At 39.9% G+C, this 144,179-nt stretch overlaps 2 protein-coding genes across 3 annotated transcripts; one reads left to right on the forward strand and one right to left on the reverse strand.

The window, feature by feature from the left end:
* Positions 1–24,969: 24,969 nt before the first annotated feature.
* Positions 24,970–82,462, forward strand: ZCW7. 2 transcript variants are annotated; one of them, XM_089374969.1, is made up of 5 exons: positions 24,970–25,785; positions 79,111–79,255; positions 81,307–81,466; positions 81,581–81,804; positions 81,940–82,462. In XM_089374969.1, the coding sequence occupies exons 1-5, from the start codon at positions 25,290–25,292 to the stop codon at positions 81,950–81,952; spliced, it is 1,038 nt and encodes a 345-aa protein (XP_089231095.1). In that variant the 5' UTR covers positions 24,970–25,289; the 3' UTR covers positions 81,953–82,462. The 2 variants fall into 2 exon arrangements, with proteins under 2 accessions (XP_089231095.1, XP_089231096.1); XM_089374970.1 differs by having other exon boundaries at positions 24,975–25,785; positions 81,584–81,804.
* Positions 82,463–106,334: 23,872 nt separating this feature from the next.
* LOC149244721 (uncharacterized) lies at positions 106,335–108,497 on the reverse strand. The gene is made up of 2 exons (XM_089371624.1): positions 107,484–108,497; positions 106,335–106,409 (listed from the first exon to the last, which is right to left on the reverse strand). Exons 1-2 carry the CDS (start codon positions 108,495–108,497, stop codon positions 106,335–106,337), a joined length of 1,089 nt encoding a protein of 362 aa, XP_089227750.1.
* Between the last annotated feature and the right edge of the window lie 35,682 nt (positions 108,498–144,179).

Raw genomic sequence — 144,179 nt, forward strand, 5'->3', positions numbered from 1 at the left:
TGACCCCTCCAGCTCCAACATTCCTGGGATTTCCTTTGGAGGCTCCGTCAAAAAAGATGGTGGTGAGATTTTTGGATTTCCACCAATTTGTGAAACTTTCCTCAATTTCTCTTATTCTCCACTCCGGATTAACTGTTTGAGGGACGGGATGGAGCTTACGGGGAGAAGGCTCAAGTGGACAGAGCCATCTCCTTTCTTCGGGAAGGAGCAATGGATCTTCTTTATGAAACTGTTGTTGCGCTGCTTCCAAGAGCAATGCTTTAGCTTTGGCTGCAACTTGAAGAAGAGTGTTCCTGTTTCCATTGAATATTTGATCATTGTGTGCCAACCATATCTACCAACAAACGAATTTTGGAATTGTTGTCCAAATTTTTTTCCAGAAGGATTTGTTGGGGATGTTGTGGGGGTAGATATTATTCCAGGAGGCAAACAGTTCTGCTACTGTATTTTGGGGAAACGCTGGAATCTGTAGGTCCAAAAGGGCGTGCTCCCACGCTTCCTTGGAAAATTTGCACTCTAGGAATAAATGTTGGGCTGTTTCAGAGTAGCTTCTGCATAACTCGCCCCTGTGTGGTCCTACAATATTCCTTTTCTCTAGATTGTCGCCAATGAGAATTTTGTTGTGCACCAACGTCCAAAAGAAGAAGTCACTTTGGGAAGAGCTAGATTGTCCCAAACAGACTTCCGGAAGGCTGGGGCATGACTGCTGTTTCTTGGACTCTGGAGAGCTTTATATCCTGCTGCTGTGGTATATGTTCCAATCTTTCCCCACGCCCAGCTGTCTCTTATGTGCCGATGCTCGGGAGAGGATCCTTCCAGCAAATCAATAAGACGGTTTTTTTGTGGTATTAGCCAATCTGGGATACCATTGATATCCCAACCGGCCCATTCACCTCTGCTGTCCCAGCTCGAAATGTCATAAAGTCTGGTTTTACCTGCATGCAACAGCCACTCTCTGATATCCGCTATGGCTTCATTTTCTTCCAATGGGTCATTCCCCATTATTCTATCGTTCCAGATGTTGATTCGTTTGCCGTTTTCAGGCACTTTGTAAAGGTGCTGATTAAAAAATTTGCTACTTTTACAGCATAGCTTCCATATCTGCGTGCCAATGGCAGAGGAATCGAACTGCAAGCCTCTGTATGTGGAATTTCGGGAGTATTTTGACATCATCGTATTGTTGATCTGATGGTTTGGTTCGCTGGCCATTTTCCAAAGTAATTTCCCACCCATCGCAAGGTTTACGAGTGAGGGGTCTCGGATTTGAAGGCCTCCCTCTGCTGTCGGCCGTCTGACCATATCCCAACAGACTAAATGCATTTTATTTTCATTCCCTCTCCCCCCTTGCCATAAGAAATCCCGTAGCAATTTTGTAATCTGCTCCGTGACGTTCCTGGGGGCCAGCATGAAGGCGGCCTGATAAATTGGGAACGCAGATAGCTGAGTTTTGATTAGGATTGTTTTCCCTCCTTTGGTAAGCCAATAGCCTCCCATCGCTTCTATCTTGGATTTAATTTTACATATTATATCTGTCCAGAGCATTCTCCTATTGGCACCATTGATAATTGGAAGGTCGAGGTATTTAATTCACTCCCAATTGGCATGTCCTCTAAATCCCATGATTGCCGCAATGTTGTTGGTCTCTTGCTGACCTGTGTTCCAACTATAAATTTCGCTCTTTTTTTCATTGATGAGAGCACCTGTGACCCTGCAGTAGCCTTTCAAGATTGAATCGAAGCCTTTGGCGATTCTGAGTGACGCACCTCTGAGGAGAAGTAAGTCGTCGGCAAAGAGAGCATGGTTCTAGGGTACTGCATCAGAGGATGATTTGAGTCCAGGAAGAGTGCCAAGAGTTCTTTCAGCTGTGAGCCTTCTACTGAGGGAATCTGCCATTATAATGTACAGGAAAGGGGAGAGGGGGCATCCTTGCCTGATGCCTCTCCGGGCTTGGAAGAAATTAGAGGGGCGGCCATTGACCAGGGGGGAAATCTAGGGGTTATTTATGCAAGCATTAATAAGCTGAACAAAATGAGGCGAGAATCCAAAGGTGAGGAGTACCTTAATGAGAAAAGAGCGATTGACTCTATCAAACGTATTTGCCATGTCTAATTTAATCAACATACCTTTCTCATTTCGCTTCACGCTGGTGTGGATTGTCTCCTGGACTTGGATGACATTGTTGAGAATGTGTCTGCCCTCCACAAAGCTGCCTTGAGGACCAGAGATCACCCAGTTTTATATTAATACCCAATAATATTTTAATTTTCCTAAGTTTAGACTTAGGAACTCCATTAAAAATATTAATTAATTCAATATCTCTCTAACTGGATGGAATTTTCCAAAACCATTTCTGGGTCTTGGAGATCTCATGTGCTTTAGCCTCTCTACCAATTTTCATGGCTAGAGCACATCTGATGCTACCACAAATCAACACTCCCTCTTAGCGAGGAATGTGCTCTAGTAATGTTCCACCATTGAACATCACACTGATCCTTCCGCACCAATACATGTGTTAATGCTTGGATTGCTGCCCAACATCCACTGCATTATTGCTTCCTTCACTGCTTCCCACGGATCTTCCACTGCCACTGCTACATTTGTACTGCAGCTCCCTCTGCATCTGTGTTGTTGTTGGTCCTCCTCCCAACAATGCATCTACATTGCAACTCTCTCTCAAATGTTGCCCACGTTGCCCATAGCACTTCCATTGCTAACTTCTGCATTGCAACCCAATTACTGAGAAGTAAGTAACATATCTACCCAAATACTAACATCCTTGTCATTCCGGAAGCCTCCTGATGCTGAAGCTACCTTTGTTGCTATCTTGTGCTGCCTCTGCACTGCTGCAAGCACCTCTGTGCCTCTCGCACTGCTACAACCACCTTTGTTCCTCTCGCACTGTTGCAACCCCCATTGTGCTGCTACAGACCTCTACACTCTATCACTACCTCGTCGCTCCATCACATCTTGCTTCTACCGACATTCGTCATCCTGCTACTGTCATTCGGGGCTCCGTAGCCGGAGATGATCCAAGAGTTTGGGTACCTCAAGGATCTTGCCCCTCATCTTCTGTAGTCCTCCTTACTACAGCTCGATGTCACGCCACCTCTTCTCTAGAGGTGCACGAGCACTCATGGCACAATCGTCATCCATCTCGACTCTTTCTTTGCCTTAGCCGGAGCTGCCTTAGATTCAAAAGCCTCTCCCTTATTCTTCTTCCTGGGACACTGGGTTGCATAATGACCCAACTCCCCATAATGGAAGCACTTTACCTTGGAGATGCCCTTCTTATTCCTCTTCCCATGTTGTCTCGTAGATTCCAGAGCTGCATCCTCCTCCTACTCTTTCTTGATTCGACCCCCTTTGCTGCTACTCCCCACCTTGGTCAACCATTTGATCTCTTCTTGGTGAAGAGCTGCCCACATTTCTTCCCTTCCTAGAAGATTAAATATGCCCAAAATGCTTTGGACAAATGTTTCCCAATCCTCGGAGACTGTATTCAGGGCAGTCCTCACCATGAACTCTTGATCCGGTGTGGCCCCTATGGAAGTAAATTGGTCCCAAATCTCTTGCAAACTGCTGAGGTATAGATCTATCTGCTCCCCCTTCTGCATCTGATATGACCACAAGTGATTCTCTAATATCATCTTCCACTGCACGGAAGTGCCCTGATATAATGTCATCAAAGTATCCCGCATCTCCTTTGTTGTGTTCTTCTCGGCAATATATGGTACTACATGATCCTTGACCCATCAAGGATTATGCACTTTGTCTTTGCCATTGCATCCTCATACTTCTCGTTATCATCTGGGTTGACTAGGATAGCTAGAGTTCTCAAGGCAAAACCCTTGATGCAATGTCTATCCAGAACATATAGGATCTTGGCCTTTTAGATGGCAAAGTTGGAGGCTCCATCCAACCTATCCTCATCCTCAGTTTGTTCATTGCCATCTCGTCTCCTCCATGGACTCCCTCTGAGATTCGACTTCCCTCTAGGAAATATCTGTTTAAGTCCTAATTTCCTTGCTGGAAATCTTCCTGCCAACTGTCGATCCGCTCCTCTTTGCAACTGCAACTAGGATCTGGATTTCTTGGCTAGAAATCCATCAATGCAGCGATTCCCTTTACCTTGATTCTATCCCGTTAGGTACTTTTCTGCTTTGACAGCAACAACACCCCACCAGCTTCCTAATCCACAATCTACCCACAGCTCCCTATGCCCCAGCAACTGAAGAAACTGAGCCTTCCAGCTTTGCACAATCCCGACAAAGGCTAATCACTCCTCTGGCCCACTACGTCAAGCCTACCTGACTACGTAGGATGACATGGCTCTTCGTGAGCCTCTTCTGCCTCTCTTTGCCTTTGTGTTGGCCCTCTCTCTAGCTTGAAATGATGACACATGCCCTTTGTGTCACTCCTTCTTTGCTGCTTTTTGCTTAGGAGCAGCTCTGTCTCTCGGGACAACTGCTACTGCTGCAAATACTTCTGATTACGTTGGTGCCTTCAGTCCTCCTATGATTTGCAATCCTTTGATACCATGTTGAAATTTCTAAGTCTCATAATTCAGAAATTCCTACTTTAGTATCATGTTTATTTCACCTACTTGTTTACGACCGAGCAGAAAGAAGAGACCAGTACTCCTGTGCGAGAATTTGTGTAGAAGTAGACATGGAGGAAGGTCTCCCTGAAGCCATTAAACTCACGCTGGCTGACTGGACACACATACAAGTCCTAGACTACAAGCAACTCCCATTTAAATGCCGGCACTGCCATGGCTATGGGAATTTTTCCAAGCATTGCAAAAAGAAATCAGAGGATGGACCTGAGAAGGAGAAAGGAGATCAATGGACTTAGGTTCAGAAATCAGGGCCAACTAAGCAAAGCAACAGGAAAAAAGGGAAATTCATATCCACTGGGAGGGTTGGTCCTCCCGAAACCCAAGCAAAAGGAAGCTCAGTCCCTCCAATAGCAGACATATCAACAAACCCCTTTGATATACTCAGCACACCAGAAAAATTCCAAGACCCAGCAGATAAAGAGGATGAACAACAGGAAAATAACATGGAAGAAAACAAAAGGCAAGAGGAATCAGTCTAAATTGCATCCCCAAAAGGCACCTCTAGCTCCCCAACCTATGAAAATATGACAAGAAAGAATACCCCTGAGATATTGGGATCCTCGGAAGATGAAACTTTTGAGAGGCCCTTGAAAAGAGTGGGGAGGAAATCTCACAGAGAGGCTAGAGAAGAAGAAGCAGAGAGACAAAAAATGCAAGGCAGCCAGGCCACTATAGAGATGTCTATCGGTAGAAATACTAGAACCAGGCCTCCCAAGGGAGGTGCTGCCCCAACCCCTACCAATAAATAATGCGATTAGTCTCTTGGAATTGCAGAGGACTAGGGAACCCATCAAAAGCTGAAGCAGTCAAGAGCCTATTAAAATCAGAACTTCCCAAGATCCTCATGCTCCAAGAGACTAAAATAGAAGGCGAAGCCCTTCTAGAACTCAACAAAGAAAAATGGAAAACAAAAGCTGGAAAAGTGGTAAGTGCTAGAGGTACATGCGGTGGGTTAGCCACTCTTTGGGAGTCTGACAAATTCCTGCTTGAGAACTCCTTTCAGACGCAACACTGGATCTACACCGAACTTCGACACCTATCAAGTAAGATAAACATTGCACTCTTTAATCTCTATGTACCTATCCTCTATGCAGAAAAGGAACAATGTTGGCAAACTCTGACTGATTTTTTGGAAGCATACTCCCTCAATAATATAATTATTGCCGGAGACTTCAATCTAATCCTAGACCTAAAGGAAAAAAGAGGAGGAACCAACAGCAGGGATCGCTTCCTTCCCTTAATGGAAAACCTAATTCAACAATGGGATTTAATAGATTTCAAGCCAAAAAAAGGACTATACACATGGACTAATAACAGAATACGGGAGGAGCATATCTCAGCCAGGTTGGATAGATTCCTTCTTCAGAGTTCCTTCCTCTCCGAAAAGATGATCATCTCCACAAAAATTCTGCCAAAGTGGAACTCAGACCATAAACCCATCCTCCTTCTGCTGGAAGAAGAAGAAAACTTGGGACCAATCCCCTTTCGGTTCTGCCCTCTATGGGAAAACAGGGAAGGGTTTTTGGATACAGTGAATAAGGCATGGTCCATCCATGCGTTTGGATCACCCAGTTAGTTTGGGAGAAAAAAGATAAAAGCCACCAAAAGAACCCTGAAGCAATGGATAAAAAAGCCCACAGTCTCTCCCACTACCCAACGAAAACAGAGCACAAAGCAGCCGCTGGATCTCCAAATGGGCCTGGAGACTCAAGTCATAACCAGAGCATAAATTCATAGTGAGCAAGAACACCAAATCAGCACCCTTCGAACATTTAGAGAAGCGGAAGAATATTTGAGACTCAAGTCACACAATCTCTAGCTTGCATCTGGAGACAAAAATACAACCTTCTTTCATAAGAAAATTCGGACCCGCCTCTCCAGAAACCACATTTCCGAGATCACCTCGCCAAAAGGGACTGTTCTTAAAGGCACAACTCTGATAAAAGAGGTGGCAACGTCTCATTTTAAGCATTTGTTCAAAGAAGAAGGCGCGAAGATGATGAGGAAGCTCACGACTTCCTCAAGCACGCTCCAAGGATGGTTAACAAGGAGGATAATGAAACTCTCTTAAAGCCATTCACTGAATAAGAAATTAGCAATGTCATATGGAAGATGGAACCAGACAAAGCCCCAGGACCTGATGGATTCTCAATACACTTCTATAAACTCTGCTGGGACATCGTCAAGGCTGATTTGTACTGAATGATCAAAGGATTCCTACGATAAGCCAAAGTGGGAGGAAGCACAAACTCCACCTTCCTAGCCCTAATTCCCAAAGAAGCCAAACCGGAGACATTCGACAGATTCAGACCAATCTCACTTGCAATGCGTCCTACAAAATACTCACCAAGTTACTTGCTAATAGAATAAAGCCTATGTTGGACAAACTCATCTATCCCAATCAAGGAGGGTTTGTCAAAGGTAGGCATATCCTAGACAATGTGATAATGGTGCAGGAAATCATCCATTCCATCCATCAACGCAAAGAGAAAGGTATTCTCATCAAACTGGACATAGCGAATACCTTTGATAGAGTAAGACACTCTTTCCTCCTCCAAGTTCTTTATGCATTTGGTTTCAACTCTGAATTTGTAAAAATGATTAAAGCATGCATTGGAGAACCTTGGATAGCTCCTCAAGTAAATGGCAGGCTAGCAAACTACTTTAAAGCTTCAAGGGGAATCAGGCAAGGTTGCCCTTTGTCCCCCTTCTTGTATATTCTTATGGCAGACTCTCTAAGCTGAAACCTCACAGATGAGAAGCTCAACGGGATTCTTCTTGGCATGAGGGTGATACCCAGAACAAACCCAGTCAATCATGCCTTTTTCGCCGATGACTTTATCCTTATGGGAGGAGCCTCCATTAAAATAGAAAGAGCCTACAGTGGAGTAATCCAAAGCTTCTGCAGAGTCTCCGGAGCTATGGTCAACAAGAGAAAAAGTGCAGTGTACAGGTGGGCGGTAGACCAACAATCTATACTCAAGATTGCCCAAGCCCTGGGCTTCACCAGATATGCCTCTTGGGAAAAATTCAAGTATCTTGGCCTGCCTTTAACCTTGGGTTCCACTAAGGCCCCTCATTGGATGGAAATTATCAACAAAATTAAGGCTAAAATGACTGCTTGGGGCAGACAGTGGCTTACCTCAGTTGGGAAGCTCACTTTGGTCAACTCAGTTCTCTCATCCCTTCCTATCTACTAGGCTTCTTTCCTTTTGGCTCCAAAAATGATCACCGAACAGTTAGCAAAGTTGATTCAAAATTTTCTATGGCAAGGAGGAAAGGGGAACCAAAAAAAATCCATATAGTAAGCTAGGACATAGTGAAAAGGCCAATATCTGAAGGTGGACTTTAGGTAAGAGATCCTGTGTTGGCCAATCTGGCGATGGGAGGGAAGATCCTCTGGAAAATCTTCTCAAACCAAAGAAACCTTGTAAGTCAAGTTCTAATTAAAAAATATCTGCACAAACTCTCAATAAAGAATATGGAAGAAGGAGCTTCCCACAAAGGAACCACGCTGTGGAAGTTGTGCAGCCAAGGCTGAAAATTCTTCAAAGAACAGCTCTACATAATTCCAGGAAATGGGAAAAGAATTAGACTGTGGGAAGACATGATCATGGGACTCCATCCCCTAAATCTTTCTCTGGAAATAATAGATTTTCTTAATTGGATCATCTAAAAAGGTATCCACAGACTTGCTGACATATGCACATGGGATTTAGCAGGGAACTGGAGTAACTGGGCCCTCCATCGGCCCCCTGATTGGATGCTCCCTCAACTCCATCAATTATTAGCTAAACTCACTAGTTTAGCTTCTGTGCATCTCCATTCGAGGAACAAGTGGGGCTGCAGGAAGTGCAGAGCTTACTTAGCTGGCTAGGTTTTGTAGCCCTACAAGAACAACAACATCATATCCATACTACAAAGATTTGGTAGCATGTTTGGGACCCATTTGGTCTCCCAAAAATCAACTTCTTCTGCTGGATTCTCATGCACAAAAGAACCCTCACTAGGGACAACTTAGAAAAAAGAGGAATCATGGGTCCACATTGATTCCCTCTCTATTGTAAGGATCAAGAAACTATCGATCACCTATTCATAGATTGCCCCTTTTCTCAAGAGATCTCGTTGCAAGTAATTATGGGGCTCAATGCCCAAATCTTTCGCACCTTGGAAAGAATGCTATCCTCACTCTTTGAATAACAACTCAACATGGACTAAAATATGGAATGCAATTCCAAAATATATCTGTTAGGGAATTTGGTTGGCTAGTGTTATGCTCTTAACCTGCAAAAAGATACCCAAATACAGAATATGCGAAGAAAGATACCCAGAACATAGAACAGTGAGAGACAACAACAAATATTTTATTATTCAAAAAGTAATGTTCACTGGCCTCTTCGAGGGGGCAACCTCCAATAGAGCAGAGCTCAATACAAAAATAAGACACGATGCTCCTCGCAGGGAGTATCTATCCTTTATATATGACTCATACATGCAATACCATGGATCAATACCAGGGGTTTTATTAATACCATCTATCTAATACCATGGCCCATTTGTAACTAACTGTGGTCCCATCATTAATTGCGGGTTAACCACTTACAATTATTAATACGGGCTTTATTGACTCTTTACTATGACTTGATCCCACTACATAAATAAGGGGGTTAGGGTGGGACCCTAACATGCCCTCCCCCTTAAGAATAGCCTTGTCCTCAAGGCTGAAGCTGCGGAAACTGCTGAAGAATAGTCGCTAGTTCCCAAGTTGCATCTTCCGGAGAGGTGTCTTTCCACTTGACGGGAACTTCCCTAATCATGCGGCCACGTGGATGCCTTTCTCATGTGTCCAAGACCTGTTCAGGTTGGAGCCAGGTTGACCCTTCCTCATCCAATTCAGGTAGACTGGTTTGAATTCTGCAATTGTTCCCAATCACTTTCTTGAGGCATGAGACATGGAAAACTGGATGGATTTTTGCAGTTGGCGACAAAGCCAACTTGTAGGCTACTTCTCCAATGCGCTGAAGTACTTGATATGGTCCGTAGAATTTTGGAGATAGTTTCTAACAACCCTTGTCTTTGAGTGATGTTTGCTTATATGGTTGCAGCCTCAAAAAGACTTGATCCCCTTCTTGAAATTGGCGCTCTGAGCGATGCTGGTCTACCTGTTGCTTCATGCGGTTTTGAGCTTGATGAAGATTCTCTCTAAGATGGGTGAGCTTGGTTGCGCAGTTTTGTAGGAGTTGATCCACTGCTTGTACCTTTGAGCCCCCCTTGATATAAGAAGTAAGGGAAGGAGGGAGTTGACCATATACTGCTTCATAGGGAGTCATTTTGGTGGTGGCATGATAGTTGGTGTTATACCACCATTTAGCCAAAGGTAACCACTGTAGCCAAAGATGTTGCTTTTCTGAAGTGAAACACCTAAGGTAGGTTTCCAGACATTTGTTGACGGCTTTCGTTTTATCATTCATTTGTGGATGATAAGAAGTACTGAGTTTTAGTTGGGTGCCTTGTAGCCTGAAGAGTTCCTGCCAAAAATTACTGGTGAAGATCGGGTCGCGATCGGACACAATAGAAGTGGGCATGACATGCAATTTGAAGATCTGATCCATGAAAGATTGAGCGACCAAAGTCGATGTAAACGGATGGGGTAGGGCGCAGAAATGAGCATACTTCGAAAGTCTGTCCACAACCACCATGATGACTCACTTGTTTCCTGACTTTGGAAGACCTGTAATGAAATCCATAGAAACCTCCGTCCATATTGCTGCCGGGATGGGCAACGGTTGTAATGTGCCTGGTGCTTTGACGGTCTCCCCTTTGTGGCGTTGACAGACATTGCATTCTGCTACAAAAGTGAGGATGTCCTTTTTCATGCCTGTCCAAAAAAATGATCTTCTGGTGCGAGCATACGTCTTCTGAAAGCCTGAATGTCCTGCAATGGGGGATGAGTGCAATTATGCCAAAATGAGACTTTTGAGGGTGGATGTTGGTGATATTACGACTCTGTCCCTGTAGTGAAGAATCTCATCCTGCCACGAGTAGCCCTTGGTGGAATTTGGATCCGCCTGCAATTGAGAAATGAGTTGGGAAAGCCCGGGATGTGAAAACCATTCCTTGCGAGCCTCTTCAATCCATTATGGAATGGGAAGGGAAATTGCTAGCAGGGTACTTCCCTCCTCAAATTGGCGAGATAATGCATCTGCTACACTATTTTCTTGCCCTTTCTTGTAAATGATCTCATAATCATATCCCAACATTTTGGCGAACCATTTATTTTGTTGTGGGGAGGATAGGCGTCGCTCCAAAAAATATTTAAGACGGTGATGGTCTGTGCGGATTTGGAAACGTCGCCCCAATAAGTAAGGTCGCCAGGTCTCTACTGCATGTAAAATGGCCATCATTTCCTTCTCATAGGTAGATTGGCCCAGATTCTTCCCACTTAGTTGTTGGCTTGTGAAGGCCAAAGGTCGCCCTTCTTGCATTAAGACCGCCCCAATACCCGTACCCGAAGCATCACATTCAATGACAAAATATTTGGTGAAGTCAGGGTGCTAAGACTGGAGTGGAACACATGGCATTTTTGAGAGTTGTAAATGCCTGTTGTGCGTCCTCATTCCAAAAGAATGAATTTTTCTTCAGGAGTTGAGTGAGGGGCTTAACTATGCTACCATAATTGCGGACTGCGATAATAGCCTGTGAGACCCAAAAATCCTCTCAGGCTCTTCAAGGTCTTAGGTTGAGGCCAATCCTGCATTGCCTGGATCTTTTTGGGGTCCACATTGACACCTTCAGCCCCACAATGTGGCCCAAATACTCAACTTCTTCCATGCCAAACGAACACTTGGACATCTTGACAAATAATTTATGCTTGCGGAGCAGTTGCAAGAGTAGATCTACATGTTGAAGATGTGCGGCCCAAGTGCAACTATAGATGAGGATGTCATCGAAGAAGACAAGGACAAATTTCCTGAGATATGGTTTGAGAAGGTGGTTCATAAGGCTCTGAAAAGTAGATGGGGCATTACAAAGACCGAATGGCATGACCAGGAACTCATAATGGCCTTCATGAGTTCGGAAAGCAGTCTTTGGAATGTCGACTTCCTTCATGCGAATTTAGTGGTAGCCTGAGCGAAGATCCAGCTTAGTGAAGAATTGAGCCCCATTGATTTCATCCAGCAAATCATCAACCACCGGGATGGGAAATTTATCTTTGACTGTCAACTTATTGAGGGCCCTGAAGTCTGGACACATCCGCCACTCCCCATCTTTCTTGAGCACCATGACCACCGGTGATGAATAAGGACTAATGCTGGGATGAATGACACCGACTTCCAAAAGTTCCTTGATTATTTTTTGTATTTCATTCTTTTGGGTGAACGGATATCTGTATGGGTGCACATTTGGGGGTTGGGCCCCTGGAACCAAGGTGATGCTATGATCATGTTCCCCTCTCGAGGGTGGAAGCTCATGAGGCTTGTCAAAGACGGGCAGATGGTTATTTAAAATATGTTGCATCTCAGGATGAATCGGCAGAGACTTGGTTTCGACTGCCTGGATGGCATTAAATTGAGCTATAACTCCATGATGGCCCTTTTTTAGCAATTTTTCCATCCTATGCGAGCTGATGATAGAGGGAGCTCCCGCCTGGAGTCCACGGAGGGTATGTGTGGAGTTGTTCTGCTTAAAACTCATATATAATTCCTGCAAATCCATTGTGATTGGCCCAAGAGTGCGAAGCCATTCAGCATCGAGGACAATGTCGCACCCTCCCATGTGTATGGCAAACATGTGGGTCTTCAACTGATAATCCCCCATTTAAAGTTTGACATTTTCGCAGCGGCCTTCACATTTCATTGTTCTCCCATCCGCAATTTGGACTTGGAAGTTAGAAACTGCTCGTACAAAACAATGCGCTGCTTCCGCGACTTTTTGATGGATGAAATTATGTGTACTTCCACTATCAATCAAGACTACTACTGGGCGATGTTTAATAAAACCTCTGATTTTGAGAGTTTGAGGTGACGAAATCCCTTCCAAAGCATGCATCGAAATAACTGGTTCGTTAGGGACATTGTCCTTTTGGTTGTCCTCTTCTACCACCTCATGTTCCTCCTATTAGTGTCAGTCTTTCCAGCCTTCCTCTAGTGACCAAATATGCTCTTACAAAGTGGTCTCAGAGTGTCCAGGTCAAATTTTGTCATTTCAAAGAGTCTTCAAGCAAAATTTGGTCACTAGGCATTAGGTCTAGGGTTTGCTTTCACTCCTTTCAAAATTGTCCAAATGTCGGTCCATGTCATCATTCTTCTGAGTTTATCATCATTCATAGGGTTGTCATTATCATGTCAGTGTCGAATGAGTCATTTTACACCTTGTTCATGCTTCAGTTGCGCCTAGGTAAGGTCATTTCCCTCTCCTAGGGTTTTGAAGGAAATTTCTCTTGGATGGTCAAATCATCAGCAAAACTTGTATCTTGATGTTCACACACCTTCCCCTATCCTTAAAGTACCTTATCAAATGCTTCCCATCACTGAGATCCCCCAAATTCCTCATTTTTCCACAAACCCTTGTTTCTTGCTACAACCTGGCAATTTTCTAGGTTGGGTCTGTGTTTTGCCCTTTTGGACCCCTTCCCCTCACTCGATCTCCGCAATTCCACTTTCCCCTACTTCCTAACATCCCTCCCTACTTCCAAAAATTTCCCCAAGAATTTAGAAGCCTCTTATCCCCTTCATTTCGCTTCATTTTGACAAAATCCCTTGTTCCACACATCAGGATAAGTTTCACTCAAAAGCTGTTTCAGAGCAATCAAAGATGAATTTTGGAAAAATGAGAGAGGTTTTTGTCCACAACATGCCAAAGAAGAAAAACCTCCTTCACTTTTGCACAGGTCTTTTAGAGAAATGTCAAAAATACAATCGCCAGATCCAAGGAGGTTGGCCAAGGCACTAAAACGACGGAAAAGGCCCGATCCATTCTAAATTTTGGCCGAAGCCTCTTTGAAGGAGCATGGTACTTGATGACACACCCCCAGCTCAAATTTCAAAAAATTTGGAGAAGGTTTTGTCAATTTTGAAATTTTTGGTCAAAAAACAGGTTTTTGCTCTCAACGCGTAGCGCGCCGCGCGCTACCCTGAAGATGGGCAAGTCCATTTCTCAAAAACTCAACATTTTTGGATTTGTCATGACAAATTACACTTTCTCAGCAATGGACAAGACATTTCATCGGGTTTTGAGCCCTCAGAAGGTCAAAAAACATGCAAAAAATGACTTTCTGCCACTTTTTGGACACACAGGGAGCAGTCTTGGGAGATTGCAATTTTGGAGGGGCAAATGACCACCAAATTGAGAAATTCCACTTGGGTTGGAAATTATACATCTAGACCTTTCCAACAAGCCTACTTTTGCCTCATTTGGATGCCGGGAAGTGCCTCAAAAGTTGGCTGAAAGGCGCGCTACGCATTCAGGATTGGGGCGCTACGCATCAGCACATTTTCTCAATTTTTCATCTACAGCTCAGGAATTCGCCCAGCTTTGACCAGTTTTGACTTGTGATGGGATTTTTCACCTTCTTTGATGTAATTAATGTATTTTCATGTTGACATGACACTTATTTACCTATTCTAGAAGATTCATTCATAAAATAGCAAACATTTAATGAATGAATTGGTTTCCTAGCTTATAGAGGCAGGTTGTTTTGACTGCCTAGATTGTAGTGCTTTGTTTAGAATTGGTTGAAAAAACTCCTAGGATGATGAGCTCGACCCCTAGAGGCTAGGGAATGGGTTGGCATGGTCTATATTATGTATTTTCTAAATCATTTTCATGGTTGGAGGGGTTGGACTCTTGAGGGATAAGCTTCTATTGTATTACACTTTGTATCTCTGCAATTTTGGCAAAGGAAGGACCAGGGTTTTGCAGCGCTTTTTGGGATTCCTGTGGTTATTGTGTTGATGGTGTGCTTCTCTCATGTACTTGTAAGATTTGTTATGTGTATCAATTTCCTATTTCTCTTTTCTGCACATTAAGTAAATGAAGTGTTAAGGTAGAATTCATAATTTATATACTCTGCCTTTAAGTTTGCTTAATATCTATGTTTTCCTCTGTCTAAAGAGAACTCTCGATGGTTTCTTGCTCTCTTTAGCTCCTCACCAGTCATTCCTATCCATTCACTTAAATCAAAGGCATCAAGACAATCTCCTACCTTGCCCCAAAAAGACCTCTGCAAAAGCTGTGTCCCATCCCCGCACCCAAAATTGCTTTCCCCCTGTTTTCCACCAAAACCCTAAAAATTTGAAATCAAACCTTCTCAATCAGTTTACTAGCCTAAAATCAGTGTTCTTTATTGATCATCTTCGCCCTTTGAAGACCTTTTGCTGAGATAGACCCGGAGAGAGCCCTCTCCTGCCCTGTAGGGCTAGCTACGAGGCTAAGTGGTTTGATGTTGCCTTGGATTTTGTCTTTTTCAGCCTGAAGCCAAATTCAAGCACTAACATATTGGCGACCATACTGGGGAGAACAAACTTGTTTGTGGGTTGATGTGTTTGTTTCATAAGTCTTAGACGGAGCCTAAAGTTATGCCAGGTAGCCTTCGAAACGCTTTTGCTTTGCATAAGCGGAAGTAGATAAACGCTGCTTCAGTCCATCTCCGTGAGCTTGTGAATACAACACTTCATTTGCATTTTACCCCAGTACATGTATCAAGTTCAGATCTGATTGTTGATAGTGGACAACGATCAGACACTAACAAGGCTGAAATCATTCACCTGGCGACTCTTTTCACTGAAGAATCCAGCCACCTGTGCTTCATGGTGACTTCACTGCAGAGAGATCAGTAGCTTTGTGCTTTTCAAGATGGATTGGATTGCAAGAAGATACGCTCCCCTGAGCCGAGATCACATCCCCGGTTTTCCAAATAAAATTCCGAAGGTAGACTGGTCAAGGAATTTGCCTACATTTAATGATGATGGTAAGAAGGATGCTGCTTTACATCTAGATAGATTTCATATGCATATTCGCAAGTTGAAGGTGGATTTTCCTGAAGATTGCTTGATGAAGATATTCTTGGCCACTCTGGAAGGTGCAGCTCAATCCTGGTATGAAAATTTGCTGCAGGCCTGTATTTATTGTTTAAAGGATTTTCATGCCTTGTTTATTGAAAGATATCAAGCAACTTATCCATCATTAAATTTAGTTCATGACTGTTGCAAACATGCTTCAACTTTTATTGAAAGCCTTGAGAAATATTATGAAGATGATAATTTTATGGACGTTGAGATTATGGAGGCTCTGTATGAGAATCCATTTTAGCAGCATAAAGAAAACTTAGAGAATTCCCATCGAGATGATCAGGACATTTTGCAGCAGAATCAAGATCAGCAGGTTGAAGATAATATGGCTGAAAATGATGAAAGGGAGAATGACATTTCAGATCTGCCCACAGAAGACAGCAGCATGCAAGTAAGTCCAGTGTTGATTGTAGATTGTGACAATGTCCAGTCAGCTACTCCAGGTTCTGTTGAAATCATTTGGAATGCAGAAGACACAGTAATTCATACTGTTAGTCCATCATTAGAACACGACCTTCATGAAGAAGCAATCCAGTCAGTTCATGAACAGCAAGGTGAGATCTTTGTGCAAGTAAGTGATGAATCTCCTTTCAATAACTCAGTAATAAATGATAGTCTGAGTGCCCTGTCATATGGAGATAATTATTGTTTAAGCAGAAGAAAACAAAAGGCATTGTCTCCTTTGTCTGAAGAGGAGATAGATCAGCTCTTGAAAGGTCTTGTTACAGCCCAAGCTACAGCAAATTTGCAGTGCACACATAGTCAGGAAAGTGTTGGGAAAACTTCTTCCTCTGTTGAAAAAGATGACTGTCTTGTAGATCAGCAAATAGATAATGTTTTCCTTCACAAACATGATAATCCGGCTGTCATATCATTTGAAGATGACCTACCATATTGTCAAACTACAGAAGATCAGAGCATACAGGATTACCTTTCAGATTCTTCATATGTTTCATGTGCTGAAATGTTTTTTCAAGAAGAGATCTGCTCATCCATTTGTTCGGAGTTTTTTGAAGCTTATGAGCATACTTTTACTGAAGCACATGATGAAGGCAGATCAGAATTTGAAACAAAGGACACCTTGTTCTTTCAGCAGGAGGTGGCAGTGGCAAATCTTCATGTTTTTCATAATCCTCTAGCAAGTTTGTTGCAGCCAGCAGTGAAAATGTTTATTACAGTGTTTTGTTGCAGTCATGGTCAACTATGTTTTTGGATGCCCAGTGATAGGTTTGTACTGTTGACCAGAAGTTCTGATAGGAAGAATCAGTCAAGAAGCCATCTTCTTGATTGGTTGCATTGGAATTTTGATATAGTTTGATGGTATATTGTCTTGTAAGAAACACAGGTGGTTGTCATCATGATTTCAAATCTTGATGGACTGCTGCTTTTCAATAAGCTTTGTAAGTTCTTGTTTTAGTTAAGTCAGTCATGAGTCATTTATGAGTCAGTTTTCAGTCATGTAGGTTTCATAATTGAGTCGGTTTGAATCAAGTTTCAGTCAATAAATGAGTCAAAGTCTTGTATTGTTTGTCAAATAATGACTCCATCGCCCAATGGATGAAGGCACTGTCTAGCTCTTACAGAGATCTGCGGTTCTTGGCACCTCCAAGGAGCTACCATCCCCATTGGAGCCAATGTTAGTGTCAGTCTTTCCAGCCTTCCTCCAGTGATCAAATATGCTCTTACAAAGTGGTCTCAGAGTGTCCAGGTCAAATTTTGTCATTTCAAAGAGTCTTCAAGCAAAATTTGGTCACTAGGCATTAGGTCTAGGGTTTGCTTTCACTCCTTTCAAAATTGTCCAAATGTCGGTCCATGTCATCATTCTTCTGAGTTTATCATCATTCATAGGGTTGTCATTATCATGTCAGTGTCGAATGAGTCATTTTACACCTTGTTCATGCTTCAGTTGCGCCTAGGTAAGGTCATCTCCCTCTCCTAGGGTTTTGAAGGCAATTTCTCTTAGACGGTCAAATCATCGGCAAAACTTGTATCTTGATGTTCATACACCTTCCCCTATCCTTAAAGTACCTTATCAAATGCTTCCCATCACTGAGATCCCCCAAATTCCTCATTTTTCCACAAACCCTAGTTTCTTGCTACAACCTGGCAATTTTCTAGGTTGGGCCTGTGTTTTGCCCTTTTGGACCCCTTCCCCTCACTCAATCTCTGCGATTCCACTTTCCCCTACTTCCTAACATCCCTCCCTACTTCCAAAAATTTCCCCAAGAATTTAGAAGCCTCTTATCCCCTTCATTTCGACAAAATCCCTTGTTCCACACATCGGGATAAGTTTCACTCAAAAGCTGTTTCAGAGCAATCAAAGATGAATTTTGGAAAACTGAGAGAGGTCTTTGTCCACAACATGCCAAATAAGAAAAACCTCCTTCACTTTTTCACAGGTGTCATGGTTTTAGAGAAATGTCAAAAATACAATCGCCAGATCCAAGGAGGTTGGCCAAGGCACTAAAACGACGGAAAAGGCCCGATCCATTCTAAATTTTGGCCGAAGCCTCTTTGAAGGAGCATGGTACTTGATGACACACCCCCAGCTCAAATTTCAAAAAATTTGGAGAAGTTTTTGTCAATTTTGAAATTTTTGGTCAAAAAACAGGTTTTTGCTCTCAACGCGTAGCGCGCTGCGCGCTACCCTGAAGATGGGCAAGTCCATTTCTCAAAAACTCAGCATTTTTGGATTTTTCATGACAAATTACACTTTCTCAGCAATGGACAAGACATTTCATCAGGTTTTGAGCCCTCAGAAGGTCAAAAAACATGCAAAAAATGACTTTCTGCCACTTTTTGGACACACAGGGAGCAGTCTTGGGAGATTGCAAGTTTGGAGGGGAAAATGACCACCAAATTGAGAAATTCCACTTGGGTTGGAAAGTATACATCTAGACCTTTCCAACAAGCCTACTTTTGCCTCATTTGGATGTCGGGAAGTGCCTCAAAAGTTGTCTCAAAGGCGCGCTACGCGTTCAGGATTGGGGCGCTACGCATCAGCACATTTTCTCAATTTTTCATCTACAGCTCAGGAATTCGCCCAGCTTTGACCAGTTTTGACTTGTGATGGGATTTTTCACCTTCTTTGATGTAATTAATGTATTTTCATGTTGACATGACACTTATTTACCTATTCTAGAAGATTCATTCATAAAATAGCAAACATTTAATGAATGAATTGGTTTCCTAGCTTATAGAGGCAGGTTGTTTTGACTGCCTAGATTGTAGTGCTTTGTTTAGAATTGGTTGAAATAGCTCCTAGGATGATGAGCTCGACCCCTAGAGGCTAGGGAATGGGTTGGCATGGTCTATATTATGTATTTTCTAAATCATTTTCATGGTTCGAGAGGTTGGACTCTTGAGGGATAAGCTTCTATTGTATTACACTTTGTATCTCTGCAATTTTGGCAAAGGAAAGACCAGGGTTTTGCAGCGCTTTTTGGGATTCCTGTGGTTATTGTGTTGATGGTGTGCTTCTCTCATGTACTTGTAAGATTTGTTATGTGTATCAATTTCCTATTTCTCTTTTCTGCACATTAAGTAAATGAAGTGTTAAGGTAGAATTCATAATTTATATGCTCTGCCTTTAAGTTTGCTTAATATCTATGTTTTCCTCTGTCTAAAGAGAACTCTCGATGGTTTCTTGCTCTCTTTAGCTCCTCACCGGTCATTCCTATCCATTCACTTAAATCAAAGGCATCAAGACAATCTCCTACCTTGCCCCAAAAAGACCTCTGCAAAAGTTGTGTCCCATCCCCGCACGCAAAATTGCTTTCCCCCTGTTTTCCACCAAAACCCTAAAAAATTGAAATCAAACCTTCTCAATCAGTTTACTAGCCTAAAATCAGTGTTCTTTATTGGTCATCTCCGCCCTTTGAAGACCTTTTGCCGAGATAGACCCGGAGAGAGCCCTCTCCTGCCCCGTAGGGCTAGCTATGAGGCTAAGTGGTTTGATGTTGCCTTGGATTTTGTCTTTTTCAGCTTGAAGCCAAATTCAAGCGCTAACACCTCCAATGGTGGATCTTACTCCGATGAGCTGTAATCAGTGGCATCAATTTGAAAAAATTTGGGCTCCTTGCATTTATGACCTGGGGAGTATTTTTCATCACAGTAGTAACATAATCCTTGCTTTCTTCTTTCGGCCATTTCTGCAGGTGACACCTCTTGAACCTTAAGTGTTTGAGTCGTGCTGTGGGCCTGTGGGGGGCGACCCTTAGCGGTGAAATTTGGGCAACTGTATTGGGCTGCTAATGCACGTTCCACGTTACGAGCTACCTTGCAAGCCTCCTTCCATGTGGGAGGGTGGTGCAGGAGGATGTGGGCTTTTATGGCTTCTTTAAGACCGCTGATAAAACATTCCGTGTAGAACAGATCTGAGAGACCCCTAGTGCAGAAGGCTAATGCTTCAAAGGCTGTAACATATTCATCCACTGTGCCAGTCTGTCGGAGCTTAGTAAGACGACCCAAACAAGAAGATTCCTGGTCAAAGCGTTCTGTAAGAGCTTTTTTGAAGGTGGTCCAAGTCACAAAAGTTCCATTGCAACGTTGATTCCATTCCCACCATTGCCACCTTTCATTGTCCAAGTACAAGCTCGCCACCATAAGCTGAGTCTCATTATCTAAGATGTTATTCAGATTGAAATACTGCTCCATTTGTGCTATCCATGCTGCTGGGTGAGAACCATCAAATTTATGCATATCCAACTTGGGAGGTCGCGGACGGGATTGTTGGTGGGAGCCCCAGAGGTGAAGAGAGTGGCTAGACTCACCCTCACTGTGTCCATTGCCAATATACGCCTCCTCATGGGCTTCCTCCTTGCCCTTCGGGATTATGCTCAGGATTATGCTAGTTAGTCTGTCAAGCTGAATTTGGAGGGATTGCAAGGATTGTTCAAGTTTGTCCATCCTCTCATTGGCCATAGCTTGAGATCTAGTTTCCACCATGCACGGACCTGATGTTCTTGAAATTTGGGACCGCCAAAAAAAAAAAGTTCACTAAGAATTGAATGGTACCACCGTGCTCAGCTCGTCGTCCTGATTCTGATGGGCTAGATCACCAATAAGCGCCTAGGAATACTGCAGTAGCCGAATCCTCAAAAAGTCAATGTTGCCAAAAGTCCTGCGAAAATCATGCCCCAGTATAGGAACCCCACACAACTACTCAGATCAGGTGGATCCGAGAGATCTGAATGGCGGATCGGATAGCTCTGAGTGGTGGAACAGATTGCTGCTGCGGATCTGATGGATCTAATAGATTGGAATGGATGGTCTGCTAACTCGGAACTGCGGGACTGATGTCTACTGCTGCTGCACCCCTTTGCGCGAGCGGGTCGGGCAGAGATGATGCGTGATCCCAAGATAGAAAAGGGAACTATGGTCTCGAGGAGTATCAGGTGCTACAGATCGCAATATACATAAGGGTCTAACAATAGTAGCCGACCCAATGTTTCAGGGCTCTAACTAAGGAGGATCAACCATACCCTTAGTCGTACAACCCGACTACCCTATCGTACGGGTGAGTAATCTCTCCTAGTGCTGTTCTCGGTGTATTGTAGCAGCAAGACGGCCGACGATTTATCTATGGCTAAGTTGCAGAGGAGCTAAGGGGCTTCCGATATACCCAGAAGGTACTTGGAAGACAGTTCGTACGCGGTTTTGTCTAATGCGCTACTACTCGAAGGGGTACCCACAGGGGTTACAAGGGAGTCCAACAAGCGTGACCACCTCTTGTATTTCCTGCATGCATGCCTCCCCAAATCCGCAGGTTTATGCGCTGAACGACAGATCCCATGGTTTAAAGATGCCGGAACACGTCTCTAGCCAAATTTTTTTTTGCTAAGAAATGGAGATCCCACCGGCCCTGGAAAGTGCTTTGATACCACTTGTTATGCTCTTAACCTGCAAAAAGATACCCAAATACAGAATATGCGAAGAAAGATACCCAGAACATAGAACAGTGAGAGACAACAACAAATATTTTATTATTCAGAAAGCAATGTTCACTGGCCTCTTCGAGGGGGCAACCTCCAATAGAGCAGAGCTTGATACAAAAATAAGACACGATGCTCCTCGCAGGGAGTCTCTATCCTTTGTATATGACTCATACATGCAATACCATGGATCAATACCATGGGTTTTATTAATGCCATCTATCTAATACCATGGCCCATTTGTAACTAACTGTGGTCCCGTCATTAATTGCAGGTTAACCACTTACACTTATTAATACGGGCTTTATTGACTCTTTACTATGACTTGATCCCACTACATAAATAAGGGGGTTAGGGTGGGCCCTAACAGCTAGGAATGAAGCCATCTTCAACAACAGACTTCAATCCACCAACACAGTGGCTGCCAAGGCCAAAGCTTTACTGTTGGAAACTTTTGAAAATAGACCTCATAAGCCAGACAACTCCCTTCTCCCTAAAGAGCTCAGCTGGCTAGGTGATTCCCTGAGACGGGCCAACATCAAGAAGAATACCTTCTTGTCTAGACATAACCTAGAGTGGCGTCTCCGGATCTTTGAGGTGGACTCTAAAAAATGGTGGAAAAATCAGGGCAAAGTCACAGTTTTCTTCGATGGAGCCTCCAAAGGAAACCCGGGGATATCAGGGGCAGGAGGAACAATTTACTCCACAAATGGACAAAAACAACACAACTTCAGTGGGCCCTAGGTTAGGGCACCAACAACCAGGCCGAGATCCTCAGACTGCTCAAAGCGTGTCAGCTGGCTTAGAGTAACAGAGGGGAAAACCTTCAAATCTTCGGGGATTCTGAAATCCTGATTAAAATCCTTAACATGGGCAACCAACTCAATAGATCTGCTCTAAATAAGACCCTTGAAAGAATAAGAAAGACGACTTAAAACTTCACATCCTGCTCATTCTACCATGTCTTGTGAGCTCTAAACAAGGAAGTTGATATAATGGCTAACAAAGGATGTCTTCTAGCTTAAGGTATGTTGGTAAAGAATGATGAAGAACCTGAAAGGCACCCAATTCCTCAATAGACAAGGAGAGCTGATCAAGGATACAATTCCACAGAACAAAGGTTGGCACAGACAGACTTTCACTGTCGAGAAAGAGTGGGCCACTCCTCGACAGACTATAGGTTTCCACATGGGCCAACAATTTTTGGGTGTTTTAACAGGGTGTAGAATTGTATTCAACTAGAGGATGGTTTTGAAGGAAGTGATGCATAGGATTTGGGCAGGGGATGATCCAACGGTTATCGCGCGTTGTACATGGCGGGGTATTATCCTTGTTGTGGGGTCGGGTATGAAAGTGGGATCAGGTTAAGGATCAGACAATGAGGGATGCAACAAGCGTCAGATCTGGGCGGGGTTGATGTGACGGTCATCGAACATTGCAAAAGGAGGGTTGTTAACTACGCTGGGAATGGTAAGCGTTTTTCATCGCACTGCTCTTGGCTGCTGGGCAGTTTTCTACGAAACAGACGCGATGCCACTTAGTGGCTGACGCGTGGTAGGACAAAACCACCCATATTGTGCGCTCCTGAGGTGTTAAGGGCCAGATAGAGAGTGACGCGATATGCATCGGATTTGGACAGAGGAAGATTTGACGGTAATCGTGAGTTGAACATGGCCGGGTTTTAACCTTGAAGTGGGATCGGGTATGGATGAGAGCCTTGCTATATCGGAGGTGGGAATGTTATCTATTCATATAGTTAAATATACGCGGGTTTTGTATAATTTGGACTGTGGATTAAAGTTTATTCGGGAATTAGGTTAACCTAGGAAAGTACCAAAGCAACAAAAAAAAAGGAAATGTAATACATGACTCTAAGACGCCAAAAGCATAGCAAGGATCTCTCAGCCATGCCAAATGCGTAAAAGCAACAACTAATCTTTGATACAAAAGCCAGATTATGAGGACTCTATAGAACCAAAATTCTCTCAATGGATTGTAATCGAGGTTGTTTAGCATGCCCAACCTCTTCTTATAAATAAAATTCAACCGTTTCTGTTAAAAAAAAGGTAAATAAAATATAATAATGAGAAGAATCCAAGAAATTAGGAAGGGTTAGGCCTAAAAGTAAAATCCACACAATGAGAGGGAATAATAATATAAGATATATAAGATATAAAATAAAATCAATATTATTAATTCTATAAATTTAATTTGAAAATATTAATTAGAATCAAATTATTGGAATATTTTGAATTAAAATAAAGATTTAAGATCAATAAAAATATAGCATAAATAATAATATGAGAATAAAAGAGAAATATAGCATAAATAATAATATGAGAATAAAAGAGAAGGAAAAAAAAGAATGAAATTGTGATTAAATAAAAAGGGTTTGGAGGGAGAAATAAAGGTAATAAAGGAAAAGGAAAGGATTAAATGGATAAAAAAGATCCATTTAACAAATATAATGAGCCTCCTAGGTTAAAGCTCTTATACCTCCTTGCCTTACATCTTAAATGAACATCAATTTCAAAGCCTCTTATATCAAGATCAAATGGATAAAAGAAACCCATTTAAGAACTATAGTGAGGTTCCTAGGTTAAAGCTCTTATACCTCTTTATTAACCTTATATCTTTTAACTATTGATCTCCGTAAATATTTAAAAAACATATATATGGCTCTCATATTCAATCAAACAAGAAGAGAAATGTTGAGTGAGCCCAATCTAAATTTATCTTAACTATCTACCAAGCAAGTACAGAGAAAGATCAAATCTCCCAGTACTAGTAAATCTAGAACTAAAATAAATCTAAATTAATATATCTAAACTTAAATAAATACTTAAATTAATTAAAATATCTAAACTTAAAATAAATATTTTAATTAATTAAAATATTTAAATCTTTTAATATTATATAATGTGAAAACATCTCTTATATTAAACTATAATGCAACAATTAATTTTAATATTATATAATGTGAAAACATCTCTTATATTAGACTATAATGCAACAATTAATTTTAAGTAATTAGAAATGCCTCACCCTAAAAAAATAAATAGAATGTGATTTACAAAGAGAATTCTTAAAAAAATAATAATTTAAATTCTAATTTTATTAAATTAGATGACCTTATAACTTACCCCTCAACTCTCACAAAATTCCATAATTAATGTTTTTATTAATAATAAAATTATAATGAAAATTATTATCCAACTTCATAAAAATAATTAACAAAACAAAGAATTTTACCACTTACTAAATCATTCACATCAACCTCATAATTTAAACCTTAACCCACACTATTTTAAAAATTCACATGTCACAGTACAATCTCTCTACTGTGTATCTCTGACCCAACCCTAGTTGACCACACCCGGGAAAGATAGACGGTTCTGAAAACAGACCTCAGATTCTCAGTACGCCATGTGACAACTTTTCAACCAATGTGATGTTGACAAAGCCGAACATTCCCTATGCTGGAAACCTCGACATCACAGGGATGCATGTATCTATTTCTTTGCCCCAATTTTTATTAGATGCACCTAGCTGATCACGCTAAATTCATTGATGTCGCTAAATTGGGACAGCCCTCCATACAAGACACCAGTGACACCAGTATCTTTGCTAGATTGTTAAATTCTGGGATTCCAACGATTTCAAGTGGCCATGGCCATGGCGAAGCAACCTGAATTACTGCCAACGGAGTCGCTAGTTCTGGACTACAACCTCTCTCTTATTCCGAGGCTCAAAATCCTCCTCTCCTTCACACGGTCAGACATTTTCCTCAAGCCCATCGACGAATGGCAATTGAGACTTTCGCTCACAAATCTCCTCAGGGATTCCCTCGCAATCACAGTCTCTGACGGTGACATTACCGTCGAGAAGTTCAAGGACTTAAAGAAGAGGAAGAGAGTTGAACCCGTGGCCTCCGGGGTAGTCTATTTGTGGGATTTATCAAAAGTAGAGAGAGGAATGAGAGAGGAGACCAGGAGTTTGAATGAGAGGTTCGAAGAATGGAAGAATTACGTAGTCGGGAAACTGGATGGCGTGGAATTGAATGTCGAGGGTTTGAAGCTGCGGATCTCAGCGGAGGTTCCCGCGGAGGATGAATTTCAGAAGATGAAAATGAGTTGGGAGGAGTTTTATGCAGCGAGAAGTCGAGGTAGAGTACTCGAAAACCCTAAAGTGAATTTAAATTCTGTGTTTGAGGTTTTTATTTGAAATGTTAAAAGCTTGGACAGAAGTATGCAGATGATGTTTTTGTTTTTTCCGTAAAGGTAGTTTTATTTTATTTTATTTCATTGTTTTTTATTTGATTGTGGGCCGGGGGGCCTGGGGCACTGTGAACCTAGTATCATGGTAAAGCTCACTTTAACTTGGGCTGTCAAACTCTGCCAACTAATTTACTCGATAGGGTTCTATACCCGTCCGGATTAAACCGTATGATCACGGCTCTATGCCTATTGAGGTTTCAACCCGGGTCGTCGTTGTGTCAACACTCCATCTTCACCACTAAACCACAGTCCGACGAATTTATGCAAAAGATGTATTTAAAATACTAAATAGTGTTTATTTAAACTCAGAACTATGGAGAAGATGTTGTTGATACCCTGAAGAAATATCTTTTTCAAGTTAGAAGAATGCATAAGATACATCTGAAATCGTGAAATTATCTTTATGCAAACTCAGTAGTATGAGTAAGATGCATTTGAAATCCAAAAGATATATTTATTCCGTTTTGAACTTAAGTTGCCAGGGACCCCCTTGTTATGAGCCAAAACTATTTTGGACGCAAGAACTGCACTGGCATTGGAATAATAGAAGTTTTTGCATAATAACAACAGAGTTTCCAAATTACAACAATAGATTCAATAACAACAGCAGTACATTGAGCAATTAGCAGCATTCTGAAATTTTAATTAGCAGCGGGTCTGACACACCGATTAAATAATCCAGGTTGGTGAACATCTAGCACAGAGAATCCTCAAAAAATAATTCAGGTAGTTGAACATAACTAAATAATCTGTGTTGTAACTGAAAATCTGATTATACATCTGCCTGTCAATCGAGGCACTTATACCAACCCAGAATTCTGCTGCTCTAATTGAAATGTGAAAAATATGAAATCTGGACCTATATCTGAAAATCTGAAAACTAAGCAACCCAAACTCTGAAATTGACAAGGTAATAATTGCATCAAAACTTTAAACAGTTTTAAGATTACTAACAACAAAGAGATGAACAATCATAACAACAGTGAAATACCGGAATTTTTTTTGTTTTTTGTCTGTGACTTGTGGAGTAGCCTTTGGCTAAGAAATCATGATCCAGGAGCATCTAAGCTGTCAAAATCACCTGGGGTCACACCCGACCTTGGCCACACCAACTTCTTGTTGACTTTTCGACAATATGAACAGTAGAAACCAATCTTCTGATCTGATAATTACTCTCTAATGATGTTTAACAATTTATCTTTATGCGACTGATATCATTAAACAATTATACGCAGAAAATCTCAACAATAATGCAACAAAAACAGTAAGATCATAAAGAGATAGCCATGCACAAGAGAGACAACAAAATTTTCTATGGGAAACCCAAACTTGGGAGAAAAACCAGCAACTTTTCTTCAAGGAGAAATTCTTCTTCAGCAAGGTTTACGATAAATTGCCTAGAAATCTGTGCCAAAAACCAAGTCCAAACTTCAGCCACTTCATCATTTTTCTGATCCCATGAGTGTCTTCTATAGAAGAGAGATGATGATGACTGAGCAATCAAATGAAGTGTCACATCATATATATATATATATATATATATATATATACAAGTCGAATGGGTGCATTTACCCCTATGGACACACCTTTTCATGGTGGGGTTGACTTGTCCCTTTTGAGCCTACATGAAACCCAAAAATGAAATTTATTTTATGTTAATTTCCATAATTTGTGTAGGCCGACTTAGGAGGCCTTTGTGTAATGTCTTCTCCAAATGGATGGGCTAATGGAGGACAAAATAGCCTATCTGATCCCGTAGGCTATAGTCTTGATAAATAGGTAAAAACCCATTTTTTCTTATGTTGGGGCAACATTGGGCAAAATTTGGATCGGTTGGGGCTAAAAAACCCAAAATTGGGGGTTGCACCCACAACCCCTCACATTTTGGAGCCCATGTAAAATCTATAAATAGAGGAGAGTTGAGATCAAATCAATCATTGTGAACTGTGGATCAAATCATTTGTTTTATTGCGCTGTAGCTCTAAGGGTTTTAAGACCCCATCTCACCTACTAATTTTGGTGGTGAAAGATTCCACCCTAGTTAGTTCTATTTTCTGTTTTTTTCTACTTTGTTCTGGCAATAGGGAATTCTCTATCTACGAAGCAGCAAGTCAAATCAAGTCCCTTGAAGCTGGATGAAATTACCGAGGCTAATTCATGATTAGATTTGAAGCCCATGAAGTAGTAGCGAAGTGATCCTGAAGCTAAACGAATTTTTTTGAGGCTGATTTATGGTCAGATCATAGCTTTTGAGACAATGAGGGATTCCTAAAACTAATCAAACTTCTTGAGGTTTAAAATCCATGTGAAGACCCCCTGTGGCAGAGGAGAAACCCTTCGGAGGTGGGCCAAGATTCTATGCTAGAGCAATTTACTTCAATTTTCACAGTTAGCTCATTATCTTTTCCAGATTAACAATCACATCAGCATTAAAGTAAACTGCAGATAGAACATAAATATAAATCGCAGAAGACAAGCCAAGACAAGAGGACACAAGATGTGGCGCTAGCCAGGGACAAACCCCACAATGTGGGGAAACCCTTGATCAATTCTTCTTTTATGTTCTTCAAAGTTCAGCAGAGAAAGTGAGAGAGATAGTACATTTACAATAGAAGTCAATGCTTTGACTTTTGATATCTACAGAGATCAGTTGAAGACATATTGCTTCAACTGATTTTCTAAGGTGACTTCTTCACCTATCATAGCGCTGCATCTCGTCCATTTGCTGCACCTTACCGTGTAGCACCATCATGTTGCATCATGCATCATCATCACTATGCTGTCCATGATATCATACATCATGTTGCCCGTGATCTCATCTATCATGCTGCCCATGATCTCATCTATCTTGCTGGCCATTCATCATGCTGCCCATGATCTCATCTATCATGCTGCCCATGATCTCATACATCATGGTGCCCATGCATCATGCTGCCCAAGATATCATCTATCATGCTGCCCATTCATCATGATCTTATTCATCATCATGCTGCCCTTTAAGTCCATGATCATCATGCTGCCTGTGCATCATTCATTAAGCAACCAGACTTAGGCTCCTCTTTACAGTGGATACTTCTGTCCAGCAATATGGATTTATCATCTACAACAATATGCCTAACACAGTCCACGCTGTCATCTACAACAACATGCTTAACACAGTCCACGCTGTCATCTACAGCAATATGGATTCATCATGACAGCGGCTTGGTGACTGCAGTTAGGTTGCGTATTAGATCTCCTTCAGGATTGCAACTAAGTCTTCTTATGATGGCTGTTAGGACTGCCTTTGACCAGCGGATTAAGTCTCCTCCTGTAGCTACGTATTAGAGTCAAATTCCTGCATAATAGGATCATTTTCTAGCTGTGAATTAGGGCCCAATAGACTGCAGATTTAGGGCACCTCTGTTTAGCGTGTAAGGGCCTCTTTGGACAGTGTATAAGGGCTCTTTAGAACTGTGGATTTAGGCCTTCACATACTGTTGGTTCAGGCCTTTCCAACTGCGGCTTATATAACCTATATGACTGCGGCTAGATCTCTTTTAGGGTTTCCTTTGATAGCGTTCAATCCTCCCCTCACTGTGTTATGGAAGCCTCCTTGATTGCGTAGATTAGGGTTGCTGATTCACCTTCGGCTGGGGCACTTGGGCTCCAATCAGACGGCGGTTATGCCTTCTTTGATTGCAGCTAGGGTAAGCTTAGATCAACCTCTAGAACAACGTATTCTCCTCTAGATCTCTCTGTCCACAAAACCCAAACACGTGGAGAGAGATCACAAGAGATGTGTATATCAAATGTCTTTAAGTCCTCTTCTATTTATACTAAAAACGTAGAAGTTGAATAGACATGATGTTTGGGCTTCTAGCGCCTACATAAGTTGCTAGTCAGCTTGATAATAATTCCATAATCAAAATAAATTCAGATCTCCATAAATACTTATCGGAATTGGATGATCTTTGTATCAATCCTACACCTCTCAACGAGAGGGATCCAATAAAAATATCAGCTGCCATAAATAAGATGACCCACATGGAGTTTGGCCCTAGTTGCCAATTTTAACAGGGTTTTAAGACCCCATCTCTCCTACTAATTTCGGTGGTGAAAGATTCCACCCTAGTTAGTTCTATTTTCTATTGTTTTGTACTTTGTTCTGGCAATAGGGAATTCTCTATCTATGAAGCAGCAAGTCAAATCAAGTCACTTAAAGCTGGATGAAATTACTGAGGCTAATTCATGATTAGATTTGAAGCCCATGAAGTAGCGAAGTGATCTTGAAGCTAAACGAATTTTTTTGAAGCTGATTTATGTTCGAGACAATGAGGGATTCCTAAAACTAATCAAACTTCTTGAGGTTTAAAATCTATGTGAAGACCCCCTGTGGTAGAGGAGAAACCCTTTTGAGGTGGGCCAAGATTCTATTGGATAGTCCTGGGCTGAAATTATGGTATGAATTCATTTTGTGACTAACTGAAGGTGTTGGAGTGTGAACAAAATCATTCCAGGGTAGATCGAACCCTCATTAAGGAGAGATTGAGGTCTGGAATAGGTTGAAGTCCTTGAAACAAACACAAAAGACTTGGTGATGGGCTTTGTGAAGGAGTTCTGACGCAAACTAGAACCTGCTTAGCCTTTTAGTCACTGTGTATTCTTGCAACCCTATTCTGAAATTAAATTCACATGGCGGATGTTGGAAAATGTAAAGTGGCAGCTATTATTTCCAATTTTCCTTAACCTTAATATTTTCTTGTAAGCTTAGTTAGTCTTCTTCTGTTCTTTATTTAGATATTTCCATCAAGCAAATATCAAGAACAAATGCAATAGCAATAGAGGACACAAAAATTAGGCTCTCAGCTAGGGCAAAACCTCTCCAAGGGGAAAAACCCGGAAAAACTTTTCTCTTCTTATAGAATCTGCTTCAGATGAGACAAAGACCCAAAACCTAGACCAAGTCCTTCTCCAAATGCCAAGTCAACCCTTACAACAAGTCCTTCCTTCATCTAGCACTAACCATCTTCGAAATGCAACTTCGACCTCCCAGCTTCAATACTGCTTCCTTCGATCTGCAACTTTGGCCCTGTAGCAGTTGCAGATACCCTAATCCGACTTCCTCTTGAGACCTTCCTTGAGCAAGACAACTCCTCCCAAGGTCAATAAGGTCAAGATAGAGTATTCTTCCTTCTAGCAATAAAAGACTGCACTTCATCCTACTACAACTTGGATTTGCAATTTCGGCCTCCTTTATAGATGTAGAAACCCCAGGCTTTCGCACGCGTGAGAGAGAGATAGCCCAAAAAATAGTCTTCTTCTTCTTCTAGACCTTCGCTCTTCTTGTCTTCTTGCTTCCCAACTATCGATCGAACCTTTTTCCTTCAGATCGAAGTTCTTGGTGAGTGAGTGACAAATGAGGTCGAATTGTTCCTTTATATAGCCTTTCCAAGGGGTCGAATTCCCTCCTTTAGGCCAACTTGAAGTTGCCAGGGCCGACTTGTACTTTTGGAGTTTCCAAGATTCTATAGACTAAAAAATAATTCTTTTCCAATTACATTTTGCCTGGAAGGGTCTTATAAACATGATGTTGACTTCTTTGACTCATAACAATAAATTCTAAGACCTAACAAACCCTAGAAGCATGAAGAACATGCTTTTACCTAGAAGACCATTAATAAGAAACATGAAACACATGCTTTAATAATAATAATTTTTTCTTTTCTTCTTTTGTTTGTTACATAGGATACATATTGAAATGAGTATAACAACAATTATGAAGACCGAAACTAGTTACATTTTCAACAGTGGATAGCCCTATAGCAGGACAAGAAGCCATGCAACCTCTCTGATCAGAATTACACGCATCGGTTGAAAGGATATAGATTTAAGCTTTGTGGAATTCATATTAGATTCAAATTGTTAGAATTGTACTAGAACTAGTTGGCTATATTTGGATAGTTGGATTCAAACTACATTAATCCCATGGAATTGTTGCCTTGCACTGTGTGGTTTGACATATAATTGATGAGCAGGACTGTTTATTGAAGGTTATGTTTATGTTGGAAAAATTGTTTCATTTTCTGATAAAGAATTTTGTGGTAAAACCCTAGTTGCTTAAGAATAACCTAGGGCAAAAATTTCTCTATATCACTATAGTGGTATCAGAGCTGAGCATCCTGCTAGTGTGTGAGTACATGAGCCTTGTATGCTTCCAAAAGATACCAACAATGTCACAGTAAGGAGGAAGAGGAACACCCATTATTTAGCCATGGGAGATAGAGTAGGGCAAGGAGAACAGGATCTGGGCGCCTTACTACATGCAATACTCCAGGGGCAACAACGAATGACGGTATATTAATGCAAGGACAACAACAAGGACAACAATTGATTTAAGGGTAACAAGACATAGCCTAGGTATTAGCTCAAGGACAACAACAATTCACTCAACCAATGGCTTGACTCATAGAACATCAGAATGTCATTGGCAACAACAAAGCCGCCACTGAAGGAAGCAATAACCATAACCCTGGTCCTACTGTACACACCAATACTAGGGCAGCGAGCGGAAGAAGCTACAGACCATTACTTCCTCAATTCACAAATAATCAAGCAACAACAACCCAAGAAGCAGTTGAACCAGATAGACTCTTTGATGAGTACTTCGGGAGTATGCTGCACTAGAAGAGAGTACTCAAGCAACCATGAATTTCTAAGAATACAACAACATCCGATACAAAAATAGACCTAGGGGACAACCTAATTCCTATCTAACACTCAAGGTAAGTAAACTTTCTCTCCCTTCATTTGATGGAACATCTAAATGTTCAGCAAGAGCTTGGGTGCAAAAATTGGACACCTACTTTAGGCTCAATCCTATGTTGGAAACAATAACTATCCAATTTGCCACACTACATCTAGAAGAAGCGCATGATTGGTGGTACCATGGTCTGGTTACATTGAGGCTTGCAAACATCACTTCTTATGTAGACTTTACGCAGAGATTGATACATAGTTTTGATTGAAAGAACTTGAACATACACTTCAGAGAATTAGCACAACTCAAGCAGACATGATCACATGAAGAATACATCTCAGAATTCGAATGAATTGCTATCATGGTGAAAAACACACATGAAGAAATATTAGTCATGCTCTTCACGGAGGGACTATTAGAACCCTTGCAAGGTTGGGTTAAGGCATTCGATCTCTCAACTCTCCAAGACACTGTCAAGAAGACTCGTGATATGGGGAATGCGTTAACCAAATCAAAGGCCCCGCCTGAGCCTTTCATCCGTAAAAAAGATAAGGAGAGGAAGCCCTTCCAATGTGATTGGCCTAAAAGGGATAGGTTGGATGAGGAAATCTGTAGTGTTTCCAGCTAGGGTACTAGACTGGACTCTATATTTAATATCGACCGAGGTGCGTAAGCTTAGAGGCGTGGTCTAAAATATATAGACATAAAGAATCTCTGGCCAAGTGAGTAGGATGTAGGATACAATGCTTCTTTACGGAAGACCGGAATTTGCAACCTATCATTCACCCACCTAGATTACCCTACTGATATGCTTAATTACAATGCTGGTCATGAGATGTAACTATCAAATCAAATCATGAATCTAAGTACTGTATATGACTGTGGCAATGATTCTAACCTCCTTACAGAGGTATCACTCAGAAAACCCTTGCTTAGTACCCACACACAGCATGCAAGATATTTACACTATCAAACTATATAAAGAAAGCATAAATGAACTGTAAAGCAAAACAGAGTTTATGAGATAATGTCTCTATGAGTCACACAGGGATCGAATCCCTTACAACACTCCCTTCCAGATCCTAGTGCTGACCATTCAACATAATCATAACCCGTTCATAAGCGCACACCATGTCTATGTAATGAAATTCAAAGGCTGTAGGAATCGAAAGCTTATATAAATATTATGCAACCCGTATGCTATGCGAATCAACAGCTGTGTAAATCGAAAATGTGATGCAAACCATGTGATATAAATCAAAAGCTATGTGAATACTCTGATGCAAACCATATGCGATATAGAAATCGAATTGAATGTAAACACTGTGCAACATATAAGAACTGAAATGTACCAAAACAAATGGACAGTATACCAATCGAAGAACGCAGGGCCCGTCCGCGCCTAAGGGTATACTGGTTATCACCGTTCAGCAATCAAAACCAATGCAAAGGGTATACACGCTTCGTGACTGTAAATATGTCCTTGTATTAAAAGTAAAACTCTGTTCTGAGAAAATACGATTCAACAATTCCAAAAACTAAAACTCTGAACATAACCCTGACTGTATTTACACATGCGTACGCACAGCCATGTCATCGATACAATGAATGTACATAGTGCTGTTGCCGCGTTTATTACATAGCCTTTTCAAAATGTTTCCATACCAAGTGTTTCAAAAATCAAAAAGACTAAAATGAAAAATGGAACGATGCTGTTTCTGCTTTTGCCTGTCAGAGTACCCTGCTTTGACTTAAGTTGACCGCATGCATAGGAGGCTCGATTTGGCTGGGTGAGAGGTGTTTGTCCATGCTTGGACATTCTGCTTTTCGCCCATGCCTTTCGTTCTGGCTCATCTGCTGCGCCACATGTCAAACGGTAAGCTCATTACAGGATGTGGGTACTTCCTGTAATCATGTCATCAAAAATCTCTAATTCTGGAACATAAAACCCCTAAATTAATTTCTATGCAATTTAATAACTATAGAACAATTAATAATCAATATTCAAGGATTTTGAGGGATATATGATGAAAATGTATGGATAAATGATATGCTTTTGGGAAGGAAAAAGGGTCTTAGGATGATACCAACAAAATCCGAAGTGAACTAAGGAGGAAGAAGCTTTGTTTCACTTGTAAGGAGCCATGGGAGCCAGGACATCGATGTTTAGGCAAAGGAAAGATCCACTACATCGAAGTGGTCCTCGACGATGAGGTCGAAGAAGGAGAACCCACCCCAAATGTTGAGCCTAGCAGCCCAAAGGAAGAACAATCCCATGAGGAAGCTCAAGAAGAGGAAAAGCCATGCAAAGAGAAGAAATCCTGACTTCAAGTTAAGGTTGTGCCTCTATTAGGAACCCCCAGGTATTACACCTTCAGGATCAGGGGAGTCGTCAAGGGACAATGCATCACAACTTTGGTTGATGGGGGAGCTACACACAACTTTATTGATGCAACACTAGTAACAAAGAGAGGGCTTCCCACAAAAGAGTTCGAGGGCCTTGATGTGATAATAGTAGATGGGTACAACTTGGATTGCACATGGGTGATCCCAGGTTTGAGTGTAACAATTGGTAATTACACTTTCACTAGTGATTTTTATGTAATAGATCGTGTAGATATTAGTATGGTACTGGGAGTTCAATGGTTGTATTTGTTGGGAAAGCACACTACGGATTACCAAGCAATGGAAATGGAATTTAAAGCTCCTAATGGAAGTAAAGTAGTTTTGAGAGGCATGGCAAATGGCAACCCACAAGTCATTTATGCTAGAAGAATGGAGGCCATATTTAGGCATGGGGATGTAGCATATGCTACAGAATGCATGATTACTAGCCAAAAGATACTTAATAGTGGCAACCCACAGTACAAAGCATACATTCAACGAGTGCTGGACAAGCATGGCTAGGTATTTAGCTCTGAAACCAGATTCGTTGTTAGAGGGCCACGTGTCCAAATCCATCGAATCAGATTCGATTTGACCTAATTCATGTCTGGATTCCGTGACATGTCGTGTTCGAATGGGACACGATCGAATCCGGATCGTGTCCCGTTCGGACACATTGTGTCACGAAATCTAGACACGAATCCAGCAAACTGGGACCTGCGCGGCCATAAAAGGGCGAAAATGCCTCTAATTTGTATCATTTTTGTCATTTCTTTTTTAATAGGTGAGATGTGGGTTTGCTGTTAGGAGTTTGGAGCAAGGAGCCAAGGGTTTTGAGTGTTTTCAAGGAGATTCAAGCAACAGGTAAGTGCATTTCCTTTCTATTTTTTTGCATTTGTATTACAACAGTTTGTATATGCATTTCTTTTACAAATTTGTGCATGTTTTGTTTATTTTTTTTTACAGTATTCATGGCTCAATCAAGGGCAGCAGGTAGGGGGCAAAGGAAGGGGAAGAATGTCACCATTGGAGATGCCCCTCCTCCCCCAATTCCATCAGAGTCTGCTACAAGTAATGTTAAGGGAAGACTTCCTCCTAAAGGTAACATTGAGAAATATCCCTTGTGGAAATATGTCACAAGAGAGAATGGGCCAAGCAACAAGGTGAAGGGAGGAGGCAATGTGAATTGGAGATGCAACTTTTGCCACAGTGCTTTAACAAGCACATATTTTCGTGTGAAAGGTCATTTGTTGGCTTTACCAAGTTGTGGAGTTGGAGCTTGTACACAAGTTCCTTTACAAAAGAGGAAAGAAATGGAAAAAGAGTTCACTGTTGGTATGGCAAATGTGGTTGCAAAATAAAAAAAAAACCAAGAATGATGACCCCCTTCCATTTTTTAGGAAAGGCAACAACAAATTTCCATTTGAGAGTTCTAGTGGGGGACAAGCAACAAAAAGAAAGACAATTTCACTTGGTCCAATGGACAAGGTTTTTCAAAAAGAGAAATGGGAAGAGCTTGATCTCACCATTGCGTTTTTTCTCTATCAAAACTTCATATCCTTTAATGTTGCACGCTCACCTCTATTTATTGAGATGTGTCGAGCTCTAACTCACGGGGCTCCATCATGGTATGTGCCTCCTGGTTCAGAGAAGCTTAGAACCACATTGTTGGCGAAGGCAAAAAAATAGGTGCCAAAAATGCTTGAGCCTATTAAAGCATCGTGGCCAACATCTAGGGTTAGCATTGTTTTTGATGGATGGACAGATCCAGCACGACACTCACTCATCAACTTCATGGTGTCTTCCTTGAATGGTCTAGTTTTCTTGAAAGTAGTGGATACACTTGGAGAATACAAGGATGCACAATATATGGGTGAGTTCTTTATTAAAGTTATTGAAGATGTAGGTGTTGATTCTTGTGTGCAAATCATTACAGATAATGCATTTGTTTGCAAGGCTGCTGATATGATTATGGAGGCTAAATATCCACAAGTGTTCTGGACACCTTGCATTGTCCATTCATTCATACAAATGCCCTCACTATCTACAAGGAGTACAACAATCTATCATTGTTGAGGATTGCGGATACACGGTTTGCCTCTTCATTCATCACGTTGAAGAGGTTGAGGGAGGTCAAGACCGCTCTTAGGGCCATGGTTATTTTAGAGTTTTGGTCTTTTTGGAGAAAGACACATCAAATAGCCTCTAAAAGAGTGAAGGACACAGTGCTAGATGATGCTTGGTGGGAGAGGGTAGATCTAATTATTCAGATCATGGACCTTATCATTTCTTTGTTCGATTTGTAGATACAGACAAACCCATCCTAGGAGAGGTTTATGAGGGATGGGATTCCATGATTGAGTCCGTGAGGAGCATTATTCTACAGAGTGAGTTCCCCGAGTATGAGAGATCACCAGAGGCCTTTTGTGGTACTATACAGGATATTCTTGTCAGCAGATGGGATAAGAATTGCACACCTTTACATTGTTTGACTCACTCATTGAACCCAAAATACTACAACCATGAGTGGTTGAATGGTGGACCTTCCCATAGATTCCCTCCTCACATGGATGGTGAAATCTCATAGTGTTGGAAAGATGCATTTAGGCGGGTTTTTCAGGATAGAGCATTGCCTGATGAGGTGGAGGATGCCTTTGCAGAGTTTTCCACTAGCACTGGTCGATTTGCAGGATATGATGTGATTAGAGACAGGTGGGCTAAGAAGCCCTATTCTTGGTGGACAAATCATGGGGCAACAAGCGCTCCTCTACAGTAGTTAGCTGTGAGGCTCTTCTCGCAGGTGACTTCATCCTCTTGTTGCAAGAGGAATTGGAGCACATACGGGAATTTGTATGGTGTTAAGAAGAGCAGGCTTGAGCAGTCCAGGGCAAAAATGGTGTATGTGCACACCAACTTTCGTCTTATTTACAGGCAGAGGGAAGAGTGGTTGAAGTGAAAGACAAAGATGTGGGATGTCTTTCCTGATGATATGGGTCTGGACAACAGTGTTGAGTTGGCATTGGCCAACATGGATCTCAATGATCCAGTGCTAGAGCCTGTTAGATTTGATGATGGTGATACTGTAGAGGGGTCATCCTCCACACCAGGAGATGCAGAGACGACTTTGGATAAAGGGGAGGAGGAGGATGCACAGGAGAGCAGTGGTGACTATGATGATGAGGACAACGATGCTGATCTTGCTGATGACTATGAGGATTGATGACTCATGAGTCATGGCTACCTACTGCCTTCAGGCTTGTATACTTGTAGTTGTTTTGTATTTTCTATTTCTATTTGCCATTGGCTTTGCACTACCTATGTAACACATTTTGATTTTGATGGCTTAATGAGAAAACTATAGCTGTCAGTGTCTTTATCTTACTATCTTTTCTTTCTCCTATTGGATCATTAATGAATTGAATATGTATTATGATTTATGAATTTAGAATTTATGATTCATTGATTTACCATTTATGTGACATGCATTTGAATTTTGTATGTACTATGCATGCTATAATGTTACTAACTTACTTTGTAAACAGTAAAACTTACATCTAGATGAAGATCTATGTTTGAAATCAATGAATTTGTATCATTAATGAGAATTTGTGTAAGAAATATCTAATTTTTAATATATATATATAAAATAAAATAATATATAATGTATCCAAACGTGTCCAAATCCGACACTCGAATCCCCGTATCCGACAAATCCCGAATCCACGTGTCAGGTTACTTAGGTAATTAGTGATATTCCCCCAGGATTACCTCATAAAAGAGGATTTGAACATACTATAAAGTTGGAAGAAGGGGTCAAGTCCGTAATCACTATACCTTATCGACACCCAAAAAAATTCAAGGATGAGATAGAAAAGGCAATCCAAGATTTGCTAGCGATGGGCCACATCAGACCTAGCTCAAGTCCGTTTGCCTCGTCAGTGGTTTTGGTTAAAAAGAAGGATGGAATGAGGAGGATGTGTATTGAATACTAGGCACTCAACAAAAAGATTATCAAGATTAGGTATCCTATTCCTAGGATCGATGAGTTATTGGATGAGTTACATGTAGCAATTTACCTTTCGAAGATTGATCTATGTTTGAGATATCATCAAATCTAGATTCGAGAGCAATATGTGCTGAAGACAACATTTTGATGCCACTGTGGACACTTTGAGTTCTTGGTCATGCCATTTGGTCTAACCAATACTCCCACCACATTCCAATCTTGCATGAATAGCATCTTCAACAAGCAGTTGAGGAAATTCTTACTAGTGTTTTTTGATGACCTTCTCATATATAACAAGACATGGGAAGATCACTTGGGGCACCTGGATGAAATTTTGAGCATAATTCAACAACAATCACTCTATGTCAAGGCATCAAAATGCGAGTTTGGAATGGTGGAGATTCTCTATTTGGGACACATAATTAGTGCAAAGGATTGTAGGTACATCAAGAGAAGATTAAAGCAATGTTGGACTGGCCAACACCCAAGAATTTGGTTGAGTTGCAAGGATTTTTCGAAATTTGTAGCTATTATCGACAATTCGTCAAAGGCTTCTCTCAACTAAGCACACCATTAACAAACTTGACAAAAAAAGGAGCGTTTAGGTGGATGGAGGAATCAAACAAGATATTCAATAAACCCAAAGAAGTAATGAGCTCATGTTTAATACTAGCACTCCTTGACTTCAGTAAACCCTTTGTATTAGAATGTGATGCATCGGGGGAAGGAACAGGAGCAATGTTAATGCAGAAGGGCCATCCAATTGCATTCAAAAGTTGGAAACTCTAGGACACAGAAAGACTCTACTCCATAAATGATAAGGAAATGTTGGCTATTATGCAAGCTTTGGCAAAGTTCAAACAATACTTGGTGGGAAACAGGTTTGTAGTGAAGACATACCACAACAACTTGCGCCATTTCTTAGAACAAAAGACCTGAATGAACGACAACAAAAGTGGGTAAGCAAGGTACAGGCTTATGATTTTGATATTGAATACATAAAAGGAAAAAAGAATATTGTGGTCAATGCACTCTCCAGAAAACCAGTAGCATGTTCTCTCATGGAGCTCACAGAAGACTGGAAGGCTCACCTCTTAGTGGAATATTCCAAGAACAAATTGCCTATGCTCTAACAGACGGACTCATTCAAGATGACAAGTACAAGATAGTTAATGATATTATTTACTATAAAGACAAGATATACTTGGTTCTTGAATCTATGCTTAAGGAGAAAATCTTGAAGGTTGCACATGACGTACCATCAGCTAGACACCAGGGATTCTTCAAAACTTACCGACAGATTAGGGAACAATTTTCATGGAAAGGTCTCAAAGATGACGTATTAAAATATGTTAAGGAATGCATGACATGCCAATAGAATAAGGTTGAGCACTTGTATCCTGTAGGTTTACTCCAACCTTTACCAATTCTAGAACAAAAATGGGAAAGCATCTCAACGGATTACATTATAGGTCTACCCAAAGCAAAAGGCAAAGATTGCATCTATACAGTGGTTGACAAGTTGACGAAATTTGCACATTTCTTTACGATTCCCATTGATTACTTGGCCAAACAAGTAGCAAAACTTTTCCTTAGGGAAGTTTTTAGGCTTCACGGGTTGCTTAAAAATATAGTCAGTGATCGAGATAACAGATTTATGGGGGCATTTTGGCAGGAACTCTTCAGGTTAGTCAGGACAGAATTAACCCCAAGCACCAGCTATCATCCTCAAACAGATGGCCAAACAGAGATTGTGAATAAATGGATTGAGGGATACTTACGTAATTGGTTAGTAGAAGGCATGGATCAAATGGCTATACCTCGAGGATCATTGTTGCAACACCACTTATCATTTGTCTATTGGGATGACACCTTTCAGAGCACTGTATGATTATGATGCTCCATCCTTTCTTGACGTTGTCCTCAGAGACAACAGGGTCCCATTAGCTAAATATTGGATACAAGAAAGCTAGGATATTCTCAGGACACAGAGAAGACATGCAGGCTGCCCAAAATTGGTAAAAGATGTATGCATATCAACACCAAACAAAATGCAATTTTGAGGTAGGAGACCTCATATTTATTAGATTGCAACCATATAGGCAATCTACACTCAAGAAAAGTGTTGCAGAAAAGCTAAAGCCGAGATTTTACGAACCCTACAAAGTTCTCCCAAAAATGAGAGAAGTGGCATATGAGTTAGAACTACCAAAAGAAAGCAGAATTCATAATGTTTTCCATGTTTCCTGTCTCAAGAAGGTTGTCGGGCAACAAGTCACTACTATCGAACTGCCTCCTTTGGATGAAGAGGGACAACTGGAGGTAATCCTAGAAGCCATCATGGTAGTATGGGAAAAGAAACTAAGAATTAGAGTAATTTCAAAATATCTTATTAGATGGAAGAATCTTCCGAAAGAAGACGCCACATGGGAAGGAGAACGAGTTTTACAACATCCCAATTTGCAATTGCTTGAGGGCAAGCAATTTCAGGAAGGGGAAATTGTAATGTCCTCTCCAAATTGATGGGCTATTGGAAGACGAAATAACCTTTTTGACCCCATAGGCTATAGTCTTGATAAAGGCGTAAAAACCAAATTTTCCCTATGTTTGGGCAAACATTGGGCAAAAGTTGGGTCAGCTAGCCAAAAAACCCAAAATTGGGGGTTGCACCCACAACCCCTCACATTTTGGAGCCCATGGAAAATTTATAAATAGAGGAGAGTTGAGATCAAATCAATCATCATCAATTGTGGATCGAATCCTCTGTTTTTTTGAGTTGTAGTTGTGAGGGTTTTAAGACCCCATCTTTCCTACTAATTTCGGTGGTTAAAGATTTCACCCTAGTTAGTTCTATTTTCTATTTTTTCTACTTTGCTTTGGCAACAAGGAATTCTCTATCTAAGAAGCAACAAGTCAAAGTCTCTTGAAGCAGGACAAAATTTCTGAGGTTAATTAACGATTAGATTTGAAGCCCTTGAAGTAACGAAGTGGGCCTGAAGCTAAACGAAATTTTCTAAAGTTGATTCATGGTTAGATCATAGCTCCTGGGACAATAAGGGATTCCTGAAACTAAGTGAACTTCTTGAGGTCTATAATCCATGCGAAGACCCCCTGTGGCAAAGGAGAAACCCTTCTGAAGTGGGCCAAGATTCTACTGGACAATCCCGAGGCCAAAATTGTGGGACAAATCTATTTTGTGACTATTTGAAGGCGCTGGAGTGTGAACATAATCATTTCAGGGTAGACTGAGTCCTCATTAAGGAGAGACTGAGGTCTGGGATAGGTCGAAGTCCTTGAAACAAACACAAAAGACCTAGTGACAAACTTTGTGAAGGAGAGCCGAGGGCAGCCCAGGACCCGCTTAGCCTTTCAGTTACCGTGTATTCTCGTAGCCCATTCTGAAATTAAATTCACATGGTGGATAGCCCTATAGCAAGACAAGAAGCCAAGCAACCTCTCTGATCAAAATTGCATGCATCAGTTGATACGATATAAATTTAATCTCTATGGAATTCAAATTATATCAATTTGTTAGAACTGTATTGGAACTGGTTGGCTATATTTGGATAGTTGGATTCGCACTGCATTAATCCTGTTGATTTGCTGCCTTGCACTGTATGGTTTGACATATTAGTGATGAGCAAGACTATTTACTGAAGGTTATGTTTATGTTGGAATAATTGTTTCATTTATTGAAAAAGAATTTTGTGGTAAAACCCTAGTTGCTAACCTAGGGCGAAAATTTCCCTAGATCACTATATCTTGGCATGCGAGAATACCTCTTGATGCTACACAAAAATCAACACTTGTAACATGGCTGGAATATTTTTTACCCACAGGAGTTCAAACCGACAACCTTCACACAAGGAGTGTCTTAACAAGACACCATATCACTGACTGTTTTACGTCTCACGGGTGTGAAATGTCAGGGATTTCATTCAAAACTAAACACAAACTTTGAAGAGCATAAGTAATCTTAGGAGGAAACAAATTCTAGCTGAACATCGTAACCTAGAAAATAAGTTCATTGAACAAAAGGTCCCTTGAGAAGGCATGGATGCCAAATTGGATCAAATTCAAGGCAGTGTGGATGTTGCTTTAGCGCAAATAATCTTTCAGATTACCTGCAATAACACACTTAAGAAAAGCCCCTACAATTATAATATCTTCCAGAATACTTGCAATAACACACTTAAGAAAAACCCCTACAATGCTTATTAACCACTTTATAGCTAGTGCTTTAATGGAACATCTTATCGCTGACAGTTCTATGTCTCATGGGTGTGAAATACTAGAGACTTTGTTGAAGTTCTTGGTAGCTTCAGAAGGTTTTCTACATGAGCTTGGTGCCTTAGCTTGTAGGAGATGGTTGATTGCCTCTTTAAGTGCTTGTTTGGTGGAGTAAGTGATTTATGACATCTTTCCCAAGTCAAACTTAGGAAAATTACAATAATTAAAATCAATTAATTATTGTGGACTATTAAGCCAAAGTACTATGGATAGATAATAAAATTATTTAAGTTACTTAGAATTGATCTCAATCGTTGATCTCAAGCGAGGCAAGATCTAATCTCGATCGTCAATCACTTAGGACATCAAGGTTAGCGATTTGGCTTATGGAAGTTACAAAATAAGCCTAAGGGAGAGGTGAAGACACATAAGTGGAAGAAGAGATTTTCTCTAGAGCGAGAGGCTCAACTAGATTGAAGAGACGGGAGGAAGAGTGTAGGGAAATTTCAGGAGTATTTCCAGGAGTCTGAGTTCAGGAGATCAAGAGGTCGAGTTGTTGAAGAACAAAGGAGGCCAAGTCGTGGAGAGGCCGATTGATTCAATGGGTCGATTTTTCTTGAGTGCGCAAGGTTCATATGAGGAGGAATGGAGGAGGCCGATTTGTTGGTGGTGGAGGCTGAGTTTCTCCAATGCCTAGTTCTTCAAGAGGTTGATTTTTTAGTGGGTCAAATTATGTGGGTTGATTTTCGTAGTGGGGCTGAGATACAGGTTTCAACAATGCATTCTTTTGTGTATTTTCTCTATGGGTCTAGGCCCAATTTTTTCCGAGAATTTTAATGAAGGAAAATTGTTATGGATGTATACTTACTATTGTGATGTAATTGATCTGTCTACTTTTATTTTTCCACAACTAATCTTTTTCAAATCAAAATTTTATTTAATAATTTTCTTGGAATTAAAATTGTTGAGGTATAAATAAATTTGGGCTAGTATTGGAAATTTAACATGGTACCAAAGCTTCAGAAACTTTGTGGGAGGGATCCAAGATCACAAGGGTTTTACAATAGCAAGTTGTATTTTAACGAAAAATTTTGTTGCTAGGGTTTTGTGGCCAAGGTCAATTTGTGAAATAACATCAATGAGCTTGAGATATGAAGACATGTTGGATGGGGCTGCTAATTTTAGTCCATGGAAGTTGTTGATCACTATTGTTCTAAAAATGAATGGTTTGTGGGATTTTGCAAACATAGGGATCCAGGTTCGTTTTATCCTTTTGCCCAAGCAGTTGAGCACAATCTGAAGGATGTGAAAGCAATGGGTATTATCTTGGATGGTGTGAGGGATCATATAATTCCTCACATAACAGGGAAGGACACAACACGTCAAGTGTGGATAGCCTTAACCAGTCTTTATCAAAGAAAATTAGAATGGGATAATGGTGCTGCAGGAGAAGCTGAATATCATCCACATGAATAGATCAAAGATCGTAACCTCATATCTCACCAAGATCCAATGGGCTCGTGATGAGTTTCAGCTATGGGAGAAGCTATGAGTGATTTAGAGCTAGTGAAGGTAGCTTTGAAGGGATGTGCTAAGCAATGGACCACCTTTGTGGAGGGGATCCTTGCTAGACAACAACTTTTGAATTGCAGCCAGTTGTGGGATGACTTCATCTAGAGAGAAATCTGGGAGAGTTCAATAACCTGGTGTAAAACGTAGGAGTGGTGGTGGGGATGGGGAACTTTTTCTTGTTGTGCAAGCTTGCAAAAAGGGCAAAGGGAAGGCCAAGTAGAACCAGGGTAGAGGAGGATCTTCCCAAAGTAAAAAGGAGGATATGAGCAGAGTAAAATGCTTTGCATATTGTAAGTTGGCCACTTTGTCGGACAATGTCCAAATAGGAAGAAGGGCGAGGGAAAGACATCCTACCATAGCCACAAAAAATATGGATGAATTGGCTGAGAAGTTAGAGAAAAACGTTGCCTTGGTGTCATACCTTTTTGGCACCATAACAAGAGGGGTGTGGTTTGTGGATAGTGGAGCATCTCGTCACATGACAGGATCTCGAGATATTTTCACCAACATGGCGAAAGAGTCTAGAGACCCACATTTAGAGCTTGGATACAACACCAATTATGTTGTACAGTTGTAGAGAGCATTGGGAGCATTGAGTTTCAGATGGACTCATGTAGTATCATGGGGGTAAACCAAGTGATATTTGTACTAGGGTTAGAAAAGAATCTCCTTTCAGTATTGGCCATGGAGGACTGAGGACTAGAGATTAGCTTCACTGGAGATTAAGTAGTTGTTAGGCTGAAAGGAGATGATCTCAACAAGAGGTGAGTAATTGGTAGCAGGGAGAACGACCTATATCTGTTGAGAGGACAACTAGTGAAGGATGAGAGTGATAGCTAGAGTGAGCTTTGGCATAGGTGGATGGGACACCTGCACTATAGGTTTCTTCCTTTGTTACAGAGGATGATTACAGTTTTTTCGGAAATCAGGGTGGAGTAGGAGGGATTGTGCAAAGGGTGTGTGCTTGCCAAGCATGTCAAGGCAACGTTTCCTCATAGTGAGACCAGGTCCAAGGGGATATTGGACTTGGTGCACTCATATATGTGTGGTCCTATGCCAGTGGAATCAATCACAGGGTCTAGTTACTTTGTGACATTCATAGATGACTATTCCAGGTCGACTTGGATTTACTTCATGAAGACCAAGGGTGAGGCCTTCGGTTGGTTTCAAGAGTTCAAAGATCTTGTGGAAAACCAGACCATGTCACCAGGAAGAAGATTAAGGTACTAAGATTTGATAATGGGGGTGAGTATACCTCTAATGAGTTTTAGGATTTTTGTAGGGAGGCAGGGATCAAGAAGTAACTAATAATATGTTATAACCCTCAACAAAATGGGGTTGTCGAATGGAAGAGCAAGGCCATAGTGGGAGCAACGAAGGAAATGATCTATGATCAAGACTTGCCTATGCTTTTGTGGTTGGACGACTGCAATACAACTGTTTATTTGAAGAACATGAGTCCTTAGAGAATGGGAAGGCGGGGTGTTATGAGATCATGTTTATGTGAGCTACTCTTCCGAAGATTAGGCACTGCCAAAATTTTCCAAGAATGTTCTTGAATTTGTAGCCAAAACAACCAAAACAGAATACAAAATTTGTCTACCTATTTGTACTAGTGCCTCTTCTTCATAAAGAGATTCAAAGTTCTTTGAGAGTCATTCAACAAGTTGCATTAGATTAGAGCAATCACCATAGGCTGTGAAGATGTTAGCCCTTACCTTATAAAGTTAAGCTCTTTTTATGTGAACAACTCTTGGGAAGATCAGTAGCTGCTAAAAATTTCTAAGAATGTTCTTGAATTTGTAGCTAAAAATTAACAAAACAGATTACAAAATTTGCCTACCTATTTGTACTTGTGCCTCATTTTCATAAAGAGATTCAAAGTTCTTTGAGAGTGATTCAGCGAGTTGCATTAGATTAGAGCGATCACCATAGGCTGTGAAGATGTTATCCATTATGTCATAAAGTTAGGTTCATCTTTTCTTAAGTTAGGGTTTTTGTTTTTCATTTTCACTTTTTTTTTTTTTTTAAATTCAAATTTAATGTAGGATACAAAGTGAAATTTGTATCCTGGCCGGACCCTAGAATATCAGGAACAATGGAAATCTTCTAATTGAAGAGTTTAACCAGAGTTTTACTGTTCTTGCACCAACCATCCTGTTTTTATGAATTATCTTTGGCCTTATGTGCTTTGAGATTCCTTAGCTAATGTCACATTCTTCTCTTTCTAATTTTCATGCTCATTTAAAAAGATAATGGCTTATTAATTCACTATCTCAATTTGAAGTCTGAACAGTGGGCAATGTTACCCCCCACTCGTGGGTAGTATGCATAGGAGAACATTTTTCTCCTAGATGGTCCTCAGTTGGCAACGAACAACCCTTTGCAGCCACCAGATAGCTCAATGTGCCATTATCTCTGCCAACTGAGCCAACCATGTGGTCCCTTACCCATCTGTTATGATTGTATGTTTAAAGGTGGGCCTCCCAACCTTGAAGGTATGGCTTTCCATCGGTATAGTTGAGTGGTTTTCCTTATTTCTCATGGACCCTTTTGGGCATGGATTGGTGGGGGGGGGGTTAGGCAGAAAGAGTGGGCTAGGTATGTATTCTTGTCTCCTCTGCTCGATTTGGTGGTTACCCTTATATCCTAGTCTCGTGGGATCTCCTTTATTGGCCATTGGCTTTAGAGTTGACACTATATGGGAAATCTTGATTTTGGTTGTGTGATCCTGCTTCTTGACAACGTATACATCACTCCCTTCTACTCATTCTAACCCCGTTCATTTTTTTCCCATTCGGGTCCACATGTGTCCACTGGGTCCACATAGGGTTAGCCTTCTCCTCCCCTTGTCGACACCTTGGGTCTAGCCTGAAACGATGCCTCGAAGGTTGATGCAGCTAAAAAGAAAAGAAAAAGCATACTTTGGCCACTCTCAACAGGAAATGTACCACAAAATGCAAAAGATGGTCTGGAATTTAACACGTGGGCAAAAACCAATCATGAGCTCTACCCCTTATTTATGGCCATCACCTTGTTTCCCATGGGCCTTAGATGAGCCCCATCCACATAAAGGAACCTATGATTGTCCCAACCCTTGGTGGGCAATGAAATACCCCACCTTAAAAGGGGGTACCTACTGCTATATCCTACACATCATGCTTTCATCCCATAGAGCCTCGAGCAGTTATGAAGAAAAATCGATTAAAGGCAAAAGGCATATTAATAAGGGTGGAAAAACAAAGGCTGGGGTAACTCGTGTACCATGATTTGCTCTCTTCTACACTCACATAACCAAGTGTGGGCTTCCCTCATCATAGCTACCCTTGTGCCATGACATGTCGCCTGGAGCATTCACCTGATCCCCACTCCGTTCCATGACTATATCACTTGCCACCTACCACCTGATGAATGTACCATGGACATGTCACCCCCTTTAAAGGCTGAAACCACTTAATAGGGTCCTTGGTTAACCCCCTTATTAAGCTTGGGGACACTTGTACATGCCAAAGCCCACTATGGAATGGCATGCCAGCATGAAGTGCCCCATCGAGTCTAAGATTTGTAAGCTCTTTTACTTGATTTCTAATGATTTGTTGTATTGGAGGGCAAAGGGGCACATTGGATCTTATGCAAGATTGCAGATGGGTCTCCATTTGGGGTTTGGCCCCCCTATACGGTGTCCAAGCCCTCTAGAGGGCCACCTTGGCACTTGTAGGGTGAGCGTTGAGAGCCATGGGCCTCCACCATAGCAGAGAGTACTTCATGGATCCCTAGCACCGTTCAATGATTGCTCGTGTTTCATTGTTTGGATGAGGATGATGCACCTGGATCACCATGCCCAACCAGCTTCACACTTGTACCACACACTTGGTAGCGGTTCCAAGGTCTAGATGAGGATGTGTCTCACTATAGTAGACAAAGGGAGGACTTATGTGATCTTCCTAGCCCTTACAGATGGTTTACAGGCATTATCGATCCACTTGGAGATCCATGAGGATGTCCTTGTGCCCCCACACCCACTTGGGAGCACCACAATGACTTGCTTGGAAAATAAGGGGCCAGACCATTGTCCACTATGTTTGGAGTCCATTCTTTCACATGGTAGTTTGGACTTCATTAGGACTTCTCAATGGTCCAACGACTCATTATATTGATTATTTTTCCCTCTTGGGAGGCTTATTTTATGTTATTGAGCTATCTTGGTGGGATTGTCACACATTATTTTATTACGTGGGGTTTAATTAGGCCTATTTAGGCAAATCAAACTCTTTAGAGACATATAAATTTATGAGAGGTGATTCATTTCTCTCATCATCACTTGGATTGGATCAGTATCTCTTAAGAGATTTTCGCACTTTTTGCTAGGATAACTTTTGGAGCTTCTTTCTAATGCAAAATTGATGAATGGATATACTCTCTCCCTCTCTCATGTAAGTCAAAATTTTGATGCTATTCTTGTTATCTTATTTGCCAAATGCATGTATTTTCTTATCATTGTTCTTGTATGGGTTAATGTAATGTGAAATTCTTCGGGGGTCTTGAACAAGTGATTAAATGCATGCTTTGAGCTTTAAGGGATTGGGTGAATGTTCCTAGAGGCACCTCTTAGGTTAAAGACCTCAAAACTTTGTCTCCTTCGCAAATTTGAAGCATAAATCCCTATTGACCTAGTTGTTTCCCTTGGAGAGGCTAGTAAAGATCAATTAGGGCTCCTTAGCTCACGAAAATTTTCAATCTATGTGTATCTTGACTCCATTAGGCCCAAGCACTAAGGCACTGATCCTTGTATCCTTTTGGTGGTCAAATTTACCTCTCTTTCTTCACTTTTCCAAATTCTAGGCCTAATCCTAGAGGGTCACCTAGGGTATCCAACGAATTTTATTGTAGCCATTCAAAACCCTTGATGTTTGGTCCACTACTGCGCTAGGCTTTTCTCTAGGGGTCCTTCGAGTTTCAAGCAAATCCAACGGTGGAATTCCTAGATATAGCAAGCCCTAGCCACAAGACCAATTCTTGCCCTAGCTTGATTTGGGTTAGTGTCCTCATTGGGATCATTGCATTCAAAATCTCAAAGAAAATTAGTACTTTGATCCTATTCTCTTCCCTAACTAGGTCAAGCCCTCCTTGATTGATCAATTTCATACCCTTGACTTAGTTTGGGTCCATTTGGCTTCTTACTGGTCCCACAAATCTGTAACTCAAATTCCACAAGGCTACTCAGGAGCCATTTGTTCATTAGGATCCTTAAGTCTAGGAAACCCCTTGTCAAGGCATACCCCCTAAACCTAGACTCAAGTATCCTCTTAGCCCTTCCTAGAGAGCCCATCACCTTGCTTCTTAAGCAAGCCATATAATTGAGTCTCTCTTGTGAATAGGCCCTAGGAATCACCATCCATCCACTTATTGACCTATTCATCCTTGTGATTCCTTTCATACTGGGACTCCTGTTGAATTTCCACGATCTTGGGTCTAGGTTAGAACTTAAAATCTCTGATGCTACCAAACCAAGAATCTCAACGATACTACTTTGCACAGCAGAATATAAACAACAATAAATCTACCAGTGCACAGAATATAGACACACTTTGTAACCAACTTCGTTATATTAAACAACATATAATACAACAGTTTAGGGCTCCTGTACAGGGATAATGGCCCTCATACATCCACTAGTACAAGATACAAAATTGGGGCTTGGTGTCAGTGCATCGACAACCAATCTGCCCTCAACAAGATACTCTGACCATTTGGCTGATGTAGTCGACTGTCTTAGCTCCTCTCGGTCGTACGCTATACCTGCCGGGTCCTTCGGCTCCTGATTTTCAGCTCTTGCCTCTATCAATGCTCCAAGTCCATATGGCCACTGAATCTCAGCTATCCAATCTGCTCACTAGTTGATCGTTCATCCATCAACGCATCAACACATTGAGACTCTCGTCGAGTTGTTCACAGCTCCACTTGTGAACAACTCTCAACAGCCCACTACTTCTCCTCAGGTACTCAGGGACTTCACCCCAATGTTGTTAAAAGCGCGATCGGGATTTAATCGGCGCCGGGAAAAAAGCGGAAAAAAGCGTTAAAATCGGGAAAAAATCGGAAAAAATCGGGAAAAAATCGTTTGGCACAAAAATATTCATTTTTTTTCATTTTTTTTCAATTTTTTTAATATCTAAACCATCTACAACATAAAATAAATACATTGACACATAAATATGATAAAAAAACTAATATATAAGATGTTTAATATCATTTCTAGCGCTAAAATCACACATAACATTGAATCATGTCCTGAATAGTAAGTCCTGAGTCCCAACTCAGCCTCAAAATATCAACAAAAAATATGATAATGTATCTCATCATGTCATAATGTCATATACAATAAAATGAAAGTCTAAGACTCTAATCCTATTGATTTCCTCTGCCCCTCTTGCGAGAAAATGTCACTGCTTTCCCTTTCCCCCTAGATGAAGATGCTGGTGCCTGTGGTGGTGGAAATGGCAGTGGAGTCTGACGTGCTCTAGAAGCTGAAGAAGTAGCTGTAGAAGTAGCAGCTACTGTAGGTAGACAGAGACCACGTCCTCTAGTGGTAGCCCGGGTAGGCGGTGTCACCTCCTCCTCCTGCTCCTCCTCCTCCTCCTCCTCCTCCTCTCCTCCTCCTGCACTAACCAATCCTCAGTGGGATCCATGAGAGGCCTCTCGGTCTCAACCCTCCATTCAGCAGTGGTGTCAATCTCATCCAATGAGATGGCTTCCATATCAGGTGTCTTGTCTAGTTGCCTCACCCACAATCGAAGATTGTAGTAGACATAGACCATGTCATTAAGTCTACGGGACTCCAACCTGTACAAAGTTCATGAAATAATAATTAATAATTAATATTAAAAAAAAAAATATTGTTTAATGAATTCAAAAATTTATTTGGAAATTTGCAATATTTTAAATGTTTAAGTGTTAAGTTGTTAACCTATTGCGCTTCTTGTTGTGTATTTTTTCAAATACACTCCAATTGCGCTCACATCCCGAGGAGCTGCATGTTTGGCTGAGGATGCGTATGGCAAGCTTTTGCAAAAGGGGTACTCTGCCACCATACATCTTCCACCATGCGGCTACAACAAAATTACAAATAAACATAAGAAAAAAATGGAATTTGAAGAGACAATGAAATTTGAAACAAAGTTACAAACTAAAAAATACCTGGCATTTTGGCCGTCCTATCAAAGATAGCCATATCAAAGCCAAATGTGCCACCTGACATCTTATACGTCTCAATTTGTTTAGAGATCTCCATACGTTGTTCTGGAGTTCTCACCATCTTCTGGACACAGGTTAATAATCCATCCATGATCTCAGCATCAAAATCAAACCCACATGCATAAGAAAATGTAGGGTTCAGGAAAAGCCCAGCAGCATGAATGGGACGATGGAGTGTGTTGTTCCATCGCTCATCAATGACGTTCCATAGAAGGAGTTGTCTCTGGAACCCATCATCTCCCTTGTCATCATAGTAGGACCGAATGGCTTCTTTGGCCCTGTCCATGGCTTCATACAAATAGCCCATTGCGGGCTTCTCACCATCTACCAACCGAAGAACCTTTACCAAAGGTTCAGTGACAGCGCACACCTCCTGCACTCCCGCCCAGAAGTCTTCTTGGTATGAAACAAGTCTGCAGACGGCCTCTCCTTCTGGTTGCGGCTCATTGGCGAAGAACGCCACTCCTCTGAAACAAACATTCTCTTCAAATCCCACATAGATTTCAAGAGGGATTGAAGAGATATGAAACTCGTCGCAAACCGTGTAATGGCGGGGTGCACCAACTCTTTGTTGTTGGTGCATTTTCTCATCAAGCTAAGCACAGATGTGTGATTGTAAATAAATTTTGTGATGCTTTTTGATGAGTCAACAGTCTCTTTGACAAAGGGAATTTTCCCTATGTCCTCTAACATCAAATCAATACAATGGGCAGCACAAGGTGTCCAAAATAAAGTAGGATGCCTGTCCATAAGCATTCTACCAGCAGCAACATAATTTGCAGCGTTGTCCGTTATGACTTGGACAACATTTTCTGCACCCACCTCCAAAATAAACACATCCAGCAAATCACATAAATTTTTTGCATCTTTGATTTGATGAGTTGCATCAATAGATTTGATAAACATAGTCCCCCTGGGACAACTAACCAAGAAGTTTATAAGGGTTCTCCCCTTTTGGTCAGTCCAACCATCTGACATAACAGTGCATCCTGTTTGTGCCCAGGATTCCCTAAAATCCTCCAATCTTTGGGTGCAGTCACGCTTTTCATCTTGAAGAAGCCGGCCTCTGAAATCATGAAGAGAAGGGATTTTGTACCCCGAGCCAACACTGGCAATAGCATCAACAGTAGGTTGGAAAAATGGATTATTCCTTACAATGCTGAAAGGAATATCACTCCAGAGGAGAAATTTTGTCATCAACTTGTCAGCTTGTTCTTTTTCAGTTCTTTTCATCATTGAACCGATAGTTGGTTGTGCACCAGGTGTGGTTCGAGGAACAAAAAATGATGATGCAGCTACCGGATTGACTGACGCTGCAGTAGAACCAGTGCCACTTGGCCCACTTCCTTCAGCTGACCTTTTTAGTTGCCTTTTGAGTTCTTCTTTGGCCTCTTTAGAGTGCTCTAATTCTCCCAATGCTCTCATGGCTTTTCGGATAATTTCAGCGTTTGTATTAGGACAGGGCACCACATCACGTCCAGGGATTTGTGCAAGGTGGAACTTCAACCTGTACACCCCCCCGAATATCTCCTTTCCACACAACTTGCAATACAAGTTTTGTCTATCATTCGGAGTTTTAGGGTCACCATATTCCCAGAAAGGATCCAATTTCCTTGGCATGTTTGTTTTTGAATTTTGAATTTGCAAACCTATGGAAAAATAAGGATTAGGAAATAAGAATTTAGGATTACATAATACAAATTACAATTTAGCATTTACAAAATTACAAGTTAATTATTTCCAAAATCCCAATTTCCAAACCCAAGTTACCCAACCAAATGCCAAAAAACAATGAAAATTCAAAAAAATAAACAATGTTTAAAAAAATGAGAAAATAAAAATAAAAAATTGGTTCTCATAGTCATAACAAATAACCCATCCCAAATCAATGAAAAATTTCCAAAAATTCTTTAAAAACAATGAAAAACAAAGTTTTTATAGAAGCAAAACAAAAAAAAATTAATCTACATACCTGGTTTATGGACAAATTGGTGATCTTGGCTTGGATTCCTCCTAAAAACGCTTGGATTCGCTCCCAAATCCGACGGCAACCCTTCAGCTCCTCTCCCTCACTTCTTCTCCTCCTCCTCCGCGCGGACTGCTCAATGAAATAAAAAAAAAATCGATTTTCCATATAAAAAGAGCGCTGCCCCCGTGCCCTGCGATTTTTTGGGTAAAAATCGCGATTTTTTCGAAAAAATCGCGATTTTTTGAAAAACTCGCGAGTATAAAAAAAAGTGCCGATTTTTATGGATAAAAATCGCGATAAAATCGGTTTTGCAAAAAAATCGCGATTTTCCGATAAAATCGCGATTTTATCGCGATTTTAACAACACTGCTTCACCCCACTATGGTCTTCTTGCGTTGCACCGATGAAGACCATCATAGGGCACGGAGGGCTACCACCTATCACTGCAAGATGTCCATCTCCCACAATGGACACGGGCAAGGAGGACTGCCCATCATCTGTTGTAGAAGTCCTTCTCCACACACAAGTCTTGGGCTCCATAAACTACTCTTGGTTGATCAGACCCTTGAGCTCAACAACTGCCTCTCTCGCAACTACCTTTGTCCATCAAGGTGTTGCTCACCGGGCTCCAACTTGGACATTATCACGATGTCCTCCAGCAGATCATAAGTACCCAATCCATGTTCACACTTGGTCCACTCTCACGCTGCCCTCCAACAGTGAACAAGTGACCAAGTCCATGCTGTAGCATCTACACCTAGCTAGGGCATCCTCACGCCTAGGAGACCCCTACATACGACTGCCAACAGACTTCTCCAACTCTGCCCTTTCCTCTGCAATAGAGGAGCTATTCCACAAATCTAGGCTCCAAACTTCACTGTGAAACTGCCCACTGGTTAGGGCTTCTAACATGCCATATCAGCCCTACCTCCTTGGCTTCCACAGGCTGCAGCAACTCTGTCCACACTAGGACACCTACATCAATCCATAGCGGATCTGTTCCTAGTTGGAGTTCCTTCATGCCCAAGGCAACTCCAACAAATGGCTACCAACAAACTACAATGTAGACTGATCCTAAACTAGGATCCAACACCTACAAACATTCACCAAAATACATACCTCTGTCCACTGTTTGAAGTTTGCTCCACTGCTGCAACCTAGGGCATCATCACGGTACCATTTTGTTGGTATCATCCCAAGACCCCTTTTTCCTCCCAAAAACATATCATTTATCCATTCATTTTCATCATATATCCCTTAGAATCCTTGAAAATTGATTATTAATAGTCTTATAGTTATTAAAATTGCATAGAAATTGATTTAGGGGTTTTATGTTGAAGAATTAGAAGTTTTTGATGAAATGGTTACAGGAAGTACCCACATCCTGTAATGAGCTTATCGTTTGACATGTGGCGCAGCAGTTGGGCTAGAACGAAAGGCATGGACGAAAAGCAGAATGTCCAAACATGGACAAACACCTATCTCCCAGCCGAATCGTTCCTCCTATATACGCGGTCAACTCAAGTCAAAGCAGGGCACTCTGGCAGACAAAAGCAGCAACAACAGCTCGTTCCATTTTTATTTAGTTTTTGTTCTTTTTGAAAACACTTAGCATAGAAACATTTTGAAAAGGCTTGATGTAATAAAAGCGGCAACAGCCGAATGTACATTCATTGTCGAAATGACATGGCTGTGGATATACATATGTAAATACAGTCCGGTTAATGGTTAATGTTTAATCGTTGAATCGTTCCAGAACAGAGTTTTAAGTTTAATACTAAGACCTATTCACAGTTACGACGTGTGTATCTCTTGCATTGATTTGGTAGCCGGTCGATTATAAGCCAGTGTACCCTTAGGACGCGGACGGGCCCTGCGTTCAATCGGTATACTGTCCATTTATTTCATTCGCATTTCGGTTATCGTATGGTTGCACAGTGGTATTGATTCAATTTCGATTTCCATAGCTTATGGTTTGCATAACAGTTACATAGCTTTCGATTTCCATAGCTTTTGATTTCTATTGCATGTATATGGTTTGCGCTTATGAATGGTTTGCGTTTATGGTTATGCTGAACAGTCATCACTGAGATTTGGAAGTGCGTCTTGTAAGGGATTCGATCCCTGTGTGTCTCGTAAAAGCACCATCATAAACTCTGTTTTTATTCCACAATTCATTTATGCTCTCTACATAGTTTGATATAGTGTAAATATCATTGAATGCTGTGTGTTTACTGAACAAGGGTTTTCTGGGTAATATCTTTGTAAGGAGATTAAAATCATTGTTACAGTCATACACAGTGCTTAGGTTTGCACAGTCATACACAGTGCTTAGGTTTAGTGTTTAATTTGGTAAATGCATCTCATGACAAGCATTGTAATCAAGTATATCAGTAGGGTAATCTGAGTGTTTGAATGATAGGCTACATATTCCAGTCTTCCGTAAAGAAGCCTTGTAGCCTACATCATAATCACTTGGCCAGCAATCCTTTATGTCTATATATTTTAGACCATGCCTCTAAGCTTACGCACCTTGGTCGATATTAAATCTAGAGTCTAGCCTAGTACCCTAGCTAGAACACTACATTTTGGCGCCGTTGCCGGGGAGGCGTACTTAAAGGATTCAAACAAAAAGAAAAAAATTTCAACACACAAAAATAAACAAAAACACAGATAGAAATCATGTTCATTTATGCCTAGACTTAGAGACAATCAAGGGAGATTTGTAAAAACCCCCCACCATCTAAAAACCAACCCATCATCATCAGGAGCAGACTCTCTAGGGAATACAACACCAGCTGAGGAGGATATCCAAACATTGGAAGAAAGATTTTACTCAGGACAGCAAATTACTCTTGCTGAGAGGGAAACTCTATTTGCACATAAATCACAGCAGAAGCCCTTTCCTAGATCTTCTACACAAGGGAAAAGTAGTACCATTACCAAGCAATCTTCTTTTTCCCCTTTTCCACCAAGTGACACGGACACAAAGAGACCAATTAGAATGGCTGAGGAGGGATCTGGATCAGTTCCCCACCAAGAGGAGGAGGAGTCAACTTTTAAGTTCCCTATACAAGAACCACAGGAGGATGAGGAGATCAAAATGAAAAATATACCCCCATCCGTGCTACCCAATTTCTATGGGATGGCTTCAGAGGATCCAGACTCATTTTTATTCGAGTTTGACATTGTATGTCGAACTTATGGCTATACAGATGATGATCATAGGCTCAAATTGTTTCCAGCCACATTAAAGGCAGCAGCCTTGAAATGGTTTATGGGGCTAGGTGAGCATGCCATAGTTGATTGGGATGGCATGAGGAGAATATTTCTAAGGAAATATCAGCGTTATTGCAGATCCAAAGACTCTAAAGATGATATCTTTAGAATGAGTCAGCAGGAGGATGAAACCTTAGAAGAATATTTAGAACGGTTTGTCTATAACTTGCAAAAATCTAAACACCGAACAATGCCTCCTGATCTAGTCCGCACAATATTCTTGAAAGGTATCCGGGAAGAATACATGGATGATCTCAACTTAATGGGCAAAGGTGACATTTCTGCCCTACCCTTTGAAGAAATAGCTGAACTGTGTGAAAAATATTCAAGGAGTAAAGCCAAAATGGGAAAGAGAACCTTGTCATCTAGGGTCACAAAAACTGCCTCTGCAAGTGTCACCCGGGCTGAAATTGGTAATCTTTTAGAAGAGTTCAAAACAGATTTGTTGAGCACTCTAGGGAACCAAATTGATACCTTAAAAGCCAAAAAGAAACAGGAAGAAGAAGATAATATCATGGCTATTTTCTGCCCCAAATGTCGCAAGAAACATGCATTAAAAGACTGCCCTTTAGAGAATATCCAAGTTTGTGCTTTCTGTACTGAGCATCATGATATGTTTAACTGTCCTAAAGTGAAAATTTTGCAGAACTGTAACATGGCAGCCAGTACAGAGATGGAGAACGTGTATTACATGGGCGCAAAGCGACCATGGCAGCCAAGGCAAGCACCCCAAGGTATGTTTCCTAATCAAAATCTGCAATTTCCTATGAATGATCAGATGTATGCACAAAACTCATGGAATGTACCTATGCCATGGCAGCATGGAAACCAACAACAAAATCAATGGAGACCGTCTCAACAGTACTCACAATCTTATCATCCATATCCTCAATCATACCCACCTTACTTACAGGCATATCAACAGTACCAACAGCCATATCCATCACATTCTCAAACATATCAACAGCACCCTTAACAAGTTGTTTATCAGCCCCAACCTTCTCAACAAGCACCGCCTGCTCCTCCACCAATAAATGTACCACAACTGCAATTTCCAACTAACCCACAACCTCCCAGACCCACTCAAATACCTGCTCAAACTGTCCCAAATCCGAATAATAGAGCAGAGAGGCCAGCCTATAATGTAGAGGAAGGAACTTCATACTCCACACTGCCTTTGCAAAACATTAATCTGAGGTCTGGTAGGGTGCTCCAAAAGGATTCTCCAATAACAGATCAGCAAGAAGAAAACTCAGCAAAAGACAATGAAATGACAACTCAAACAAAACCAAGCAGTGATACCAAAGATAAACAGATGCAATCACTGCATCCACCTTTTCCAGACCGATTGGTCCAAGTAAAACCACCATTGCCTCCACCACAATTTGATGTCTTGGATGAACTTAAAAATGTCTACATAAAAATCCCACTGCTGCAAGCTATAAAGGACATTCCTATCTATACCAAAGCCATCAAAGACATGTGTCTCAAGAAGCCTGCTAGGAAAAGGATTGATCCTCAGACCATCCATGTTTTAGGAAATTTAGCAGGCCTTATGACCAATACCATCTCCATGGAGAAGTATGTTGATCCTGGCATTCCCAAAGTAACCACCATCATTAACAACATACGGATTCCAAACACTTTGATAGATCTTGGAGCCGCAATCAATGTCATGACCCTTGAAACCATGAGAACACTCCAGCTCATGAATTTGCAACATACCACGATTGTTCTTGAACTAGCTGATAGGTCCAAAGTCATTCCTGAAGGGATTTTGGAAGACATCATTGTCTCACTAGACTCTTGGGAATATCCAGTGGATTTCCTAGTCCTTCAACCCAAATCCAATTTAGGAGGACACCCTATCATCCTAGGTAGACCATGGTTAGCGACTGCTGATGCATTTATTGGATGCCGATCAGGCAACATGATTATCTCTAGAGGGACCGAAAGAAAACAACTCACCCTCTATCCATCGGCACAATCACCAGCAGTAACACATAACTTGTGGTTTGATGATAAATTTAATGATAAAGAAGAAGTACAATCTGTTTTTAGCATTGACCAGATCTACGATTTCCACGAAGACAATAATGATTTGGTAGAATTATTTCTTTCTCAACCCGATGTATCTGAAAATTTGAGAAATGAACAATATAATGCTGCAGATGTACTTTTGGCTCAAAACTTTCAAGAAACATGCACTATCCACTCTTTGCAATCTACATTTCACGACATCTTTCCAGTTCAATCCATCACCAATACACAGATTCAGGTCATAGAGATCAGTGCAGGGAAAACTTTGAACATAGGCAACCACCTAGACTCATCTCAGCAAGAGAAATTGATTAGGCTCTTGAAAAAGTACCAAAAAGCCTTTGCTTGGGATTACACTGACATGCATGGGATTCACCCCGACACATGCACTCACCATATCTACACAGATAGCACCATTAAACCTGTGAGGCAACCACAAAGAAGAATGAACCCCATGCTCCAAGACATTGTCAGAGAGGAATTGCAAAAACTTTTGAGAGTCAACTTTATATATCCTATTTCTGACAGTCAGTGGGTATCCCCATTGGTTATCGTGCCTAAGAAAAATGGTAAGTGGCGCATCTGTGTTGATTACAGACAGCTGAATAAAGCAACGCTCAAAGACTACTTCCCACTGCCATTTATTGACCAAGTGTTAGACACCCTAGCTGGCAAATCATCATTTTCTTTTCTTGATGGTTTCAGTGGCTACAACCAGATTAGAATTGCCTCTGAAGACCAGGACAAAACCACATTCACCTGTCCTTGGGGCACCTATGCCTACAATGTTTTGCCATTTGGACTTTGTAACGCTCCAGCTACATTTCAGCGAGCTGTGCTAGCTATTTTCGCTGATTTAATTCATGATTGTGTTGAAGTGTATATGGATGATTTTTCAGTGTATGGCAATTCATTTGAACATGCATTAGAAAATCTTGAGAGAGTTTTGAAAAGGTGTATTGAAGCTAACCTGTCCCTCAGCAACGAAAAGTGCTTCATGATGTTAAATGAAGGGATAGTGTTGGGCCATTATATCTCTTTTCAAGGCATCCAGGTTGACCCAGCCAAGATCCAGATTATTGCCGATTTGCCTATTCCTCAAAATCAGAGAGAGGTAAGAAGTTTTCTTGGGTATGCTAGCTATTATCGCAGATTCATTGAACATTTTAGCAAGATAGCCTTACCTTTGTTTAAACTTCTAACCAAAGATGTACTTTTCAACTGGACGGAAAACTGTCAACATGCATTCGAACAACTCAAAAAGAAACTATCTACCGCACCAGTCTTGAGAGGGCCTAATTGGAGTTTACCATTTCATATTTTTACCGATGCATCTGACACTGCAGTAGGTGCATCATTAGGCCAAAAAGAGGAATCTTGTACTTATGCCATTTATTTCATTAGTAAAAATCTAACACCTGCAGAGCTAAACTATACAGTTACAGAAAAGGAAACACTTACCATCATTTATGCTGTGAATAAATTCCGACATTACATAACTGGTTATGAAGTCTTTGTACATACTGATCATTCTGCCATTAGACATCTCATGAATAAACCAATAACTAGTGGCAAAGTTATCAGATGGTTACTATTGTTACAGGAATTTAACATCACAGTGTTAGATAGACCAGGCAAAGAGAACCAGGTGGCCGATTTTCTTTCTAGACTGCAAAATGCAGGTGAGGTTGTTCCAGTTGAGGATTCTTTTCCGGATGAACACTTATTTGCAATTTCCATAGTCACTCCTTGGTATGCTGATTTGGCTAATTACTTGTCTACAGGAAGGACACCTCCACACTTCACTGCAAAGGAAAGGAAAAGACTAATCAAACAAAGTGCTAGATATTCATGGCTTAATGGCGATCTATTTTATACTGGTTTTGATATGATCATTAGGAGTTGTGTAAGAAATGATGAGGTAATTGACATTTTAAAATCTTGCCATGATGAACCGTGTGGTGGGCATTTTGCAGCGAAGCGGACAGCCTTCAAGGTTCTTACTCTTGGATACTACTGGCCATCCATTTTCAAGGATGCCAAGAAGTATGTAAAGAGTTGTGACAGCTGCCAAAGAATGGGCAGACCAACAGCTACCAATGAGATGCCCCTTCAGCCCCAAGTTCACTTAGAACCATTTGATAAGTGGGCTCTGGACTTTATAGGACCTATTAACCCAGCCTCCAATGGTAAGAAGTACATCTTAGTATGTACTGATTACGTCACAAAGTGGGCAGAAGCAAAAGCACTGGTGAGAGCAACCGAACGCACAGTAGTCAATTTCCTTTTTGAGGAGATTTTGGTGAGGTATGGAGTACCAAGGGAAATAGTTACTGATCAAGGTACTCAATTCACCTCAAAGCTCATGAAGGACATCACAGACAAGTACCAAATAAAGCATAGGAAAAGTACCCCCTACCATCCACAGGCCAATGGGCAGGTGGAATCAACAAACAAAACTTTGGAGGGGATCATTTCCAAAACTATTGCAATGAACCGGAAAAATTGGGAAGAAAAGCTCAAAGAGGCACTCTGGGCTTACAGGATTACTTGGAAAGATACCACAGGATTTACACCATACCAATTGGTGTATGGTAAGGAGGTCATGCTTCCTATTGAATTCCAAATCCATACTTTTAAATTGGCTGCAGATTTACAAATTGATTTGAATCAAGCACAAAAAGAGAGAATCCAGCAGTTAAACCAGCTGGATGAGATGAGGCAACAAGCAGAACAAACCACCATCCTCATGCAAAAACACAGGAAGCAATGGCATGATTCACACATTAAGAAGAAGCACTTCAAGGAAGGTGACTGGGCTTTACTTTTTGATTTAAAATTCAAGGATCATAAAGCCAAGTTCACCACCCATTGGATGGGCCCCTATGAAATTATTCAGGCTTATGACAATGGTTCAGTCAAGCTCCAAACTATTGATGGCGAAGGTCACTCCTTCACAGTCAATGGTCATCGCCTGAAACTGTACAACAAGCCCATCAGCAAGCAAGATTTTCTCCATACACTATCTCAGCAAAGAGAGGTTGAGATACTGCAGCCCTCAGCTGCAGTTTCACTACCTTAGTTTCATTTCCTTTCAATTTCAAAGTCAAAAAGACAAAATAAAAAAAAATAAAAAAATAAAATAAATAAATAAAATAAATTTTTTTTATAAAACAAAAACTAAAAAAATAAATAAATAAATAATGGGTTAGATGTGAAAACCAGTATCTGGCACAATCTAACCCCGAATTCCTACTTGAAAACCAATTCGTTGGCGGGTATGAATTCTCTTTCTTTTGTTCACTGTTTGATTTCTCAGCTGAATCATGACTTGAGGACAAGTCAAACTTTTAGTCGGGGAGAGAGGCATCACCATTCTGTTCTGTTACTTTTATCTCTCCCTTGTAAATTCTTCATGATTTCTTATTCTATATTTTCACTGTAAATTTCCAACAGCAGCTTGTTACCAGCATGCCAGACTTCAATAAATAAGCTGTTTTGTCATGATTTTATTTCAAAGGGACCTGTTACATCTTCAAAAATTTTCTCAAAGGACCTGTGCATTCAATCTTCCTCAGAGGACTTGTTACAACAAGCAAAAGAACAGTCAAAAAGGGGATTAGCAACTCAGCATGTCAATACAATAACGACCAACAAAAGAGTAATGTATTTCTGTTCTTAAACATTTAATTTCCTAGATTGATTTTTAATGTAACTTTGATGACTGTGAACTGTTATGATTAATTTCAAGGACACCTACATCAATCTCCTATCACCCCTTATCCCACCGATTCTCATCATTCCCATACATCAACCTATTCATATCCCTAAAACCCATTACCAACACATCCACCTTGTCATATATCCTACAATCATACCAACATCCTCTATACGACCGAATACCAACTGAAAAGGGCACGTGGTGAGTTGTGTTTTTAAATACAAAGGAAGAGACAGATGTAAAGCGGCCTATATATATATTTCACTCCACACAGCCAAATCATAACTTCACCACCCAACGTACCCAATGATCAAAGGGACTACCCAGCATTATAGCCCAGCATTATAGATACGCTACCAGCGCTCTTGTGGTGACATCCATGCAAGCGTACAGTACTCTGTTTTTTTTTTAAAATGAATGGTTGCGTTGTGAAGTAAGTACAGGGTTATCTCACCATCATTTCCACATTCGATTCCCATAACTTTCAAAGTGAGAATCAGAAGCAAGGAGCGCCGAGGAGATTATTATCATTTGGGTCGATTTACACAGTGAAGATTGAAACCAGTGAGCGCCGAAAGAGGAAGGTATCACCACTCTATTTTTGACTTCCATCACAGTCATATCGACCGGCCGAGCATCATATTGAAGACTGAAGGAAGCGATACACCAGGTAACCAACTCGAAATTTCTTTGTTAAAATTGTAAGAATATAGACAGAGAAGGGTTAGAAGCACGACCCTCTGCCACCACCATGACTAATAGGGTCGAACCGAGTGTGTTCGACAGCTCACAATACCATGAGGATTGCATTGAGATTCTCAGAGAAATACAGTGGTTACCATTTCTAGAAAAATTCCATGGAAGTAATGAGGAAGTCACCAAGCAATTTGCCTTCACCTTTAATGGAGAAAAGGCCCTAATAGGTAACTTCTTCAGAATTTCAGAGGATACTATAGCTCAGGCAATAGGGATTAGCCCAGAAGGGGAGAAGTACTTTAAAACCAAGCAATTTAAAGAGAAATCATGGACACAGTTCATGTCTAGATCTAGAGTTTCCTCAGTAAACTGGAAGAAGGGTGTTCCAAGAAGCTGGTTAGTGCATCCTTGGGATGAAATGGTTTACATCCTTCAAAAATTCATAACCTGTGAAGGTAGGTACAGTATTGTTTATCTATACCACATCAAACTACTCCTCCATTTGAAGAAACAATGTGTAATCAGTGTGCCATATTTTCTGCTACAAAGTTTAACCAAGATGGCCAAGACTATCCAGAAGCAGAAGGGGAATGAAGACAAAAGCCTGTATCATTTTGGCTTAATTAAAATCCTCATTGAACATGAATTGCAAAGAAGAGGGAAACCATGGAAAGAATTCCTAAATGTCAATCAAATCAGAGATGAGGAAGAAAAAGAAGAAGTGCAAGAGGACTCAGGGTTTATGAGGGACATTGATGAAGAAATTCCAGTATCCAAGGCCAGCAAAGCACCTCTACCTGTGGGCAGCATAAGGACCAGGAACATGCAAAAAGAAGATGCTAAGAGGGCTGAGAAAGACAAAATTTTTACCACTTACTCACGAAGAACAAGGAGGACACCAAAAGCCCAGTTGCAAGAAGACCAGTTTGAATCTCATGCACCTGCACAAATGGATGTTGAGAGTGGTGACCATTCACTACCAGCACCAGAAGTTGACATGGAGGTAGAAAGCAATAACAAACAGGAAAAATGTTCACCACCTCCTATTAAAAGACAGAAGAAATTAGAAAAACAAATTGAAGAATTGAAGGAAGAGCTCATGGAAGCTAACATGTTGGAAAAAGTTATTAAAAGAGAAAATGAAATGCTCAGGGCGCAAAGCAAAGAAACACAGAAGAAAAATGAAAAGTTAAAGGAAAGAATCAGTGAATTGGAGACTGAGCAAACTGAGATTTCTAACTGGGCCACTAAGTGGTACAATCAGAAGAAGACCCTTAAAGAAAAATATAAAAAGTTAAAGCAGGAGCTCAAGGGACAGAAAGATAACCAGGTGAAAAAGAATGTAGACACCTTGCTCAAGGCAGCAGAGATCCAGGCAGGGACAGAGTTCAAGGGAAGCACTTCGGGGGTAGCATGAGGACATGCTAATCCTTAAGTCGGGGAGAGATGTTGGTATCATCCCAAGACCCCTTTTTCCTCCCAAAAACATATCATTTATCCATTCATTTTCATCATATATCCCTTAGAATCCTTGAAAATTGATTATTAATAGTCTTATAGTTATTAAAATTGCATAGAAATTGATTTAGGGGTTTTATGTTGAAGAATTAGAAGTTTTTGATGAAATGGTTACAGGAAGTACCCACATCCTGTAATGAGCTTATCGTTTGACATGTGGCGCAGCAGTTGGGCTAGAACGAAAGGCATGGACGAAAAGCAGAATGTCCAAACATGGACAAACACCTATCTCCCAGCCGAATCGATCCTCCTATATACGCGGTCAACTCAAGTCAAAGCAGGGCACTCTGGCAGACAAAAGCAGCAACAGCAGCTCGTTCCATTTTTATTTAGTTTTTGTTCTTTTTGAAAACACTTAGCATAGAAACATTTTGAAAAGGCTTGATGTAATAAAAGCGGCAACAGCCGAATGTACATTCATTGTCGAAATGACATGGCTGTGGATATACATATGTAAATACAGTCCGGTTAATGGTTAATGTTTAATCGTTGAATCGTTCCAGAACAGAGTTTTAAGTTTAATACTAAGACCTATTCACAGTTACGACGTGTGTATCTCTTGCATTGATTTGGTAACCGGTCGATTATAAGCCAGTGTACCCTTAGGACGCGGACGGGCCCTGCGTTCAATCGGTATACTGTCAATTTATTTCATTCGCATTTCGGTTATCGTATGGTTGCACAGTGGTATTGATTCAATTTCGATTTCCATAGCTTATGGTTTGCATAACAGTTACATAGCTTTCGATTTCCATAGCTTTTGATTTCTATTGCATGTATATGGTTTGCGCTTATGAATGGTTTGCGTTTATGGTTATGCTGAACAGTCATCACTGAGATTTGGAAGTGCGTCCTGTAAGGGATTCGATCCCTGTGTGTCTCGTAAAAGCACCATCATAAACTCTGTTTTTATTCCACAATTCATTTATGCTCTCTACATAGTTTGATATAGTGTAAATATCATTGAATGCTGTGTGTTTACTGAACAAGGGTTTTCTGGGTAATATCTTTGTAAGGAGATTAAAATCATTGTTACAGTCATACACAGTGCTTAGGTTTGCACAGTCATACACAGTGCTTAGGTTTAGTGTTTAATTTGGTAAATGCATCTCATGACAAGCATTGTAATCAAGTATATCAGTAAGGTAATCTGAGTGTTTGAATGATAGGCTACATATTCCAGTCTTCCGTAAAGAAGCCTTGTAGCCTACATCATAATCACTTGGCCAGCAATCCTTTATGTCTATATATTTTAGACCATGCCTCTAAGCTTACGCACCTTGGTCGATATTAAATCTAGAGTCTAGCCTAGTACCCTAGCTAGAACACTACACATTTCTAGCCTTTACTTCTGCCCAAATTTGCAGCTAAGGATTGCGACTGTCCTTCAATGAGGCTCTGTCCCTCCATGCTGCTACTTTTGGGTAGTTTCAAGCCCTTAACACAGACTGCCCTCCCTTTATTAGAGCGACACTTGACAATACCTTTAAACAGGCGTGTGACAACCTCTTTTGAGGACTGTCCCACCTCAAACAAGCCCTCAAACAACCCCCTCTTCCCGCGGCCCTCCAGCAAGGCACTTCGGCCCTCTCTCCAACAACTCGGTGCTCCTGAATTGGCTTCAAAACAACCCTTCAACCTTCGCTGGTCCTATCCTCCTTGTTGCGGCTAGAACAGAGTTATCTCCCTCTCCAACGAGCTCTTTGTGAGGTAAGTGTTGCACAAATGGATGAGGAAATATCCTCCACTCCACCTCCTATATATACACATAAGGAGGGCTTCTTCCAACATCATTCTAGGGCTGTCCAACTTATCAAGAGGCTTATTTGACTCACGCTGACCTTGGCACATATGGTGTAAACCCACTCATGACCTTAAAAAATTCATAACTTCATTTCTAGAGCTCCGATTTGAGTGATCTTTGAAGTGTTGGAATCGGCACGCCAAGCTCTATCACCTCAAATTTTCTCATGCTCAAATTCTTCATGGTTTTTGGCCCAATTCCCGATGGGTGCAAAACCCCACCCCATGCTTGGGTTCCAAGCCCACAAGCCTACTTGTGGCGCTTTGCCCTCCAAACCTCGAACACTGGGGCTTGGAGTACCTCCCAAGCTACATAAAAATCAACATTCCCTCTTAGAGAGGGTGGTGCTTCCAAGACTAAGAAGTGACCATCATCATCTGGTGACACTAGCCCATTTGGCGTCCATCACTGCAACAAACCCTGTAGAATGAACCCTGCAATCTCGGTACTGCCTCTGCCTCATTACATCCAAACCTGAAGATCCCAAACCTCCATAGGGCTGCTCCCTCTGAGTCTACACGATATCCATTGGTTTAGTCCTACAAGCACTCATCCTCTTGGATCAAATACCACTTGTGCAAATCCCAACAATCTCGGATATGCAACATCACGATCCGATGAAGATTCTAGCCTGCGAATATCCACTCCATCACATGAAGCCATCTCGATCAACCTGATCTCGTCCATGCCAAAGAAACCCTCGAGCTGTCCCAACCATTTATGACATGTCAACGGAAGTCCACGATCAACAATCTGCACTACAACAAACTATTGTTCACCAGGCTCACCACCAATCCACCAGAATTCCCAGCCAATCTCGCTGCCAAGCCAGTCAAGATCACATCTCCATGTCTTCAGCTGAACCCTCTGCTCCATGATCTAGACATCCACAACTCCCTCTGAGTTGCTTCGCTATGCGCACTGATTCACTGTCTTTCAAAGTAGCTCAGATACCCTCTGATACCATGTTGAATTTCCACGATAGAATCTTAAAATCTCTGACGTTACCAAACCAAGAATCTCAACGATACTACTTTGCACAATGGAATATAAACAACAATAAATCTACCAGTGCACAAAATATAGACAACCTTTTATCGTTTTTAACCTAACTTCGTTATATTAAACAACACATAATACAATAGTCTAGGGCTCCCATACGAGGGATAATGGCCCTCATACATCCACTAGTACAAGATACAAAACTAGGGCTTGGTGTCAAGTCCATCGACAACCAATTTGCCCTCAACAAGATACTCTTACCATTTGGCTGACGTAGTCGACTCTCTCAGCTCCTCTCGGTCGTACCCTGTACTTGTCTGGTCCTTCAGCTCCCGATCTGCAGCTCCTGCCTCTATCAATCCTCCAAGTCCATCTGGCCATCAACACATCAACACATCTAATTTGCTCACTAGTTGATCATTCATCCATCAATGCATCAACACATCGAGACTCCTGTCGAGTTTTCACAGCTCCACTTGTGGACAACTCTCAACTGTCCACTGCTGCTCCTTAGTTATTTAGGGACTTCAGCCCACTATGGTCTTCTTGCATTGCACCGATGAAGACCAACATAGGGCATGGAGGGCTGCCACCTATCACTGCAAGATGTCCATCTCCCACAATGAACACGGGCTAGGAGGACTGCCCATCATCTGCTGTAAAAGTCCTCCTCCACACACAAGTCTTGGGCTCCACAAACTGCTCCTGGTTGATCAGACCCTTGAGCTCAACCACTGCCTCTCTCGCAACTACCTTTGTCCATCAAGGTGTTGTGAAAATTTATGAATCTAACAAATCAGAAATCCCATTAAAAATATTAATTATTTTAATAAAATACATTTCGGGTGGAATTTCACCAAATGATTTCTGGGTCTTGGAGATCTCATGTGTTCTAGCCCCTCCACAAAATTTCGGAGCTAGAGCACATCCGATGTTGCCCAAAAATCAATACTCCCTCTTAGCGAGGAATGTGCTCTAGCAATACTTCCCAACAGAAGTATCACACTGATCCACAACATCGGTCCTCTACGCTGTTGATGCTCGGCCTGCTGCCCCTCATCGACTGCACTGCTGATGCTTGGCCTATTGCCCCTCATCCATTGCGCTGCTGCAATCTGTACTGCTACCCATGACACTGCCACTGTCACTGCTGCATCTATACTGCAACTCCCTCTCAATGTGCTGCATCATGCTGCCCATATCACTGCCACTGCTAACTGTTGCACTGCAACTTAGTTGCTGAGAAGTAAGCAATTGAAAAGCCACCAAAAGCTGACATGCTGGTCAGTCTAGATGACCCTTGACATTGAGGCTACCTCTGTTGCTAATCTGTGCTGACTCTCTGAAGCTACTACGCTGCTATTGTATTTGCTCTGTGCCTTCCGCACTGCTGCAATACTCTACTGCGCTGCTTCAGACTTTGGCACTCTAGCTTTGCCACTGTTGCTCCATCATCCCTTGCACCAACTAACTCTCGTCATTCTGTTATTGTCATTAAGGGCTTCCGTAGCCATATGTGATCCAAGAGTTTGGGCACCTCAAGGATCATGCCCCCTTTATGTAGTCCTCCTGACTACAACTCAATATCGCCCCACCTCTTCTCTAGAGGTGCATGAGCACTCATGGCGCAATCATCATCGTCTTCTTTGTCAGCTTGCGCTGGAGTAGCCTTTGAGTTTGACTTCTCTTCTTTTCCCTTCTTCTTCTGAGGGCACTGCGTGGCGAAATGACCCATTTCTCCACATTTGAAGCATCTGACTTTGGATATGTCCTTCTTTTGTTTTTGCTACCCTTGCTGTCTCGCTGATGCGAGAGCCGCATCCTACTCTTCCTCCTCCTTGATTCTGATCCCTTTGCTGCTGCGTCATGCCTTGGTCAATCGTTTGATCTCTTCCTGTCAAAGAGTTGCGCACATCTCCTGCCAATTGGGAAGAGAAGCCCTGCCCAAGATGCTTTGGACAAAGGTTTCCCAGTCTTCAGTGATTGCATTTAGGGCAATCCTGACCATAAATTCAAGATCTGGTGTAACCCCTATGGAAGTTAGCTGGTCACAAATCCTTTGCAACGTGAGAAGGAAGGGATTAATTTCTTCTCTCTTCTGCATTTGAAACTGTCTCAGCTGACTCTCAAGTAACATCTTCCGTCGAATGAAAGTTCCCTCGTATAATGTGGTCAAGGCCTCCCACATTTCCCTTGCTGTGTCCTTCTCAGCAATATGTGGGATCACATGATCCTTGACCTCATCCAAGATCATGCACTTTTCTTTTACTTGAGCCTCTTCGTACTTCTTGAGAGGATCAACATCAACCGAAACAACAACCGTCCTCAAGGCATAATCCTTGATGCGATTTTTAACCAAAACTCCCAGGATCCTGGCCTTCCAGATGACGAAGTTGGATGCTCTATCCAACCTGTCCTGATCCCTCAGTCCGTTAACGACCATCTCTGCTCAAATGAATGTCAAACTGGTTCTCTTCTCCCTCTTTCGCTGCTGCCCCAACAAAACTCGGATATGGATTTCTTTAGCGCTAGAAATCCTCTAAGGAACAAGCTCCCTCTGAATTTCGATTTCCTTCACGGAAATCCTTGTGCCAATCACTGTCGAACCACCCCTCTCTGATCTTTGTTTGCTGCTGCTGAGCATTGGATCTAGATTTCTTGGCAAGAAACCTTCTAAGGAACTGATTCCCTCTACTTTCCTTTTGCCCCACTAGTTACTGTTATGCACCAACAGAATCAACACCCCATCAACAACTCCAGATGAAATCCGCGCTGCACCTCTAGCCACGACAACCGAAAAACGAGACTCAATAGCCTTTGTGCTGGCCCAGAAACCTCTGCGCTGCTCTTTGCAGCAACAACGTCACCCAATCAGGTTGACACAGGGTCTGCGTGAACCTCCCTTGGTGACTGCATCACCCCTCCTCTGCTCTCTTGGGCTGAAACTGCACTGTCTCTCGGGACAATTGTCTTCATGCACAAATTTTCCTCTGTCCTTTCACTTGATGGCTTCAATTCTCCTTGATCTGCAATCGCTCTGATACCATGTGGAAATTTCTAAATCTAACAAGTTAGAAATCCTACTGCAGTAAACTGATTTGTATTACCTACTTGTGTTCTTCATTTTAACAAGTTATTTTCAGAAATATTCAGAAAATATTAATGCAAATACACTACAGCCTACACCAATATACAGATCAAGTACTAAAAAAATAAATGAGACAACCACACAAAGGACACACTTATTTTTGGACTAAACGTCCCTAGAAAAACCCAATGTGGGAAAACCGTGCAATAGATATGAGGGTTTTATTATTAAGCAGATTTCTGAATACAACTAGGGTGCCAAATCTGGCTCACCCAACAGAGAATAAACCTGGTAGAAGTACCTCTATTCGGAGATAGATATTTTGATGGATCCAGCAACTGGATGAACAAACCCCACAGGTGATTGCGCTGTCCCCAGTGTTGTGCAGCGATGGCTGCTCCCAGCGCTGCACTGGGATTGCGTCACCTCCTTTAGGAGTTGCGTCACCCTCCAAGTGAGCCTTCCCGGCTCAGAAATCGATTTGCTGAATTGATGCCCGATCTGCCTCGTAGAAACCCCAGCACTGTCTCTAAGTGACTGCGTCAGCACTCCAGCCTCTGCATCACCCTCCTGGAGTTGCGCTGTCTCTCTCTGGTGTTGCATTGCCTCTTTGTTATGTATTCTCAGCCTTGGACAAAAGTCCCGCTATTGAACTGCCCCTCTCTGCACTAGAAGCTCACTCCGAAATTCTCAGCAAATCACGCCTCAAAATTTCGATTTAGCTCAAGTGTTGCTCTTACTGTGTGTGTTCTCCAACTGACCCCAAGCCTTCCTTTATACCTTTCCTATTGAGAAATCGACGACTTTGATCTAATCTCTAGTCAATGGCTAAGATTAAATTATACTTGATCCTCGTCTCTTAGAAGCTTCTCACCCATATTTTTATTAATACCCATTAATATTTTAATTTTCCTTAAGTTTAGACTTAGGAACCCCATTAAAAATATTAATTATTTTAATAAAATACAATTCGGGTGGAATTTCACCAAACGATTTCTGGGTCTTGGAGATCTCATGTGTTCTAGCCCCTCCACAAAATTTCGGAGCTAGAGCACATCCGATGCTACCCAAAAATCAACAGGGGTTGCTCATCGGGCTCCAACTTGGACACTATCACATTGTCCTCCAGCAGACCATAAGTGCCCAATCGACGTTCACACTTGGTCCACTCTCATGCTGCCCTCCAACAGTGCACGAGTGACCAAGTCCATGTTGTAGCATCTGCACCTAGCTAGGGCATCCTCATGCCTAGGAGACCCCTACACACAGCTGCCAACAAACTTCTCCAACTCTGCCCTTTGCTTTGTAATAGAGGAGCTATTGCACAAATCTAGTCTCCAAACTTCACTGTGAAACTGCCCATTGGTTATGGCTTCTAACATGCCACATCAGCCCTACCTCCTTGGCTCCCATAGGCTGCAGCAACTCTGTCCACACTAGGACACCTACATCACTCCATAGCGGGATTTGCTCCTAGTTGGAGCCCAAGGCGACTCCAACAAATGGCTCCAAACAAACTGCAATGTAGATTGATCCAAAACTGATGCTAAACTAGGATCCAACACCCACAAACATTCACCAAAATACATACCTTTGTCAACTGTTTGAAGTTTGCTCACTCCAACAAATGGCTCCCAACAAACTGCAATATAAACTGATCCAAAACTGATCCTAAACTAGGATCCAACACCTACAAACATTCACCAAAATACATACCTCTGTCCACTGTTTGAAGTCTGCTCCACTGCTGCAACCTAGGGCATCATCACGGTCCCTTTTCTAGCCTTTACTTTTGCCCAGATTTGCACCTAAGAATTGCGACTGTCCTTCAATGAGAGGGTTTCCCTCCACGTTGGGACTTTTGGGTAGTTTCAAGCCCTTAACGCAGACTGCCCTCCCTTTATTACAACAACACCCTACAACACCTACAAACAGGCCTACGACAACCTCCTTTGAGGACTGTCCACCTCAAACAAGCCCTCAAACAACCCCCTCTTCTTGCGGCCCTCCAGCAAGGCTCTTCTGCCCTCTCTCCAACAACTCGATGCTCCTAAATTGGCTTCAAAACAACCCTTCAACCTTCGCTGGTCCTGTCCTCCTTGCTCTGGTCTAGAACAAAGGTATCTCCCTCTCCAACGAGCTCTTTGTGAGGTAAGTGTTGCACAAATGGATGAGGAAATATCCTCCACTCAACCTCCTATATATACACATAAGGAGGGCTTCTTCCAACGTCATTCTACGACTATCCAACTTATTAAGAGGCTTATTTGACTCAAGCCAACCTTGACACATATGGTGTAAACCCACTCGTGACCTTCAAAAATTCGTAACTTCATTTCTAGAGCACCGGCTTGAGTGATCTTTAAAGCGTTGGAATCAGCACGCCAAGCTCTATCACCTCAAATTTCCTCATGCTCAATTTCTTCATGGTTTTTGGCCCAAATCCCGATGGGTGCAAAACCCCATGCTTGGGTTCCAAGCCCACAAGCCTACTTGTGGCGCTTTGCCCTCCAAACCCCGAACACTAGGGCTTGGAGTACCTCCCAAGCTACACAAAAATCAACAACTCCTCCCATATGTGAAAGTCCATAAAGAGCACGAAATTTTCGCTGAGGTGATAGTGGGGCTATCGCTCCCTTGGTTCCCCTTGATGTAGTAGTCGTTGTTGAATTTCCACGATCTTTGGTCTAGGATAGAATCATAAAATCTCTAACACTACCAAACCAAGAATCTCAACTATACTACTTTGCACAACGAAATATAAACATCAGTAAATATCATATGCACATAATATAGACAACTTTTTACAATTTTCAGCCCAACTTCGTTATATTAAACAACATATAATACAATAGTCTAGGGCTCCCGTACCAGGGATAATGACCCTCATACATCCCCTAGTACAAGAATACAAACTGGGGCTTGGTGTCAGTCCATCGACAACCAATCTGCCCTCAACAAGATACTCTGACCATCTGGCTGATGAAGTCGACTCTCTCAATCCCCCTCGGTCGTACCCTGTACCTGCCCGACATTGTGGCTCCCGATATGTAGTTACTGCCTCTATCAATGCTCCAAGTCCATCTGGCCACTGAATCTCAACTATCCAATCTGATCTCTAGTCGTGCCTTTGTCCATCAAGGCCACAAAACATCGAGACTCTTGTCGATTTGTTCACAACTCCACTTGTGAACGACTCTTGATCTGTCCACTGCTGCTCCTCAACTACTTAGGGACTTGAACCCACTATGGTCTTCCTGCGCTGCACCGATGAAGACCAACATAGGGAAAAAAGGGCTGCCACCTATCACTGCAAGATGTCCATCTCTCACAATGAACACGGGTTAGGAGGACTACCGATCATCTGTTGTAGAATTCCTTCTCCACACATAAGTCTTAGGCTCCACAAACTGCTCCTGGTTGATCAGACCCTTGAGCTCAACAACTGCCTCTCTCGCAACTACCTTTGTCCATCAAGGTGTTGCTCACCGGGTTCCAACTTCGACACTATCACGCTGTCCTCCAACAAATCATAAGTGCCCAATCTCCACACTTGGTCCACTCTCACGCTGCCCTCCAACGGTTCACGAGTGACCAAGTCCACGTTGTAGCATCTACACCTAGTTAGGGCATCCCCACACCTAGGAGACCCTTACACACGACTGCCAACAGACTTCTCCACATCCGCCCTTTGCTCTGCAATAGAGGAGCTATTGCACAAATCTAGGCTCCATCAACATGTCCTCACCTAGGACATCCATCCACCATGAGATCTGCTCCTAGTTGGAGTTCCTTCATGCCCAAGGCAACTCCAACAAATGGCTCCCACGCGCTGCTTCAAATTTGATCCAAATCTGGTCAATATCCTTGACCCAACGCACCTCTAATGTTGCTCCAAATCTGGTTGTCACTTTGCTGTTCTCGACTGTTTTGGTTAGGGCATTTGGGCATACTGCTGCAGCCCTAAACCCCTCTCAACAGTCCTTGAACAACCTTCTGAAAACTGTAGACTAGGCAAGGAGAGATGCTCCTCCTCCACGCTGAAGGTAAGGGCTCAAGACAACCCTCAAATCTGCCCACGCTAGCTTTGTTGTAGTGGTATGGCCTACAGCCTACCACACATCACTACTGCTGCTCATGACACCCTCCAACAATGGTACAACCCATCCGTTAGCCTTCAAACAAGCCAACGTTCAGCCCTTAAGGCGTCGGTCTAGCACAACAAACATCACGACTTCCTACAACAACCTTTGAACCTTGTTCAACCCTTGAAACAGTTCTCCAACCCACATTGCCCTAGCCTCCCTTGCTGCGACCTCAAAACAAAGAACTCCCTTCGTCCACAAGATGTCCTCAAGGTATGCATTACACCAAATGGATGAAAAAATGCTTCTCCCTCACCTTCTATCTGTACTAAAGAGAGGGGCTCCTTCCAATGTCACTCTAGGGCTGTCCAACTTGTCAAGAGGTTTATTTAACCCAAGCCGACCTTGACACATATGGTGTAAACCCACTCATGACCTTCAAAAATTCATAACTCCTTAACGACAACTCGAAATCAGATGATTTTTGTTGCCTTAGAATCGTCTCGCCGAGAGCTAGCATCCTCATCCATCACATGTCGAAAATCCATCACGGTTTTGGCCCAAACATCTATGGGTGAAAACCCTAGGCTTGGGTTCTAAGCCCACAAGCCTACTTGTGGTGCTTTGACCTCCAACCCTCGAACACTAGGGCTTGGAGTACCTCCCAAGCTACACAAATCAACACTCCCTCTTAACGAGGGAGGTACTTCCAAGACTAGGAAGTAACCATCATCATCTTCGACAACACTAGCCCATATGGCATCCATTACTACAACATACCCTGTAGGATGAATTCGACAGTCTCGGTAGTGCCTCTGCCTCATCACATCCGAACCTAAAGATCCCGAACCTCCATAGGGTTGCTCCCTCTGAGGCTAGACTTCCTCTGAGCCTACACGATCTCCACTGGCTTAGTTCTGCAAGCATTCATCCTCTTGGATCAAATACCACACGTGCAAATCCCACCAATCTCTAGCCTGCCAACTTGTAGTCCATCACATGAAGCCATCTTGATCAACCTGATCTCGTCCATGCTAAAGAAACCCTTGAGCTGTCCCAACCATCCATGACAAGACATAGGAAGTCCACGATCTACAAACCGCCACACAACATACTGAAGTGCACCAGGTTCACCACCGATCCACCAGAACTCCCAGCCCATCTCATCATGTAGTCTATTGAGACCACATCTCCATGTCTTCAGCTAAACCCTCTACTCCATGATCCAAACACCCACAACTCCCTCTCAGTTGCTTCGCTGTGCACACTCTGATTCACTGTCCCTCAAAGTAGCTCATATACGCTCTGATACCATGTTGAGTTTCCACGATCTTGGGCCTAGGATAAAATCTTAAAATCTCTGACACTACCAAACCGAGAATCTCAACGATACTATGCACAACGGAATATAAACAACATAAATCACATATGCACAGAATATATACAACTTTTTACAATTTTCAACCCAATTTCGTTATATTAAACAACATATAATACAACAGTCTAGGGCTCTCGTAACAACGATAATGGCCCTCATACATCCACTAGTACAAGAATACAAACTGGGGCTTGGTGTTAGTCCATCGACAACCAATCTGCCCTCAAGAAGATACTCTGACCATCTGGTTGTTGAAGTCGACTCTCAGCTCCCCTCGGTCATACCCTGTACCTGCCGATCCTGCGACTCTCGATATGCAGTTCCTGTCTCTATCAATGCTCCAAGTCCATCTGGCCACTGAATCTCAGCTATCCAATCTGCTCTCTAGTCGGCCTTTGTCCATCAAGCCCACAAAACATCGAGACTCCTGTCGGGTTGTTCACAACTCCACTTGTGAACAACTCTCGATCTGCCTATTGTTGCTCCTTAGCTACTTAGGGACTTCAGCCCACTATGGTCTTCCTGTCCTGCACCGATGAAGACCAACATAGGGCACAAAGGACTGCTACCTATCACTGCAAGATGTCCATCTTTCACAATGAACACGAGCTAGGAAGACTACCCATCATTTGTTGTAGAATTCCTTCTCCACACACAAGTCTCGGGCTCCACAAATTGCCCCTGGTTGATCAGACCCTTGTGCTCAACAACTGCCTCTCTCGCAACTAATTCTGTCCATCAAGGTGTTGCTCACCGAGCTCCAACTTGGACACTATCACACTGTCCTCCAGCAAACCATAAGTGCCTATTCACGTCGACACTTGATCCTCTCATGCTGCCCTCCAACAGTTCACGAGTGACCAAGTCCACGCTGTAGCATCTGCACCTAGTTAGGGCATCCCCACACATAGGAGACCCTTACACGACTGCCAACAGACTTCTCCACATCCGCCCTTTGCTCTGCAATAGAGGAGCTATTGCACAAATCTAGGCTCCATCAACATGTCCTCACCTAGGACATCCATCCACCGTGAGATCTGCTCCTAGTTGGAGTTCCTTCATGCCCAAGGCAACTCCAACAAATGGCTCCCACAGGCTGCTCCGAATCTGATCCAAATCTGGTCAATGTCCTTGATCCAACGCACCTCTAACGCTGCTCCAAATCTGCTTGTCACTTTGTTGTTCTTGACTGTTCTGGTTAGGGCATTTGGTCATACTGCTGCAGCCCTAAACTCCTCTCAACAGTCCTTGAACAGCCCTCCAAAAACTGCGGACTAGGCAAGGAGAGATGCTCCTCCTCCATGCTGAAGGTAAGGGCTCAAGACAGCCCTGAAATCTGCCCATGCTAGCTTTTCTGTAGTGGTATGGCCTGCGACCTACCACACAGCACTATTGCTGCTCACGGCACCCTCCAACAATGGTACAGCCCATCCGTTAGCCTTCAAACAAGCCAGCGTTCAGCCCTTAAGGCATAGGCCTAGCACAACAAACATCACGGCTTCCTACAGCAACCTTTGGACCTTGTTCAGCCCTTGAAACAGTTCTCCAACCCACGCTGCCCTAGCCTCCCTTGCTGCAGCCTCAAAACAGAGAACTCCCTTCCTCCACAAGCTGTCCTCAAGGTATGTGTTACACCAAATGGATGAAAAAATGCTTCTCCCTCACCCTCTATTTAGACTAAAGAGAGGGGCTCCTTCCAACATCACTCTAGGGCTGTCCAACTTGTCAAGAGGCTTATTTAACCCAAGCCGACCTTGACACATATGGTGTAAACCCACTCATGTTACCTCACTCATGACCTTCAAATTTCATAACTCCTTAATGACAACTCGGAATTGGATGATTCTCATTTCGTTAGAATCGTCTCACCGAGAGCTATCAACCTCATGTATCACATGTCGAAAACTCATCACAGTTTTGGCCCAAACATCTATGGGTGCAAAACCCCAGGCTTGGGTTCTAAGCCCACAAGCCTACTTGTGGCGCTTTGACCTCCAACCCTCAAACACTAGGGCTTGGAATACCTCCCAAGCTACACAAATCAACAGTTGCTCTATAGGATCCCCTCCTAGGACCCCTGGTATTGAGCAGTAACAGGCAGATCACAGACACCTAGAATCACCTTTCATTTGATGGGAATTGAAATTAAGGCCATTATATTTGTGAATTTAATTTTGATACAAGTTTGTTGGAGGCAAATTTGAATAAACTGTTAAGTTGCAAGAAGCAGTGATTGGGCATAGCAAGAGCGATTTTGACTGCTGGTTTTTCTTAAGTTAGCCTAAATTCTTCTTAGCTACAAACATATGGGTGGGGCACATAAAATGACAACGTGTTTTTATCTGTTCCCATGTTTTTTTAAACTATTTTTTTATAGTGCGTTTCTCTTGAGATGTAATAACACATTTTTCATTTCCTCCAATTCGGGTTGTGTTCTTATCTGGCAGGGTATGGTATGAGGAATATGATGCAACGTCCAGATACTCTTATTTTGGAAGGCATTCCATCGCGGTGGTTTTCAGAGCCACGGGTGTCTTCAAAAGTTTCTATTCTGGTTACGCACAGCATTTTCTCGAAATTTGGCAAGATCAGGTCACCTAGCTCCACACCTTTTTGTTTCATCCATAGGCTCTCTCGTAAACATGGATCTTGTAATTGTTTTAGTTGGGATGTTAAATATTGGGCGTGAGTGAGAGAATAATAACACGGCATATGTGAAATATAAAATTTGCCTGTTGCCAACTGCTTGTATGTTTCTTTTTTAATGCAGCAGTAAGAAAAATGTTTCATTATCTGTAATGCATTCTGCTTTTGTGTTTTCTTTTAATTGCACAAGGAATGCCAATAGCAGTGTTTGAAATGAAAGGTGTTAGTAAATTCATAGTCATGAAATATACATCCATAGTTATAAAATATACTCCTTTACAATTGCTATCTATATAGTAACATTTTTGGCCCAGAACACTGATACCTTATTATTCAGATCTTTTGTAACTGCAACAACTAATTATAGGAGGCTTAGGTTCATGACTCGTAACTTCCAGGGCAAATTCATTATCTTGGTGGGCAGGACAACTTAACCTGCTGTTAGAAAAAGAGTCCATATGTATCCATTCAAAATTGCAACTAGCTAGATTCTAATCAACGTTACTAAACATAGCCAGCTGTAATAGCCACTATTAAACCAAGAATGCTGTGTCTGGACTCTGAAGTTACCGGACAACTACAGGAAGCAGGAAAAATGGATGTGGTCTCGACTGTGCTATTAGAAGAATTATTGTAATACTATGTACAATATCTTCTCTAAACAATAGTGTAATTTTAAGCTGCAGGAAAATGTGAGTTGGCTCTAACTAACATAGAAGTTGGGCAACAGGGGGCAAAGAATGACAGTTTGTTACAAGTCTGGTTACTGGCTGCACTTGTATACACCTGTACTTCTTATGTAGGGGCACAATTTCAAACAGGTATTTAAATTTTGTTAGCAATTGCCCTACCGTCCATTCATGTCTGAAAAATCCTCTAGAAGAGTCCATATTTTAGAACATCCATATACCACGAAGAAAGGCCTATTCATTCTGGTACACTATTCATTGTTTGTCTGGTAGAATGATATAACGATTAATACATACAAGTGAAACAGAGTTTGATAAATCCAAGATCTCTGCAGATTGAATCTTTTGCTTGTCAAATTGGACTCATAAACACTGCTGACAAAAAGTTGCCGCTAATTGGCTTTTCAGCAGGCGTAAGATGTGTAACATTTTTGAAGAACACACTATTGTTCATTTACAGAAAATGTGATGGTAGAACAGTGTTACGGGCTTTATGAACAAATGCATACTGTCCCATTAAATTTGCAGCCTGGTAATTTGCAGCAACATAGCCTGAATGCATGTTTCATTCTTATGCATCTTAGGAAGTTTCACAGATTAACAATATGCCACTTGAATGCACTGGACCAGTAATGATAACCAGTTGAAGCAGGAATAGCAAAATCTCTTAGGAAAACTATCTATTGGTACACTGTTCTTTGTCCCAAGGCATTTGTGTTTAAAATTATACATTATTGTTGAGGATTATCAAAGTCTTCCTTTTAAGATCTCTAGTAGAGATGCTTACGAAATTATGCTAGACTCGAAAATAACATTGCTAAAGCAGGTACTACAACTTTGATAAAAGCATTCCTGACTAATGGTTTTAAACAGTTTCAAGACTCTTACGAACTTTTGTATATTTTTGGGTGATCTCTTCTTTACAGAAAACCAGATAAATTAATGATCTACAATCCAGTTCCCAAGGTTCCATTATTGGCAATTTTTTGATTAGACGTGTTAGATGTGCACATGTGGATATAATTGACTGCTGTAGAGTTCTATTTCATCATTACTGCATTGGTGATATTCCTTTTGCTCATAGACTGTACACGAATTTGTGTAAGTCTAGTATGTCCACAATTTCGTTGTTTGTTGTAAAGACTGTCGTTTAGCAATTATGTGTATGTGTAACTGCTTCGAATAGAAAACCAGTTCTAGTTTTATTTTCTGCCTATTTTATTGCTATCCGGTTCCCTAGGTGATTTTGAAACGTCCAGATTCCCCCACAATATCATAATATTTTTTATTGCTTTGTGATTTAAATAGAGACCTTGATGTTGTTGGGAGCAATGATTTGGGCAAGGCTGTCCAAGACATTGGGAAGGACATCACATCTGCATTGCACTGCAAGGTTTGGGTTCAGTATGAGAGATACGACAGCTTTTACAATGCTGTCAAAGCATTTTGTGGTCGATCAATGCAAAAGGTGGGTGTGATGGGCAAAATTCTTGTATTGATATTCTCTTAATAATTTTTTTTCTCTCAGAAATCAATAATATTTTTTGTTCAACAACACAATTGTATTGGGTATTCATTGAAGCAGGAAGGTTCAAGACTGAAGGCAAACTATCGTATTGATTGGGATAAAGAGGGATATTTCACGGATGCAAATGTTAGGAAAAGATCTTATGAAAAAGAAAGACAACGAGAGATGGAGCGCAGACAACTTGCAGGCAGAACATTTAAGAGTGAAGTCCCGATGCCCATAGTCCAGTTTTCAAAGAACGACGGAGATAGGATAAATGGTGAAAATCATACATCAAGGTAACACTTTGATTTTGCTATCAAAGCAATCTGTATCTTGCTGGCAAAGCTGTATGTATCTTGTTTTTTTCAAGTCTGGCTACCCTGAAATTTGTTCCTGTGAGCTCTAGCTAAATTGCTTTTTGTGGCCTCCAGGAACAAAGGTTAATGTAGCAATTGCCTCTAAGAACTTGTCTTAATTTATTGATAAAAATATCGGAGGTCCAAAAGGCAAAATGGGGGAAGAAAAGAAAGATTGAAGATCAAATGGTGGGAAAAAATTCCTATGTAATCTATTTGTCTACAGTTTGTTAGATGGGGTTATTTTTAAAGCAGAAAGAAGAGATGCAAGAGAATGACTCTTCTGGAGAAGAAATGTAAAGACAGGGACTTGAGTAGGTGAATGAAAATGATGTGTTCTTATATCGACATAGAAATTGGTCTTTTTTTATTTAGATGCCAGAAATATTTCCGTTTGATATGTTTGCTTCAAAACATAGAAACAAATTGATCAAGTGGTGCAACTTCCGATACAAAGATCACAAGTTTTGAGCTTGAGATCTAACACATTATGACATGCACCGCACCATGGCTGAAGTTAATTGACCGAAGCTTTTTGAATGTCGAGTTCTCTTCTTTGAAACAATTGGATTCCCAATCACCTCATTTTGCATGAAAACATGTGTTGGCTGCCAGGTTAGTCCGTTGGACAAACACAAAAATAATTTTAATTCAACCTCGTATATATTACTTTAATTGTTCGAATCATTGAAAAACATCAATAATGTTATCTCTGAAATTGGAAGTTTATCAAATATAAAATATTTAAATTTCTGTGGACATTATAATAATTGATCCAGAGAAAAAGGAGCACTATTAGGGTTTTGCCATGGCCATTTTATTGCTGGTTTCTGTCATGATTCATTCTATAGTGTTGAATGCAGTTCCATTACCCAGGTTGCTTAATTTGGAAAAACAAAGACAATGCTAGTTAGAAATATACTTCAACGCACACACTAGTTCTACATGTTGGTGGTGATGATACAACTCTGTTAAGGCAGCCTATTTATGTTGGGAATGTGTTCGTCCACCAACATATAGGGCATATATATATATATATATATATATATATATATATAGACACACACTCAATTTGGGAAAAACAAGGTCAAATCTGATTAGAAATATGATTTAATGCACACACTAGTTCTACATGTTGGTTGTGATGATACAACTCAGTGGTTGGGTGGCCTATTTAGATTGCAAATGTGTTGACAGGGCACATACTACACATGAACATATATAATCTACTGGCATATACAATCTCTCCAATCTAATCCCAAGAATAGAGGTAGATATCTAGGAGATCTTATCCATGGATGTTAAGGAAATAGTTTTATGGTGTCGTCCCTCATTGGAGCGTTCTCCTACATTGTGTATTTTCCCTAAAATACATTGTATGTTATTTTGGCTATAATAATTTTATTAAATTAAAAAATAGTTTCGCTATAGTAATTTTATTTTAGGTGGTTGATGCAAAAGCGTTCTTTTACATTGTATATTAAAATAAATTGTATGTTTTTTTGAATATAATAATTTTATTATCTTAAAAAATGTTATATGGTCTGATGATAATTCACATCACTTCAGCTTAATTCCGTTTATAACTTGGCTTATACAGAAATTATCCACTATTTATCTTGGGGTAAATCAAACTGAATTAATTATAATTTGTATTGTGCCTAAATCTGTTGTGATGATTTCACAATGGCTATCTTAATTCAGTGACCAAAAAGTAATAATTTCAAGTGAATTTTTGCTGAGGCACATGTCTTCCAAACAGTGTTCAGTAGAACACAGTTGATTATTAATTGTTACAAGACACATTCCTTTACTATTAAAGATTAAGCTATTTAACAATGCCTAAATTCAGTGACAAAATATAAGCATGTTTTAATTGTTTTTATTAAGCATAAGGCACAGCTTTTATTATTATTGTTATTATTTATTTATTTTATTAAGCCTAAGGCACAGGTTTTCCAAACAGTTCTCAGTTGGTTATTAAATGTTGCAAAACACCCCTTGTTTACTGGCTCTTTGAGAAACAACCAAGTTTGCAAAACAGTCGTCAAGTGGCTCTTTTCTTTGATTATTAAAAATTAGGTAGAAAGGAATTCGTTAATTGGCTTACAATTTTTCAACTAAGCTTAAAAAAAACATACATTCAAGTGTCTTCCAATCTTTTCTAGTCCGTCATTTCAATATAATCTTTAATCTTTTCTAGTCCGTCATTTCAATATAATCTATATCATATGATTTAGAGGCATTTTATATAAAACAAATATGGTAGCCAGATTTTAATTTTGATTATTAAAAATGAGGTAGAAGAAATTGGTTAATTGACTTACTAGTGAAATTTTTAACTAAACTTAAAAAAGCATACCTGCAAGGTTTTTTCAATCAAATATTATTTCTTCCAAATTTCTTTTATTCCGTCCTTTCACTATAATCTATATTATATGATTTAGAGACCTTTTATATAATACGATCTAGAGACATTTTATATAAACAAATATGGTAGCGAAATTAAAAATCATCATTTGAAAGAGTGATTTTCATATATATATATATGTATACGGGGTAATTAGAGCAGTTGTGTATTTACATGATATGAGTTTGTTTTGTTTAATGTCATTGTAACCACTATGTGCGACACATTATCACTGATGTGAATGCGAGTTAATTGAGGAGATTGAAATAAGAACTTTGTAATATTTTAAATAACATGTTTTGCCCAGTGTGTTGTAACGGTAAGTATTTTAAATTGAAAAGCACATTAGGTGGGTTTTGATCTACTTATTATTGCACGGGTCATAAGACTATTTGATATAATCTCTCTGGGTGCAACTACACATAATCTTTTTGGGTGCAATTACATATTCAACTACTACCTCAAGGTGTCCCATGGCTCTAGGCTAGGCCCTCATGGGAATTGAACATTATTTGAAGGTGAAAATGACCCTGCTTTCCATGATTGGATCCAACCCTTTTGGTCTTAAAAATAATTTAATCAATAAACTCATCCACTGTTTAAAAATTCTATTGTCAAATGATTCAAATTATTTTAATGACAATGAAAATGAACCTTATAGTGATATCACACTTAAGTTTTGTTAAAGTTGCATTTTGTTTAAAGGAAATATAGTATTGACCAAAATAGGTTGATGGCAAAGTATGGATCCATTTAAAAGTTGTGAGCTTCTTGTATAAATAGCTAAGACACAAATTTAATAACAAGAGTTGCATGCAACCTTGTCTCTTGTTGTGTGGTGATTTATATAATTAAGAAGTGCAGTTTGTTGGGGGCAATGTCAAGCTATGTGATAATTCAGTGATGTTGCACTCGATGAATAATTTGGTATTGTTTATTGACATAATTGTGCTTAAAAGATTACAACATTTGAATCTGATTTGGAAATTCCTAATGATGTTCTCAATTTTTTTGAATAAATTACAAATGATGAACACATGCAAATGAAATATGAAACTCTTGAATATTGTCATTGTCAATCTCTTAGACTTCAAAGGCTAATGATTGTGGATGTCAATGTAGTAGAATGAGTTTCATTGTAGTAAAAATGAAAATAAAGTACTTATAAAATGAAGGAAAACAAAAACATTGTATTACCAACTTCTTGGTGTGGTATGCACAAGAGATGTGTGAATACAAAGGCTATTGTGGACATAGTCAAGATTGAATGATATAAATATTGGCTTTGGCATAGGAGGTGGCATAGTGGTAATGCCCAGATAGCCTGAAATTACACGTTACAAACAAATTAATTTACATTTTTTCTTTCTTTCTATTTTTGATTCATTTTGTTTAACTTGTCAAAAACCAATTAAACAACTAAAGTAGTTGGACTTAATTTACAAAGCCATTTGTTTTTCTTTGATCTCATTCTTAAGGGGTAGTATTTTTCAAGAAATTTAAAACTTTTATATCTTACAAGTTCTCTCATGTTCTTTGCACTCCAACATGGTAAATAAAACTACTCCCCACTCTTAGATAACATTGTTCTTTACCTAACATTGGTAGATGGCTTCAAGAATAAGAAGATTCCAATTTTTGTTAGACAATGATTTTAGTTGCACTCAAACATTGTGAGAAAAAGTCAATTAGGAGGGAAGACCTTGGTGGCTAAAAATAGGGTTCATGAGTGTTAAACACAACCATGGCTAAGACAAAAGATATGAATGATAAACATTGAATGTATTATTATTCACAATGATACATATTTATAATATATTGGAGATACCATTGGTTTCATATTCTAAGTGGTCTCTTGGACTCCTTTTGACTGTTCAGGGTCCACACCAACCCTTAAAGGATTAGGTGTCCAACATTCCCCCCTAATCCGAAGGGGTATGTATGAGTCCAAGAAGGGAGTTGTAATACAAAATGTGCAAAAATGCATGGGAACACTATGCTAAATGTGCTTTCTAAAATATTGGCATAAGGTGGTGGTTTAAGGATGACTGCCAACACTGGAATGCTTAGTGCAGTTCCCAGAACTCTTCCAAATATGGCATGAAGCTGAAGTCTTTTGCTAGGGGAAGTGCTCCTAATGCTTTGAAGAAGGAGACCTTCAACCCGGAAAACAGAGGTCTGCAGCTTGCATAAAAAGGGAGAACCTCAATCTGAAAAGGGAGGTCTCAGCCTGCAATGGTTTAAGGATGACCACCAACTCTGGAATGCTTAATGCAATTCCTGGAACTCTTTCAAAACTAGCAATAAGTTGAAGTCTTTTGCGAGAGGAAGTGTCCCCAATTCTTTGAAAAGGGAGAAGCTTAGCCTAAAAAGGGAGGTCTCACTCGCATAGATGGTTTTAAGACCGAGCACCAACCAAAGACATGCTCAGGGGCATCTTTGTCTTTGGCTACAACTTTGAATATGGTATGGCAGGTTGTGGCTTACGCTTGCTTGATGTGGCTTTGAAACTTGCATATGACCATCACTTCCCCCCTGTCAGAGACACGATGAGAAGATGGTGAAAACTCAACTGTAAGATTATTTAATACTCTAGAATAAGTTTTGATATATGATTGAAATATCTTCTTGGCTGTTGAGGCCCATTGCCAAGAAGTGATCCATCCAAGATGAATCTTTGTTCTTGCAGGAGGCTTGTTTTTGAAGCATCTGTTTGAAGAATGAGTGGTTTTATGACAATGCTCACATGGATGAAGATCAAAACAATGATCTTTCATTTGGCCAACTTCATCACAATGTTGGCATTTAAAATTCGTTGTGGCTGCTGTGGAAGAGGACCAGATTCTAAAACAACTGAAGGTGAACTGTCATGAAGAAACTCAACTATTTGAAATTGAATGGGTTTGGAATAGTATGGAATATGAAATGACACATCCTTGTCATCCAAGGGCAATTCTATGCTTGTTATGGACAAGCTCTTCCCAAGGTCTGATGATGGACTTGGGAGTTGTAGACTGAACTTCTGCTTCTTTCTGCAAAAATCTGCTCCTTCATTGGGTACTAGATCAATAATATTAATTCGTTGTTGATGGGAGTTTGTCTCAATGTTCTGAACAAAAACAAGTTCAGAATGGTGACTCTTTTGTTGTAGCTCATCTCACTGAAGCTCAGACTCCAACTGCAAAAATTCCATGTTTTCTTGTGCATTTTGTAGACAAAGTTTAATGTCGGAAAGAGTGTACTACTGATTTTTACCATTCCATCTGTTGACACCTAATCATCAGGATTGGGTGAACAACTGTAATTGATGTAAATAAATAATAGAAAAGATGAGGTGTCACGGGAGATGAAATGAACAGTCTCTCCCTCATGTATATAATAAAGACCAACCTGAATGAATATCATGAATTGTTTTGAGGAGTTAGCTCCTGGTCTGACGTGGTATCAGAGCCAGCGCCATTTTTGGCTTCTAGCTCCATTTTTGTAACTCCCTTCTGCCATTTCTTCAGAAATTTGTCCTGCATTTTCCTGCCATTTTTCTGGTGGTCTGACTCTATCCCTCTGCGTACACGCTGGATTGAACATTTCCGAGAGTAATAACTTATGAAGCGTTTTTTTTCATAAGCTGCTTCAGTGGTTTGTAGCCTGCATCGGAGGATGCAATTGTAGTCGCCGTGTATGAAAATTTCACTTGAAGGTGCAATAAGTGGTTGTCTTTTCAAATTTTCCATGCATACAACCCTAGCCTCCTCTGCCACTGTCACGCATACCTTGGCCCTCACTCTGCGCACTATCTTGGCGATCTCAGCCCTCTCCACTCCAGCAATGGTGGCCTATGGTTGATACATTGTTGTTCACCTCCATTACGCTGGACGCAAGGGCATCTGTCGCCACTCCTGCAATCGCACCCCAAGCGAGAATCAATCGCATCCATGAGAAGGCTCCCGCTTGCCAACAGAGTTTGAATACATAACTTTGCTAATAGGTGGTGGCCCCTTATCATTAACTTTGTTCACAAGACACCCGGATGCAGGTGATTAAAAGGGCATTAATGAAGACGGGACAGGCGAATGGAAGGCGGCCGAGCCACATGGTCACCCGCGTCCCATTCCATTGCAATTTATAGCATAGCACTATCAACATGCAGGCACAATTATGCTGGTGCTCAGGTCAAGACGGATGTAGCAGGATTAAAATCATGGCGAACGCGGACCATAACACTTTCTCCCCCTCTCTGCTTAGATGTTCTTGCCTCCGTCAAACTGAGGAGCCGAACTTCCGCACAGTTACAGGGCATCGTTGTTGGCTTCTTAGCTGTGTGGATTTGGGAAATGGATTCCATTTCACCCAAACCAGTCAATGCATCCTGAATTATGCCCAGAACTCCCCTGCTTCCAGGCTCAACAATAGCAGCAATCCCAGAGTGAATTATTCCTCACCAGGCCCTCATCCTGATTTTATCTCTGTCATCCCAGCCCAAGACTTCAATCGCCATTCTGCTGGCCACGCCATGACGCGAACTCGCCATAGGATGTGGAGCAAACGCGGTAGCAGTCGAGGACGTAGCACTCGCCCAGCCTCGCCATCCATCCCCGAACCAGAGACCCCTTCATCCACCCCTTCTTCTGCTTAGTCCAGTGGTCATCTCACTGGCCATTACCCGCACACCTGCAATGGCAGAGGACGAGCACAAAATTCTGAGGCCAGAAGAGCGAATGTGACCTTCCAAACGACCGACCCTCTTGACCACACTGCCAAATTCTGTTTCAAAGCACGTTGAATCGTCCCGCCATCATCGCTACCATCACTGTGGCTTTCAGCGAAGAATTGAGTCAGCAGGAGGAGCTAGCTACTTAGGGAACTGAACCAGAGGAAGAGAAGACCTGCACTAGAGGGAAGGCCGAGAAGACGCGAGATATGGGAGCTGGCGAAAAGGCGAAGATAGCCTTGCTCAGGCACAAGGCTGGACATGGTAGCACCCTGCATGGCGAGGATTTGGATGGCGGCTAGCATGCAGGCGTTGAATGCTCGGGTGGCACGCAGAGGTGGATGGTGGCATGTCCACAGAGGTGGCGGAGGGGAATGAATACAGCGGTCGTATCGAGGAAGAGCCGATGGACTGGGTAGACTACGACTGTCGAATTGTGGAGGAGCCTCCACCAGATGCTTAGTGGGCCCCGCTTGACAGATGTGCTATCCAGGTTCAGTCTAGTTGTTTTCCCAATGAATTTTCATTCCACTTGTTTCATTTTGGTTGAATCTCACTCAGGACCCTGGGTGGGCTTAATATGTTTTTGTTTATGATCTGGGATCCCTGCGTGGGTGTTGATTATGGCTACTTTCGGACTAGTTTCCCCTTGGTGGGCAGTCATGATTTTTGGTTCTTGGTTCCATACTGATATAACTTTGTTCAGTACCACAGAGGCCGGTGCCTCGCTGTATTTTTAGCTTTTTTATTAATAGATTAGCATTACTTAAAAAAAAAATTTCACAAGACAAACAATGCAGAGGACCTATGAGCTACGCTCTGAGTTTGGGACTACGTAACGATCCCTCGCTGTGAAATATATGATTACGACTGTTGATTTGTCTCGGGATCGCGTCTCTTTTAGAGTGAGTACTCCTTACTGATCCTCCTCACTGGATACTTTCTGAGCCTGATTTGAAGGCACGTTCGTTGATATGCTGTCAGCCCTCCCCACATAGGTTTATCCCTCATCCTCCATACCTATCCGCTTTTCCCATAAATATTAGATTGCATTTTTTTTTTTTGCATTCCTACCACCAGAATTGCATTTTTCCCACCAGAAGTTCTTTTTACAATACACCGATTTTACAATGCATTCAATCATATCTATTGTGGGAGTAGTTCTCACTGGAAAGGAGAACTATCCTGAGTGGCCCCGGAAAATAAAACACACTCTCATTTTCAATGAGTTGTGGAAAGGAGTGTGTGTTGGAGACAGAGACAAAGAGCGAGAACAACCTACCTCAGACAAGGAGTTCACCATTTAGGAAAATAAGAATAGCAAGGCCTATGCATTGATTGCATCATCAATAAGTGAAGAGATGAGTCGACATATTTTTCCATTTTCAAATGCTTTCGAAGCCTTACAAAAGTTGAAGGAATTCTATGTTAAATTGGCAACTAGGGCCAAACTCCATGTGGGTCAGCTTATTTATGGCAGCTGATATTTTTATTGGATCCCTCTTGTCGAGAGTTGTAGGATTGATCTAAATATCATCCGATTCCGATAAATTTTTATGGAGATATGAATTTATTTTGATTATGTAATTATTATCAAGCCGCCCAGCTCTTATGTAGGCTCTATAAGCCCAAACGTCATGTCTATTCAACCTATACATTTTTGGTATAAATAGATGAGGATTTGATGTCATTTGAACACACATTCTTGAGTGATCTCCTCCTCTCCACGTCTTGGGTTTTTGGAGAAGGAGTGAGACACCAAGAGTGATACGCTGGCCTTATGGAAATGCCCTAGCCGTAGTACAACGCAGTCATGGTAAAACGCTGGTCATGGTAAAATGCTGTTATACGCTGTCAAGGGTGCCACAATCATCAAACCACATTCAATAGAGGATGTAATGTTCTCGGATCTGTAAAGTCATTTATACGCAGGGCATAAATATTAATACACAGGTCATGACACATACAATAGATACGTTGTTCATTATGCTGGTCAATAATACATTGATACACTTTTCATATACACGCTAATATGCTGTTCATTACACGCTAACACGCTGTTCATTACACTGGCAAATGGATACATGTATACGCTAGGAATAGAACTCGGGTTTCATCTTTGGAATCCACGTATAGAATATGGAACGTTGTTAGCCGCAACCAATATATGAAGCCCGCAGTTTGGAACGCAGGTAATATATGAAGCTCACAGTTTGGAACACAAGTAATATATGAAGCCCGCAGTTGGATTATATATGGAACACAGGTAATATATGAAGCCCGCAGTTTGGAACACAGGTAATATATGAAGCCTGCAGTTGGATTATATATGGAACACAGGTAATATATGAAGCCCACAGTTTGGATAATATATGGAACGCAGGTCATATATGAAGCCCACAATTTATATATGGAACGCAGGTTATATATGGAGATCACAGTCATATATGGAACCCGCAAGCCAGCAGTGGTTAGGGTTTGAAGCAGTAGGACTACGTTCTCTGCATAACTATTATAGCATAGAAGATCACTATATATATCTCGGCATTCTCCCAGTCATCTGTAGGGATATGACTTATACTTGGTGATCAATAAGTATATAAGGAATGATCTTCGTATGTTCTTATGACCTCCATGGCTCTAATATGAATATGCATCATGATGATCTCAGCGGAAGGAATGATGAAGTAAAGATGTAGCATGATAAACAACAGTGATAGAATGGCATACCTGTAGCAGCCCTATCACAATGTACAACAGTGATAGAATGCCATCTGTTAGAACAGCAGCATGATGATGCACATGAGTATGGGCAGCATGATGATGGATAAGATCATGGACATGGGCATCATGATCAGTGCAGCATGGTGCAGTATGCAGTGGTACATCAAGAGAACCAGATGCAGCACGATGATAGGTGAAGGAGTCACCTTGGAGAATCAGTTGAAGCAGAATGTCTTCAACTGATCTCATCGTTATTCGAAATGATCTATGCTAGATCTAGATAAGTCACAGTGTTGACTTCTGTTGTAAATGTACTCTCTCTCTCTCTTTCTCTGCTGAACTTTGAAGAACATAAAAGAAGAATTGATCAAGGGTTTCCCCACATTGTGGGGTTTGTCCCTGGCTAGCGCCACATCTTGTGCCCTCTTGTCTTGGGTTGTCTTCTGCGATTTATATTTATGTTCTATCTGTAGTTTAATTTAATGCTGATGTGATTAAATTTAAATAAATTGCTCTAGTATAGAACATACCTAAAATTAACACTCTATGACTCACACTCTGCACTTGAAGTTGTTCAACTCATGATTAAACTCTTCACTCTTCAATTACAAAATAATGATCCTCTTGCTCTTGCATCTGAAGTAAAATCTATAATGCATGATATCAAAGCCACTAAGGTTGAATTGGATATTCCTCTTATCGCTTTTCTCAAGGCACTTTATCCTACTTACTCCAATTATCTTGAGTCATTGCAAGCAAATGGAAATCTCAAAGATATTACCTTTGACTCTCTTGTGAAAAAAATTGCTGAAAGAGAGAAAGCCTTTGGAAATAAGGAAACCCTTGAATATTCTGAAGAGGCTGCGTTTCTTGCTCAAAGAGAAAAGAATATTGCTCAAGAATTTTCCAAAGGAAGACGTGTTCGAAGAGGAAGAGGAAGAAATTTCAGAGGCAGGGGGGGGCATACACTCTCAAGGAGAAAAGTCAAATTTGCACTACATACACTGCAAAAGAAATGGATCACATGACGCCTCCACATGCAAATTACCTTGGGACAAAATTGAGCAGCAAAGAAACCAACCCAAAGGGAAAACTAATGACAGACAAAGGTAAAGCACCTGAATCTGCTCATTATGTTGTGACACAATGTAATATTGGAGTAAATGAAGACTTATTTAATGCTTCACTTGCTTCTTGGAAAAATGATTGGTTGCTTGATTTAGGAGCAACTTGCCACATGATTCATAGAAAAGATTTTTTTGAAGAATTTACTGACAATGTTGATGGAGCAGTATACTTTGTAGACCAATCAAAAATCAAGCCATCAGGGCTTGGCACAATCAGGCTTAAATTGCCTGGTCTTCCAGACTTTCTTCTACATTGTTGGGTTGTGCTATATTCTCTTCTGCATCATGTTCTATATATCCCACAACTGAAGAGAAACTTGCTATCTTTGGTCCACATCCGCCAGCAAGGTCACTCCATTCATATGTTTGATGGCAATCTTGAGGTGAGAAAAGCATTTGATCACTCACTTGTCATGAGGGGGATAGAAGAAGAAAGGCTTCTCAAGCTGCAGGGTACCTCTGCTCATGCACAACATTTTTCATACAATTCTCATTATGAAGAAGGTACAATTCCATCAAGTTTATTATGGAATCCTAGATTTGGACATTTGAACTATGACAGCCTCCTCTTATTGAAGAAAAATGGTGTTACCGGTTTGACTACAATTCCTAGGAAACTTAAGCAATGTGATGCTTGCATTCTAGGAAAGCATAGAAAACAATCTTTTCATGATTCACATTCAAGAGCACATAGAAAATTTGAACTCTTTCATTCATATTTATGTGGTCCAATGCCTATTCCTTCTGCAAATGGAAATAAATATATGATGACATTTATTGATGACTACACCAGAATGTGTTGGGTTTATTTATTGAAGAACAAATCTGATGCTTTTCAAACATTCAAGAACTTTCATACATGGATTGAAAATGATGCACAATCTCATATTGGCTCTATTCGCACTGATAATGGAAAAGAATACACTTCAAATGAATTTGAAAACTATCTTCGCCAACATGGGATCAAACATCAAACAACTGTGTCTTATAATCCCCAACAAAATGGTGTAGCTGAAAGAATGAATAGGACAATCTTAAATATGGTACGGTCCATGCTGTTCTTCAAAAATGTAAAAATAATGTGTTGGGCTGATGCAGTTCTATGTGCTATATATATAAAAAATAGATGTCCATCTAATCCTATAAAAAACAAGACTCACTATGAAATGTGGTATGGGCACATTCTTTTGGTAAAGCATCTTAGGGTCTTTAGTTCCACCTGTTATGCCTTGATACCAAAGGTACATAGAAACAAACTTGGTGTAAGAAGTCGTAAGTGTATCTTCTTGGGGTATTCAAACACCTCCAAAGCATACTGTCTCTATGATGAAGTCAATAAAAATTTTGTTGTATCTAGAGATGTAATCTTTCTTGAATCATCCAAAATTGACAATGTTGTTGAGTGACAACTTGATCGCTTGGATAGATTCGAAAATGTAAAATAATTTCAAGAATTTGATAATCAGATTCCACATCTTGAAGGGGATATTTCTATACTAGATCAACCTATGGAATCTTCCTCTGAAGCACTCTTTCCCTCGCATGAAACTCCAACAACGGATGATACTTTAAGTGATGTGATTGATAGAATTGGGAGACTCAATCTTGATTCAGACCCAACTCAATAAACGGAGCAGCCTGAACCATCTAAGAAAGGTCCCCCAAAGTGGCTGACAAAGACACTTGAAAGTGTTCATCCTGATGAGGTTGGAAAGACATGAACTAGAAATTCAAACCAGCGAAATGGAGGTGATGTAGACGACTCTGATTCACCTGATGATATGGATGTTTCTTATGATTGTGAATTGAATTTGTCTATAGATTTTGAACCAAATTTCTTCAAAGAAGCTGCTTCTCATGAAAAATGGAAAGAAGCGATGCAAAAGGAGTATGATGCCCTGATAAAGAATGGCACTTGGAAGCTGGTTGATCCTCCATTAGGAACCAAACCAATTGGCTGCAAGTGGGTCTACAAGAACAAGTATAAAGCTGATGGCTCACTTGAAAAGCACAAAGCCAGACTTGTGGCAAAAGGTTTTGCATAGAAGGAAGGGGTCGATTATGAGAAGACTTTTGCCCCCACAACAAAATGGGATACCATCTGGACACTCTTTGCCCTAACAGCTTAGAACTATTGGAAAATCCATCAAATGGATGTAAAAACTGCTTTCTTGAATGGAGATCTAAAAGAGAATGTTTTTATGTCCCCGCCTGAAGGATTTGCTGTGAAAGGAAATGAAATTAAAGTACGCAAACTTGTGAAATCCTTGTATGGCCTCAAACAAGCACCGCGAGCCTGGTATGAAAAACTAACTGAGCAGCTTCTGAAACTCAATTTCAAACACTATGATCTTGATGATGCAACTTTGTTTGTCAAGAAGGTTGGCAAAAAAGTTGTATATCTTGTGGTATATGTAGATGATCTTTTGATGACAGGGAACAATGAAAGTTACATTGCATCCATAAAGAAGGGATTGAGGAAAGGTTTTGAAATGACTGATTTGGGCTATGTTAATTATTATCTTGGTATTAAAGTAACTCAACATCCGAAGTCCATATTCATTTCTCAAAATAAGTACATTGGAGATCTGTTGAACAGGTTTGGCATGACAGAATGCAATCCTTTTACTGCTCCAATGGAACAAAACTTAAAGCTCACATCCATTGAAGGAAAAGAATTTGAGGATGCAACAAAGTATAGACAACTTGTAGGAAGTCTCAACTACCTAACTATTACCAGATCAGACATTTCGTTTGCTGTTGGAATCCTCTCCAGGTTTATGCAAAATCCTTGTGAGGGACATCGGTCTGCTGCAAAAAGAGTTCTAAGGTACTTGAAGGGAACTCAAGACTTTGGAATCAAGTATACACAGGTGGGCGACTTCAGCTTGATTGGATACTGTTGGTCGGATAAATCGATCTTGCGGACAAGACCGATCTCCCTAGTATTAGAAGATAGTCTAGCAACAAACGGAAAAACAAACCTATCTTTCTCTAGACATATGTGATTTATAAATAAATACTACAAAGGTGTTAAGATCCTACCTTAGATCCAACGCTTGTTTGTAGTAGTCATCCTTCAATCGTTCAAAAGAGTTACCTTTAGAGACCTGCAATCACAAACAAGCAAACATTAAATAGCACCTGCATAACAAATATTATAAATCATGCCTATTATGGTGATCAAGGAATCCATAAAATAAACCATGAATCATCAGCTTATTGAGAAAAACAAACTTATTTGTATTAACTTTGAAGTAGAAGAACTTTACAACCTTTTCAGTCTTGATGTTGAACAAGCTCTTCCTCAGGTCTAAAACATGAATTTCCTTTACTTTGACAAGCCTTGCACTCTTCCAAATGAGATCTTAGAGGTATGTAATTTCTCCTCATAAAAACTCAACTAAAGAAGACTAAGTTCCAGCAGCATTTCACCTCAAAAATATTCAGCTTCTAACCTCCCAAGTAACCAGCCCAATGCTTCATTTTATAGTGCAGAGGAGGAGGTTATTGGTCCACCTATGAAGGGATAGAATCCTCCTTCAAAGGGATAAGCTCCTCACATCAAGGGGTTAGCTCCTTAAGGTATGGAGTGCATGAACCTTAAAAGAGCGAACTTGCCACCTCAAGATTCCTTTCAGAAGCTTCTAGAAATGACTGAAAGTGAGTTTTTCAGAATATACTCGCGCCTTTTTAACTTTTACAAGGGTCCGCACCCATAACACAGAGACAGTGCGGTCAGGTGCGCAGGAGACATGACCATTCGGTGCGGGACCGCAGGTAAGACTAAGAGAAAGTGTGGAACCAAAGTTTTAAATACTTTGAGGGCTTTTCTCTTACTTTCAAGACTTGATATGAGGAACTGATGTTCTAGAATTGTAGAGGAGGCAAGTATGAGTGGTAATGAACTCACACAGATAGCAGGATGTCAAGGTGACAATTTTTAGTGCAACAGATTGCCCCCTAAAGTGCGAAGTCTGTAATAGATGAAGATAGAGCCTGTCATTTATGAAGAGTGAGGTACTTTATCATTTCAAGGATCATCTTGTGGACACCCCAGTCGGAACCTGTAAAAACATTCAATGTAAAATATATATATGTAGACATATCATAGTTGAGGTAGGCATTCCCATACTCAGATCAAAACTGACTAGCAAACTGACTAAAACGTTTTGATACAGGAATGATTTTGTAATACATCAAGAGTATAGACATGTGTAGGCACAGTATGGATGCAACCATCTGTTTATGAATAGTCCACTGTATAATGAATAACAAAATTCCTTGTAGCCTGGATGGTAGAAACTAGATCCAGGGTCTTGATTTCCGCTTCCCGAACTAGTATGATTCTATCCATGTGAATGAATGTGTCGAAGTTGAACATGGTAGAAACCACTTGATTACCAGTCAATAATGTGGACTGTTAACAAGTGTGAGAGAAACCACCAGTAATGTCAATGGCTATCAAAGTACCCAGTACAATCCATGAAATGTGAATAAATGAGCCGAAGTCAAACATGTCATAAAATCATTCGATCGAAGGTCAATGATGCAACCTATAATCAAAGGCGAGAATACTGCCATTAGGGCATGCGGTTTTCAAGGTACTGATGATTTCTAGATCAACTTCCTAGATAATGAGCTGAAGTCGATAGAAAGTGATCCGTCGTAGGCAAGCCCACAACATGAAATCATAGATTAAGTTTTGAAGAAATATATTGGCAAAGACTGACTTACAGGTGGTCAAAATGGATGACAGATATTTTGCAGATGAATGGTTTGTTTGAACTGTTCTCTTGAACACATAACGACACTACAGATGGCTTGGTGACAATTGACCCAAAGCTAATACCTAGAAACCGGCTGAAGACTTTCAATTTGGTTTGATTAACTGTTAAAAAAAGGATTTTCCCAACCTAGGTGAACAAAAAGTGTTGTGTTCAAGAGTGGTTGACGGCTTTTTACAAAACAAAGTGTAACAAACAGGTTCATTTTTCTCTCTTTTCCCCCACCATTTCTGGCAAGTACCTCTTTATTTTTGACAAGCTTGAGGAGGATAACATTTTCTTGTTTATAAGCTCATCCTTCGGATGAGTCCAACTTAGTTTAAAATTCGAACCCTAAGGAGTGGTTCGTTCATGTTTGAAATTGAACAGGTCCTTCACTGTTAAATTTTAACGAGTCTAGTATAAGAAAAACTCGGTGTTTTTCAATTTTAGGGAGTTAGAAGAAAAACTTAAGAAAACTCCATGGGGGTACTTTTTTGTAAAATAATCCCTCTGATCCGAAAAAGGATAAAATAATACATGAGGGATGACATTTCCAATACTTTAACGAGCTGGAAAGACAAGCGTTCGACAATCTTTTCATATTTAACGAGTCTGAAAAGGGTTTAAAGAGGACTCTATTGACCGTAATTAGTCAATGTATACCTTTTTCGTAAATAGTCCATTTTAGTCCATAAAAGGGGTAAACTTATACTGAAGGGACGATTATTCATTTATTTTAACGAGTTCGAACAATCAAGTGCTCGACAATCTTTTCAATTTTCGAGAGTCTGAAAAGAGCTTAAAGAGGACTCCAATGTTTCGCTTTTTCGTAAATTTTTGAAAGAGTCCCAAAAAGTGATAAAAGTATGCTCTTTGTTGAAAAATGATCAATTTCCGTAAAAAATCCAATATTTTGCACAAAAACTCAAAACATTACACATACCTGTTTAAGATAAATGAAAAATGATTTAAAAATTTACCTTTTTTAAAGTGAAAAATAAATAAATTAAAAATTCATTTATTCGAAAAAACTTATAAAATGGCTTTTCTAACTTTATTTCTACCATTTGAGTTGAGAGTGAAAAGTGAGAGCTTTTGGGTAAGAAAGTTCTTGTGAAGATTCTGGAAAATCCGTCCGTCGGAATTGAAAACCGTCAGCTCCAGGTAATCCACGTCCTTCTTAACTTGCATTTCATCGGTTTACATTTTGTTTTTAGGATTTAAATTTGATTTTTGAGAGAAAAATAGGTTTAAAAAATCACTCGCGGGGGTCCGCATGTGCAACACGCGGCCCCTGCAGACCCCAAATTTTTTCTACAAGGGAAAAAGTCGTGGGTCCACACCTGTTGCTCATAACCCATGCAGACCTACGCACTGTTTGTAAGCAGTGGGTGCAGACCCCACGAAATGAATTTTAAAAACTTAACATTCTCCATTTTTGCCCAAAATTTTCCAAACAAGGTTGTTCTAATATGTCTTTTTATGCATTGTAGGACATTCAAAATGATTATTTGGTGAGAACGCGAGCATGAGGATGTAGATTTTGCCGCACTAAATCATATGCCCACATTGTAGGCATTGAGAGCATGCAGATTGTTAAAGTTCTGGGGCATACAGGGTATGAGGGCCCAAGTAGACCTCTTGCAATGGCTGGTAGACAGATGGAACACACAGGACCAGTGTTTCGTGATTGGTGGCCACTGGCTCGAAATCAAGCTGGAGGACATATACTTTTTGACTGGTTTGTCCAAGAGGGGCAAACAATTATCTCTTTTCGGGACTAGGCCAGGTGGCCAGTCTATCACTAGTCTCCGATTGGAGTTTTGCGATGATCAAACAAAGGACAAACGGATTGATATTAAAACTATCAGCCGTCCTGAGCTTAAGGTTATTGCATTCACTGTTACCAGGCTATGCGGGAGTGCAACATTGCATGTGGCTACTGGATCCCAGATGCAGATGGTTGTAGACTGTTTTCGAGGCACCATATTCAACTGGTGCGAGGCTGTGTTGGCAAATGTGAAAGGCCAACTAACCAGAGCAAAGAATGGACAGCTGAAGAACTTTGGATATGGATTTATCGTAGTCAGCTTTGCTCTAGAGAGGATCCCCATGTTAGCCCCGCAGCATATTCCTGTTGATGTTGGTCTTCCTCGAGAGCCTAGGATAGTTCGTTGGGTTTCTTTGATGGCCCGTCACCCTGAGGAGGGTACAGAGGTTGTTCGATTTCCACCTGAGTATTTTCGTTGGTTGAACAAACAACTTTTTGTGATTCAGGATTTTCCATACACTGGGATGGATTATCGTGGCGATCCGAACATGATTCTTCCACCAGGAGAACAATGGGATGATTAAGGTAAAATCATTTTCAACACTTTCTAAGTTTTAAATTTTTAATTAGAAGGAATTCCATGATTGGTGGACTCCGGATTTGTCGCTGTATGTTTCAACCTAAGATCAACTGAAAAAACAAGTGTGGAGGATGTTATCCGCGGTCAATTAATTTTTACGACACTAGAACTTAACTTTGCTTTTTCATTTTTTAAGAGTCGAGAAAAAGCAAAAGATGACTCTAGTCGCTTTCGTTGTTTAATGAGCTTGAAAGGACAAGCGCTCAGATGAACCTTTTCTTTTAAGGAGTCGAAAAGGAGCAAAAGTGACTGCTCTGGAGATACTAAGCAAGAGGGTTTACCAAACTAATCACAAAACTGCAATATACACCTTGGTGGTAAATTAAAGAGAAATTACCAAGGATTTACTGTACGATAGTCAGTCTTCCCGAATGCTGTGTTTGGTGCATTGTGATCGGTAAGACGACAGACTTGGCTTCCTAGGGATAAAGGATTTAAGCCTACTGGGGTCTCCCACTATATACATGATGGTACAGGGAGCACAAGTCCATACTAGTACCTACCGGTTCAGAGAGTAGGAATCACCCAACCTCAATGAAACAACAACCACTAGGTTTTAAGACGCCGGAACACGTCTCTAGCCTAGACACCTCTATATGTTTGCATTAAATTCCAATGCGTTATTAAGTTAATTGAGGTTAATTTTAGGTTTATATTGCTTAAAATTTGCCTTTGGGTTTCACCACGTGATGTTTTCCAAGATTCCTAAGAATGCAACTAAAATGAGAAGCACTCTTTCCATTTTGACAATGAAAATCCTAGCTACAAGGGAAAGAGCAAACAAGTACTTTTTGGATCAAACAACAAAGAGCTCTCACTAATGCAATTCCATAACCATTCCTTTTAAGGACACACATTTAATCTCCTAAAATGCAATTACATGTATTTATTTTTCTTCTCAGTTCTCCTTAATGTGAATTATGCACTAAAAAGAACAAATGCACAATGATTCAAAAGCATTTTTCACAAAAATGTCAATTTATGACAATTTCTCTTAAAATAGAAAGGAAGACTAAACGACACTTTCAACTTTAAGGAAACAAAGATTTTCGATGCTTTTTAAACAAAAATATGAATCAGATGTACAAAATAGACCAATCGATTATTTAATGAAGGAAGATTTTACGACACTTCATTTTTGACAAAACAATCGACTGATACTACTTTCGACTATGGAATGCAAATGATAAAACAAATACATAAACACACATTTAACAATCCAGTCTAAATCGGGTCAAAACAAGGAAATAAAGATTGTTTTCAAAGACAAGACCTCATCTAAATTCAACAAGCAAATCTAACAACTGAAAATTGACTTAAGGTTTCAGCTCCTAGATGGGAAAACTGATCCTAAAGGGATCAACGCAGGTTAGAGTGAGGGACAGTGCAATGCATAGCACTGTCTCTGTATAGAGGGTGCAATGCATAGCACCCTGTCAGTTACAGAGTTGCGATGATTTCAGAATGACAATTTTATGCTCAAAATTGACTCAAATTTCAGTGAATTGAACTTGAATTCGATGAAAAACAGAGGGTAAAGTATGTCAAAGTGTTATAAGAGATTTATTAGCTATTATAAGGCATAGGATCGCTCCCCAACGGAGTCGCCATTTTGTTACGGGCAAATTTAGTGTCTTTTAGAACAACTAACCCCTAGACCTAGTAGCAAGTCTAGAACATCAATTAAAGTAATTCCATTGCTTTTCCTATAGCTAACAGATAAAAGAAAGAGGAGCAAAAGTACCAACCTGTTTCTCTCGCTCAATCCCTCTTCCCTTTGATCGCTTTCACCACTCCCTTCCGTACTTAACTCGCTTGAAAGGTACCTGCACACAAGCCGAGACAGAAAACCATCAAAGCATACATATCCATTTGTTAACTAAACACATTATAGAATAAAAAATACAATGTACATTTCATTACACATGAATGGAAAGAGCATAGAACTCTTTATTCATAGAAAGGAAGATTACAACCCATGTAGGTGCATGTCTGATTCAACATCATCCTCCCAGCTTCAAACCCTTCTCTCCTCATGGAAACAACAATTTGACATGATAACATTACTCTCTCTACTAATCTCATCAAAGCAACATTTCCTTAGCTTAAGAAGTCTCAACCTTAGACCAGCCTTAAATGCCTGGTCATTTTATAGCTGAATGGAGGAGGTTAAGCCATTAATGGCCCTCATGAATGCTTTGCCATAATTGGTAAGTGGTTCCATGGAGGAAGGGATAGTGGATTAAGGTTCATTCATCTCCTTCCTCATCCAAAAGCGAGCCCAATCCTTCTAGAAACCTCTAGAAGCATCCATTGGATGAGGAATCCAATGGATTCATTTGAAAAATTCGATGGATATCGCTCATCGCAGGTGATACAAAGGTCAGGTGCTATGCATAGCACCTAGACAATGTAGTGCCTGCCATTCATTGCAGCCAGATAGAAGGCCACTTGCGATGATATCCTTAGGGACATTTTTTGGATGAATGATGTCATGAAACTCTTGGGAGGAAAGCATGATGTAGATTAACTTCATTAGGGAATGAAAACAACTGAATTAAGGGTTGATGGACCCTAATATCATTGATCTGGAAGCTGGGGTTGATGTGCCCAAATTTTCCTGTAAAATGATGTGACTTGACTTACTTGACATATAAGACAATGACCCAGAAATGAAAATTGACCTAACACATTAACTTCACAGATAGACCTGACGTACAGATACTTGACGATAACTCGACACTTTGAATTTGATTGTAAGGATTTGTTAAGTGTCTTATATGATGACCTAAAGGGTATAAGTAGTAAGTGATTTAACTGTTACCTCACTGGGCAACAAGTATTTGAGGTAAACATCACCTTGATGTACAACTTATTGATGTGAAGATGGATACCATCGTATGAGAAATGGTCAACAATGAAAATGCATATGTTGGTAGCTCTCCATGGGCATAGCTTGAGAACATTGGTAGCAGGTCATAGGGATGACTTGAGGCATCTTGGAGTATGCGATTATCATATGTTTGGGTTTAGAATTCACAACAATACAAGAATTTTGAGTAAGTGATGTGGTTTCCTACATATGAGCTTTGATGCTTATTCATTTGTGAGCAGTGTAGTGTAGTGACGTGCAATTGTTAGCCAGTTTGTGAGCTCGTGAATGCTCATCTATTCATGTGTAGTTGAGCAATGAAATTGATGTGCATTTGAGAAGTGACAATGATGTGTAGTTGAGTAGTGGTAGTGATTAGTGATAACAGGTTATACAATGGTCAACTTGATAAATTTTGTATAATGGTCAGTGGCTACTAGGACTTGACATCTTCTTTACAACATTCTTATATTGATTCAGAGCATAGGGGGATCCAGTCTAAAATTGTGAAATGTGGTCTGCCTATTGATTGGGGTTGCAAGATGGTGCAAGGCAGGTGATTGAAGTCACCTTCCGGTTGTGGCGTGAGAACACTTCAGGGCGACAGGGTGGTGGTAGGGAAGGTCATAGCTTTCACTGGACACTATGGTGTATTTTTAGTTGGGGCTAACAAATTATAGGGTGACGAATCATCCTTTTGAAAATAGTTGGTAAATAGAGTGTTGGAGCACTCGTTAAGTTGTGGCCTGTCTCACAGAGCGTCAGGGCGTCCTTCTAGTTGCAACAGGTAATAGGGTGTGAAAGCGTCCTACATGTTAGAGCCTGTAAATCGGGGGGTTTGAGCCTCCTTTAGTTGGAGATGAAAACTTGATGTAATTAATTCTTTTAAAGAGAATAAGACAATTAGTAAGAAGTGTTCGATGGTTTTTGACCTGGAGGGGGTTTTCCTCCTAAAAATATTTGTGTCTATTGTCTCTATCTTTCTGCACTGTTGTATGGTGTTGTTTATTGTTGATGAATGTTTATGATTATCTGAAGATGATAATAATAATACTACTAAAGATTAACTGATGCTATGAAAAAGATTAATAAGTGCTAATTGTTAAGAAATACTGATTCACCTCCCCTCTCAGTATTACCAACATAATGCACACACCAAAAACCATGAATTGTTATGTCATATTAGTTGATAAAAGGCGAGGAATCTTCTGGTACTGCTTAGGTTGAAAACAATGACAACCACTGATCAACACCTACCTTGTGGGAATCCTGAACCCTATGCAGGTTCTACAACTTACAATTAGAGACTATTCCACTCTTCATCCTGATCTTATACAACATATTTATTTTTGCCAAGGGTTTTGAGGATTGATTTGGAGGACAATGGCTCTTATATGTGCTTTGATATCATGCTTTTTTTTTTTTTTTAGTTCCCACTTGATTCTTCCCTTTCAAGGCTGGATGAGCACCCATGTTCAATAATTGATATTTGGCTCCCATATTTTTTGTGGGTGTTGTATTTGTTAATACCTGGGTCCATTATTCCTTCTTTCTCTTTGCATCTACTTGTCGGACATCCATTTTTTATAATCTTTGGAAAAAATCTTATATTCACAGTATATTTTACACTTAAAAGGCAGTTGTTCATAGTCAAATGTTGAATTTATTTTTAGTTGTCAATCTCAATGGTTTTCTCTCTAAGAATCCCTTTTTCAAGGTCAACTTCAACACAAACCCTATCACAGGGAACAAGTTATTTTTTGGCTCTGACATGTCAATGTGTTTCCCAACAGAGTTACCTATACATATCAAAGCATCATTGTTCCATCAATGTAAAGTGATATGGGGTAAATGGACCCATATTGGCATGATAGAAGGAATACCATTCTCTAGATTGAAATCTAGGGTCCATTTACCAAGTATAAACCCATGAATCCCAAGAAATAGGGGTCACTGGAACATAAGATCATGATCCTTCTTTAGTTCAAAGAGAAAGACAAAGAAAGCTCTACGCCAAAGATAATTTTGGATCCTATCCTTACCATGCGGTTTCCAATATTTATCAATCCAAGTAGCTATTGTGTTTTGGGAAGGCTAAATCCATGTAAATTGACCAATTAAACCTCACTCAATGAGTGGATAGCCTTTTTCTTGGAGGTTTATGGTTGGATATTAGTGATAGGGATTTGTTCCAAATGTTTAATAAACTGAGAGGGTGGACCTACCAATGGTTTTGTGCATGGGTTTTGCACATGGTTTTGGGCATGATGGTTTTCTGCCTATGGTATTATGTAGATCTGGTCAAGGGAACTATGATTATGTTCTAAACTAGGGTTAATGGCTTGGGGTTTATGAGTGCTTCAACATGTAGATATATGTATTGTAACATTGAAAGGAATATAATGAAAAATCAATCTCATAGTCCTGGCTTTAGGATCCAGGGAAAAATATCTGTGTATATTTGTTTTCTGTTCTCACCATTCTTTATTTTATGATTGAAGAATTCGTTTGCATGTAATTTATATACAGGGCTAAACCTACATTCCCCCCCTACGCTCACTCCCCCGATACAATTCTTCCATCGCTTAGATTCAGGGATTGTTGGGCTTTCAAAGTTTGCTAGGGTTTCTTGATTGAGAACAATCCCAACTCATTGCCAAAATTTAAAATCATTAGTATAGTTCAGTTGATAGCTCTTCAACAAGAATGTTCTTTATAGTTCTATGCGTATCTTTTGGGATGCATTCTTCTAAGAGAACTACTTTCCATCCTTATTGCATTCTTCAAATATTTCTTTCTTTTCAATGTATCATATTGATAAAAGTTTTCCTTCACATTGCCATATCGCATAAAAAAAATTCTTGCTACACATTTCATGGATCCAATGTTTCCTTTCTCCTAATGTATTATAAGAAAAAAATTAGGTGTTTGATGTATTGCATGAACCAAAAATTTCTCACACAACATATTGCTAAAAAAATCACTTTTCACATGATAGTTCACATGTGATTAAGTTTTTCTCATTTAGAGTGTAGTGCACCAAAATATGTTTTTTTTAATGTCATAATTGATGCAGGTCTACCCTGCAAAACCTAGAATCTCTCCATTCTCAGTCATATACAAAACCCTTCTCGAATAATCGCCCAAGTAATTCTTCAAAGTCCGAGCAATATCGCAAAACATCATATGCGGAAGCTCCTTTATATTATCATTCAACTAAATCACATATGGCTGGATCTTAAAATCAAAATTCAATAAAAAAAAACCGTGCCCATGCTTCAAAAACTCAACCTGGCAAAGTCATACCACGCACATCGATTTCATGTATACTAATATCAACGAATGCCGCTACCTTGACAATCCAAATGTCAATTAACCTACCTACAGTTCAAACCTTCCAAAGCATTACATCTCCTTCCGGAATTATTTAAACTTACCGTTCTGCTCGATCATATCCACACATCGACCTTTGGCTTCTCGTCATCTCTATCAGACGCTCTCTGGCTCTGCACCGAAACAGAGTTCTGCAAACTCACCACAGAATCGCACAGTAGTTGAGACCTTCACTGCTCAACGCCTTCGGTTTGATAATCCAATTTGGTTTTAAAACCACACTGCCCTCTTTGTTTATAGACCTGTGCTTTACGCATTGGTTTATTCCAGCGTTTGGGCAACTACATCTACCATTATTTGAAGTGAGAACTGATGGTCATAGCCAAAAAAGTCCGTATTAAATACTATTGATTATAACAGCAAAGAAACAAATACCTTATCAATCGACGCATCAAACAATCGATGGCTATCACATGCGCATCGATTTCTTTTTTCCAAAACGATACTGTTCAGCGTTTAACAAAATCGGTTACAGATTTTTTTTTTAACCAGTGCCATTATCAGATACACCACCAATTTTGAATGTATAACCACGGAATATGCCCACACAAATCAACGATTCCACGCAAGGGAAAAAAAACACTTACAGTTTACAGATGAGACTTATACTGCTAAGAACCGATTTACTCAGAGGTTACTCCTGCGTACATTCCAGAACTAACTCCATGTGCAGAGTCACAACACAAAGGTTATTAAAAACAAACATATTCATACAAAATCGAATTCAACAATGGGCATATGACTCAAAAGTCAAATTCTACATAGATAAAAACAACAATTAAAAAGTGTCTCTTATTCATGGCCAGATATTCAAAGTCCATGGCCCTTTCAGCTATTCTTAGATTTACAGGAAAACCCCTATCTCCTCCCCCTCTCTCTGTTCTATTCTACCCAAAAGGGAGTTATACATCAGTCACACCTAACTACTTCTTTCCACACAAGAAAGAATTAGTTATTCAGTTATAACTCAACATTTAACTAAACTAGACCACTTTTAATTACCTACCCTTATTGAAATTAACACAATTTAACAACTAAGTCTTCCTCAAGTCTTGCATTTAGCCACAACATGTGACCACCCCGTCACATTGCTGGCCCAAGTCTAGATGCTCCTGCATCAGACTCTCACGCTTGAAAACATTCATGATCTCCTGATCATGTGCTTTCAAGAAGGAATGAAGAAAAATTCCTCCTGGATCCCAGACTTTGTCCTGGAGTTGTCCATATGCTCTGCTCCTCTGTTTAGGTAGCATGTCAGCTGCTTCCTGCTTCTTCTTCCTTCTCTGGTCACCATCAAAGTTGCAAACCTCTTGAAGCTTGTCAGCTTCAGAATTTGCAGCTTCTGCCTTTGCAAGCAAATTTCCTGCTTCCTTGATATCTTCAACCTCAAGTGCTACAGACCATTCCTCCCTGGCAGAGGCAACAACTAATTTAAGTCTCTCACATCTTGCCATTGCTGCATCTCTTTCCTTTGAAATAATGAGATTTTCAGCCTCCTGCAACGCAGTAACTTTGCCTTTTATTTCTTCCTCCAGCTTCTGCAAATCTGACAAAGCCCTCTCCATTTTATGGCTGACATCATCCTTCTCCAAGCTCAATGCCTTTGCCTCAGCAGCAACCCGGCCAACTTTCTTGAAATTTCTTGCCACAGCTGCCACTTTCTTTTCGGCTTCTAGTTCTGGACCCCTTTTATCAATGAACAACAGTTTTTGTTTCATGGAAGTGATCTCTTGATTGAGGTTAGCTTTGGCAGATGAAAGCTCCTGAAGAGATGACCATGCAGCTGCAACCTGTTGTCTCAACCCTTGGACTTCTTGTGAAATTCGTTCCTCCTTCTCAGCCAGTTTCACCTTATTCTCTCTGGATTGCAAAAAGGATGAAACTATCAATTTCCTCAAATTCACCAACTCCTGAAGTACCCTTGCCTCATCCCCAGCATTGTCAGCCAACCGAACGAGGTTTACCCTCTTTTGGTCCACTGAGGTAAGCAACTGATCGACTTTCATTTTCTTCATGGAAAGAATTTCAGAGTTAGTCTGCAGTTGGCCTAGTACACATTGTAGTTCTTCAGACTTTCCTTTTGTTCCTATAAGATTTTCTTCAAACTTGGACACTCTATCAAAAATCCTTTTTTCAACACTTTGAATTTGCATATCACTTCCTGATATCTCTTCTTCCTTTGCTTTAACCAAGGCGACCAGATGTTGCAGCTCTTGCATCAAAGTTTCTCGAGTATTAAAAAGGATTTTTTTTCTCTTCCATGTCCTCCCTAACAGAATCATTAATTGATTCTCTGAGTTTTGCATCTGCATCTTCAATTATCTTCAATTCAATATCAGTTTCCAATTTCTTCAGCTCCAAAGCTTCTTTCTCTAGTTGCCACTTTTCCTTTTCGTTGGCAGCAATGTTTTCTGCCTCTTTAATGAGAGTATCTGTAGTTTCTATAACCTCCTCAAAGATGTTAAAAAGGTCATAATAATGACCATGGATGTCATCACAAACAGTGAATTGCTTTCCATTCGGAGAAATCGCCTCCAGTAAATCCTTTGCTTGCAATACCATATGAAATGCACACCTTCTGCATATGTTTTCTAGATTCTTGAAGTCTTCCATCACCTTCTTTATAAATTCCAATGTTTTATTTCCTCCTTCTATTCCATGTTGTAGCTCCACCTTTATTGAATGAAAATCAATGGGTTCAACAACCGAATGATTCACTAGATCATTCACTGAGATGGCCTCAATAAATCTGGCATCAGGACCATTTAGACAGATTCTTTTAACTTGCTGAGAATCTTTTAATATTTGATTGTTCACCCCTCCTGAGCCTTCGCCTTTTGGTCTGCTGCAACCTCAATTTCTTCATGTTCTTAGTCTCTGTTTCCAGTTGATCTTCTCGCTAGTCGTCTTCATTAATTCTCCCTTCCTGCTCTAGCTGGTTGCTGCTGTCCAGCTGCATCTTCCTTTGTCTCACACATCTACACTGTGTGTCTCCTTTCAACAGAGTTTCAACTTGCTGTGCTGGACTTTTTCCTTTCATCAACACTTCAATGTGTTGATTTAACTCTTTCAAAGAGTTTTCAATTTTTTCCCCTGCATCATCTATTTTAATAATGCTTCTTTGCCTAGGTTCACAGTTGTGAACTTCCTCCCCTGCTTCTGCTTCTTTTACTACAAACTTCTTGCAGTCTTCATCAGGTACTGGTTCTTTTAGCCATTTCTCCAGCAACTCTAACTCCTTCTCCCATACATTAGCTTCTTGATGAGCACTACTTTCTTTTCCTCCTTGATCCTGTCGCTGACTTCTTGTCATTGTCAGCGCTTCTTCCTTTTCTTCACCTTTTGCTAGGTGAACCTCTGCTTCATGTTGTCTTCTTTGAGGTACGTTGATCAGCTCAACGTCTTCCACGGCTGACTCCATATTGCCTATCATCATGACAACATGATTATCTTCTGCTAAGTTTTCAGAAGTCATGGTATTTTCTTCATGAGATTCTTTGACAATCTTTGTTGGCTATCCCTTTTCACCTTTATTCACTAATATCTTTGGGCTCTCGTCTTCTACCCAGTTTTCGCTTCTAGGACTGTCAGCTATATCCCATGTGGGTGACATTGGACCATTTGAAAATAACGTTGAGGAGCCATTGGGCGGAGAGGAACGATAGCCAGGACCACATTCTTCCTGCCAAGAAACGTCTCTACCAACTATGTGCGACCCTCTATCACCGTGAAGACAAGACGTCGGTAATTTAACCCTTCCTCCAATTGATTTTATGTCTCCACCTGCTAACTTTCCAAGGAAACCGGCTTGATACGCATCCCAAACCACGGGGGCAGAACAGGGCTGATCCCTACCTTTGATGGCTTTGCCGCCAGGTTTTCGTTGATCAACAAATAGAAAATTAAACGTTGACTTGTCTTCCCCTGCCTGTCGCACCGATACTCCTACGCCATTTAAACCCTCTTTGACCTCTTCCGTCCCTCTCAGGCTGCTCTTGGAAAGTTGCACCTCCTCTGAACTTCCTTCGAGCGGCAACATCGTAGCCAAGGGCGTATGTAACAAACAGTCATCAAGCTGTTGTGGAACATCAATTATTTTATTTGCGTCTTTCCCACCAATTTTATCTTCTGTCACCTGTTTCTCTGAATCTAGTCCTCCTGTCAACATTTTAGTATGCTGATGCAAGTTCTCTTCTGAACTTTTGAGATCCTCATACGATCTCACCACTTTTTCATCGTCATCCAGAGATATTCCTTCCTCTGGCTTGCAGATAACTTCATCTGTTTCATCTGCTTCCCCTACTTCTTCAAGCATTTTCCTCTGAACAAATTTGCCCGCGGCATCTGCCATTATCTTTGTCTTCATCCTTTCTTCTTGAGCTCCTCTCTCTACCGCAACAGCTTCAAGTACAAATGTATCACTACTTCCTTCTTCCGAGTATTTATCTCCCGAAAGATTCTTCTCCATACTTGTGATAGCTTCACAAGATTGCGCATCCTCCTCAGTAAAACCTGTAATCACATTACAAGTGTCAGCTATAAAAATACAAGATTTTACATCATCCAGTTGATCTGGATCTGCCCAATAACCCAATAAATCATCAATGATCTCTTCCTCGGTTTCACCAATGGAAACCTCCACTTTCAACTCAGCTGCTCTGAGTTCTTCACGACTCAACTGTATACTCATCATCTGCTCGAGCTTCCTCAGCTCTTCTCTTAACTGCATGTTTATCTGTTGATCTCTTTTTTGTTGTAGCCTCTGCCACTTCACTCTCTTCTTCATGGTCCAACCATGTCTCTGGTCTTTCATATTCTCCTGTAACAACTCCATCAATAACTCAAGTTGCACTGCTATCTCAACTTTCTCTTTCTCATACTCTTCATCAGTCAACTGCTATCTTATGCCACTTACCTTGGCATCTTCTTTCTCCCTCTTTCTACTGTGGCCTCTTTCTGAACCTCTGCTCTCTCCTTTATGAATTTCAATAGTCATCTCCTTCGCCATGAGTTTCTCACCCATGAGTTGCACCAAGCCTCTGCAACAGTAAATTCTTCTGCTGCCACTTACCTCACCAATCCCTTCCTCCAGATCTGGTCTTTTGGTAATCACCGGTCCTCTACTGGAACCTTTCAAGCATTTCCCCACTGCTCCTTCAGGCTTCAATCATCTGCAGCTTTATTCAACCTCTGTTGAATCTTCAGGTTCTGCCACATTCACTTAGAATCCTTTGTTGGAATCCTCTATCACTGCTCTACAACTGTGATCTGCTTCTTCCCGCTGAGACTTCCTTCAATCTGCTTGCAACCTGAACTCTGCAAACAACTTTCAAACCAGAGTCAAATATCATCTGACAACTCACCTTCAAGATCCTGTTGATCTTGCTTCACTTCCTCAACTGCACTTGCATATCTGTGCTGCAATCTTCATCAGTTCCAAAATCTGGCATTCATTCATCACATGCAATTAACTCAATTAAAAAGAAACTTGCTTCTTCACACAGAGCTACTCCTGCTCTGATACCACTTGATGCAGGTCTACCCTGCAAAACCCAAAATCTCTCCATTCTCAGGCATATACAAAACCCTTCTCGAATAATCGCCCGAGTAATTCTTCAAAGTCCGAGCAATCTCGCAAAACATCATATGCGGAAGCTCCTTTATATTATCATTCAACTAAATCACATATGGCTGGATCTTAAAATCAAAATTCAATAAAAAAAAACTGTGCCCATGCTTCAAAAACTCAACCTGGCAAAGTCATACCACGCACATCGATTTCATGTATACTAATATCAACGAATGCCGCTACCTTGACAATCCAAATGTCAATTAACCTACCTACGGTTCAAACCTTCCAAAGCATTACATCTCCTTCATGAATTCTTTAAACTTACCGTTCTGCTCGATCATATCCACACATCGACCTTTGGCTGCTCGTCATCTCTATCAGACGCTCTCTGGCTCTGCACCGAAACAGAGTTCTGCAAACTCACCACAGAATCACACAGTAGTTGAGACCTTCACTACTCAACGCCTTCGGTTTGATAATCCAATTGGGTTTTAAAACCACACTGCCCTCTTTGTTTATAGACCTGTGCTTTACGCATTGGTTTATTCCAGCGTTTGGGCAACTGCATCTACCATTATTTGAAGTGAGAACTGATGGTCATAGCCAACAAAGTCCGTATTAAATACTATTGATTATAACAACAAAGAACCAAATCCCTTATCAATCGATGCAGCAAACAATTGATGGCTATCACATGCGCATCGATTTCTTTTTGCCAAAACGATACTGTTCAGCGTTTAACAAAATCGGTTACAGTTTTTTTTTTTTTAACCAGTGCCATTCTCAGATACACCACCAATTTCGAATGTATAACCACAGAATATGCCCACATAAATCAACGATTCCACGCAGGGAAAAAAAACACTTACAGTTTACAAATGAGACTTATACTGCTAAGAACCGATTTACTCAGAGGTTACTCCTACGTACATTCCAGAACTAACTCCATGTGCAGAGTCATAACACAAAGGTTATTAAAACCAAACATATTCATACAAAATCGAATTCAACAATGGGCATATGACTCAAAAGTCAAATTCTACAGAAATAAAAACGACAATTACAAAGTGCCTCTTATTCATGGCCAGATATTCAAAGTCCATGGCCCTTTCAGCTGTTCTTAGATTTACAGGAAAACCCTTGTCTCCTCCCCCTCTCTTTGTTCTATTCTACCCAAAAGGGAATTATACATCAGTCACACCTAACTACTTCTTTCCACACAAGAAAGAATTAGTTATTCAGTTATAACTCAACATTTAACTAAACTAGACCACTTTTACTTACCTACCCTTATTGAAATTAACACAATTTAACAACTAAGTCTTCCTCAAATCTTGCATTTAGCCACAACATGTGACCACCCCGTCACATTGCTGGCCCAAGTCTATTTGCTTCTACATCAATAATACACCAAAGTTTCTATCTCTAGGACGAAGCATTAGATGAAATTTGAGGTAAAAAATGGGTCTAAAAAAATTTACTAACAAAATCAAGTTTAAAAGAATCAATAAGATTCAAGATGATGATGTCATCCCCTAGGGTATATAGTTTTGAAGGGAGAGAATAAAACTACTTTTTTTAATTGTATTTTCAACTTATCTCTTTATAGGTTCACTCAAATGTCAAGTGCAAGCAACCGTTGGATGCAAAATTGAATTCTACGTGCAACAAGTATCCACTCCACATACTTTTGAGTAGACCCATGTGTATTTCTCTCAAGAAACACATTTTTTTTTTTTCATTTTTTTGTGTGGATCTACTCAGATGTATGTAAAGTGGCTACTCTTTGGATGTATAATTAATTTCCACATCCATGAATGTCTACACTTGACATTTACATTTGAGTGAACCTATAATGATATAAGTCGAAAATACAATTAAAATGATATTTTTCTTTAGTTTCCTTTAAAAATTCATCTCTTATTTTATTATTTTCCTTAGGAAACCCATTTTAAACCTCAAAATTCCCCTAATGTAATGAATCATATGATGTTTGACATTTCCAATTACATGCTTGACTAATCACTTCTAAAAACACAACAATATTAGTGTTCATATGATTACAATGTTCACAATCTATCTGACCAATTTAAATAAATAGATAAATAAAATAAATAAATAAATTTCAACTTTTTCACGCAGTTTTCACACCTTCAAAAATAATTACTAATTACATATTTTTAAATGAAAAATACATACAATGTAGTTTTTTCACCTTTAAAAGTAATTACTAATTACATATTTTTGAATTAAAAATACATGAAATTGAGCATTGAAAACTCCTTTTAAATAATTTACTTATATACTTTTATAGTACAAAGATTGTGGTTTTGAATAACTTAATTATATTTGTTTCCAATATAAATATTACAATTTAAGATGGATTAATTGTATTATTTTTTTAAAATATGAAGATTGTGGTTTTGACTAACTTAATTGCATTATTTTTATTTATTTATGATACAAATATTTTTTTAAAACAATTTTATTATTATTTTTTATTAGATTTTGGTGGCTTAATTGTATTTTTTAAATACACAGATTGCAATTTTGTAGGGTTTGGTTGTGTTTTATTATAATTAACTGATTGTGTATATTTTTATAATACAAAGATTTGGGTTTTGAATGATTTAATTGTATTTTTTTAACACAAAGAGTGTGGTTTTGGATAATTGTAATTTTTTTTATAACACAAAGATTGTGGGTCATTGTTTAGTTATATATTTTTATAATACAAAGATTTTGTTATTGGATAGACGAATTGTATGCTTTATAATACAAAAATTGTGAGATTTTTGATGGTTTAATTGTATTTTTAAATAATAAAAAGATTGTGGTTTTGGAATAATTGACTATATTTCTAAATGTCAAAGGTATCAATGGGAATAATTTTGGATGGCTTAATTGTGATTTTGAGTAATATAAATATAGATAGGGATGTCAAATGCTATTAATTGTGATTTTGAGTAATATAAATATAGATAGGGATGTCAAATGCTAAAATCACACAATGGTTTTAGATAGATTAATTGTATCTTTCTTTGATACAAAGATGAAAACACTGAGAGGTAATTTCTAAAATTACATTGCTAAAATAGTAGTATAAAGTATTATATTTTTGTTATTTTTTTAAATGATATTATAAGATGTTACATTTTTCAAAATACATATATGATATAATATATATTTTTTAAATTGCAAAGAGATATAAATTTTAATGGCAGTGTTCACAGAACTTGAACTCTTTTCTAATTATGCGACACATTAAATATTGAGTATAAAGAGGTTCTTTTTAAATTTGCTTGATGTAAAATTAAATTTGCTTACCCATATGAGAATATAAAATTAAACTTTGTTGGACGGTGACTTGGACTAGTTTGAAATTGAATAAAGAGGTTTGATGGCTATTTATACATTATGATAATTTGTATTGATGCATTTTTTTGTTTATATTGTTTTGGCCAAACATATTCAAATTAACAAACCACATGTTAAAAAAATGTGACTAATATAATGAAGACAAGAAATAGGATATATTCAAGAGGTATTATTTTCATCACCCATAGGAGAAATGATCACACATTAAAGAAGGAAACTTGCCATATTTAATTTGGAAGGTCTTGGAATTCTTTCATGTCAAAGTTGGTTGTATGAATTAATCAATGTCCCTATGACTTCAAAGTTTTTGTATTCATCGAATCTTTAGGATTCTTACTTCGAGGTGGAGTTGTAATAAATCTTTTGAAGTTGCAAGGAAAGGGTTTTGTAAACTTATAGCACTTTGGGATTTGTATTTGAAGTTATTTGTTCAATGATTTCCATTTGTATTAAAATTGAATCTGTGCATCAAATATGTTTGGTGATTTTTTCTTTTTGTTGTGACAATATGGCATTTGTGATGTCACTTGTTTGGTGATTTATAGTGGTGGCAATGATAGTTTTATGATTTCTAGCTCTTCCACTTGGTGACTATTATTGTGACACTTGAAAATTTATCATTTATTCAACATGTGGAGAACTTCTTCAAGGATTTATTTTAATCAAGATGGTCAGTATATAAAGATTATTCATTATTTTACGAGCTTTAGTTAATATTACACTAGGGACAATAATTGAGGTTGGAAAAAGTTTACCAAGCAATGTGGCTCCATACATGCATGCACAAAAGGATTGATCTACGTAAAATTCAAAACAAGTTATTAATTAATGAGTTGAAAATTATTTGATATTGAGAAATGCTTCAACATTTTGGTCCCATTTTTTTTCATTCTAATAAACTTGATGGGATCAACCATTTTTGTTGATAGTGAATGAAAATACATTGAGTGGTGCAAACCATCAAATTACACAAATTAATTGGATGAAGACACTACGAAAAATAAAAATAAAGATAAAATTGTTGGACTTTGGAAAGAGTCAGAGTTCAAAGGAATGAATATGGATCAGGATATGAAAAGAATGACTCTAACTTCTTTTATATTCATAATACATCAAATCAATTATATTTGTGAGTGTAGGGTTTCTTGATGATGACTTGTAGAGGATATAATTTAGGATGACGTTGACACTAGTAAGAAGAAACCCGAGAATCGTGATAATGGTGACATAGTTGATAATGATAAGTTTAGTGATGATGAATAATTTGGTAAAATCCCTCAATAGTTCCAACCCTATTGTTGAATTGGCCATAAATAGTTGCATTGTTTTGATATTAACCAATGCAATATTCAATGCAATATTCATGAGAGGATAAACTATCTTTCAAAAAGATGTTAGAACCAAACAAAGGTTAATTATAAACCAGGGAGCTTTAAATATTCGTGAGAGGATAAACTATCTTTCAAAAAGATGTTAGAACCAAACAAAGGTTAATCATAAACAAGGGAGCTTTAAATGGTTAGGCTTTTGTAATTAGGGTTCTAAAGCAAAGTTACTGGAGTGGATTTACAATGGAGTTAATAAACGAGTTTGACTAGAGTGTTTTTTTAACATATGGACCTAAGTGTTTTTGGTCAAGGAGTTGATAATTTATGGTACGAGTAGGGTTTAATTGAGAAAGTATTTTGAGTTGAATATATAGTTTTAAAATTTTGCTCAAATTTTGACACTTAATTTGCTAAAAATTATGGTGTGAAAGTTAAACAGTTAAAAAAAGTCCAAGACATCTTGAAAAATGAATACAAGAGTCACTCCAATATATTATCATGTGAATAATATAATACATTATGTGAATAACATAATACATTCATTGCTCATCAACATGATATAATGCATTTATTGCTTATCTTTAACACTCTTGTCTCAGCATGATTATGTTTAACATGGTATCAGCGAGTAAATTCCTAACCTGCTCATCTTGTGTGAGCCACTGGCTTTGTGGCCATTTATGATCTGTTGCCGTGCATAGCAATTTATTTTTTGATCGTTTAATAACGCCTGTTTTACATGCCGAGTCTTCCCCCAACGTTCTTTGTATCCTAACGTATCTGCACACTCATTTTGGGCATAGTCCTCTTCAAGCGTTGGCTTCCTCTCCTAGCCTGGCCAATTGTGTAAAATCCACTATTGTCAGTTTTGTCTGAGTGCGCTCTTCGTTTAAAAAAGAAGAAGAAAAAATTCGCACCAATATTGTAGAAATCGATCTTGTATAGTGCATTGTACATTACTTCTTTTGCTAGTGATTGTCCTCTGACCGCTCTGCGATTATAAAATTGCCTGTCCCACTTGACCATTTCCCTCACAAGGGTTTTCGATGAGCGTTTCTTTGCGTTTCTCTGTATGTCCCAACTAATGTCTGCGATTGCTTTTCCGTGAAAACTAATTAGCATTGTATCTCTGTTGGAGCCCATGTGGGAGTTGAAGACATTGTTTTTCAATACGAAATGATATAAAGCCTAGCAAGACCAGACTATAGTACCTCTACAACAATTTCCAGGCTTCCGAAAATTACACTTGCATTCTCAAGCCTTTGGTTCTAGAGCTTTTGGAGTAAGCTAAGCATTGGTGGAGTCTCGAAGGCATGTTTTGAATACGTGTTTATTCAACGAGGAACTCCATATCGAGCCAGAAAAGAATGCCAACTACAACATGAATTGCAACGCCCTGCCAGCAGAGGCTTGAACTTTATTCTGCGTTGGTCCTCTGACTTGAAGTGGTGAACCCGATGTGAAGATTTTACTTCAATTTTGGTGAATCTGCTATATGATCTAACGCTCTAACACCTTGCTTGTTACTGAGGAGAGCGTAGATGAGTGGTGACTGCGCTTGGTGTTCCATTGACGGAGCGAAGTTCCTACAAATGCTTGGTGCACTGAAAAACCTATGAAGGCCGTACATTTAAAATATCTGCGTATGCTTTAACTTCTTCCATACTGCGTTATTTTATGTTAAATAAAAATGGGATCGATGATAGTATTATTTTCTTGTACTCCTGTTGTGATTTTTGACGAGGTATGAGCTCATGAAGCCATGCCACTCACACGTCAGCGAATCTTGTGTTGAGAATACGATTGTAAGACATAGGTAACACGCTTTGAAGCCCTCTGACTTGGCCTCTATAATCAATCCATCATAGAAATCCACCATGTTGAATACAGTAAAATCTATGTCCGCTCTATTTGGCTGTCAAAACGCCCCGTTCACAGTATTTGCTTGCTCGTGAATCTGCCTCTGGTTTAAGAGAATCAGAACTTCCCAGAGAAATCTAGTGAATTTTTTGTTCATTAAAAAGTGGTTATAGGTATTCCTTTTGACGAGAAGGGAACCCTTACCATTGTTGGAGTCGAGCACTATGAAAACAACCATGCCGAATTCTCTGTTGTAACATTTTGAAGCGGCCCGTGACCTTCAAACAACAACGAATGTTATTGTTGGTTCGTTGGATGTTGCTGTATGATAACTTCTCATTAGAAACTGCTTATTAATTTTCATCGACAGATTTGAGGATCTTGGAGAGAGATCCGACCATCAAATTGGCATAATATTGCGGCTCTTCAGAGGCATGTTTACAGTGGAATGAATTCAACACCGAAATGTACCTGCAACTTGTGGACGACCTTTTTGGTGAGCCATTTGCAGTTGGCAACGCCTATTTGCTTTATCGGAGGAATCAAAATGTGTGAATGCTGGAATGTTTGAGTACAAACCCATGGGTGAGGAAGGACAAGATAATGGGTCTTTTGCTTATTGTCTTTTGCATCGCAATACAATAGAGGAAAAGCACAAGTATAAATTCTGGCTTGTGCTAACTCGAAGTGCTTTCGATTTCCTTCAAATACTTAATGTTCTCTCATAAAAAGACATAGTCCAACACTCCAATTAACTTTATTGTTTTGATAGATAATTGCATTCGACTTAGCTGCAAGTGTCTAAGTATTTGAGGCATAGTCCCAACACTCCAATTAACTTCATTGTTTTGATAGATAATTGCATTCGACTTAGCTGCAAGTGTCTAAGTATTTCTTCTAGAGAATTCAAGTACTTAAATTTATTTAAAAAAGACTTTGAGAATACTTAAATTTATTTAAAAAAAAGATTTTTCTACTTAGGAAAATTTGAGAAAGTAGTTAGGGATACACTCTTCTTTCCTTCGTTAGGCCTTATTTCCTATTTTGCTGTCACTATTCACTATTTTGTATTTTTTTTTGGCACTCTTTATTTACTTCAATGGGAGAAAATGACAGAAGTTTATGAAGTATTAGAGTTTTTGAAAATTCTGATATAGTTTACTATTAATGACACATTGAAAATTAGCAAAGCCTCTTTCTCAGACATTCAAACATGTCTACAAAATGCATATGAACACATTGATTTTTTGCAACTTGAATCACAACTACAACAAGAGGAGCTACAACATCGTAGTCATCATTTTGAACTGTTTTCTATTCAGAACAATCCTCCGTTCAAGATTGAGAAAGACTCCCATCATTATCAAGAATATAAAGTTGAGGTTGATTCACATTCAGTGCTTAGTGCAAGAGCATATTTGCATGCAAAAGTAGAAATTCAACCTACACTTCCCGAGCCAATCATCAAACCCTAGGAAGAGCTTGTCAACAACAAGAACAAAAAATGTATTGGATATGATAAGGAGGTGACCTTTCATATTCCAGATTAGTGAAAGCCATTAAAGTTTAGAGTGTCAGATTTCTTCATGGTAGTTCACTTGTTCGAGATTCTTCTCCTCTTCCCAACATTTTGACGAAGTTGGCCATATGAAAGATCACTATTTTTCTCTTCATCCATGTGATCACTATCTTAAAACCACTCATTCTTCAAACAAATGCTTCAAAAACAAGCCTTATGCAAAAACAAAGATTCACCTTGATGGATCACTTTTTGGCAATGGGCTTCAACATCCAAGAAGATATTTCAGTCGTATGTCAGAATTTGTTCTAAAGTATTGAAAAGTCTTGTAGTTGAGTTTTCTCCATCATCTCACCTTATATCTGGGGGAAGTGATGGTCATATACAAGATTCAAAGCCACATTAAGCAAGCCTAAGTCACAACTTGAACTTGCTGCCTAATTTAGAGTTGTAGCCAGAGACACAGAAGTTCAAGCGAGCCTGAGCCACAACTTGCCATACTAGATTCAGAGTTGTAGCCAAAGAGAGAGATGCCCCTGAGAATGATTTTGGTTGGTGGTCAACCTTAAACCATCTATGCAGGGTTGAGACCTCCCCTTTTAGGTTGAGCTTCTCCCTCTTCAAATAATTGGGGACACTTCCTTTAACGGAAGACTTCAACTTCTTGCTAGTTCTAGAAGAGTTCCAAGAATTGCATTAAGCATTCTAGAGTTGGTGGTCATCTTTAAACCACCATAGGTTGTAGACCTCCCTTTTCTAGGTTGAAGGTATCCCTCTCCAAAGTGTTAGGGGCACTTCCTCTAACATAATATTTCACCTTCTTGCTATATTTGGAAGAGTTTCGGGAACTGCACTAAGTATTCCAGTGTTGGTGGTCATCCTTAAACCACCACCTTATACCAACATTTCAAAGAACATATTCAACTTAGTGTTGCCATGCATTTTTGGTCATACTTGTATTACAACTCTCTTCTTGGACTGACACATACCCCTTTGGATTAAGGGGGGTAATGTTGGACACCTAATCCGCTAAGGGTTATGGTATGAAAGTTGAACATTTAAAAGAAGTCCAAGAGACCTTGGAAGATGAATCCAAAGTGTCACTCTAATGTATTATAAATGTATATCATGTGAATAATATAATGCATTGAATGCTTATATTTCACACTCTTGTCTTCGCCATGGTTGTGTTTAACATCAAAGATATTATGTATACTCTTTTATACTCTTCTTCTTATTTTTGTGTGTGTGTGGGGGGGTACTGATGATAATTTTCATACTTTTCAAAGTCTACTTAGTTTCATTTTTAGGATTGTAGTTTATTTCAGGTGTTGAATTGAGAAATAAACAATTTTGAAAAAAAGAATTAGTGTTCATCTATTGTGAATCCATTTAAAGACATTATGGCTACCCTTTTCCACTTTTTTTTGGGGGGGAGGGGTTACATTAATGTTGTTGATTTATAAACCTCCAGGCTTCTTACCTTTCAACTAATGGGGGGCGGGGGGGGAGCGTATTTATAATGATTATCAAAGTTCAATTTCCAAAGTCCACTAGGATTATTTTTTCAGGATGTTAGTTTATTCACAGAGATGGATTGAGGAGTCAATGATTCCAAGTTTTTATATCAACCAACAGATATTCACCAAGACAATTCAAAACTCACCACTTTTGGATATTTTCAAGATTTTAAGGAAATTGTTGTGGATGATATTTTGACAAATAATTTTTGAGGATTTTCAATATTTTAAGAGTATTAACATGAATAGTCTTTTAATGGATGATTTTCAACTTTGGAATTTAATGGTTCAGTGATTGATCGCAAGTTTGTGACTTGCATAATTGTTCAATTTTTTCTTATTTATTAATGATTTGGTTTCGGGATTTGAAACAACAACAATTATTTTCTTGGTTAACTTTTCATCAGTTTTTGGTAGGATTAGAATTCACTTTTGTTTAATCATTCACATAGGATATTTATAGAAGGAAAAGGGGGCTACACCAAGCAGGAGTGGCGTTACACAATAAAAAAGTATGAGAAGAAGAAAGAAGTTGGCTGAAGTTTCAGAGCGATAGGGATAGAGCTAGAGTGGAACCTAGTATAATAGGAAAGGTCGGGACTGTCATAGTGATAGAGGTTGAGAGAAGCAATAAAGATTTTAATCCGCCAGCAGAGATGGGAATTTTAAATGGATCGGGCCCTACAGGTCTCGAATATGGCCCAAATGATGACATGCACTTTACTATGAGAAGATTGTTTTTCGAGAATGATGTGTCTCCCATGAGTGGTGATTCATTGCCCAACATTTTAGGTAGTACCTCCCCCAGCCTTCCCATGGTACTTTATCACAACCCTGGTCAATTTTTATTTAAGCTAGTTAAAGCTATAAAGGTCCACCCTTATACATAGTACCTACAAGGCTGGTACATCTAGTGGTAGAGATAGTAATTGTAGTTCGGGTCCCCAAGGATCATCAGAACTGGGTTCCCAATGATTCATACTCGTTCCGTTAGTTCAACTGTATATGGATGGTAACATGGAGAGATCCTTTACTCGATATCCTGAATTCTTTGGGAAAGGGAATGAGGATGTCGAACATCATTGGTACCTATGCAAGGCCATATGGAGGGCTCACCAAAATCCAGATGCCACAAAGCTTATCGAATTTCAGACCACTCTTCAAGATAGAGCACTGAGATGGTTCATCAAGTGATCTACATTACAGCAGAATCTTACGATATATGAGGTATGGCGGGAGTTTGTTCAAGAGTTTAAACTCCCTCAGATTAACTACCGAGGGTATCTGAATTATGGGAAATCAAATAGTAGTAAGGGGAAACTTCTTGGGAGATGATGCAAGTATTTAAAGATGCTGTTAACAATATGAGTTACTCTATCGACCCTAATAATCAGCGAGATTGGTTCATCAAAGTATTATTTCCACTTACATGCATGTCGTTGACTCAACATAATATTGATACTCTATAAGGCGCCCTAGAACATGCAACTCAGATTGAATCCATGGTAGGATACCCACATGAGCATCAAGGAGGAACCATTTCCCATGACCCCACTCTCATAGGACCGTAAAATCTAATCGTCTGTCTGACATAGAATTTGAGGGACATGCAGCTGGTGCAACCTTCACAATCACACCTATGGTGTACCAACTGCCATGTCGAGGGGAATCATGCCAGGAAGTGCCCAATACTGAGAGGCCTGAGCACTCCCTCCGCACTAGCGGTGCCCTCCATATCTCTACCCACCACTGGAGTTGTGTAGGTTGGTATGTAAGGTTTATATAAGGGCGCACACAGTTCCACGCCTTTCCTAATCAGCAGGGTGCAACCCCAACTAAATATTGTGAAATCTACAAGACTTATGGCCATATCCCTTGCCTTTGTCTAATTCTATAGAAGTATTCAAATGTTCCAAACAATTTTTTCTGTGAGTTATGTGTTTCACCTACTCACCACACTCATCAGTGTAGAACATTAGATTCCCTAGTTGATCAATTGGATCGTTCTTCCTATAGGATAATTGAAGCTCCTCGAGGACGAAGAGGTGGAAGAACGAGGGGGGGGGGAGAACATGAGGCATAGATCTGATCCATTGCTATAATTGTGATGAAGAGGGGCTTGTTGTAAGAGATTGTCCGCTATCCAGAAGACCCTGGTGCTCTCAGTGCAGGATCAACACACATGCAACATAAAATTGCCCAGAGCCAATTTCCAGATGGGAAGAACTCAACTGCCAACGAGGAGAAAATTTAATTAATTTAGAACCAAGAGAAATTGAGACAACTCCCCTCTCAAATATTAATATAGTCACCCGGAGAGGAAAGAAGACCAAAGTTGACTTTGGAGTTGCTGAATAATGAAGGATCATAAAGCCTACCTCACCAAAGCGCTCGTATGATTCCAACCAATACCCAAGGAGAACAGCCAAAACCTTTAAAGGCCAGAAACCCAAAACTATCACAATCTAATTCCCAACCTATAACATAATGGTTCAGGCTATTTTTGCAAATTGTGAATGATGAGCAAATGCTTGAGTAGTCGCGGGAAAATATTAAAGCTGCGTTCAAGGATGGGGAGTCTAGGGAAGGACTCATTTCCACCAATTTTCCTGAAAGGTAATCCAAATGGGTCCATAGGAACAAGAAAAGGATAGGGAGGGGATTTTAGATTGATGCCCATATTGCAGGATTTTAGATCAAGGATACAATGCTAGACTTGATATTAGATGTGAACATCCTACCGAGAAAAACCTGGGAAGCCTTGGGAAGGCCTAAGTGTCGTTCTCTCTGATTTAGTTACTCATGGAGAATAAATATTGTATCCTACCAGTTGGACATCTGGAAGACGTAGAAGTCGACATATCAGGCGTAAAGACTTATGCTAACTTCGAGGTAATGGATATTATGGGAGATGAACACCTCTATCCGACATTGCTGGGAATAGAGTGGGCCTTTGAAAACTATGCAATAATTGATCTGAAGAGAGAAACCATGACCTTTGAAGTTGAGGGAGTCCAGGTGATCCAACCCCTGGATCCTTATCAAGGGACAAGGTTAATTGAGCCAATAGATGAAAGAGAAGAACATGAGTTATTAGACAAGTTATATTGGATGACGATAGGAAAAGGGGAAGACTACATCAATCGTACAACTGTGCGTAAATTAGCTGGGGAAGTGTTCAAAGCTCTGAAGTTGGGTCTGAGGCTACTTGGGATGACTGGCAGCAGGCGAGACATGAGATCAACACCAAGTGATGTGCCACGATCCACCATATCCACTGGATTGGTATTGAGGCACGAAAATTTCCTATTTTTGATGGTATAGGTTATGTTATTGATTTTATCAATGAAATTGATTCAACCACCTTGGAAATACATAAAGTGCCCTTGCCAGACATTTCCTTTCAAGTGATGCCAAAAAAGTGGTGGGGCTCTTACCACAACCATCTTAGGGAGTAGCAGGATATTAAGTCCGCACTCATAACCAGATTTAGGTATTCAGAAGACTGCCCATTGAATTTCACTAAGTATCAAGGGAATACTGACCCTCACCAACACCTACAAAAATGTAAAGTTAGATGAATTAGTGAAGGGCTTCTAGAAAATTTGTGGGTGCATAGATTCTTCTACACTCTGGGGACATTTCCACAGGCATGGTATGTGAAGGAGTAAATAAGGAGGAAGACTAGTGAATGGGACTGTATGGCAACTTAGTTTATCAATGATTTTTCCTTTTTCGATGTCCACCAGAGGATAACAACTGCTTTGCAAGCAGTCAAAAGAGTTTTTTTCTTGATAGGAAAGATTACATAAGACTGCTTTGAGCAAGATTACTTTGGTCACATATATGAATCCAGATTCCTTGAAGCTATGGCTTGCGGAAAAATAAACCTGGAACATGATGGGGATGATCTAGAGGAGTTAAGGAAATTGAAATTTAGTGAGTCTGAAGGGAGTGGAACATCGAATATGGGCTTGTAATCATTGGTTCACAGGTACAACCTCTGAAGTTGTAGAAGCACAATATCAACACTGGTTAGAAGCTAAAGTTAGCTTCGATTGGGGACTATTAGGATGAGAAGATGGCCAAGGAAATATTTGATCTCCTAAGAGAGTATGAGGACCTGTTCCCTTCATTTGTTGTAGGGCTTAAAGGAATGAAGGGGGAGTTGGGCGAAATGAAGTTCATGCTGAAGCTCGATACAAGACCGGTTAAGCACATGCCATATAGATTGAATTTGAGGGTCAAGGAGAAGGTTAAAAAGGAGATTGAAATTTTTTTAGTAGCAAGGCTCATCTTACTGGTTGAAGAAGCTGAGTGGATTAAACTGATTGTTATCCAAAAAATGAATGAATTTGAAGAAATCCAAGTTTGTGTGGATTACCAGAGTCTGAACTGTGCCTGTGTTCATGACCCTTTTCCTACCCCATTCAACGATGAAGTCCTAGATAATGTTGTAGGTAACAAGGCCTACTCTTTCACAGACAGATTCTCTGGTTACCACCAAGTTTGTGTTGCAGAGAAGGATAAGAATAAAACCACATTCACGACCAAATGGGGGTCCTATGTCTACCATGTCATGCCCTTTGGACTAAAGAATGCACCGACAATGTTTTCGAGGATTCTGATTGCTGCCTTTCAGGACTATATTCACAAATTTCTTGAAGTGTACATGGATGATTGGACAGTCTATAGTTTACTAAAAAGGTAGTCCAATTTGCTTCGGGTGATGTTTGACTGTTGTAAGTAGCTACATATCTCCTTGAATCTAAAGAAGTGTATTTTTTTGTCCCCTTTGGAACAATCTTAGGGAATATAGTTTGTGAGGAGGGAGTGTGCTATGGGAATGTCATTTGGTATTTGTGGGAGGACATATGGGTGGAAAAGTCACCGTGAGAAAAGAACTGCAGGTAGGTCTCTGGTGGCCCACTCTTTTCCGAGATGTAAAAGAATATGCCAAGAAGTGTGATGTTTTCCAATGCATGGGGAGGCCATCACACCAGGGTGAGTTTCCTTTGCAGCCAATACAGACACTCCAAGCCTTTGAGAAATGGGCGATAGAATTTGTGGGACCCATTAATCAGTCAAAACACCACTCCCATGCTAGATATATTATCACCGCCACAAGTTACCTTAATAGATGGGTAGAAGCTACTCTAGTCAAGGATTTCACTGTAGACACCGTGTCCAGATTCATCTTTGAGAATATTATCACTTAGTTTGGGTGCCCCTGAAGCCTCACAAGAAATCAGGGGACCCAATTCATTAATGAGATAATCGCTTCTCTGCTATGGAACGTCATGATCCGGCACCATAAGAGAAACCCCTACCATCCCCAAGTAAATGGAACTGTGGAAGATTTTAATAAAATCCTAGAGAGAGGCCTCACAAATATATGCTTTGCTAACTGAGATGACTAAGAAAAGCAGGTACCGACCATGTTATGAGCATACCGCACAACCATCAAGCGCCTACATAAGTACACACCGTTCTAGCTTGTTTAGGGGTGAGAAGCCATGGTGCCTGCTAAGTTCACCATTCCCAACCTTTTCATTATGCAGACCAATCACATGTCAGAGGAGAAACCAATTACAAAGAGGATGGATGAGCCCTGGGAATTGGACGAGGCTCGATTCCTGACATATTTTCACCACTCTATCGAGAAGGAGAGGTAGAAAGCATGGCACGATTGACACATAAAATAGAAGTCCTTTATATATGGGGATGGAGTTCTCTTATACAACAATAAGTTTCTAAAACATCCTAGAAAGTTGTAAATGCATTGTTTAGGACCATTCATTGTTGTGAAAGTGGAAGAATTTGGAATTGTCAAACTCACACAACTAGATGGAGTCCTATTACTTGTCTGGGTGAATGATGCATGCCTGAAGCCCTTCCATGGTACAACTAGTCCTTCATCAAATTTATTCGATCTCCGAAAGGGGATCATAGTTAGGTTTAGGAAGAGTTAATCAATTATTTTAGATGCATCAGTTACATAGGTTACATCCTTTCGTCTAGTTCCATCAGTTATTTTAGTCGTGTCAGTCACAAATAAAGTTACGTCAATTGAGTTCCTCTCTTCGCAACTGATTATGGTCGGGGAGTCGCGCGTGGTAGTTGTCTTATCCATAATAATTAGTAATAATTCACTGCGTCATTTCGAATTTGGCCTAAATCTCTCCTGCAATATTCCTAACATAATATGGTTATCAGATTTTTAGAACTTACCATAATCTCATTACAACTAATAATAATGACCATCTCCCTTTCAGTTTTCATGTCATCAAGGTTAGGTCCAGGTCACAATCACTGTTAACACCACAATTTGAATCAAGTGAGGAAAGTTGTTGTATTAATTAGTTAAATCACCTAATAAAAAATGTCGTGTTGGGTCTTCCTATATAGTTTTCATGACAACGATAAGTTCTTCATTATCAAAGCTTAGGTGGTCAAATTTCTCAGTCTGCCTTTTGCGACTAACGCCTCGAGTCCTCAGCCCAAATTCAAACCACATGTGTCTGTTGTGTATGGTTGATGAATTGAAACCATGAATAAGGTCAATAAGGTCTTTGTTCCCACACCTGTATCCAACTCTAGAGTCACTAAAATTGAGAACCTATATGGAAAGTATGAGAAAGCCACACTTGTGGATAATGATCTCTTAGATTATTTCCACTTCCCTGCGCTCAAGCATGAAGTTTATACATAGGTCACAACCAAATTAGATGGAAGCTAGTCATCTAAAATAAAAGAGGATTTCAGACGAATATAAAGATCCATGATGATGAATTTTTGAAGTTTAGCAGTGTTCGACACCTCATGAGTATCGATGTAGTGCACTAAATTCCTTATCAGTGAGATGCATGGGTGTTCTCTCTAGCTTGACAAAGAATACCCCATACATACTAGTGATATTCAATAATTGACTGGACTATCTGTCAGGTCCCTATACTACTAGTGTAACCCCTTATTGTTATTAGTGCAACCCCCCTATTGTATTATTGTGCCCATAGAGTCCCCATGTTGTTATTATTATGCCCTATAGAATCCCACTATTGTTATTATTGTGCCCTGTTGTTGCCAACAACAACCCCCCTTCTTATTTAATGTTATTCCTAATACTAAATAAGTGGGGACCCTTAGCAAAAAATTTAAAAAATCAAAATAGTGTTTAAATTTACTTTTTCGAATAAACTTACCATCATAAGCTTAGGAAGCACCCCTTGAAAAATCCAAAAATCTAATTTTTATGATAAGGTAAGACTTAAATCTTTCCTTAGGAATATCACATCGCAAGCAGATAATGGGATACTACCTTACAAGCCAAATTCCAACATTTGCGAGATTGCGATACGTGATAATATCGCATTGCATGCAGCAAATACAATTTACATTGAAAAACATTTTAAAATTGCCAATATGCGATGACGTCGTTCGCAAAATCACATTTCGCAGAAAACAGGTTAACAAAGATTGTCATACATAATATTCCTGCGATCTGCGATATTGCGATCTCGCGATACAACGACAATGTGATAATGCGACATCACGAGCAACTTATTTTGTGATGTTATGATTTTGTGATGTTGCGATTTGCAATGTTGCGATCTACGATGTTGCGATCTGCGATATTGCGAAGCAAATCGCAAAATCTCTCCATCGCAGATCTTTCGGGCGCGTTATTCAAGAAAAGTATTTTCCTTAAGCTGACACCTGGTTATGTGCTTTAATGCTAATAAATGAGTTAGTTGCCAGTTATTAATGGAATATGGGTGCGTGCTTATCGAAAAATCATCTCACGTAAGGTGGTATATTTTATGTTGTCTGTGGCATTTAAAACTTTCCCATCACCCTTCCTTGTCATTCATTTTCACTTCACTTGTGAATTGCAGGAATGGAGAACTGAGGCTGATACAAAGCAATGCGCAGGTTAAAATGGGAAAGAAAAGCAAAACCCCGAGCTCAGAAGAAAAGGAAATGGCGCCCTTGTATACAGACACGGCATGTAACAGAGACGCGGGAATTGCTACGTGGGAAGGCATGTATAATCTGCTTGAAGAGGAGAATCCCAGAGTAATGGAAGTTGTTGCTACTGCGGGCTCAAATGGTTCTTCTGAAGCATCCCTTATAGAGCTAGCTTGCTCATTCTTACACCGGATAGCAGCAAGACCCAAAATTCTCCCATACACGGACATGGTGAAGTGGATTCTGGACAGCGTTGATATCAGAAATATACAGTTTAAAACTCAAAATCAAGAGCCTACGGAAATATTATTTTTACAAATGAGGAACTTTATATCTGCTAGAAAGAAAAAGCGCAAAAGGTGAAAAACGCATCAGGGAAACCTGGATCAAGAAACAGAGGCAGTTTCCGATGCGCGATTAGCGCCTAGTGCCTAGCGCTAATCGCGCATCGCTGAGAAAAATTTCTCAAAAAGGAAAGCTGCTAATTGCCTAATCACCTGCAAGCCCCAAAAATTGCAAGAAAGCAACTACAGGCAGATTGGAAGCAGAAGGCAAAAGAAAAGGTAGAAGCAATTCAACGGTTAACCAGGTTAAGCTGGGATTATTACTGGGCTTACTTGGTAAAGCCACATAGCCAGTGGATGATTGTTAAGTGTATCATCAATTTGGCTGAAAAGATGGTGCCAGCTCTTGTCGATTCTGTTTTCTCAGCTCAGCTAAAAGCGGAAGTCGGCCAGCCGACTCTTCTCAAATAGATGCTGCATGCGTGCGATTTCAAGGACCAAATACAGAAGTAGTTTAATTTTAGATTCAATTTTAGTTGTAATTTTGTTTTATTTTCCTGAAAAGAGGACGGTCATTTAAACCGCATCCTATATTTTTTTAATAATTTATTTTTAGATTTAGTTAGTAGTATTTAAACCCCTCTCATGCATTTAGAGAGGGGTCCTTAAATTTATCAAAAACTTATCCCCAGAACATGCACTTCTGTACCCTCTGAGGAGGTTTTGATGAATGAATGGAACAAGATTTATTGATGTTTGCATTTGATATCTGCTACTGATGTTGCACTTTTGTACTCTTAGTGGATATTTTATCAAGAAGAGATAAATCGTTATCACTTGAAGCTCATGAGTAGGACTAGTTATAAATGGTATTTCCATCTCTTAACTATTTCTGCCTTGTGTTAGAGTGATTTTCAAGTTCAGTTATTTATATATTAATGTATGAATGTCTGAGTTATCATTTGGCACTTTTGTACGGTGATAGCTATTTATTTATGCTTTGTATATGAATAGCTTATTATGCGATAAGTTTTTCACAACTTTCTCGTCTAACTTTTTATACGAAGTGGTTCATCTTTATTGAATTCTTTTCTCATAGCAGCTGAATGATCTTTATTACCAGTTGTTGTTTGAAATCGTTTTAGATCGCATAAAGGAAAGATCACACCCCGGGTTAGTGTAGATTTACATATTTCTGTTGATTAGAAGATAATTTCCTTATTATTAGATTAGAATTGGAGTAGAAGTATTCCATTTAGAAACTGTTAGAAACAGAAATATCAATCTTTCTCACACACACATAAATTGGGAAACTAGTCCCATATCCCTAGTCGGACCCGCTATAACAAACGGAAAAGGAGCTGCTAACCAAGGTCCGGACCGGGCGGGTATCCCCCTTGTTGTAGACCTGATTTTCAGGGCTTCAACATGCCCCTACAATATTATTGTTATGTAGGCTCTGATTGTATTGGGACCCCTTAGACTCCTATATATAGAAAAGAGGTCTTGGCATTTGTATCATCCAAGAATTGTTCAATTGTGTAATTTAAAGGAGGTTTCCCCCTCGAAGATACTGATTTTTAAGTCGTTGATCTATATTTTCTATATTTTTGTGAGCTGGTTTCATAACATTTGGTATCAAAGCTTTGGATTCTAGGGTTTTGCTGCTCCAAACAGGTAATCGTGGAATTTTCGATATAACTTTTTCTCTACGAAGTTTAAGAAGCTAAAAAAAAACCCATTTGAGCCGAAATATTTTTGAACCTTGGGTACAAATTTTAGATCTCGTCTCACTACATTTTTGGAGATATAATCTGAGGAAGTTATGGTTTTTTCAAGATCAAAAATTCCATTGCAAACAAGTCATCGTGGAATTTGATATATAATTTTTTTCGGACAGGGTTAAGACTCTGAAATTAAAACCCATTTAAGAATAAATCTTGATGAAGTGCGGGACAAAATTTAATATCTTTTTTCTCTATATTTTAGGTGATATGGTCCAAGAAATTTAGGGTTTTTGGTAGCTCCTGAATTACATCCCAAATAGGTGATCTGCGAAAAATCATCATAACTTTCTCTCTGAGCATCAGATTGAAATTTCGTAAAAATTTACAAAACGAGGATGGCCTGTTGTGTGCTAGGTATCGGTTTCAAGTCCTGAGGTCGACACAGTGACATGTGGCACTTTGTACAAGTTTGCTCTACTGAACTAGTCTATAATCAAGTCATCGTGGGAGATTTAGAATAACTCTTTCATGGAGAATCCAATCTTCATCAGACTTGCGAGGTTGGAAAGAGAACTCAGAGGGATACTACAAAACACAATTTTAGACCTTGGAGATACAAAATTATAGAGATACAATAGATTCAATATCGAGCTCCTACAAAGTGAAAAAAGGTGTGTAGTTTTTTTTAAGTTTTGCATAAGTTTGGTTGAAAAATTAGTTTGAAGGAATTCAAAGGGCATGGAAGCTAAGATGGATGGTATAGAAGAAAAAATTAAAGGCAACATGGAAGATTTGAAGGCATATTTGACAAAGTTGCTACAAGAAATGCTTACTAATGGTGAAAGGGTAGTAAAGGAAACTCATGATGAGAACAAAAGAAATGTTAATCATGATTTCATAGACTCTAGCGTTGGATTAAAGACCCGCCCTGTTCCAAAGATCGATATGAGGAATTTTGATGGAAAGGATCCCATAACATGGATATTACATATGGAGCAACATTTCTATCTCCATAATGTGCAAAACACACAAAAGGTACGCATTACAACTTTATATTTGGAACCAAATCAGTTTGTATGGTATCGATGGCTTTGCTCTTATAAACAATTTTTCACTTAGGCAATTTTTACGAAATAAATCATAGCACATTATGAGGATACAAAAAGAAACACCTTTTTTAGCCAATTGATAAATCTCAAACAAAAGGGTTCAATGATGGAGCACATTGAGGACTTCCAAAAATTGAATATAAGGGTAAAAGATATTCCAGAGGAGCACAAGATTGATGTGTTCATAGGGAATTTAAATGATAACGTCCAACATGAGGTTTGCCTTTGGGAACCTGATTCATTGAAGAAGGCATTCAGGTTTGTAAGAAAAAAGGAAAGAAAAATTATGGCAACAAGGAAGCCTACCACTCACAACTATAAAGATGGAAGTGTTGTTTCTCCTAGCCTTTCACCACCTACAAGGTTGACACCAAAACAGTTGGAAGAAAAATAGCAAAAGGGCTTTGTTAAAATTGTGATACAAAATACACTAAAGGTCATAGGTGTGTTGAGAAGAAATTAATTTACATAGATGGGGAAGAGGAGCAAGAAAATGAACAAGAAACGTCAAAAGAAGAGGACATACACCAGAAACCAATCCTAGAAAAATAAGGAATGAATTTGACCATATCTTGTAATGCATTGACAGTAATTACCACTCCTCAAACTCTCAAGATAGAAGGGAATATCAATAATAAAAAGGTAATAGTGTTGACTTATTTGGGTAGTACCCATAATTTTATTCATTGTAAGATAGCCAAGGAATTGAATTGCTTCCTATATCGAGCACAAGAGTGTCAAGTAATGGTTTCACATGGAGGAACCATAAATTTCTGTGGAAAGTGCCATAATATAAAGCTATCCATGGGAGAATATGTCTTGAATAATCCAATGCTTTCCATTCTAATGGGTGGTGCAAATGTTGTACTAGGAATTCAATGGCTACAATCTTTGTGTACAATAGCTTTTAATTTTAAAGAACTTTTCTTGAAATTTTTTTGGGAAGGAAAGGAAGCTGAATTAAGGGGTATGGAAGGGAAACTAGGAAATATAATCAACTCTAACAACATGAAAAACCTTCTAAAGGAAGAGAAATAGGGCGTAATTGCACAATTGTTTTCACTAGAGGTTCCCACATAGAAATCATCTATTTCTCCATATCTCCAAAACGTTTTGGACAATCATTCCAAGGTATTTGAGACTCCAAAATGCCTTCCACATATTCATGATCATGATCATGCTATTCATTTGATTCCAGGAAGTGTTCCCCCAAACATCAAGTCTTACAGATATGCATATGCCCAAAAGAGTGAAATTGAACATATGGTTGCAAAAATGCTAGAGGTTGGTATAATTCAACCTAGTCAAAGTTCTTTCTTTGCTCCAATGTTATTGGTACACAAGAAGGATGAATTATGGCACATGTGTTCAGATTATAGGGAGCTCAACAAGCTTACTATTAAAGATAAATTTCCTATTCCTGTCATTGATGAATTGCATAGAGCAATTTACTTCACCAAGTTGGATCTTCATTCAAGATATCATCAAATCAGAAAGAAGGTTGAAGACATTCCAAAAACAACAATTAGAACTCATGAGGGTCATTATGAATTTTTGGTCATGCCTTTTGGCCTTACCAATGCACCTTCTACATTTCAAGGTTTGATGAATTCCATTTTCAAACCCGTCCTTAGAAAATTTGTTTTAGTATTTTTTGATGATATACTAATCGAAAACAAGTCTTGGAAGGATCATGTTCAACATGTTGACAGGGTGCTCAAACTATTGGAGGAGAAACAATTATATGAAAAAATCTCCAAATGTTTCTTTGGAGTACAAGAGGTGGAATATTTGGGTACTCAGTTAGCTCTCAAAATCTTAAAGGATAACCTCACTTTGGCAACAGAATAGAATGAAACAACAGGAAGATCAACATTGTAGCGAGAGAAGTTTTGATGTAGGTGACTGGGTATTTCTACAACTACAACCATACAAACAAATGTCCCTCAAGAAAGCTAAGAAGGATAATAAATTATCACCAAAGTATTATGGTTCGTACAAGGTGTTACAAAATATTGGTACTATGGAATATAAATTGGAGCTTCCTTCATCTTCCCAAGTGCACCCAGTTTTCCATGTTTCATGCTTAAAGAAGGTTATAGGTGAGAAGATCCCAGTTCAAACAATATTTCCAGAACTTGAAGAGGAAGGAAAAATCATATTGGAACCGGAAGCAGTCACAAAAACAAGAAATCGACAGCTACAAAATCAATCAATTTTAGAGTATCTCATCAAGTGGAAGAACTTACCTGCTGAAGATTCCACATGGGAGGATGATAATTTTATATAGAAGCATCCAGAACTACTCAAGCGTTGAAGACAATACTTTTTGAAGGAGAGGGGCATGTTAGGTCCCTATAATACTAGTGTAACCCCTTATTATTATTAGTGTGACCCCCTTATTGTATTATTGTGCCTATATAGTCCCCATGTTATTATTATTATGCCCCATAGAATCCCACTATTGTTATTGTTGTGCCCCTACAATATTATTGTTATGTAGGCTCTGATTGTATTGGGACCCCTTACACTCCTAGAAATGAGGTCTTGGCATTTGTATCATCCAAGAATTGTTCATTTGTGTAATGTAAAGGAGGTTTCCCCCTCGAAAAGGTTGATTTTTAAGTCGTTGATCTATATTTTCTATCTTTTTGTGAGTTGGTTTCACAACACTATCCACTGTAGGGGCCACAGTATCATATGCATTATAGAATACTTCCAAGTGGGGAAAGAAGATGGGCAACAAAAATTACTACAACAAGTATGATACTCAGTGTGGTGGTAAGGGATCCCTCATTAAGCCAATTAACAAAACAACTATAAAATTCACTTGCTATATAATTTTTGGGAAAATAATGTGCCACTACTTAAAGGGTGAGTGCACCTTAGACACCATTTCAGTGGCGGAAGCTTGTGAGAAAGGCACATAGTTAAATTAGCATAGTTATATGTTGCATGAGCTTTTTGAAGCCTATGAAGATGTAAACAAAAGGGAAACGTATTTCATATATGGATATATTGTCGTTTCCTTAGCAATGATGAAGTGGTGCCCATCAGAAGGTAGAGAGTTAGCTCAAATATTTACCATGGAAGACTTCAAGGGATCCCATCGATAAGGAAATCATTGAGGCTTCTTTTGCAGGGTAGTATAGAAATATGCTAGATGTCACCGAAGCCAAACCCGAAATCCCATCGTTGCTTCTAAATGAATATTTTCATGAAATATGGTTTGGTGTTCACCATGGCACCACTTGGCTTCAACCCAAATGATTCAATGCAGACACGTTCCAAATTCATGCTCAACCCTACATTCTCTTAGAAGAGGCATTCCATATTGAAGTCACATACTGGCTGAGAGTTGTTGGAGAAGTTTGGGATGACAAAAAAAATATTCATTTGAAGGGATGCTACCTAGCCACTTCCTGGCGAAACCCCCTCCACCTCCTGGAAGCAAATGTTAGAGGAGATGCTGAATCTAGTCCTGAAGAATGCTCAAGACAACGGTGAAGTAATATCATAATACTATGGAGGATCTTGACGTGTTAGTTAGTCCTTTCCCATCATTTTCTGAATTTATCAATGTTGGTCCAATTTTTGCTTTTCCCTTCAACCCAATTATTCCTTCAGTTCCTTCCATGGGCCCCCACTCTCATAATGAACCCACCATCTAGGATACTCGCCTAATTTCCATTAGGCCAATTCCCAATAATCTGGTCATAGTTACCTCTAGCCAAGTTGTCAATCTCAACGATGAGGAACCACAATCCCATACTAGCACACTGGTCCTTAAGGAAAATCCACCGTCCAATTCCATTGTGTACCCTATGTTGCACAATCCATCACCCCAAGTAACCTCCACCTTCGCCACCATCTCAGACATTCCTTTGTCCAAAAACCTTCTTAGTGCCGAGACTGACATGGAAGTAGACTCCGTTATCCAATCCATCATGGACACTACCAAAGAGGCACTCACATTTCCCCCCTACAAACACAAAGTCAGTTAATGCATATTTATTATCTTCGTTACTAGCCCCAAGCCCACAAATGATAGCTAGCCATTCTATTGACTCTAGTACTTACGTCACAAAAACCATATGCACCTTGCCTCTGCCAGCTAACCCCACCCCCTTTCCATCGCCGCAGTCCATTCCAGACCCTATCAGTGTCCACTCCTATGAGAACATGCAGCAAGAGACCTCGACCTAAGGGAAATATGAGAAATCAGTTTCTAGCAACCAAACACTGCAAAGCCATTATCCTATGCCTGCTACTATGACACCTGATGACCTCCAGATTTGGTTGTCTTCCCAACTGTTTAATTTTATTCAATTGGATGCACGCCAAGCAGAGGCATTGCACCTACAATTTGAGCAACAACAATAACAAATTATTACCGTTTCATCTAAAAGAGATCAAGTTCTCCATGAGAAGCACAAACTACAACAATAAATTAATGAAATTAGTGAGAAATTCCAGGATCTTTGGCCCACAGTCGCTGAAATAGTACCAAATGCACCATAAGACTTTTCAGCCTATACTCTTTCGGATTGCTGTGATCATATTAGAACTGCATGCACCGACCTATTGTCAACAAACAAATAGCTTCAAAGAACCATTGTTGCCACTCAAAGGGCGCTCTCGGACCTAGTAACCTAGTATGCTAATGAAATCGGGAAGAAAATCACTGAAGCGACTTGTTTGAAAGCCTCCATTCAACAGGCTATGGGAGAAGCTAAAGAACTCTTCGCTCAAGTTTGAGACTGGACAAGGTTCCTCACAAAGAAGAATCAAGCAGTCTACCCTCTGTGCCAACATGCTAATCAACTCTTCAACCAAGCCACGATGACCTCAGATCCAAACCAACAAAAGGATCTTCTTTCTCAGACCATTGTCCCAAAAACCATATCCAAAAAATTGAAGATGCTTTGCGTGCCAAAAAGACTCTACTTTGTGACCTTAAGCCACATGCATAGGCCCACTTCTAGAAGATACAATAGACCAATGCAGAAGTAGAAACTCAATGGAATGCTCTCATGACTACACGACCTGCTCAACCATCAACTCGACTCACCACACAATTCATCGAGCAATCAAGCACTCTCACAAGTCCATGGCAGATGACCCTTATCGACTACATGAAATTTAAAACCATCACAATTCAATTTGTTCCAGATTTGGGTCCTTCGTTTGAAGGAGAAGGCTAAGAAGTTGTAGCACCAACAGGAGCAACGAAGTAAGAAGCACAAATGATTGTCTTAGGGATGAGTCAATTAACTTTGGTCTTGGCTTGTTGGGTCCTTCATTTTGAGGACAAAGTTTTGACATGTTTTGACCAAATATGATCAATGGAGAGTCACAGAGAAAGCAGTCGAGAAAGGAGAAGGAATCCATTGAATTCTGGCAGTTGCAGAAGTTTGACAAGGAAATAGGGACACATGCAGTCACAATCAAGCTGAAACAACCATCAATAACAAAGGAAGCAGTCGCAACCGAGCAAAAGAAGCAACCGAGAAGGAAAGGTGTTAGAAAATTATACATTATAGAGCAATGGAACACATAAAATATATTGTAGAAATATAAACATAGAAAACACGTAAAAACAAGAGAGACACAGATATACGTGGTTCACCCAATTTGGGCTACGTCCACAGAGAAACAACCAGTCCTTCCTTTTATATTATCCAGTAAAATGAAGAGATACAACCTACAACAGATCCGCTGTACTTCCCTCTTTTCTCTCACACAATCTCCTCTCTCTTTCTTGCTCAGAATACATATCCACATATCCGCAACAAAATTCCCTCATATATAGCGAGGGGTTGCCTTCTAGGGCAAAAAAAACCTAAATTAGACATAACTTCTACCGTCAGATTTCCGCCTAATGAATGGCCTATATTGACTATGAAATTACAACATTTACAAGGAAATTTTACATCTATTTTTTAGCTTCGGGGGCACTGCATAAACCCCCCTGGTGACACGCATAAACGAGCAGTGTTGACGCCGCATTACGAAATTGGGTCCAATGCGGCAATACCTCTGAATAAAGAAGATAAGAAGGCTCCACACCCAACAAAAGGGTGGAGCATCCGAGGAAGAGACCACCAGTCCAGACAAGTGAAGTGCATAAAAGCTGATGGGAATGCCAATAGGAAGAGTTATTGTTCCTATTTTGTTTTCTGTTGAGAAGGTGTCAGAGCTTTGATGTAATGATGTAACGCAGTTCAAGCTAATGAAAGAAAGAGTTGCATGGATCTTTTTTGATTTACTTGTGTTGGTTTTGTGTGGCCCTTTTAATTTTTTATTATGAATGTATGTGCATATTCCATATTCCTTTGAAGGATTTAGTTGTTGTCTTCCGCAATGGTTATAAGTTTGATGTTGTGTTTCTAAGTTTAAGAGTACTGATAGTCTTTGCGCGACTCCTCTTGATGTCTGGTTCCAATCCCTTAACTAATTAAGGTCACGACACACCTCAGGTGAGACACCTTATTCCTCCCGATTAAGGTGAAAATGTCGATGTTAAGCTAGACTACTTCAGATCCTTTTGTTGGACCCTGTGTTTGAACCTAGGGTCTCTACTTGTCCATCATTTTTCGCTAACAAATCGTTAAGGGACTATTCATTCTCAACATTAAGGCTCAGAGCCATTATGTCAAGGCTCATCCATTAGGGAAATTTTGAGGTCTAAAATGGGCGTCCTAAGGAAATTATAAAATAATAGTGTAAATAATAAAATAAGATTACATCATCAAATTTTAGAGGGAAAAAAGAAAAAAACTATTCTTTCAACTCGTATTTTCAACTTATCTCCCTATTGGTTTACTCAAATTTCAAGAGGAAACACTCGTTGGATGCATAATTTGATTCCTCATCCAAGGAGTACCTATGTTGCATACTTTCGATGAACCCTACTACATGAAACATGATAAATACATGAAAAACGTGATTGCAATCGCGGTTTTTCATGTATTTCTCATTTTTCTTGTAGTAGGGTCCATCAAAAGTATGAAACATGGGTACTCCTTGGATGATGAATTAAATTTTGCATCCAATGAGTACTCCTGCTCGAAGTTTGAGTAAAACCTTAGGGAGATAAGTCGAAAATACAAGTTGAAAAAGTAGTTTTATTATTTATTATTTTTTAATATTTTTACTTTTTTACTCCAAAAATGGTGAATCATCCTCCATGGTTGACATCATCATCTTGAATCCTATTGGTTCTTATAAAGTTTATTTTGGTTGTACATTTTTCTTAGGAGGCCCATTTTAGACCTCAAAATTCCCCTAATAATTTCACCTATGGAAATTGAGACTAGGTAAGGAGGATCCCAATCATTCCTCCCAACCACCTGAGATAACCCAAATTGATAGATGGTCATTCTAATTATTTAATAACATCAAAAAATTTAAAGAAAACATTGCTTTTTCTTTCTCCAATCACACTACAAGTGTTAATTCATTGTTAGAGGATGTCAATATAATTGTCTCAACTATCTCATATTTTTTTCAATATCTTGTTTGAAGGGAGCTTTTATTTGTGTTGTTTATTCTCATTCATGTTAATTAACATTCTGCTAAAAGTCTCAACATAGTTTTTAGATAACTCATGATCATTTTGCAACTTAGGGCAACAAATTCACTTAGAGACATAATCCTCATTGAGAGAGGAATATTTATTTTCCAATTCTCAAATCTCAGATAACACATCTGCTCTTTCTTTATTATTACATATGATCACCTTCCTGATATAGTTCGACATTTCATGATATTTTTTTTGTTTTAATCAATTTCTTAGGAGTAACTTCTTAATGCCCCTTAAGTGCCTAAATATTCAATGATCATGTAATAAGGGTTTAGGATTCAAATTCGCTTCAATGCTATTGTTTTTTTTTTTCTATTCCATATTCTCTCATTATTGCTTATTATGAGAATATGACGACATATCTCTTGTGGCCATGTTTATTTTCAATGCTTTGCCTATCCCAAGACTGTTAAGATCCAACATAACATCATTTTTCTCCAACATTTTCTTTCCTCTTACCATAGCTTTCACACTCTATGATCTCTTACAATGGGGGTCAAATTTAACATGTTATAAATCAATATGATTATCTTTAAAAGAGGATAGACAAGTACAAAATCTACCCCTCTCAATCAAACTTTCAATTCCCAATTGTGTAGTGCACCAAGCACAAAATGTATTTGTTTAGTCATCAATATCCATGTTGCTGGCATTTGGTGACAATAATTTCAAGTTTATATGTTCTCAAAGACTTCTTCCTTTTTGGGGTGGAGGGAATAATGTGTTCCTTCACTATCTTGGGGATCAATGGGTATATGTCCTCATAATCATTACCAAAAACACCTAGACTCTTATGTTTTCCAACAGTATAAGTTATCAAAGTGGCCTTCTTAGGAGAAGTAGTAGTACCTCTAATTGTTTGCACTGTAGAATTATCCCTTCCACTTGCTATCAACCTCTCTCTCCGCTTCACAAGTGGAGACACCTAAGCATCCATACTTTGGACTCCCTTTCCTCCAAAAACAATCTTGTTAGCTCATATGTTTGAGATTACCAAGGTGTGTAAATCATCTTAAAACATTTCCAAACCCTTTGGAGTAATTTCTCCCCTAAGCTCCATATGGGCATCCTCATTGTCACCACCTCTTTCATCTTTTATGGTTAATCCAAGGAAAGCAAATATTGTAGCAACCATAGTATACTTCCATTTCTTTTTGTAATGTAATTGTGCTTTGATTATAAATGATTATAAAAATATTTTAATGGCCTAAATATTGGGACCAAATATCCAAGATCTGAGGGGGAAAAGGAAGAAGAACTTGAGTAACGTTAGTTGACATCACTGCTTAAGAAAATGTGTAGCTAACAAGAAATATCTTGAAGAATGTTCCATGATGAACATGAAGAGACACACAAGGAAAAGGGTAAAAATGCATTTGAACAACCAAAAAAGGGCTCTCTCTGGGGATGAAAGAAAGGGAATGAAGGATAAAATTGGATTTTTGGGTTGGAAAACCACCCAGAAAGGTGAACTATGGCAATTATTTCCATAGGTGATAAAACACCTCTACAAATTAAATTCCCATAGGTGAAAAAACACCTCTAAAACTTAAATTCCCATACCCTTAGTGCTGAGCATGGTTTCTAGCTGAGTTTGCTTGAAGAATCCCCTTGGACCGTGGATCTGGCTTGGGGTTGACTGTTGAAAGAAAATAGGCTGCAACTAGTCTATGGTTGGGTGGAAAATCAAAGTCCCACCTCAATTTCAATCATTGTTTGATTTCAAATAAGTGTTATTAATTGTGAGATATGAATATGATGATTATTTATTTATTGAAATTAATGTATAACTCTGTGATAATTTTGCATGGATGTTGAAAATTGTTGCATGGAATTAATAGGAAAAATTCCATGATTGTTCTATGGATTATATTGACATTCTACCTTGAGGCTGTAAGAAAAATGTCTTGATTTTTATGTGCAAGTTATGTTGCACATGGACATGCAGGGCTCTATGATTACTATTGTTCACTTTTTTCTCATATAACTTTTCTTTTGGGAGGTTCCAAAAGTTGGAACGTAGACCATGGCGAGGGGAAATATTACTGATTCTCTAGTCTATTTTTCAAATCTTGGATCATGAAATTTTAGGAATATGATAAGAGGAAATTGGGATTCCTAAATGAATTTTTTTTCCCCTGGGAAAAAGTCGTAATTTTCATTATAGATTAAGAAAATTACATTTTGCAGATGCCGAAGCATATTCAAAAGCAGGCTTATGCCTGTCGAGTTCACTAGCAGCTGAAAAAGTCTCCACGCAGGGAGCATGTAAAATAGTCAAATTAAAAGATCAAAATTTGTGCTTTGCTCTTCGCAGAGAGCAATATATACTATAATATAAACAAAAAGATGTGCTGTTATGTCTGTATCTACATACTGAAAATAAACAAAAATATCTGCATATGTATGGGCTTATAGCCCATCATTCCAAATGTTCTACAAATGGTCGATGATAGTACTGATAATAAGTACCATCGTTGTCCTCCTGAATCCACCAGTCCTCTCCTATTCTGTGCGCTGCCTCTTTGGAGAGTTGATCTGCAATGGTGTTCTGTTCCCTGTATATATGTCGACAGACAAAAGATTCAAATGACATAATCAATCTCTTAGCTTCATCCAGAATATGTCTTAAAGCAAATGCATGACAATGAGATGTATTATTGAGCCAATTGCAAACAATTTTGGAATCGCCAAATAACTGTAAGTGTCTGCATTGTTTTTGAATAGCAAAATGAATAATGTGTTTGGCTGTGCTGAGTTCTGCATAGTTATTTGTGCCTCTACCAAGGTTAATTTGAATCTTATAGCAGTGTCTGTCATTTAGGTGAAGAATGGCTCCCCCCCCACATCCATCATTTTGTGCCGATCCATCAAAAAAAGCCCAGGGCTTTGAGAGATCAATGGGGATAGGAGAGAGGGTTCTTGGTGCAGTGACAGTGTCCTCTTCAGGTAGTAAGTTGTAATCAGCCACAGTGTGAAGAATGATCGAAGGCCAGTGAGGTCTCTTCAATTGGAATATAGATAGGTTACGGGCTATCCATATAGCCCAACAGATCAGCAAAGGTAGATTTTTGGCTTTACCCGTATGCTCAGAGCACCAGGTGGACCAGGCCTCCTGAAGGGAGTGCCCATGCCATTGCTTCAGCTGCGGGAAATGAGGTAAAATGGACTGCCAGAATTGAATGGTCGAGCTGCATGTGAGAAACAGGTGCTCAGTGCTCTCCTCTGCATTAAGACAAAGATGACAGCGATATGGACCAAAAAATGATCGTTTCATAAGGTTGGAGCCTGTGGGGACCTTATCAAAAATGATATTCCACATCAGAAGTCTAGTCCTGGGCGCAGCCTTTAACTTCCAAATCATCTTCCAGGTGGATAGGATTCAGCTGGTTTGTGTGCCTCCATGAGTTTTAGGTATCCCAGCTTAGGAGAGTACGCTCCATGTTTGGCGTGTGCCCATATAATCTCATCTGGACCCTCCATGAGTCTGATATTAGCTTGAATGAGAGCAGAGATGTAGTCCGACCAATCGTCATACCATTGGTGAGGCAGGTTTAAAGTTCTAGCTGATAACCAGGCCTGCTGGAGGAAGGATGAATTAGCTTGGTCACCAATGTGTTTGATATAAATGATACCTCTGTCATGGAGATAGTGAATAAGATCAGCCGGCAGCCTGTGGGCATTGCCGCATCCAACCCAGGGGTCCACTCCAATACGAACAGCATTCCCTTCTTTAATCCTCCAAGTGATGCCTTCTCTCAGCAGTGGAATTGAATCTATGACGGCTTTCCAGATGTTGGAGAAGTGATTGCTGTTTCCATGTCTGATGCAGAGCCAATCTAGTATAGATAGTGGCTTAATATATTTAGAGTAAGCCACCCTGGTCCAGAGGCTTTCAGCGGTGAGTAAACTCCATCCGAGCTTTGCCGCCAGAGCTTTAGAGAATATTGCCAGTCTCTTGATGCCCCATCCTCCCCAGCATTTAGGTTTAGTAATAGTCTCCCATTTCACCCATGCAAATATGCGTCCTGTCTGGTGCCCTTTCCATAGG

The sequence above is a fragment of the Pinus tabuliformis genome, chromosome 8 (assembly GCF_031772625.1).
Source record: "Pinus tabuliformis cultivar Carrire ecotype Pingquan chromosome 8, CPIR1, whole genome shotgun sequence".
Taxonomy (NCBI): domain Eukaryota; kingdom Viridiplantae; phylum Streptophyta; class Pinopsida; order Pinales; family Pinaceae; genus Pinus; species Pinus tabuliformis.

Excerpts from the sequence above, each read along its gene's own strand:
- ZCW7 (XM_089374969.1), top strand. The coding sequence starts at position 25,290 with ATGGCCATGGCGAAGCAACCTGAATTACTGCCAACGGAGTCGCTAGTT. Across the intron at positions 25,786-79,110 it reads TTATGCAGCGAGAAGTCGAG|GGTATGGTATGAGGAATATG; the intron begins GTAGAGTACTCG and ends CTTATCTGGCAG. Across the intron at positions 79,256-81,306 it reads TCGAAATTTGGCAAGATCAG|AGACCTTGATGTTGTTGGGA; the intron begins GTCACCTAGCTC and ends TGATTTAAATAG.
- LOC149244721 (XM_089371624.1), bottom strand. The coding sequence starts at position 108,497 with ATGCAAGAGCTGCAACATCTGGTCGCCTTGGTTAAAGCAAAGGAAGAA. Across the intron at positions 106,410-107,483 it reads ATGGACAACTCCAGGACAAA|AACTCTGTTTCGGTGCAGAG; the intron begins GTCTGGGATCCA and ends GTGAGTTTGCAG.